This window comes from Ranitomeya imitator, chromosome 5 (genome assembly GCF_032444005.1).
Source record: "Ranitomeya imitator isolate aRanImi1 chromosome 5, aRanImi1.pri, whole genome shotgun sequence".
Classification (NCBI taxonomy): Eukaryota; Metazoa; Chordata; class Amphibia; order Anura; family Dendrobatidae; genus Ranitomeya; species Ranitomeya imitator.
The window spans coordinates 214,929,912-215,074,090 of record NC_091286.1 but is presented as its reverse complement, the minus strand read 5'-3'; the positions used below and the strand labels follow the sequence as shown (position 1 = coordinate 215,074,090).

The 144,179-nt window shown below is 43.0% G+C and overlaps 2 protein-coding genes across 3 annotated transcripts; one reads left to right on the top strand and one right to left on the bottom strand.

The window, feature by feature from the left end:
* Positions 1 to 30,423: 30,423 nt before the first annotated feature.
* On the bottom strand, positions 30,424 to 67,328 carry PPIL4 (peptidylprolyl isomerase like 4). 2 transcript variants are annotated; one of them, XM_069725887.1, is made up of 13 exons: positions 67,192 to 67,328; positions 64,238 to 64,305; positions 57,196 to 57,260; positions 53,488 to 53,605; positions 49,718 to 49,860; positions 45,416 to 45,512; positions 45,198 to 45,314; positions 40,018 to 40,142; positions 36,863 to 36,929; positions 36,669 to 36,780; positions 33,482 to 33,578; positions 32,501 to 32,639; positions 30,424 to 30,715 (listed from the first exon to the last, which is right to left on the bottom strand). In XM_069725887.1, exons 1-13 carry the CDS (start codon positions 67,259 to 67,261, stop codon positions 30,494 to 30,496), a joined length of 1,440 nt encoding a protein of 479 aa, XP_069581988.1. In that variant the 5' UTR covers positions 67,262 to 67,328; the 3' UTR covers positions 30,424 to 30,493. The 2 variants fall into 2 exon arrangements, with proteins under 2 accessions (XP_069581988.1, XP_069581990.1); XM_069725889.1 differs by having other exon boundaries at positions 32,501 to 32,636.
* A 13-nt stretch (positions 67,329 to 67,341) lies between these two features.
* GINM1 (glycosylated integral membrane protein 1) lies at positions 67,342 to 127,704 on the top strand. Its single transcript, XM_069725890.1, has 8 exons — positions 67,342 to 67,557; positions 95,663 to 95,719; positions 101,688 to 101,784; positions 107,227 to 107,372; positions 114,616 to 114,775; positions 117,880 to 118,013; positions 124,013 to 124,176; positions 126,537 to 127,704. The coding sequence occupies exons 1-8, from the start codon at positions 67,432 to 67,434 to the stop codon at positions 126,643 to 126,645; spliced, it is 993 nt and encodes a 330-aa protein (XP_069581991.1). The 5' UTR covers positions 67,342 to 67,431; the 3' UTR covers positions 126,646 to 127,704.
* The last annotated feature ends 16,475 nt before the right edge of the window (positions 127,705 to 144,179 follow it).

Here is a 144,179-nt window from a genome sequence, read left to right as displayed (position 1 = left end):
CACTGCAGTACCCCCAAGGAGTGAAATGTTAATTTGGTGTCGGGCAGCCATAGGCCTCAGGGGTCAAGATTACCAAGCTTTGGTAGAACCAGTGTACTCTGATAGTAGGCTCACTGTCCTGACAGCCAGGGGGTAGTTGATGTCCGCAAGAGGAGAGTACCGATACACATCCTGAATTGTGGGGAAAAAGAGGTCCATTTACCCCGATATGCCACCCTTGCTAAGCTGTTACTGTTCACTGTAACAATGCAATAGAGACAGCAGAACCCTTGCTTCCGTCCAACCAGGTGGAGGACAATGGCTTTGAGGGGCAGCTGGAGGATTGGTGTCAACAGCTACACATAGGCACTGACTCCACTCCTTTCCAGAAGCGTGGGGCTTACCGGGTGGCTCGAGAGTATGAGTGGGTCTTCAGCAAACATCCTCTAGACTTTGGGCAGGTAAAAGGGGTCCAACACCATATCCCTACTGGAGATCATCCACCCATTAAAGTTACCGGCCGGTACCCCAACACACTATCAACGCGCCAAGGATATGTTACAGGAGATGAAGAAGGCTGGGGTAATCAGAGATAATTGTAGCCCTGGGCAGCTCCGTTAGTTCTCGATAAAAAGAAAGATGGTACCATGAGAATGTGTACCATGAAAATGGTACTATGAGAATGTGTGTTGACTACAGGCGAATTAACAGCATTACACACAAGAACCCCTACCTGTTACCTAGAATTGAGGAATCACTAGCTGCACTGAGATCTGCTAACAATTTCTCCACCTTAGATCTCACCAGTGGGTACTGGCACGTTCCCGTGGCAGAGGCGTATAAAGAAAAGACCGCCTTCACAAAACCCATGGGCTTAAGCAAGTTCAGCTACATGCCATTCGGGCTTTGCAATGCACGGGGGACGTTCCAAAGGATGATGGAGTGTTGCCTCGGGCACAAGAACTTTGAAACCATTCTGTTGTACCTGGATGACATCATCATCTTCTCCAAAACCTATGAAGACCACTTGAAGCATCTGGCCGAGGTGTTCGAAGCCCTGTCCAACTTTGGCCTGAAAGTGAAGCCGTCCAAATGCCACCTGCTGAAGCCAAGGTGCAGTACCTAAGTCATGTGGTAAGTGCCGAAGGTGTGGCAGCAGACCCTGACAAACTCACTGTTATCAAGGATTGGTCAAAATCCAACAACATTCATGAAGTACGGCAGTTCCTCAGGTTGGTAGGCTACTACCAGAGATTCATCAGGGGCTTCACCAAGATAGCCGCACCTCTGCAAGACTTGCTAGTGGGCCAATCTAAGAAGGCTAAGAACAAGAGTCCTCCGTTCACGGTGAACAACAGGTTGGAAGAATCCTTCACCTGGATGAAGCTGACTCTCACGGGAAATGCTTCAGGCACTACCTGGCATCAGCAACGTTTAATATCTATATGGCCAATAATCCACTAACCCACCTTGAAACGGCAAAGCTGGGTGCACTGGAGCAGCAATGGATGGCCCGGCTGTCCAACTGCAAGTTTACCATCAAGTACCCTGGTCCAGATGCTCCACAAGAGACCTAGCAGTTGTGGAAGGAGAAGGGCAAGCTGTTTATCTCTGAGGGTAAGATGTCGGAGGAACATCAACTCACGCACTCATGAACTGATCTGGCAGGTGGTAATCCTGAAGAGGAATACGCTAATGGTCTTGGAGGCGTACCACAATGGAGCAGGACACTTCAGATGGAAAAAGCTGGAAGTCCTGCTTCGTGAGAGATTCTACTGGATTGACATGAGAAGAGCCATTGAAAAATGGTGCCGAGATTCTGGCCCACGCAACTTGTGCTGGAAAGACCGCAATAGCCAGCGAGCCCCATTACAGCCAATAATCACCAAACAACCTCTTGAAGCTGGCCCCAAGCTGGTCAGGCTATATTTACGCTCTCACCATAGTAGATCACTATTCATAATTCTTGGTAGTCGTGCCTGTTAAAGACCAAACAGCAAAGCGTTTCAAGAACATTTTTGCTGACCGCACGGTTACCCTGAACAAGTGCTCACCAACCAAGGCCCAGCCTTTGAGACAGAATTGTTCCATGAGCTCTGTAACCTGTATGGCTGCAAGAAAATCAGGATGACACTGTACCATCCACAGACAAATGGCATGTGCGAGAAAATGGACCAGGTCTTAATTGAGCTGTTGAAGACCTTGCCCCTGGGAGAGAGAAACTGGTGGCCAGAGAAGTTGCCGGACTTAGTAGACCTATACAACCATATCCCGGTAAATTACTCCAACTGCACTCCGGCCTACCTGATGAGAGCGAGATCTGGCAAATTACCCATCAACTTGGACATGGGAGTTCTAACGCCTGACAAGATATCACCAGATGCAGACTGGGATGCAGAGCAGCAGCAGCAATACTGAGTACAATAGTGCATGGAATGAAGTTTGTCCCAAACCAGGCAAAGGCAGGAAAAGAGCTACAATCAACAGGCTCCAGCTACTCCTTTAGTACCTGGAGAGCAGGTCCTCAAAAGGAAAAGGAGGATGCACAAACTAGATGAACAGTAGGAGGCTGAACCATACACCATCATGCCTTGAAACTTTGATAATACCAAGGTATGGCTCATCAGTAAAGTTAGAGGGGAAACTTCAGCAGCAGTGTTGAGGGATCATCTGAAGATATGCCCTGACCAATTAAGAAACAAAGAGGAAGACCAAGATGCCCCTCAACCTATAAAAGAGGAGGAAGAAAAAATCCATACCATTCTGGGAGACTTTCCCCTGTCATGGACGCAGGTAATTCAAGCCATCATAGTACCTGTCCTGACCTTTCCCCAACTAGTAGTGCTAGAAAGAGATGCGACCCAAGACCAACCTGAAGACCAGCGGGCTCAAGCAGCAGATGCCACACCAGCAGTAGAGCAAGAGAATCCACGCCCTGCCAGCGATGAATCTGTCATGCCCACAGTGAGCAGGAGTAGTTGTAGAAAATCCAGTATACCTGTGCTACGTAGAGTCACCCGTAGCGTAACCAATAGAGAGTGCACTACACCAGTGGTAGCAAGCATAGTGAATCCGGTCAGGATGCAATCAATACCTGTACTGCGTAGATCCACCCGTAGCACCAGAGGTCAGATCCCAGCCCGGTATAGGGACTAAAGTATAAAAGTATTAATAATGTAAATAAGTTAATAATATGTGTAACTGCAATCGTTAAGTGTATGAGCCAACAGAGACTCTGTATGAACTTTTAAAAGCACTCTATTATAACCTGTTGAAGGACAATTGGGCCACAGGACTATGTGTGGTCAGGGCCTTCTTTGAATATAGTTCCCCAACCTGACATAAATATAAACCGTCGGCATGGCCAAAGAGCCAAATAAAGTCAGGTCTAGAATCCCATAGCCATGCCCAGGAACAAAGCAAAGGTGGGTTGGGGCAGTTCCCACCAAAGGAAACTCAAAAGTCTGGAGGGTAACGCAAATGGACCAGTGTTGCCCTCAGGAACTTAATTGTCAATTTTGGATCGATCTTTAGGGTTTTTGTAATTTTTATATTTTTGAAATCCTGTAAACTTTTACAATTGTTCACCTGTTTATCCTGTTTATGTTTCCCCAGTCCGGGAGTATTGGATTTCACTAGAGGGGAATGTGGCACCCCAGGAGACCGGTTGCCACAGTGGCATTGCCTCACAGGAGGTGATGTCATGCCTGGAAGGAAGAAGGGATTCCCTTAGCAGGTATGCTGGTATACACCTTTCTTGACTCCAGACCAGAAGGGGGAGCTCTAAACTCAGTTTCAGGGTAGCTTCCTTATTAGTTCTGGCCTGGACACGGGGTTATGGAGTGCAGTGTGAGACAGTGAAGGGAGAGGAAGTATGTGAGGAGAGCCTGGAAGTGAAGCTGCGACTGAGCTCACACCAGGATTGAGCTCCACAGAGCGGACACCAAAGTCCATGGTTGTGTGGGAACTGCATTCCCCACAGCCAAATCTGGAGGACAGGAGATTGCAGTTCTCCTGGTCACAACTGACACCCGAAGGCACAGCCACATATCAGAGCCCGGAGTCACCACGAGGGAGTGACACCTGGAAAAGGCTCAAGCTGCCTGCCATGCGGGTAGCATTTCACTAAGTGGACAGACTGTGAGAGGGACTTGAGGAGAACTACAAGCATCAGGAACCCAAAGAGCAGCGCAGTAGGGAGGCCTCCAACCCCACCTGGATAGGGGATTTCTGAACTGCTTCCAGGCAGCTCGGATCTCATATGCCACCTGTTACCTGTGCTCCAGACTGCACCTACAATTAAAGGTAAAGAAACTACAGTCCCTATGTCCCCCAATTATTCTTGCACCCCAACGTCCACAACCCCTCATAGACTGTTCTGGTAGCCCTAGGGCCCCGCTCCACCTGTGGGGAGTCAAACCATTTCAGCTGCAACACCAATGTCCCCAGCGGTCCCTTTAAGCAGTGTCGGCCAACTCTAGCCAAACACCATAGGTGGCATCACGAATAATCTCCTACAAACATTTCCCTCATCCCTTTTATTGCGCGCCCAGGGACACGGACACTGCTGCCGTGACCACCTCTTTCAGAGCTGTCTGACCCAGTTCCGTGTACCCCACGGCCCTAGCGGGTGTTGCAATTACACACTACTGTATATGCATTAACAGAGCAGTGGAAAATTATGATGTTATCACCTGAGAATTATCATCTAGTCATATTTTATAAAAATTACTATCCATAATTAAATTCCGGAAGTGGATTATATATATATATATATATATATATATATATATATATATATGTGTGTGTGTATATATATATATACAATGCCTACAAGTAGTATTCAACCCCCTGCAGATTTAGCAGGTTTAATAAGATGCAAATAAGTTAGAGCCTTCAAACTTCAAACAAGAGCAGGATTTATTAACAGATGCATTAATCTTACAAACCAAAAAGTTTTGTTGCTCAGTTAAATTTTTATAAATTTTAAACATAAAAGTGTGGGTCAATTATTATTCAACCCCTAGGTTTAATATTTTGTGGAATAACCTTTGTTTGCAATTACAGCTAATAATCGTCTTTTATAAGACCTGATCAGGCCGGCACAGGTCTCTGGAGTTATCTTGGCCCACTCCTCCATGCAGATCTTCTCCAAGTTATCTAGGTTCTTTGGGTGTCTCATGTGGACTTTATTCTTGAGCTCCTTCCACAAGTTTTCAATTGGGTTAAGGTCAGGAGACTGACTAGGCCACTGCAACACCTTGATTTTTTGCCTCTTGAACCAGGCCTTGGTTTTCTTGGCTGTGTGCTTTGGGTCGTTGTCTTGTTGGAAGATGAAATGACGACCCATCTTAAGATCCTTGATGGAGGAGCGGAGGTTCTTGGCCAAAATCTCCAGGTAGGCCGTGCTATCCATCATCCCATGGATGCAGACCAGATGGCCAGGCCCCTTGGCTGAGAAACAGCCCCACAGCATGATGCTGCCACCACCATGCTTGACTGTAGGGATGGTATTCTTGGGGTCATATGCAGTGCCATCCAGTCTCCAAACGTCACGTGTGTGGTTGGCACCAAAAATCTTGATCTTGGTCTCATCAGACCAGAGAACCTTGAACCAGTCAGTCTCAGAGTCCTCCAAGTGATCATGAGCAAACTGTAGACGAGCCTTGACATGACGCTTTGAAAGTAAAGGTACCTTACGGGCTCTTCTGGAATGGAGACCATTGCGGTGGAGTACGTTACTTATGGTATTGACTGAAACCAATGTCCCCACTGCCATGAGATCTTCCCGGAGCTCCTTCCTTGTTGTCCTTGGGTTAGCCTTGACTCTTCGGACAAGCCTGGCCTGGGCACGGGAGGAAACTTTCAAAGGCTGTCCAGGCCGTGGAAGGCTAACAGTAGTTCCATAAGCCTTCCACTTCCGGATGATGCTCCCAACAGTGGAGACAGGTAGGCCCAACGCCTTGGAAAGGGTTTTGTACCCCTTGCCAGCCTTGTGACCCTCCACGATCTTGTCTCTGATGGCCTTGGAATGCTCTTTTGTCTTTCCCATGTTGACCATGTATGAGTGCTGTTCACAAGTTTGGGGAGGGTCTTAAATAGTCAGAAAAGGCTGGAAAAAGAGATAATTAATCCAAACATGTGAAGCTCATTGTTCTTTGTGCCTGAACTACTTCTTAATACTTTAGGGGAACCATACAGAATTCTGGTGGGTTGAGGGGTTGAATAATAAATGACCCTCTGAAAAGACTTTTCACAATTAAAAAAAAAAAAAATAAACAAAGAAATAACATTCTTTTTTGCTGCAGTGCATTTCACACTTCCAGGCTGATCTACAGTCCAAATGTCACAATGCCAAGTTAATTCCAAATGTGTAAACCTGCTAAATCTGCAGGGGGTTGAATACTTGTAGGCACTGTATATATACAGCCACGACCAATCAGCGACGGGCACAGTCCGGAAGAAAATGGCCGCTCCATACTCCCCGCAGTCAGTGGCCGGCGCCCGCTCCATACTCCCTGCTCTCCGCAGTCAGTGTCCCCGGCGCTCCGCTCCCCGCAGTCAGTGTCCCCGGCGCTCCGCTCCCCTCAGTCAGTGTCCTCGGCGTTCCGCTCCCCACAGTCAGTGTCCCCGGCGCTCCGCTCCATACTCCCCTCCGGTCACCGCTACCACAGGGTTAATGCCGGCGGTAACGGACCGCGTTATGCCGCGGGTAACGCATTCCGTTACCGCCGCTATTAACCCTGTGTGTCCCCAACCTTTTACTATTGATGCCGCCTATGCAGCATCAATAGTAAAAAAAAGTAATGTTAAAAATAGTAAAAAAAACAAAAAACCTGCTATACTCACCCTCCTTTGTCCGCTGAGGTGCTCGCGCCTGCCGCCATCTTCCTTTCCCAGTGATGCTTTGCGAAATTACCCAGAAGACCTAGCGGTCTCGCGAGACCACTAAGTCATATGGGTAATTTCGCAAAGCATCCTGGGAATGCAAGATGGCGGCAACCGCGCACCCATCTGCACAGCGCCGTTGGATCCCAGGAGGCGGAGAGACAGGACGCTGAGGAGCAGCGACCAGAATGGTGAGTATGTTGAACTACAAGGGGCCCTCGGATCGTTAGGTGAGTATGTTTATTTTTTATTTTTTTAACCTGTGACATACGTGGCTCGGTAATATACTACCTCACTGGGCAATATACTACGTGGCTCTGCTGTATACTACAAGGCTGGGCAATATACTACATCGCTGTGCAATATACTATGTGGCTCTGTGCTGTATACTACGTGGCTGGACAATATACTACCTCGCTGTGCAATATACTACGTGGCTCTGTGCTGTATACTATGTGGCTGGACAATATACTATGTGGCTCTGTGCTGTATACTACGTGGCTGGGCAATATACTACGTGGCTGGCCAATATACTACGTCGCTGTGCAATATACTACATGGCTCTGTGATGTATACTACATGGCTGGGCAATATACTACGTAACTGGGCAATATACTACGTAACTGGGCAATATACTACGTGGCTGTGCAATATACTATGTCGCTGGGTAATATACTACGTCGATGGGCAATATACTACGTGGCTGGGCAATATACTACATGGCTGGGCAATATACTACATGGACATGCATATTCTAGAATACCAGATGCGTTAGAATCGGGCCACCATCTAGTGTATATATATATATATATATATCCAAACAACAAAGAGGAATAGCAAATGCACTCACCAACTGCAGTTAAAGGTGTTTATTCAAACACAAAGCAGAGCATCTTCACGGCACGGGGGAGAGGGAAATGACCAGAGGGAGTGCGGCAAACGAGACGACGGCCGTTTCGCGCTACACAAGAGCGCTTCTACGGGTCCCGTAGTTTGGACCCGTAGAAGCGCTCTTGTGTAGCGCGAAACGGCCGTCGTCTCGTTTGCCGCACTCCCTCTGGTCATTTCCCTCTCCCCCGTGCCGTGAAGATGCTCTGCTTTGTGTTTGAATAAACACCTTTAACTGCAGTTGGTGAGTGCAGTTGCTATTCCTCTTTGTTGTTTGGATTCATATGGACTTTTCTTCATGCAAATAGCACCTCCTTCTCTCCCTCGGACTGCTATATCGGACCTAATGTGTTAATTTGGATTTTCTCTGCGTTAGTGTGGGGGGTTGTGCTGCTCCTTTCTTCTTTTGTTGTCTGATATATTTATTTATATCAGTACATAGTCTTGGGAATTTATCATAGAATTTGCAAAGACCGATTACCCTCTATCTCTGTGAGCCACCCTAACCTCCCATCTGACGGCCTTATGAATTAAAAGGGAGACCTCACTCGAGTAACTTGTGTGGAAAGAATGTAAGGACCACTGCACTTAGGGTTTATTTCATCATCTGGCTGTATCCCTAGTGAGGTGAGTTTCCACCAAAGCCAGAATGTGCAGTTGATAACCTTTGGTCTTTGAAAATACCTTAACCCTTTTCCAGGGGATTTGAGAACTCTTACATTCCATGTTATACATTTCAATTGTAATGCCATTTACCGTACCTGTAAAAAGAAAAGAGAAAGCAATGGGACATTGAACACATACAATTGAAATCCATGGTCATCAACCTTCTGGGCAAACAAACCATTTCAGCGTGATCATGGTAGCAATATTGAATGGAAAGATAATAAAGATTATTACATGTCTTGGCAACAATTAACCTATGAACAACTACAATCAACAGAACTGAAAAAAAGACAGAAAACAAGCACTTCTTGTATATCTTCATCTTGGTGTATACCATCACTAATCACAGTATAAGGTACAGTTGAGGCCAAAATTATTGGCACCCCTGCAATTCTGTCAGATAATACTCGGTTTCTTCCTGAAAATGATTGCAAGCACAAATTCTTTATTATTATCTTCATTTAATTTGTCTTAAGTGAAAAAACACAAAAAGAATTGTCCTAAAGCCAAATTGGATATAATTACACACCAAACATAGAAAAGGGGTGGACAAAAGTATTGGCATTGTTCGAAAAATCATGTCATGCTTCTCTAAATTGTGTAATTAACAGCACCTGTAACTTATCTGTGGCACCAAACAGGTGTTGGCAATAACTAAATCACACTTGCAGCCAGTTGACATTGATTAAAGTTGACTCAGCCTCTGTCCTGTGTCCTTGTGTGTACCACATTGAGCATGGAGAAAAGAAAGAAGACCAAAGAACTGTCTGAGGACTTGAGAAACCAAATTGTGAGGAAGCATGAGCAATCTCAAGGCTACAAGTCCATCTCCAAAGACCTGAATGTTCCTGTGTCTACCATGCGCAGTGTCATCAAGAAGTTTAAAGTCCATGGCACTGTGGCTAACCTCCCTAGATGTGGACGGAAAAGAAAAATTGACAAGAGATTTCAACGCAAGATTGTGCGAACCTCGACTAACATCCAAACAAGTTCAAGCTGCCCTGTAGTCCAAGGGTACAACAGTGTCAACCCGTACTATCCGTTGGCATCTGAATGAAAAGGGATTGTATGGTAGGAGACCCAGGAAGACACCACTTCTTACCCCGAGACATAAAGCCAGGTTGGAGTTTGCCAAAACTTACCTGAAAAAGCATAAAACGTTTTAGAAGAATGTTCTCTGGTCAGATGAGACAAAAGTAGAGCTTTTTGGGCAAAGGCATCAACATAGAGTTTACAGGAGAAAAAAAGAGGCATTCAAAGAAAAGAACACGGTCCCTACAGTCAAACATGGCGGAGGTTCCCTGATGTTTTGGGGTTGCTTTGCTGCCTCTGGCACTAGACTGCTTGACCGTGTGCATGGCATTATGAAGTCTTAAGACTACCAACAAATTTTGCAGCATAATGTAGGGCCCAGTGTGAGAAAGCTGGGTCTCCCTCAGAGGTCATAGGTCTTCCAGCAGGACAGTGACCCAAAACACACTTCAAAAAAGTTCTGGAAAATGGTTTGAGAGAAAGCACTGGAGACTTCTAGGGTGGCCAGCAATGAGTCCAGACCTGAATCCCATAGAACACCTGTGGAGAGATGTGAAAATGGCAGTTTGGAGAAGGCACCCTTCAAATATCAGGGACCTGGAGCAGTTTGCCAAAGAAGAATGGTCTAAAATCCCAGCAGAGCATTGTAAGAAACTCATTGATGGTTACCAGAAGTGGTTGGTCGCAGTTATTTTGGCTAAAGGCTGTGCAACCAAGTATTAGGCTGAGGGTGCCAATACTTTTGTCTGGTCCATTTTTGGAGTTTTGTGTGAAATGATCAATGTTTTGCTTTTTGCTTCATTCTCTTTTGTGTTTTTTCATTTAAGTCAAATTAAATACCAAAGAATTTGTGATTGCAATCATTTTCAGGAAGAAACTGAGTATTATCTGACAGAATTGCAGAGGTGTCAATACTTTTGGCCACATCTGTATCTGTTTCTCTAGTTATGTGAAATCAGAGTTCCCCCTTGGACAAATATACATATAGCCATTCAAAGCGCATTATTCAGCATATGAATGGTGGCACAAAGAATATTAGTCATCCCTTTCCTGGCTGCAGGTGTAGATGATGCCATTCCAGTGTTTCGTCCGGGGTGACAAGGAATATATTAAAATTATCAAAGGCAATTTGAAGTTGAACAGGGTATACCATCGAGTAAATGATGTCTCTGTCTTTGATTTTCTTCTTCACATCCATAAATTGAGCTCTCTGTTTCTGTAAATCCACTGAAAAATCTGAAAACATAGAAATCGTGAAGATGTTATACTTAATGGGACCTTATTTGCCTAGCCAATCATAAGGGCCTTGGCTAGTTGATGGGGTGTTCGTTTCCCCATCCTAGTCAGCCTTTTTTCCATTTTATCATGCCCTTGTGGGTGCGATACATTTTTTTTGCAGGAGCCGATATCAACACCAGCTCCTACAAATCACGCGCATGCGTGCAGCACATTTTGGCAGCATCACTGCGCCTTTGTAGCCGGATACACACTTCTTGACTTCAGAGGCACAGTACACATGACCGAAACTTCAGAAGACAGCTCACTTCCCAGGGGATCCGAAGAACAGCCGGAATCCAAAAGTGACACACGTATCTGTGAGCACAGCTGTTTTTACAGCCCCACTCTACCACAGCAAGATTTGCAGGAACCGATAATTACGTAGGCTCCTAATTATGTTATCACTCCCACAGTGGCATGATAACATTGATAGAGGGCTGACTAGTCTGGCGAAATAACGTCCCATCGACTACTCAAAGCCCTAAGTAACATAGGAAACCGGGACAATATAAATGCTTTTTTAAACCTAATTTTTACAAAAAAATGTTATACATGGATGGTTATGCAGGGAATTTACTTATACATAAGTGAATTCTGCTGGGTTGAAGGGCATGGGAGACCAGTCAGGTTCCCTTTAATTATGGAATAGCCTTGCAATAAGCCACCATCTATAACAGTGGGGAAATCCCTTGCTTTGGTAAATTCAATGTAAGAATGTAAAATATTAATTATTGGGTTAAATGTACACTCTAAGGCTTATAACAATGCATACCCAGTCTCCAAAGAGCAGTCATGACTCAGTTATGTGCACTGCACAGTAAGCCTATTCATTGAATACAAATCAGTGCACTGTATACTACTTTGACTACATATTTTCACCCTAGATTGCCTAAAATGCCAAAGTAAAGTTATAAGAAATATAAAGTCATTGAAACTTAAGCTCAGATAAAGAATGAGTTTCAAGCATTTTTCATAGCTTTTTTTAACAAGCATTATTAATATTGCTTTTTATTTTGTAACTGAAAAGCACCCATTCATTTTTTTCCTATTACATACCGAGATAATTTGAAAAATATGTATGCCATAATTTGTTATAGACTTTAAAAAAAATTATCATCATTTTGACCTAATAAGAAATCAGAAATCTTAATTTGCAATAAACAATTGTCATATATACCGTGGCTTGCACCATCAAATCCATTATCATCAAATGGAAAGAACATGGTACCACAACAAACCTGCTAAGAGAGGGCTGCCCACCAAAACTCTCAGCCTGGGCAAGGAGGGCATTAACCAGAAAGGCAACACAGAAATGAAAGGTAATCCTGATGGACCTGCAGAGTTCTCAAGCAGAGACTGGGTATCTGTCCATACGACCACAGTAAGCTGTACACTCCATAGATGTGGCCTTTATGTGAAACTGGACAGAAAAAAAAGGCCTTTACTTAAAAACATTGTGAGGCTTATTTTGAGTTTTCTAAAAGACATGTGGGAGACGCCCCAAATGTGTAAGGAATGTGTTGTGGTAAAATGAGACCAAAATTGAACTTTTTGGCCAAAACAGCTCATCACCCCAAGAATACTGTCCTCCTAGAGAAACATGGTGGCGGCAGCATCATGCTGTGGGGATGTTTTTGGGCAGCAGGAACAAGGAAAATAGTCTGAGGAAAAGATGGATAGTGCAAAATACAGGGATATTCTTGAACAAAACTTGTTTCAGTCTGTCAGTGATTTGAGACTGGGACAGAGGTTCACCTTCCAACAAAAGACAATGACCCAAAGCATACTGCAAAAGTAACACTCGAGTAGTTTAAGGAGAAATGTGTAAATCTTTTGGAGTGGCTTACTCAAAGCACAGACCTTATTCCAATTAAGAATCTGCGGTCAGGCTTAAAGATTGCTGTTCACCAGAGAAATCCATCTAACCTGAAGAAGCTAGAGCAGTTTTCCCTTGAGGAATGGGCAAAATTCCCAGTGACCAGATATAGAAAGCTCATAGAGACTTATCCAAAGCGCCTTGCAGCTTTGGATAAAGTACTGACTTTAGTGGGGTGAATAGTTATGTACACTGAATTTTTCAGTTATTTTGTCCTTTTTGGACAAATGGTCGCACTTGTAGGCGTTGGTCTTTACATGAACTGGTGCAAACCTTCAGCAAAAAACTGTGAAATTCCATCAAATTGCCAAGGGAGAATAAATATTTTTGCAAGAACTGTAGTTTTCACCATATTTATTATGTGCTTTAAACACATTTTTAAACATGTTCAAGAAGTAGGTTTGGTATAACAAACAATTTATACAGAAAAGTTTTGAGTCTAAATTGTAACCCTTGTGTACGAGCCAACTAATAATGAGGCATCTGAACCCAAGTGAAGAGTGATTTAGAGGGCCCTAGATAGCCAAGACTTCATCTCTCCAGGGCCCTTTTAGTTGCTTTCCACTTTGGTTCAGATTCCATATTAGTAGCTTCTGTAATCTGTATTTTCCCTTACGACAAATGGTAGGTACTTGATTTGAAAATATGTTTTTTACTGACCCCAATTTAGCTAGATAACTTGCAGCATTATCAAATGTTTGCTCAGTTGCACTTGCACTTTTATTAATTTCAACCATTGTACGCTATTCACTCTAATCATTTATTCACAGTATTACTTGCTCAATATTCTCAACGTCCTCCCTATTTGGGGGACTTTTGTACCTCCACAATAATTATACCACAAAAAGACTTGATCACCCAGTATTAGAAGAATAAGTGACCTAGACTGAGGTACTGATAAAAAAACTAACAGTTTATTGAAAATTATTAAAAACAATATATAAATACTACAAAGAAAGGTATTAGACCTAGAAGGAGGGACACAAAAAAGCCATAGGCTACATCCAAATCGTGGACTAGTTTAACACAAACATGTGATAATTACATCCATGCTACCTATACTCTATGTGCATAATGATATATGGTAAAACATCCCCTCATAGGAATGTGCCGATGTAGACTATGTCATGCGGAGGCGGGCTAAACCCATCCACTAATATGATACATGATTGTCACTAGCAAATATAGAGTTTTGTATTAGAATGGGTATATTACCTTACGGTCTGCCACGTGGATGTATGCCCCGGCGTCCCTCTGCCCCGACGCGTGTTTCGCACTGCTTCTTCGGGAGGCGCCATGGATGGATGTAATTATCACATGTTTGTGTTAAACTAGTCCATGATTTGGATGTAGCCTATGGCTTTTTTGTGTCCCTCCTTCTAGGTCTAATACCTTTCTTTGTAGTATTTATATATTGTTTTTAATAATTTTCAATAAACTGTTAGTTTTTTATCAGTACCTCAGTCTAGGTCACTTATTCTTCTAATACTGGGTGATCAAGTCTTTTTGTGGTATCACTCTAATCATTGTTTTAATGTTGAAGGCAGACACACATCCATTGATTTTAACCTATAACCTAACACGTTGTTCTAAAGGGAAGCAAAAATCCCATCAGGTAGGTTCTAATAGCTCCATATTCGGGACAAATTCTCTCCCAATTCCACATAGTTCCCTGGATCAAGGTCTCAAATTTAGTACCCATAACTTATAATATATTTTTCAAGTAAGAGATCCAGACCATCCTTGTACTTTTGTAGTAAATTAACCATTACAACATCATGTGGTAGAAATCAATAGTCTCACTGCTCCTACAGTAAAGAATCTGCATCTGTGATGATTATTAGTACACCTTATTTCCTTTAGACATGGAGGAAGCTCTCGTCAACACTGCAGACCTAGGTGTAAAAAGACTATTAGAAAAATCTCTCTTCTGTCTCCTTATATATTTGTAAATTGTAATGAGTAATAATAGGATTGCCCCATAATCATTTACCTGTATTGCTGTATTGATATTCTTTACATGATATTGTTCCTTTACACACCATTATATTTGCCTTGACCGTTGTTACCTGTGCACGCATTCTGATCTTGGTGTAGTTCAACCAGCCGTCCATTATTTTCAAGAGGGGTTGGTGGTAATACACATCTGTGTTTTTTAATTGCTTAAAGGGGTTATACTGAGGTCTTCTTAGACCCGTAAGTGCAGTAAGCGACATTAGAATAAAGGTTACATGGGGCAGAATATGCCAGGGCCACTGTGTGTGCACACAATCACCCACACATTGGCAGCATTCAGACAGTGTTTGCTCTGGGAGGGGAGCACTAACAATCAGATGCCAGGAAAGGTGGCAAATATGGAAACGAGGAGCCACACTCTTGGCCGCACCAAGGTGCACCTCCTCATTGTGTATGAACTAGAAGTTATTTTCTCAGGTACTGTACCAGTATCAGGTGCAGTGCTAGTATGGTTGGTATAGGGGCCCAGTCCCCTACAACACCGTATAGCGCATTTAAAATGCAGTGAAATAATGGTTTGCCAGGCACCACAATCACTGTAAGTATTTATCCTAAAGCTGCTAAGAAGCTCATAGGTAAGGAAGGGGGAATGGGTAGGAGCTTGACACGCTGTGAAAAACATAGGACTTATGCGTTTCTGGTGCACTACTAAGGGTATTGAAGCGTGCCAGAAATGAGTAATGTTTGCAGGGTTTTCCCTCTTGTTTTAAACATTTTTAAACTGTTCTAATAAATTTAGATTTTAATTTACATGGTGGATGTGCTGGAATCAACCTTTCATCTCTTCTGCTAAGAAGCTCAGCCAGCTGAATTTTTACGTTGTTTGAACTGACTTTAAAATTTGGTTTGTGCACAAAGAAAATGAATTGTAAAATCACACCCTTAAATATTTACAACCAATAGTAATATCATTTATTTTCAAGCTTTGGTCTAAATCTTTTTGATGAAAAAATTGTGAAAGAATCACTTCATACATTATTTATCATTTTTGTTTGTTTTAACTTTACTTATATTATTAGTATTTATTTAAATAGCACCATTGATTCCATGGTGCTGTACATCAGAAGGGGTTACATACAGGGTTATAGATATCACTTACAGTAAGCAAACTAACAATTACAGACTGATACAGAGGGGTGAGGACCCTGCCCTTGCGGGCTTACATTCTACAGGATGGTGGGGAAGGAGACAATATGTTGAGGGTTGTAGGAGCTCAGGTGTTGGTGAAGCGGTAGCTCCGGTAGTGGTGAGGAGGCAGCGGGGTCAGTGCAGGCTGTAGGCTTTCCTGAAGAGGTGGGTTTTCAGGTTCCGTCTGAAGGATCCGAATATGGTTGATAGTTGGATGTGTTGGGGCAAAGAATTCCAGAGGATGGGGGATATTCGGGTGAAGTCTTGGAGGCGGTTGGGTGAGGAGCGAATAAGTGTGGAGGAGAGAAGGAGGTCTTGGGAGGACCGGAGATCACGTGAGAGAAGATATCTGGAGATTAGTTCTGAGATATATGGAGGAGATAGGTTATGGATGGCTTTGTAGGTCAGTATTAGTAATTTGAACTGGATGCGCTGAGGGAATGGGAGCCAGTGAAGAGATTTGCAGAGGGGGAAGCAGAGGAGTAGCGAGGAGAGAGATGGATTAGTCGGGCAGCAGAGTTAAGGATGGACTGGAGAGGTGCAAGGGTGTTAGCAGGGAGGCCACAGAAAAGGAGGTTGCAGGAGTCAAGGCGGGAGGCTTATATTGCGTAAAGTGGGTATTTGTGTGTAAGGACAACATGTGGTAGTGCTATCTATTGAACATAATAAATACATTTCTATATAGTTCTCTGTGACAACATCCCATCTACTGTATATTGGGTGGCATGTGTCCCTGATGTTTTGAGCCTCGAGAAACACTCCTGATGAAAGTGCCTACTGACACAAATTTTATACACAACATTTGTGGCCTAAAGTTTTGAGACTTATATAAATTTTGGTTTTCACAAAGTCTGCTGCTTCAGGTTTTGTAGTGACAATTTGCATTAACTCTAGGCTGTTATCAAGAGTGATCAGATGAACTGCAAACATTCCTTGACATGAAATTTAACTTAAAGGGAACTTGACAGCAGTATTTATCATTATAAAGTATAGGTATGGCCATAATGGCACTGTTACACTGATTAAATTGATACCTTTGTTGAAGGACTCCGATTAGTGGATCTTTTTTAATCATGGTTTTAAGTTTTCTTCTGATAAAGTGTTCTGTGTATTGGAGCGGGCATGGGGAGGTTGGATTTTCTTCTGCCCCGGCCCCTCCGGTTGCTTCCTGTGTTTCTACAGGTCACTGAGTTGAAATTTTGTGCTGCCATCATTGGGCGGGTGGAGGGGCCACACAGTGTGAGATTTCTTGTCTGGTCTCCAGGCCCTCAATAAAATGGTGCTAAAGTCGGCGCATGCGCAGATCAAGGTCTGAGCTAAGAACCTGTCATCAGGGTTATGCACAATAAACTAATAGTATGCCCTAATGATACTGTTACACTGATTTAATACATGCATTCGGAGAAGAAATCCACAGCCTAGTTAATTTTAAATCATTATTAGAAGTTTTGCTGCGGGGATCGGCTCTGCCACAGCCCCTCTAATTGCCTCTGGTGTCTTTAGTTTCTTCCTTATTTTAATTTTGCGCCTGCGCCGTCGTACCCACAAGTGGCACTTGCACTGATTGAGCTCTACCTCAAAATGTAGATTAGGAAGAGAATAAGGACACTAGAGGCAGCGGAGGGTCTGTGTCAGAGCCAAAGGACCTTCCCACATTCCTGCCCCGATCCTCAGAGAACAAAAACATCTAATGATGAATTTAAAAAACATCCAGGCTGCGGATTTGTGCATTGAATGTATGTATTAAATCAGTATGACAGTGCCATTATGCCCATACCATGACAGGTTCTCTTTGAAGACTGGCCTGGTGTCAATAAGGGCAGCAAAGAAGCCTTTTCCTCGCCAAGTATAGGATTTGGACTGCAGGGGACTGAGCTAAAGTTATTTTGTGGATGAAGTCCAATTTCAGACTGAGACATTTGGAAGAATGATTGAAGAAAAAAGTAGTGCCTTACCAAGAGTCCTGCATCATGCCAACAGTGATGCATCCGGAGACCATTCATGTGTGGCTGCTTCTTATCCATTGTGAGAGTGGGCTCACTTACAGTTTTACCAAAGAACACTGCCATGAACAAATAACGGCATCTGAACATCATCCATTAGTAACTTCTCCTAACAATCCAGGAGAAATTTGGTGATTAACAATAGATTTTCCAGCATAATTAAGACCACGTCTCAAGGCAAAGATGACAGCTAAGTGGCTTGGTGAACAAAACATTACAATATTTGATCCATGACCAGGAAACTCTACAAATCTCAATCCTATTCAGAACCTGCGGCCAATCCTCAAAGAGTAGATGTACAAACAAAAATATAGAAATCGTGCTAAGCTCCAAGAATCACCGATTATTCAAGAATGCGCAGTCATCAGTCAGAATTTGGCCAGGAAGTTGATATGCAGCATGTCAGAGCAACTACTAGAAGTCTTGAGAAAATAAAGGTCTGCACTGTAATTTTTGAGCTTTTGATGTATTTGTCAATAAAAGTTTAAACAAAAATTTTGAAATGCCAAGAATTGTGTTTTAGTAACTATTATAGAAACATCTGATTAAATGATCTGAAAACACTGAATCGGCAAACTGAAACCCAAAATTTAAAAATCATTTGGCCATGACTAGATTTGAGAACCAGCCAATTTCACTGTCAGCCTGTATGCTAGCACCCTCTGCTGGTAGTCTATGGCATAACTACAATGCTTTCAAATGATCTTTAAAAGATTAAAGCAGATACAGCACTTTTCTTAACTATTAAATATGCAACATATCAAATTAGTTGTTTATTATTTAAAAGACCACAGTACAAGGTTTTAAGATTTCCAATATGGGAAATATTAGCTTGTGGAATACTGTATCAGTATAGGAGTCTATCCTATCATGTTCAAATTCATTATTATATGAATTTTCTAGCAGTTCTTTTGAACATAAAGGGGTTTCCTGCTTTTATATGAATAATTCCTAATGTATATGTGAGTCTTTAGTTCAACCAAGAGGAGGACACGATACCAGAGTGGGCTCTAGAAGAATTAGGGTAAGTTCACACAGGGCGTTTTATGCTGCGTTTTTTAATGTTCATTTTCAGCTGCTTTTTAAGGTACCGTTACACTAAACGACTTACCAATGATCACGACCAGCGATACGACCTGGCGGTGATCGTTGGTAAGTCGTTGTGTGATCGCTGGGGAGCTGTCACACAGACAGCTCTCTCCAGCGACCAACGATCAGGGGAAAGACTTCGGCATTGTTGAAACTGTCTTCAATGATGCCGAAGTCCCCGGGTAACCAGGGTAAACATTGGGTTACTAAGTGACGTCACCGCTGTGCTCTGCTTTACGGCCGGCGCTGAGTCAGTGCAGGTAAGCTGACGGCGGGGACGTGACAGACATCGGAATGTGAGTATGTAGTGTTTTTTTTTTTTACTTTTACAATGGTAACCAGGGTAAATATCAAGTTACTAAGCGCAGCCCTGCGCTTAGTAACCCGATATTTACCCTGGTTACAAGTGAACACATCGCTGGATCGGCGTCACACACACCGATCCAGCGATGACAGCGGGTGATCAGCGACCAAAAAAAGGTCCTGATCATTCCCCAGCGACCAACGATCTCCCAGCAGGGGCCTGATCATTGGTCGCTGTCACACATAACGAGATCGTTAACGGGATCGTTGCTACGTCACAAAAAGCGTGACGTTGCAACGATATCGTTAACGAAATCGTTATGTGTGAAGGTACCTTTACAGCACCAGCAAAGCCTATGAGATTTCAGAAATCTCATGCACACACATTGGGTTTTTGTTTGATCAGTGTTTTGTGCTTTGCTGCGTTTTTTGGACATAGAGCATGTCACTTCTTTCAGCGTTTTCCACCCATTGATTTGAACGGATGGTGTAAAAACGCTGCAAATATGCAGGTTGATTTTTCTTGCAGTATATTTGCTGCAGAAAAGTCAAGGAGAGCCGGATGTGACATCACACTCTGCTTTGCTACATCTAGATTGCAGGCTGACTGGTGCGTTCATGCAGCCCGTCATCCAGCAAAGCGGACCCGAACCTCATTCACTTGAATGGGGGGTCCGACATTACAGTGTTTGACACGCTGTCATATGCATGACAACACGGCAAACACCGCTTCTGATAGGTGGGGATATCATCCCCACCAGTCAGAGAGCCGCGCTTCCCACGCTGTCAGAAGACACCGGGAGCGCTCAGCTGTGAACGGAGGTATAAACTTCACCTCCGATCACTGGTGTCAGCTGATGGGACTACTGCTCCCATCATCTGACATCTACAGCCGCTAATTACAGTGACACCAGGAGCGGTGGATGGGAGTTTTCATCTGCCGCTCCTGCGCTATAAATAATTTTAAAAAAACAGCGTGGGTTCCCCCCTATTTTTGATAACGAGCCAGACAAAACTCACAGCTGGTGGCTGCAACCCCCATCTGTCAGTTTCATTATCAAGAATAGAGGGGTCCTCACGCTTTTTTTTAATTTAAATAAGTTTAAAGAATGGCGTGAAACTCCCCCCCCACCCTCCAATTTTTCACAACCAGCCTTGCTAAAGCTCACAGCTGGGGGCTGGTATTCTCAGGCTGGTAAGGGGCCATTGATATAGGCCCCACATCCTAAAAATAGCAGCCCGCAGCTGCCCAGAAAAGGCGCATCTATTTAGATGAGCCAATTCTGGCGCATTGCCTGACTCTTCCCACTTGCCCTGTAGTGGTGGCAAGCGGGGTAATTAAGGTTTAATGTCACCTTCCTATTGTAAGGTGGCATTAAGTCGGCTTAGTGGAGAGGCATCAAAAGGCACCTATCCATTACTAATCCTATAGTAATTAAAGGGTTAAATAAACACACACACATGCAGAAAAGTTTTTTAATGAAATAAAACACCACAGTTTTGCCATCTTTATCTCCTGAACTAAAAATAAAAATAATAAACAAACACAAATACTCCCTGTTCCGAAGAAGTCCAATATAACGAGTGTCCCACGCCGTAATCCTTAATCTGGGGGAGATAAAGTTTACAACTGGGAGCGCTGCTAATGTGGACGCTCCCGGCTGTAAACTACTGGGGAATGAGATACTGCTGACGCTTGCTTCAGTGAACGGGGTGATGTCACTGTGCCTGTGCTCCCTCATAGCCTGACCTGAGGTAACCTCTGGACAGTGGGAAAATGCCAGTGAAGAGATTACCACAGGTAATCTATCTATCCATTCTATCAATCTATCTATTCATTCTATCTATCTACAGGAAGTTTTTTTTTCTCTGTGTGCACTCAACTTTATTGGCATGCACAAAGAAAAAAAAGCATAAAAAATGCACCAAAAAACGCACCTAAACCTGCGTTTTTGGTGCAGCTTCTTTCCTGACAAGATCATCAGGTTTTGGGCAGAGAAAAAAAAGCAGCAAAAACGCCCTGTGTGAACTTACCCTTAGATAGAACAGAGCTCTGAATAAGTCCCATTGCCTATTCAATCCAAACATCTAAGATCATGATAAATTTTTAGCTTTCGTTTCTTCAGGAGACAAAATTGATAAATTTTCAATCATACTGATTGCCAAGTTAATAGATGTCAAAACAGGATAGATAGAAAAGAGGAATATTCAAGTCAAAACCCAGAATGGAGATGGGCCTAATCCAAATCACAATTTAAAGAACGTTGAAGATAAATTTGGCAGCAGCCCTATTAACGACCTGTCAAGGATGAAACTTAAGAACGGATCCACCTCTAGAGACTTATTTTTATGCAGGATCTCTTCCATAGGTTCAGTGGAAAAGTATAAATCTCTTAGGACTAAGTCTCAGTAGATCAGAAAATGATAAGTCCCTTTTTAGGTTATGTACACATATTATGTATTTGGCGTAGACATTTCTGCACCATTTCTGCATCTCTTGGTAGGAAAAACGCTGCATTAAATAGGTGCATTGTTGCCAATTTTTTTTTTTAATAACAGTAATTTTTATTCCATTTTATAAAATTTTAACAATCAATATTATCACAAAGAAAATCCATTATGAAGCATCGGTAAAAATGGCAATGAGGATGGAATACAACATAGTTTAACTGGTGAGAAACATATCCCTCAAGCAGTACCAAAACCTAATGTATAGTAAAGCAATCAACTGAGCTACCAATAACTCTTTCTAAAATACTTGCACCTGATGCTATAATAGAGTAAATCCCAACCATTGATTTATTTATTTCAGTTCTGATACCTTATATAACCATAGACAAACAAAAGACAGGACACATACAATAAAGGTTAGGGAATGAGGGTGTCATAATCCAGAAGATTTTAGTTATTTTGAGCCCAGAAATAATCCCAGAGGGCCCAGATAACATCAAATCTGCCAACCCTCGCATTCATTAAAGGTGCATATATTCCATTCTGAGAATATCCGCGATTCTGTTTAATAAATTCTGGTAAGTGGGTGGAGTGGATTATTTCCATTGGAGAGCGAACCATCACCTGGCCGCAGTTAATATATGTAATAGTAATTTAGATGCTCTCATCCCCATTAGGGGTAACATTTCGCTCATAGATTGCAGGATTCAGCCATACTTCCATTAAGAGAAACTTTTGTATTAAGACTTTCACTAAATCCCAGAATCCCACCACCCCAAGGCAGGACCAAAAAGTGTGATATTGAGAAGTAACTGCTGAACCACAGCACCAGCATGTATTTGGGAACTGGGGACTCAACTTATGAAGAAGCTCTGGGGTATGATACCAAAACATCAAAATCGTATATTGGTTCTCTTTATATAAAGTACATATAGAAGATTTGGCCACTTTGTCCCAAACACGCTGCCAACATTGGGGGATAGCTCGCTCCCAAAGGAGAGACTCCCACTTAATCATATAGGAGTGTTTTCTTGGAGGATTTACCTGAGGGGAGTTTAAAATCCCATAAATATCAACCCCTTCTACACAGCCTCTCAAACAGGGAAGGCTGGGAGACAGTCATTGAGCCAAGTGATGAAAACGCCAGATATTTAACCTGCATACATTGGAAGATTTCTTGATTAGTTATGGGGAATTTAGTTTTAATAAAATCAAATGGGAGAATTTCCAAAGTGTCCCCATCAACCAAGTCTGCATATCTGAAATCCATGGATGGAACATTGATGGTTCCAAACTATTTGGGATCAGAGGTTAATAAATAAAGGATATCATTGGGGAATTATGAGAGGCCAAGCCAAAAACGCTTTGCCCATGAAAGCCAAACATCTCTTGTGAACGACATAGGACTCAGTAGGGGGAAATGCTGTCCTAATAGACTTAGTTGTCCATAAAAGGGATTTCAGGTGAATAGTGGCCAGCCATAACTTTTCTATTTCAGTCTATTTATTATAAGCCCATAATGAATAATGAAGCCCACGAAAGGAATCCTTCTCAGGTAAGCTGCCCACTAGTATTTAATGATATAATAATAATCTTTATTTTTATATAGCGCTAACATATTCCGTAGCGCATTAGTTTGGAACACATTATCATCGCTGTCCCCGATGGGGCTCACAATCTAAATTGATATCTGGAACCGATAAGCCCCCCTGTGATCTATGAGAAGGGAGAGTCTGTTTAAAAACTGTATGTCATTTATCATTCCAGATGAATCGCATTATAGCGGCTTGTAGTGACTTAAGTTCACCTAGAGGAAACCTGACGGGGAGGGTCTCAATATAATAAATTAACTTGAGGAGGTTATTTTAACAAAGGCTATGCAGCCAATTAGTGAGAGTGGCATCTACTTATTCAGTAGCCTCTTCAATTCTCCAAAGAGAGGTGGAAAGTTGTTTGCTATATAGGTTATTATAGGATGAGAATAATATAACCCCTATTTAATGGCCTCAATTTTTCACCTAAAAGTTTATTATTAATTGCTATAAAGCATTACGAGGAATATTCATGGCTTCCGTTTTGGAAGTGTATATTTTGTACCCGGATAAGTGTCTATATTCCTTTAGAGTGTCCATAAGGTTAGGGAGTGTTGTGTGGAGCTTAGTGAGGGTCAAGAAATCATTGTCCACAAATAGAGATATCTTAAATATCTTATCTTTGGCTTCCACCTCTGAGATATACAGGTTCTGTTGTGTCATTCCTGCCAGAGGCTCAATACACATTACATATACAACCTACTGTCTCCTCCCCCACCATCCTGTAGAATGTAAGCCCGCAAGGGCAGGGTCCTCTCCCCTCTGTATCAGTCTGCCATTTTTAGTTTGTTTACTGTGATATCTGTAATTTGCATGTAACCCCTTCTCATGTACAGCACCGTGGAATCAATGGTGCTATATAAATAAACAATAAAAGAGGAGAGAGGGGACACACCTTTCTTGTGTCATTCATGATGTGTAAGGTAGGGGAGATATTGAAAGGAAGAATTATTGAGGCAGAAGGGGATCTATACAGTGCTCTTAAGGCTGTAAGGGCTTGTTTTCACTTGCGAGGAACACGTCAGTGTCTCGCATGTGGAAACGAAGCTCTGGTGCCGGCACTCCGGAGAGGAGCGTGCAGCACCATGTGTTGCTATGCGGCCACACGCTCCGCTCCGGAGTGCCGGCACCAGAGCTTTGTTTCCACATGCGAGACACGGACGTGTTCCTCGCAAGTGAAAACAAGCCCTTACAGAAGAACTTGAAATACCAAATGTCCTCATTGCTTCAAACTAAAAAGACCAGTTAAGGAGATCAAAAGCTTTTTCTGCATCCAAGTTCAAAATGAAGGTTTGTGTTTTACTTTTATTAGATGCAGCCATCAAATTTTCTACTTCTTACTTATGAGTTGAGGTAGCCAGTAGTTAAGTCTGTTAGTCAACATGCACGTAAATATTCTCAAATCTGAATTTAATAAGGTTACTGGTCGGTAGTTAGAGCAATCAGTAGAGTCCTTACCTAATTTAGGAACCAGAATCAAATGTATTTGTAATGGGTGAGCCTTCAATGAAAGAATTGAACATCCTAGTCATATAACAAATTAGATCCTTGCCAAAAGTTTTGTAATATAGATATGTAACACCCCAGGGTCCTGGTTGTTACAGTGGCATTGCTTTCCTCATGGGGAGAGTGATGTCATGCTTGGAAGGAAAGATCCCTTTAAAAGGTAATTAGCACATACAACACCATTCTGACTTCAGGCCAGAAGGGAAAGCTCTACACCCAAAATCAGGGGAGCTGATCTCTCTTTGGTCGGGAGGAGTCAGTTGCTTGACAGTTGCTAGGCAGATGGGAAGTTTGTCAGTTGGTGCCTGACAGGAGACTGGAGCAGTCTGAGGCAGAAGAACGGGTGAGGGGCCGTACAGCCTGAGGTGCTGTAGCCCCTGGATAGCGAGATACAGAAGAACAGCCTTTAGCTAACATGCAGGAGAGCGAAGCACAGGAGAGTGACAAGGGAGAATAGTTGCGACTGGGCTACCTCCCTGACAGAGCGCAGATACCAGTAACCGGAAGACCGAGGTTGTGACATACTCTAGGAGGCACAGCAGAAACTGGTAGGACAGCTAGACTACATGTAACCGGTCCGTCCCAACACCCAAGAGACACAATGACTAGTGATGAGCGAGTGTTCTCGTTGCTCGGGTTTTCCCGAGCACGCTTGGGTGATTTTCCAAGTATTTGTTAGTGTTCGGAGATTAAGTTTTCATCACCTCAGCTGAATGATTTACAGCTACTACCCAGCCTGAGTACATGTGGGGGTTGCCCGGTTGCTAGGGAATCCTCACATGTAATCAAGCTGTCTAGTAGCTGTAAATCATTCAGCTCGAAGGACAAAGTACTGCAGTGCGCAGGCGCCGGGCCTCTCTGACCTTTCTCGGCACCTGCGCACTGCAATACTTTTCTCTGCCCTCAACAGGGCAGATAAAGTATGCCAGCGCCGGAGCTGTGGCGTGAATACAAGAGAACATCATCGTAAGACGATGGGAGGCCCCGGACCGCGACACCCATCGGACCAGATGGGTGTCGCAGCATCAATAGTAAAAAGTTGGTCACACTTGTCAAACACTATGTTTGACAAGTGTGACCAACCTGTCAATCAGTTTACCAAGCGATGCTACAGAACACTTGGAAAATGCTAGGATTCTGCAAGCTAATTAGGGAGTTGCAGAATTGCCGTGGAAATTTCTGCAGCAAATCTGCAACGTGTGCACATAGCCTGACACAGAGCAGTAAAAATCAGTGTTTCTATTTTTCTTTTTTTTGCCGAAACATTAGTATTGCATGTAAATGTACCCATGTTGATAATTATTAGCTTTTCCCTTGACGATCTCATGGAGCCATCTAAACGAGTGCTTTGGTTGTGCTGTATCTTAGGCAATGTGCACATGATGCGGATTTAGTGCGGAACCGCAGATTTTTCCGCGCAGAAACGCTGCAGAGCCGCACTGTGATGTACAGTACAATGTAAATCAATGTGAAAAAAAAAAAGCTGTGCAGATAGTGCGGAAAAAACAGTGCGGAAACGCTGCGGATTTAAAAGAAGTGCATGTCACTTCTTTTGTGCGGATCTGCAGCATTTCTGCACCCTTCCATTATGGAAATCTGCAGTGGTAAAAAAAGCAGAAAATCCGCATGAATTCCGCACAAAATCTGCACCTGCGGATTCTGCCAGGAGATGCGGATTTTGTGCAGAAAATTCTGCACCCCATTCCGCAATGTGTGCACATAGCCTTAGAGATCGTTTAGTCACAATGCTTGAAGCAGGGGATATTGAGCCACACTAATACATTGAAAGTGTGTAGTTAAGATGTGACTATATGATGGGCCTCTTAAGGTACCGTCACATTAAGCGACGCTGCAGTGATCTAGACAATCCCGATCGCTGCAGCGTCGCTGTGTGGTCGCTGGAGAGCTGTCACACAGACAGCTCTCCATCGACCAACGATGCCGAAGTCCCCTGGTAACCAGGGTAAACATCGGGTTACTAAGTGCAGGGCCGCGCTTAGTAGCCCGATGTTTACCCTGGTTACCAGCGTAAACGTAAAAAAAAAAAAAACACTACATACTTACATTCCAGTGTCTGTCCTCTCCGGCGCTCTGCTTCTCTGCAATAAGCGCCGGCCGGAAAGCAGAGCACAGCGGTGACGTCACCGCTGTGCTTTCCGGCCGCTGCGCTTACACAGTGCAGAGAAGCAGAGCGCCGGAGAGGACAGACACTGGAATGTAAGTATGTACTGTTTGTTTTTTTTTACATTTACACTGGTAACCAGGGTAAACATCGGGATACTAAGCGCGGCCCTGCGCTTAGTAACCCAATGTTTACCCTGGTTACCAGTGAAGACATCGCTGAATCAGCGTCACACACGCCGATTCAGCGATGTCTGCGGGAGGTCCAGCGACGAAATAAAGTTCTGGACTTTCTGCGCCGACCAACGATGGCACAGAAGGATCCCGATCGCTGCTGTGTGTCAAACTGAACGATATCGCTATCCAGGACGCTGCAACATCACGGATCGCTAGCGATATCGTTCAGTGTGAAGGTACCTTTACCCTCTACATCAGTCATAGTATAATACAATATCTGACGAGGCACATGGGATGTGGAGAAACAGTTGTGGCAGTACATTTTTCGGAGTTCATACATAAGGAGTGTGAACGTTTTATCGAGATCTGGTCCATGGTTGTGATGCTCCCATGAGGCTCATGCCAGTGGATTTACAATGGCTTTCAAATAAGGCCACAGGCACAGGAGACTCATTTGACTTTGGTTGAGTCAGTACACAGGGAATTCATTATTTACAGGACTTTCAAGTCATCCAATAACTCCTGAAGAGGTTGCTTTTATTAACTAGGACAACTCATTTGGCAAGTTGTAATATCCACATATCCATGTCCTTTCAACAACCTTTGAGGCCAACATGTTGGCTCATCGGTTAGCACCAAGGTAAACATCTGCAAGAAGTCTGTATGTTCTCCCCATGTTTGCGGTTTCCTCCCACACTCCAAAGACATAATGATAGGAAATGTAGGTTTTCAGCTCCAATGGGGACAACAATGATTATGTTTGTAAAAGCTCTCTGGAATTAATGCCACTATATATAAATGAGTAAATATATAAAATACCCTTACTACACCTATAAATATTCAGGGCTAGTCAATTTTGGTATTCAAACACAGATATACTTTATAGGTTTTGTTTTATTCAAGATAAATGTTGCACAGGTGCCAGTTTGATCTGGTACTGCAAATTAGTTTGGAGTGAGGTTGCCAGTGTATCTTTTATGTAAATACCAATATTGCATTCAGTTGCTTTAACATGTTTGAGAGCACAAACACTTGTAAATATGTAGTACATTTTATCTTTAAGATCTGTATGGACTTTTTGGTCTTTTGAGTTTTGATAATAATGTGAACATGTGTGTTTGCGGAAAAGTTAAAGTGGGATTTTTAAACTCGGAAAGCCAAAAGTCTCATTCAGAAACAAAAGTGTTTTTCACTGATAGAACTCGTACCCATTAAAAGTCCAATGAGTTCTTCACATTTCCAAATTTTTTGAGGACTTAGGGCTATGTGCACACGTATAATGGTCCTCTGCGGATTTTTCCGCAGTGGATTTGATAAATCTGCAGGGCAAAAACGCTGCGTTTTTGTGGCAAATTTATTGCGGATTTACCACGGTTTTTCTGCGGATTTGACTGCGGTTTTACATCTACGATTTTCTATTGGAGCAGCTGTAAAACCGCTGCAGAATCCGCAGAAAGAAGTGACATGCTGCGGAAGGTAAACTGCTGCGTTTCCGCACTTTTTTTCCGCAGCATGTGCATAGCGTTTTTTGTTTCCCATAGGTTTACATTGTAATGTAAACTCATGGGAAACTGCTGCGGACATGCTGCAGATCCACAGTGTTTTCCTCATTGTGTGCACATACCCTAAGTGTCCACAAAAAAAATCTAAAAACCTGATTGGAGTAATGAATTCAAATTATCTGTTTAAAAATCATGGACATTCTACAGATGGCATTAGTTTGCAGTCCATTTGATTTGTGTACTTAACATTGCAATAAATAGTTAAAAGCTTTGCAATTTTCTTTTTAATCAAGGAAAATTCACTGATGGTAAAAACTGATACTCTGACCAAAAGCGGATTAAACTCTGATCTAAAACACTTATGAATAGCAGTCTGTTTTTACAGAAGAGAAATCACTAATGTGTCAGTGAGGCCAAAATTGTCATCTCCCTGAGAGAAAAAGGCTCAGATGAGTTAAATTCAAACAGCTTGATCCTCCTCCACTCTCTCTATATCATATGTTGAAATATTTAGGCTATATTAACCCATTATCAAATGGTTGTCAGACAGTGCTAAAATAAAAAAAAAAAGCGTCTAAAATACAGGAATTGTCCTGACATACCTTGTTATTACTGACAGTGCAGTGCGCTCTCTTGCCGGCTTGGTACTTCTCATAAGAGCTGCCAAGGGAGCGTACTGTCACTGTGCATTAGGCTACGGTCACACGACTGTAGATTCTCATGATCAGTAAACAGTGTAACGAGAACAAAAATTGAAATTACAGAGTTAAGGTTTTTTTTTTTATTTTGGTTGCAGCAACACTGCAATAAAAGGTGATCAAAACATTGCATCTACCTCAAAATGAGATCAATAAAAAAAAGGTCTGCTCAGGGTGCACAAAACGAGCCATGTCACCCAGCCTCAGATACCGAAAAATTGAAACGCTACGGTTTTGGAAAATGACAAGAAATCCCCCCCCCCCCCTAAAAAAAAGGTTTTTCATACAAATTTTGGAACTTTTTTCTTTACCATTTAAAGAAAAAATAAACTATACATGATTGGTACCCGCGCACTGGTACTGACCTGGGGAATCATCATACTGTAATAAGGTCAGTTTTACCATATAGTGAACATGCTAAATAAAAAAAATTCAAAAACGAATTGTGGAATACCACTTTTTTTTTTGCAATTTCACCACACTTGAATTTTTTCCCCGTTTTCCAGTACACCATTTTGTAAAATGAATGGCTTTCTGTACAATTCGTCCTGCAAAAAAGCAAGCCCTCATAATTGACAGAAAAATAAAAAAAAGTTATGGCTCTTGGAAGGGAAGGAAAAAACAAAAAATGGCCCGAGAGTGAAGGGCTTAGAAAGAATATTGCACAGTGACAAGCATAAGTCAGAATCGACAACTGACTAGTGATGAGCGAATATACTCGTTGCTCGGGTGGTCTCCGAGTATTTGTGACTGCTTGGAGATTTAGTTTTCCTTTTCTCAGCTGCATGATTTACAGCTGCTAGCTAGCCTGAGTACATGTGGGGGTTGCCTGGTTGGTAGGGAATCCCCACATGTAATCAAGCTGTCTAGTAGATGCAAATCTCTGAGCAGTCACAAATACTCGGAGATCACACGAGCGTTCTCGGGAAAACCTGAGCAACGAGTATATTCGCTCATCACTACAACTGACGGATACTCAGTAGAGCAGGGACTAGCCCCTGAAACGAACCTCACTGATGACACTTCTTTAAAGAGTGGCAGCAGAGGCTTCAGCAGTGAGATCTTGAATTATGTCACTAAATAAACAGAAATTTTGGGTTAAATAAACGTCAGTATAGTATAGTTAATATTGCTTAAATAAAATCCTTTTTCTTGGCATATCATGAACAATGTATGTAGTACTAATGTGGAAAACGCCAACACTGTAAAAGAGGCAGTAGTAAGAAAACATGGAAAAAAAATGAAGATTTTTATTGTTAAAAATGTATACTTTGACACAGGGAAATATCTTCCTTGCTTTTTAATCTCTTTCTCGATATTTAGATCTTTCTTTATAGTGCTTTGGACTTCTATCTCTTCTCCTCTCCCGGTCTCTTTCTCTTGCTTCTTCTCTTGACTTATCTTTGGAGCTCTGGTAGCTACTACGCTCCCGTGACAAACTGCGGCTTCTTCTGTGATCCTTCTTTTCACCTCTCCTCTTTTCTCTACAGTAGTCATCTTCGTGTCTCCTGTGATGGGCCTCCTTGTCAGAATAATCGGATTAAAGATTAGAAAACTATTCTAGGTACAAAATGCCAATACCATCCATTTATAACTAGAATTAAAGGGGTTGTACCAAGTATAGGTTATTGCTAGAATACAGGACAACCTATTGATCGCTGAGGGTCTTACCCCTGTCAATCCCAAGAACAGGGATCGGTAGAGCTCTTTCAGTGGCGGTAAAAAAAAATGTTTTACACTTGCGCAGCAAAAAAAAAAAACTTTACATATAAAATCCACATCACAATTTCACTTTTCAAAAGTGTACACAATGGCGGAGATAATAAAAAACTGTCTAATATTAAAGCTGGTTTTGTTGCAAATATCAACCAATCAACGTTCAGTTTTCACTTCTCTGGTTAAGCGAAAGCTGCACTCTGATTGGTTGTTATGTGCAGCTCAGCCAGTTTTGCTATTAGGCAGTTTTTTATTATCTCCCTCAGTTTTTTATTATCTCCCACAATGGGTCGAAAGAAGCTTAAAATGGAAGAGAAATCCCGTGCCTTGACTCTGCTCGAGAAGGGGGATTCGGTGATTGCTGTAGTTAGAGATCTGGGAGTGTCAAGAGAAGCAATTTATCAACTGAAGCAGTCAGCGGCATCATTGCCTCCTGGGATGGTACCGCAGAGGAAGTCAGGCTCTGGCGCACCTAAGAAGACTTCACCAAGGACTGATAAGCTTCTGAAGCGTGAAGTGATGTCACATCCTTCTATAACTGCCATTGAACTAAAAAACAAGTACCCTATGCTCCTCCAGAACATCGCAACTAGGACAATTCGTCACCGCCTGCAGAAGGACCTGGGTCTACCAAGTTGCCGTGCCGCAAAGAAGCCCCTGCTCACAGCAGCAATGAAGAATAAAAGGCTTGCCTTTTGTAAGAAATATCAAGATTGGACATCTGAAGAGTGGAAGAAAGTGATGTTTAGTGATGAGAGCACTTTCAGGCTGGTCAGGGGAGGCTCAAAGGTTGTGCGTCCGAGTACCGTGTCACGGTATGACCCAAAATATACAGGTGCTGACGACACTGTGGGTAAACATGGACTCCACATACTTAGCCAGCCTTGCTGAATCCATTCCTAAACGACTGCAGATGGTGATAAAATGTAAGGGTGACAGGACAAAATACTAATTGTAATAAAATATCCACAATAAATCACTTGAATCCACTTGAATATTAAGATTTTGTGGTTTCAGTGAACTTGTAAAGATTTTTTTTGCCGGCACTGTATGAAACAATTCACTCCAACATTCTGGTTCTGTCTATTATGGTTTTTATTCAATAAACAGGCAGCACCTATAAATGTGATATTTCATTACATGATAACTTTTTGTTAAAGCCTTATTTTAGCTCAAGTAAAAAGAAAATTTGTAGGAAGACAAAGAAAAAATCCTCCGTTAATTAAATCATGCTCAGAAAAATATATTTTAAACAGGAATTCAATTATTCAAAATAATTAGTTCCCTTCTAATCATGTTATACCAACATACTAATTATGAAACATTTTAGAGGGACTTTCATTTTTTATAGCGGCATTGCGTATCATTTAAACATATATTCTGTTATCAACCTCCCATCCCACCCATGAGGGATAAATGCAATCCTACATCAGCATGCGTGCCCGCCTGCTAAGCTGGTAACCCAAAATGGTTTTATTCATTTGAATGTGGCTTTGTTGTAGATTTCCACACATTGGATGAAAGAGCATTGCTGAGTGCGAAAAATCAGTGATGGTATCAATGTATAATCAGAATACATATGAATTAATACCTTTGACTTTTTCATCTTTCGGTCATCTTCATCATCATCTGAGTAGTAGCGCTTCTTATCTTTTTTGTGCTTAGAAGGATGTCGCTGATTACTGCTGGTGTCTTCTACATCGTCATCCAATACCAGCTCGTATTTGCTGCTAAGATAGTTAAGAATTGTACTGAAAAGGAAACTGTTTGCTTATTTGATCAGTTACATAACTAAGCGCTGAGCAAAACTGAGCATTTTGTTGATGGGCAGGCTTAGACCCCATTTACCCATACAAGTTTTAAGTGTGTTCATAGGGGGGAAAAAAAATGTTATTTTGTTTTTTTTTGCCATATGGTTAGTGGACTCTCTTAAATATGTCTTCCAATGATACTTTGCTATACTCTATGACTAAGGGTGACATCAATGCCAGAAAACTCAGCATGTTCGTCATTTATCATCCGCATGTGGAAATTTTAACCTTTCAGAAATAAAGTTTTACGTTTTATTTTATGGACATTTGCAATTGACTCTTAGCTGGTGGAAGAAGTCTAACTGCTATGATCCCTACAATACACAGTTCAACACACAGATGGATTACTTCTGTTAGCACACAGTCAAAAGCACACAGAAAATTATACAAAAGTACAGAAAAGTGTACATGTAAATACAGCTCTGGGGCGAAATAAAACACTTACAGAAAACAGCACAGTATTTACATGCCTCCTTTTCCTTGTGTTCTCACTATACGCCTTGCCCCTCGCCATATAGCACATACAATAGACTGTACTGGAACTCCGACTTTTCTGGTTTTAACCATGTTGAGTGGATGACGAATTCAGGAGGCAGCGCAAAGGGGGAAGGGATGTCTCATAAGTGGAGAAAATAGATTTCTCAGATCAGATAGATTACAGAGTTCCTTATATTTGCCTGCTCTATTGTTTTATGCAAAACTGGTTGAAAATATAGTTTTAAATCAAGATGGTCTGAAACATTTGAATTGTTGAAGGATACTCTTGTTTGGGTTTAGCTTGGTCTTTCAAGGCAAGCTTGGAAGATTTCCCAGCATCCTTCTCATATTCTTTGAAATCATCTTTGGTATATTTTCCACCTGAAAAATCAAATCATCTGAATTACATTCAGCTCCTTAGGGATCAGACACATGCAATTTCTGCTTGGTTAAATGGAATCTGTCAGCAGGTTTTTTGCTACCACATCTGAGAGTAGCATAATTTAGGCAAAGAAAAGCTGAATCCAACAATGTATCACTTAGATTACTGGGTGCAGCCCTTCTGACACCATCAGAGCTTTTAGATTTAGAATGAAGCAGAGCTGAGAAAGCTGCCCCCGCCCACACCAGGCTCTGTATGTACAAAGTCCATAGACAGTGAGCTGCTTATCACAGTCGGAGGGGGGTGTTGCTGGTCTAGTATAGTCCAGCAATGTTAATCTCTTAACCCCTCAATGACTGCCTATACACCTTTTAATGGCGGCAATGGGGAATCGTGGGACCCCATTTCTCTCTCCTCTGATGTGCGATCACATCAGAGGCGAGAGAAATTAAATGGGAAATTGGACTTTATTTTGCGGTTGCCGTTATAACATTAATAACGGCGATTGCAACACTGGGGTCGGTAGCTGAGACCCCAGAGAAATTCTGACGCTGGGGGCTTTACCTTTATTTCTCAGTGGCGTTAAAAAAGCGGCGCTGAGGCATAAGTACCCTTAACTGCCATCGTTAAAAGGCTTATCGGCGGTCGTTAAGGGGTTAAGTACCAAACTGGCTCTGTCACTAAGGGGTTCATGATAAATTCCTCACAGTTAGTAAACAACAGCATGCACTTTGACAGTGACTCTGAATTCTGTGTTTCAGCCTCTCTCCTGCGGTCTTCAGATTACATAGCAAAACCCTGCTGACAAATTGTCTTTAAAGGGAACCTGTCACCCCGCTTTTTCAGATTGAGATAAAAATACTGTTAAATAGGGCCTGCGCTGTGCGTTACAATAGTGTATGTAGTGTACCCCGATTCCCCACCTATGCTGCGAAATACATTACCAAAGTCGCCGTTTTCGCCTGTCAATCAGGCTGGTCAGGTCAGGTGGGCGTGGTGACATCGCTCTTTTCTTCCCCAGCTTTCCGTTGGTGGCGTAGTGGTGTGCGCATGTCCGTGCCGAATCCACTGCGCGCACGTGAAGAAACAGCGTGCGATCTGCGCTATTACCCCTGTCATCGGTGGGGGCGGCCATCTTCCTGGGGCCGCGCGTGCGCAGATGGAGTGCTCTGCTGCACGGGGCTTCAGGAAAATGGCCGCGGGATGCCGCGCGTGCGCAGATGGAGATCGCGGCGGCCATTTTCCCAAAGCCGAGTTTGCATCTCGACTTAAGGAAAATGGCCGCCGCGATCTCCATCTGCACACGCGCGGCATCCTGCGGCCATTTTCCTGAAGCCCCGTGCAGCAGAGCACTCCATCTGCGCACGCGCGGCCCCAGGAAGATGGCCGCCCCCACCGATGACAGGGGTAATAGCGCAGATCGCACGCTGTTTCTTCACGTGCGCGCAGTGGATTCGGCACGGACATGCGCACACCACTACGCCACCAACGGAAAGCTGGGGAAGAAAAGAGCGATGTCACCACGCCCACCTGACCTGACCAGCCTGATTGACAGGCGAAAACGGCGACTTTGGTAATGTATTTCGCAGCATAGGTGGGGAATCAGGGTACACTACATACACTATTGTAACGCACAGCGCAGGCCCTGTTTAACAGTATTTTTATCTCAATCTGAAAAAACGAGGTGACAGGTTCCCTTTAATATCATTAGTCAGGTTCTAAAGCCTGATAAAAGGTAAGCTATTTTACTAACTTCCCACTTGTTTTAAAACATCACACATTAGAATTGCGCTTTTCTCACAATTAACCCAAAGCATGCTAGAAAGAGACTACTTCCATTGCAGAAAAATAGCTTTTGCTCTTAGAACCCTTATGGAGCTGAGGTTACTACTCCTGAGATATGGTGTTCCCTTCCCTGTATGTAGTGCAATCCAACTCTTTTACTCTTCTCTATGGCAGTCTTCTTGTGGACCATGCACACATGGCTAAAAAAGACTAGATTTATATACAGGGAATAAGAGGCCATATATCAGGAACTAAAGACAAACTATGCTAGATTCAGAACAATTGCATTTAACTTATGTAAAATTTACATATTGACAGGTTCTCAGTAAGTAGCTAGAGCGGTGATGAGCGCCGAGATCTCATCTCCAGAGATATTTGTGGCGAGATCTCCATCTGCTCATGCGCAGCCCCCGGCAGCCATTTTCCCAGAGTCCACCGCATAGTAAACATGTAAGTGCGGGGGCTCTGGGCTTTCACAAAATGTCGGCAGAGCCCCCAAGCATCGAACACCCGCAGCGGTTTGCCGCACATCTGAACACCCCCTCATCCCAGCCTGCAGCAACACTCCTCTCTTGCATCCTCCAGCACGACCCTGGGACCCCGCTTCACCGCAGCCACCACCCCGGTAAACAATAAGACGCATGAATTATAAGAAGCACCACCATTTCATTAACAAAAAATAGTAACACCTTTCAGGGTAAAATATATTTATATTAATGAATGTGAGATATAATATTTAATAGAATAGAACCACCTGGTGTACTATAAAGAAATAGAGTACAAAAATACTCACAACGTGCACTTTTTTCCGATATGGAAAATGATTGATTAGTTTGGCACCTTGTTGGTTATATATTTTATTTGCACAATTTGCACATTTTTATATTTATATATTTTCTTCCCATAGCACATTGTTTTACTGCCTATTATATTCTAATCAGTGTTGCTATATATACTTTTGATATACCTTTTATTTTTTTATTCTATTTTTAATCTGGTTGAAATTTATTTTTGTTTGTGCGCACACTTTTTAACTTTTTTTATATTATACTATGTCATTTGTATCAATAAAGACATTTTTAATACTATTATCTCTATTGTCTGGGCACTTTTATGGTCTTTCCGTTGTGTTGGTTTCTTGCATTTTATTAACAAAAACATTTTTTTTTCTATTTTTCTCCTCAAAATTTGGGGTGCGTCTTCTAATCCACAAAATACGGTTCTTGTTTCAGCACCCATGCAATCATACACATACTCATATGGTTACAACAAAACAACATCTATTATAAATCTTAGTACAGTACCTTTTCCTTTCCATTTTACTTTAGCAACAGACTGACTGAAATCCACATGAATCCGCCTGTCATCAATAAGTACATTATCCATTTTGAAATAGGCCTTCTCACAGTCTTCTTCCTGAGAATTAATAAGATATCATTTTGTCTTTATATATCCACATTACCATTAGACTCTATAATGCACAATATAAAAATGATACCTTTTCAAACTCAATAAACGCGTAACATAGCGATTCTCCAGTCTTCCAGTCCCGTATTATTTCACAGCTAACGTAGGAAACAAAAGCCATATATCAGATAGTTTTATATCCATATTGATAATTTCTCTTTTTTTCTCCATGACAGTATTGATCAGAAGTTTAAATACACCTGTTCATGCAATGCCTTTCCTTGCTCATATTGGAATGTGCACATTGTAGATTCAGACCGAATACAACAAAACCACAAACGACCACAAACTGAAACAAGGAGTAACGAAACACGTATGAAACAAACTAGAGTTTGCGTTAAATTCCATCCCACCAAATCCCCTTTTATGCTAATGACTGCTTTACACCCCCATGGCATTCTCTAAGTAGCTTCATTAGGTAGACACCTGAAATGGCTTTCTATGTGTCTTGAAGGAGATCCAGGAGGTGATGAGCACTTGTTGGCTGCTTTGACTACTCCGCAGTCCAACTGATCCCAAGCCATTTCACTTGGATTGTAGTTGGTTGATTGTGGAGGTCATGTTATCTGACACACAATACATTCCTTACATAGCCTAGAAGTTTGTTTTGGGTCATTGTACTACTACAACACAAATGATGGTCTCGCCAAGTGCAAACCAGAAGGGATGGCATAAATGTGCATCCTGGGTAAATGTGCCTTGAATTTAGAATTAGCTACCCACAGTGTCACCAGCAAAGCACACCCACACCATCACACCTCCTTCTCCATGCTTTATGGTGGCCATTTACCTTTTCTGTGTCTCGCAAAAACATATCGGATGGTACCAAAATCTCAACATTTTAAATCATTATACCAAAGTAGAGATTTCCACTGATCTAATGTGCAGTCTTTGTGTTGCTGAGTCCAAATCTAAACAAGTCTCTTCTTCTTGCTTGCGGTTCTCAGTAGCGGCTTCTTCGACGCAATATGACCATAAACACCAGCTGATATTGAGCTCTATCTGCTATTTGATGTTTGGGGATTATTTAGGAGGGTTGTTATCTGAGGTACTTTCGATTTGTTTCTCAGGCGTGTTACTTTTACGAACTTGTCCACCGCAGCAAAGGTAATTCTTGGTCTCCCTTTCCTAGCTAGCATGGTCCTCATGAGTGCCAGTTTCATCATGGCAATTGATGGTTTTCATGACTAACAAAACCAATGCATCGCCGAAAATAGTGACAAAACAATTTTTTTTTTAAAAATTCGGATTTAAAAAAATCATTTTAAAAACACAATACAACTTTGGTATCGCTATAGTCATAAGACCTGGAAAATCATGATGACAAGTCATTCAATCAGTTAACAAAACCCTTCAAATAAGGGTATGTTTCCACATGCAGGAAACGCTGCGGGTCTGACGCTGCATAGAGCCGCAGCGTCAGACACGCAGCGTCCAGATGTTACAGCATAGTGGAGGGGATTTAATGAAATCCCGTCTCCACTATGGGTGGTAACACGCACGCGGCGGCCCTGCGACTCCGGACATGCTGCGCGTCTTTTCAGATCGCAGCATGTCCGTATATCTTGCGGCGACGCTGCGTCGCCGCAAGATATAGCACAGGGCCCTATGCGATGGGTGCGATGATGCCGGATGTGTGCTATGAACACATCCGGCATCATCGCGTCCCAGAAGGGGGCGGGGCTTACCGCAGAGCGGCAAAGCCGCTCCGACGATACCGCCGGCCATCCTGAACGTGGACACGCAGCCTAAAAGGAGGAAATTCGTCACTGCACATTTATACTGTGAAGGGGCGCCATTTCAATTGTCATTTCACTTAGCAGGAAAGTTAGAACCGTCCCTGCCAGCAATCTTTTGTGATGGCTCCACATCTCAGCATCACACTGCAGTTAGCAACAAAATGGCTCTGCACTGTGTTCCTGATCTTTAGCCTCCCCCATCCTACTGCAAACACCCGGAAGGGAAGGAGAGGAGTGACAACAGACACATGTGAGAAGATCCCACCCACATTTACCACAGTCATAACTGTGGGCTTGCATTATACTTAGGTTTTCATGACAAGCAACAGTTGTTCCACCAGTGTTTACATGTTAAGGATTTCAAAACTTTTTAAATATTTTTCATATTTTACACCATTAAAAAAAACTATATATATATATATATATATATATATATATATATATATATATATATATATATATACACACACATATACACGGTGTGTGTGTGTGTATGTATGTATATACATACATACATACACACACACACTGTACAGACCAAAAGTTTGGACACACCTCAGTTAAAGATTTTTTTTTTCTGTATTTTCATGACTATGAAAATTGTACATTCACACTGAAGGCATCAAAACTATGAATTAACACAAGTGGAATTATATACTTCACAAAAAAGTGTGAAACAACTGAAAATATGTCTTATATTCTAGGTTCTTCAAAGTAGCCACCTTTTGCTTTGATGACTGCTTTGCACACTCTTGGCATTCTCTTGATGAGCTTCAAGAGGTAGTCACCGGGAATGGTTTTCACTTCACAGGTGTGCCCTGTCAGGTTTAATAAGTGGGATTTCTTGCCTTATAAATGGGGTTGGGACCATCAGTTGTGTTGTGCAGAAGTCTGGTGGATACACATCTGATAGTCCTACTGAATAGACTGTTAGAATTTGTATTACGGCAAGAAAAAAGTAGCCAAGTAAAGAAAAAAGTTTTTTTTGCTGCACAAGTGTCAACATTTTTTCTGCAGGCACTGTACAATGAGCACATTCCATATATTTGCATCATAAGCCGCACTTGTTTCTTCTTGGTGGTCCGAACCACCAAACGTGATAAAAATCAGTAAATTGTTGTCATTTACCCTGTATTATATGTCGTATAGACATTGTGGCTGGTAATCTAGAAACCATTATACAATTATATAAGGATTTACAACTCCCTTACATACTACTATAACATTATTACAGTAATCACAATTACCAGTTTGTAAAAAAGGGAAACTAGTATATGGAAAGCAAATTCTCTTCCCTTCCTTTAAAACTATTCTAAATCACAATTATGCATTTATTTCCCTATCATAAAACCATACTTTCAATAGTAATATCAAATACCGTACATATATTTTCTTTGCACTTATGAAAGTTAACCTATTATTTTAGATGAGGTGTTTCAAAATATACCTCTTAATAGTACCAAATCTTGAAAAGATGATCTCCAAATCTTCATCAGTTGTAACAGGGTTCAATTTACATACAAACAGAACATTTTCAGGAGGCTTTATATCTGCATCTGGTATATCGCCAACCTTAAAAGAAAAAAAAAAAATGGTATTCTCTAACTAATGAAAGGTTTATAGGCCTATCTTCATAGTATAAGAGTGTAAATATCCTATCTGGCATGATCAACCTGGCTGGCTCTATAAAAAGTCACATCCAGTTGTTGGACAAGGCGGTACGGCCATCTTGACACTAGCATCATGCCTTGACTTCTAAACGACAGCCATGTGCCATCACTAAATGGAGCAGGCTCAGCAGCTAAACTTGCTCCATCTACAGCAGGTGCCAGTTGTATTACAGAGCTGGTCCCAACAGTAATGGATGCGGTCAGAGCTAGCTTAATGCCACTGACAAAGGGTATAAAAATGATTTAATATAATTTGTCAAAAATGAAGAAATTTGTTAAGAAACCTACTCTTCTTGAGCCCTTTCCCTACCATAGTCCATTCCAAGCACAAAGGGCAGAGATTTCCTGTCTGTGCTCTGACCAGTGATGTCATGAGGGGCATGACCTGCAACCCTCAGCGAGATGTGAGTGACTGGAGGTGTGCACAGGGAGGGAGAGAACGCACACATTGCAGGCTCCACACAGAATAAGTACCGTAATCTTTTCAACTTGCGGTTTTAGCTAGAAAATACGGAGCTAGGAGTTGCAGAATTCATACATTAGAATTAATTATTACATAGCTCATTGCTTCCCCACAATACAATGACCCTGTGTGTTGCTAGTGTCATCACCTGTTACATTATTGCCTGTGAGAATGCCTCAGGATAGTGACTACTAGGTGAAGGGGAAGGAATGAGAAAAATGAGAAAAAGTACAGCAATGTATCTATCTTCAGACAGCAGGATGGTGGTTTGTATTTGGAGTGGGTAGGCACGATACAGCACTGTTTCTTGAAAAAATGTAGTCTGGAGGAACAGAGGGATATTTGGTATGAAGTACAGGATGTAAAAAATAAAACCACAAGAATGACTAGAGTGGGCTTAAGGGGAGGAAAACAAAAACTAAAATAAAAATGTTAAGGGACATAGGGACTTTTTGTATGTGCACAGAAAAACCCTTTAACTATGATTGCTGTTACAGAGAGATACCTGCTCTATAACAAGCCCACTCCACACACCTGCACCCAACAGGTGCCATGGAAATCTGTTTAGACAGGTAAAAAAAATACATATTGAAATGTAATGAAAGGTTAAAAACATCACAAAAGAAAACCACATTTTTCACTGCTGTAACTCTAATGATCTACATCATAAATCTATACAACCAATATTGTAAAACTATCTAAAATATAAATTAAAACCATGCTAGAATTGCTGTTTCTGTTCATCGCCCTTCACAAAAGATGAAAGAAAATGTGATCAAAAAGTCATATTTACGGTACCAAGAAAAACTGCAGGTTGTAATGCAAAAACCAAGCCTGAAAAAACCTCTCTAAACTTTAAAAAAATAAATAAAAAAAATTAAAAAGTTATTTATATCCACTACAAACCATTTGATAGTGTTCTGGTGAAATGGAGCCATCACAGATGTGATTACCCTGTAATACTGGGACTCACCGTTCTTCTCAGTGATTTATTGCAGTGTCTGTTCTCATTTAACCCTGACTATAAACATGACAAATGCTTTAATTGTATCAAGTGTTTTATTGCTATGAAATATAGCTAAATTAAAATTCATAATATAAAATGTTATCACTATTCATCCTATATGGTGAATGCTTTAAACAAATATATTTAGAATAACCCACCAGAATTGCTATTTTTGGTTCATCCCTCCAACTCAAAAATGTAAATGAAATAAAAAGAAATCATAGTGATATGTTACAGAGATGCAGAGAATTAAGTTGACTGAAAGATGTAGTGTTCATATTTATATAAATTGTTTTGTTCAGTACACCTCTCAAAAAACATAGTAATGAGTAATAAGAAAGTTACAAGTAGAGCAAAATGGCACAGACGAAAACGACATCCTCTTGTGCTAAAAATAATTGCTTATATAGCCCCAGTGACAGAAATATGTAAACCACATGGCTGTAAGAATATGGCAACACAAAAACATTTAGCACCATATTTATTATGCATTTTACAAACTTTATGCCCCTGGTCTTTGCTGTCACTTGGCAAAAAAGTCTAACATGCTCCATATGTATGAACAGCATCAACCACTATAGTAGAGAAAGAAACCCTGACTCCAGTTCACTGTTTTATTAGTTGGAGATTATGCTTCTTTCTCCACTTATGAATTACTTCTTCCCCTCTTCCTCAAACTCACCATCCACTCTGAACAACAGCTCAAATCTGCCTTACTCAAAGCAAGACGGATGACAAACAGTGAGGTATTAGGTTACACCTCCTGTTATACTCTGTTGAGAAGGGAAGAGACGGAGCACTGAAAGTGAAATACACATGGAAGATTTGCTTGAAGCTCCAGCACAGTCCCTTAATACTGTGCTGCATTCACAGCCACACAGCTCAGTACTGTAGAACAGTATCCTCCTCTTGTGCTACACAGACAAAGAGGAGGAATCCCACTGCTTCTGTGTACTGGAGAAATCATATCCATTAGTCTCCACTCATTAATTCAGAGAGAATGGAAAATTAGGGAGAGAATATGCAGAGGAAAACTGTTGAAAACAAGTTAATAACTCATAATTGTGTGTATAATTCCTCATGTAGACAAATATGACAGCTTATATTAAAAAGTTACCTGAAATGACAGGTAAGACTGCCTAGTCTAAATCAGCTCTGTCTAAAAATTAGACAGTATTGATAAATACCTCACCTCTCCAAACAAACCTACTTCAACACCCTCATCACCTCCCTGTCCAATAACCCTAAACGTCTCTTTGGACACGTTCCAGTCCCTACTCAACCCAAGAGAGCAGGCCCCAACCACGGATCTCCGTGCTGACGATCTGGCCAATTACTTCAAAGAAAAAATTGACCACATTCGACAGGAAATCATCTCCCAATCTCTTCATACCATGCACTGTCCTCCCTCCCCCACTGCATCTAGTTCACTCTCTGACTTTGAACCAGTTACAGAAGAAGAAGTAAGAAGGCTCCTTGCATCTTCTCGCCCGACCACTTGCACCAGTGACCCCATTCCGTCACATCTCCTCCAGTCCCTTTCCTCGGCTGTCACCTCTCACCTAACAAAAATATTCAACCTTTCCCTCACTTCCGGTATTTTTCCCTCCTCATTTAAGCATGCCATCATACATCCATTACTTAAAAAAACATCCCTCGACCAAAACTGTGCCGCTAATTATAGACCTGTCTCTAATCTTCCCTTCATCTCTAAACTCCTCGAACGCCTGGTCCACTCCCGTCTTACCCGCTATCTCTCAGATAACTCTCTTCTCGACCCTCTACAATCTGGCTTCCGCTCTTTACACTCTACTGAAACTGCCCTCACTAAAGTCTCTAATGACCTACTAACAGCTAAATCTAATGGTTACTACTCCATGCTAATTCTCTTGGATCTCTCTGCAGCATTCGATACTGTGGATCAACAGCTCCTCCTCACTATGCTCCGCTCCATCGGCCTCAAGGACACCGTTCTCTCCTGGTTCTCCTCCTTTCTCTCTGACCGATCCTTCACTGTATGTTTTGCTGGTTCCTCCTCCTCTCACCTTCCCCTTACTGTTGGGGTTCCTCAAGGATCAGTCCTAGGCCCCCTCCTCTTCTCGCTGTATACTGCCCCTATTGGACAAACAATCAGTAGATTTGGTTTCCAGTACCATCTCTATGCTGACGACACCCAATTATACACTTCTTCTCCTGATATCACGCCTGCCTTATTAGAAAACACCAGTGATTGTCTTACTGCTGTCTCTAACATCATGTCCTCCCTCTATCTGAAACTAAACCTGTCAAAAACTGAACTCCTCGTGTTTTCTCCCTCTACTAACCTACCTTTGCCTGACATTGCCATCTCCGTGTGCGGTTCCACCATTACTCCAAAGCAACATGCCCGCTGCCTTGGGGTCATCCTTGATTCTGATCTTTCATTCACCCCCCACATCCGATCACTGGCTCGCTCTTCTTACCTGCATCTCAAAAACATTTCTAGAATTCGCCCTTTTCTTACTTTCGACTCTGCAAAAACTCTGACTGTTTCACTTATTCATTCTCGTCTGGACTATTGTAACTCTCTACTAATCGGCCTCCCTCTTACCAAACTTTCCCCGCTCCAATCTGTCCTGAATGCTGCTGCCAGGATCATATTCCTCACCAACCGTTACACCGATGCCTCTACCTTGTGCCAGTCATTACACTGGCTACCCATCCACTCCAGAATCCAGTACAAAACTACTACCCTCATCCACAAAGCACTCCATGGCTCAGCACCACCCTACATCTCCTCTCTGGTCTCAGTCTACCACCCTACCCGTGCCCTCCGCTCCGCTAATGACCTCAGGTTAGCATCCTCAATAATCAGAACCTCCCACTCCCGTCTCCAAGACTTTACACGTGCTGCGCCGATTCTTTGGAATGAACTACCTAGGTTAATACGATTAATCCCCAATCCCCACAGTTTTAAGCGTACCCTAAAAACTCATTTGTTCAGACTGGCCTACCGCCTCAACGCATTAACCTAACGATCCCTGTGTGGCCTATTTAAAAAAAAAAAAAAAAAAAAATCAGGTTCCTCGCATTATGTTCTCATTCACTTTTTGCAGTTAATAGCCCTCTGTGTCTGTACTGCTACATACTTAGACAGCTAACTGGTTTATGCAGCTTTACATGAACACCTGAGCCTTACACTATAGCTGGTCCGAATAACTAAAGCAATTGTTACCATCCACCTCTCGTGTCTCCCCTTTTCCTCATAGTTTGTAAGCTTGCGAGCAGGGCCCTCATTCCTCCTGGTATCTGTTTTGAACTGTATTTCTGTTATGCTGTAATGTCTATTGTCTGTACAAGTCCCCTCTATAATTTGTAAAGCGCTGCGGAATATGTTGGCGCTATATAAATAAAAATTATTATTATAAATATGCCTCAGTGTAATAATACTGACTCACAAAATAAACTGAAGGCACTGAATGGTAAATTTTCCAATTATATATTCATACCATTTCTAAAAGCACAGCTCTGGTCTTAGCTTCTTTATCAGCTAGTTGTTCTTCAATCTCCTCATTTGACTTTCCCTTACTGTCGTCAATTTCTTCATCAGCGCCTATACGTCCACTCTGGGATTATAATAAAGAGATGATTATTACAACATTATCATAAAGGAGACAAAAAAAAAAAAAAGATATAAAAGGATGAAGTTCCACACTGCAATACTCACATCTAACTGCTCTTTTGTAGGTTCTGGGGAACGATCTGGAATGGGGAGGTCTGGCGGGTCATCAAATGGGTCATCCAGAATCACAGTATGGTTTATTCTATCAATACATATCAATGCAACTGAATAGCTCCCAACATCAAAAACAAAAAGGTAAACATTGCCTAATGGGCTGAAATAATCCGCACCTTGTATAATTGTATTTGTGTATCTAATACGTGGCAGAGATCGATTTTTACCCTCTCGCAATGAAGGTTCTCCAGATATAAGAATTTTTTTATTATTCAACTAAAAAGTGTTATTTGATAAAATATAATGCTTCTCTTTAAACAAAATTTACAATCTTGATTTAAATCTTCGTACTCACCTTATTTCCTCTCCTATTGTTGGCCAAGATTCTATTGTCACTGTTGTGGTCAAGGATGGGTGAATGGGAAATATATCCTTCCCAGACAGAAAAAAAAACATTTACCAGACCTGGGCAGCAGCAAAGATCAGTAAGGTGATTATTGTTTTTATACATACATTATATTATCTTTATCCTGTACTCAACATGGCTATATCACAGTTTTGCGTTTTTTGTTTTTTTCCTGTCCTTCTTCCAAGAACCATAACTTTTTACTTTCCCATCAATATAGCTATATGATGGCTTTTTGTTGTTGCGAAAAACAGTCGTACTGTTGAATGACACCATTATTTTATCATGTGATGTATAAGAAAGCGGGAATAAATTCCAATTGCATAAACTGCAAAGAGGTGTAATTACACAATTGATTTTTTTTTTTAATTTAAAGTGTTTACTATACAATAAAAATATGATTCTCCAGGTCAGTGCAATCGCAGAGATACCAAACCATGCATAGGTTTTTTATTTTTCCAGTGGTGAAAAAAATTTGGAAACTTGTTGAAAAGCAAACATAATTCTGAAGTATAGATTTATTTATTTTTTCTCATTAAGCCGTTCATTAATTTTATATCTTGATAGATAGGACTTTTACGGATGTAGTGATTCCACATGTGTATATTTTTATTTCGCTATTTTTATTAGGAGGGGAGAGGGATGATTTTAACTTTTACTTTTTATATTATTTCTTTTTCTGCTTTCACTTTATTAGTTTCCTTAGGGGACTTTAACCATCTGATCGCTTGTACTAAATGAAGGAATACTATAGTTTTGCTGTGTATCGCACATATCACCGTCTCCTACAAACACCAGCCAGAAGGTCTATACATGGCTATTAGAGGGAAATAATGGCTGAATGTCTCAGCCATCTTATGCAGGGAAAGATGCGGACTCAGGAACTGACAGAGTTTGGGGAGCCGATACATGACATACACGACCATTCAAAAGTTTAGGGTCACTTAAAAATGTCCTTATTTTTTATAGAAAAGCACAGTTTTTTCCAATGAAGCTAACATTAAAGGATTCAGAAATACACTCTATACATTGTTAATGTGGTAAATGACTATTCTAGCTGCAAACGTCTGGTTTGTGATGCAATATCTTCATAGGTGCATAGAGGCCCATTTCCAACAACCATCACTCCAGTGTTCTTATGGTACTTTGTTTTTGCTAACTGTGTAAGAAGGCTAATGGATGGTTAGAATACCCTTGAAAACCCTTGTACAAGTATTTTAGCACAGCTGAAAACAGTTTGGCTGATTAGAGAATCTATAAACCTGACCTTCCTTTGAGCTAGTTGAGATTCTGGAGCATTACATTTGTTCCATTAAACTCTCAAAATGGCCAGAAAAAAAGAACTTTCATATGAAACTCGACAGTCTATTCATGTTCTTAGAAATGAAGGCTACTCCATGTGAGAAATTGCCAAGAAACTGAAGATTTCCTACAACGGTGTGTACTACTCCCTTCAGAGGAGAGCACAAACAGGCTCTAACCAGAGTAGAAAGAGAAGTAGGAGGCCCCGCTGCACAACTGAGCAACAAGACAAGTACTTTAGAGTCTGTAGTTTGAGAAATCAACGCCTTACAGGTCCTCACCTGGCAGCTTCATTAAATAGTACACGCAAAATGCCAGTGTCAACGTCTACAGTGAAGAGGCCACTCAGGCATGCTGGCCTTCAGGGCAGAGTGGCAAAGAAAAAGCCGAATCTGAGACTGGCTAATAAAAGGAAAAGATTAATATGGGAAAAAGAACACAGACATTGGACAGAGGAAGATTGGAAAAGTGTGACGGACAGACGAATCCAAGTTTGAGGTGTTTGGATCAGACAGAAGAACATTTGTGAGATGCAGAACTGAAAAGATGCTGGAAGAGTGTCTGATGCCATCTGTCAAGCATGGTGGAGGTAATGTGATGGTCTGGGGTTGCTTTGGTGCTGGTAAAGTGGGAGATTTGTACAAGGTAAAAGGGATTTTGAATAAGGAAGGCTATCACTCCATTTTGCAACGCCATGACATACCCTGTGGACAGCGCTTGATTGGAGCCAATTTCATCCTACATCAGGACAATAACACAAATCACACCTCCAAATTATGCAAGAACTATTTAGGGAAGAAGCAGGCAGCTGGTATTCTATCTGTAATGGAGTGGCCAGCAGAGTCAACAGATCTCAACCCCATTGAGTTGTTGTGGGAGCAGCTTGACCGTATGGTACGCAAAAAGTGCCCATCGAGCCAAACCAACTTGTGGGAGGGGCTTCTGGAAGCATGGGGTGAAATTTCTCCAGATTACCTCAGCAAATTAACTGCTAGAATGCAAAAGGTCTGCAATGCTTTAACCCCTTCATGACCTTGGGATTTTTCGTTTTTCCGTGTTCGTTTTTCACTCCCCTCCTTCCCAGAGCCATAAATTTTTTATTTTTCTGTCAATTTGGCCATGTGAGGGCTTATTTTTTGCGGGACGAGTTGTACTTTTGAACGACATCATTGGTTTTAGCATTTCGTGTACTAGAAAATGGGAAAAAAATTCCAAGTGCGGTAAAATTGCAAAAAAAGTGCAATCCCACACTTGTTTTTTGTTTGGCTTTTTTGCTAGGTTCACTAAATGCTAAAACTGACCTCCCGTTGTGATTCTCCAGGTCAGTACAAGTTCATAGACACCTAACATAACTAGGTTATTTTTTACCTAAGTGGTGAAAAAAAGTTCCAAACTTTGCTAAAAAAAAAAAAAAATTGCGCCATTTTCCGATACTCGTAGCATCTCCATTTTTCGTGATCTGGGGTCGGTTGAGGGCTTATTTTTTGCGTGCCGAGATGACGTTTTTAATGATATCATTTTGGTGCAGATACGTTCTTTTGATCGCCCATGATTGCATTTTAATGCAATGTCGCGGCGACCAAAAAAACGTAATTCTGGCGTTTCGAATTTTTTTCTCGCTACGCCGTTAAGCGAACAGGTTAATGCTTTTTTTTTTTAATTGATAGATCGGGCGATTCTGAACGCGCCGATACCAAATATGTGTAGATTTGATTTTTTTTTTTAATTGATTTATTTTGATTGGGGCGAAAGGGGGGCGATTTAAACTTTTATATTTTTTTCACTTTTTTTTTTTACTTTTGCCATGCTTCAATAGCCTCCATGGGAGGCTAGAAGCTGGCACAGCACGATCGGCTCTGCTACATAGCAGCGATCTGCTGATCGCTGCTATGTAGCAGAATTGCACGTGTGCTGTGAGCGCCGACCACAGGGTGGCGCTCACAGCGACGGGCAATCAGTAACCATAGAGGTCTCAAGGACCTCTATGGTTACCATTCACAAGCATCGCCGACCCCCGATCATGTGACGGGGGTCGGCGATGACGTCATTTCCGGCCGCCCGGCCGGATGCGGTAGTTAAATGCCGCTGTCTGCGTTTGACAGCGGCATTTAACTAGTTAATAGGCGCGGGCAGAATCGCGCCTATTGCGGACACATATCAGCTGTTCAAAACAGCTGACATGTCCCGGCTTTGATGTGGGCTCACCGCCGGAGCCCGCATCAAAGCGGGGCTTCTGACCTCGGACGTACTATCCCGTCTGACGTCAGAAAGGGGTTAATTGCTGCTAAGGGAGGATTATTTGACGAAAGCAAAGTTTGAAGGAGGAAAATTATTATTTCAAATAAAAATCTTTTTTTCGAACCTTGTCAATGTCTGGACTAGATTTTCAGTTCACTTGGCAAATCATTTGATTAGTAAAAGTATGAGTTTTCATGGAAAACAAAATTGTCTGGGTGACCCTAAACTTTTGAACGATAGTATAACTGTACATGTTATGTCGGTGAGGGACTCAAATTCAAAGTAATACAACATCTTACTTTTACATTTTATTGACTATGTGGAAAGACTGTATTTGTTCAAAATACCGGATGTCTTGAAAAGGAACGAAATCTTTATCCACAAAGGTCTCATTGATCTTCTTTAGCACATCCATTCCTTCTGTTACTTCCCCAAACACTGTATGTACCCCATCTAGATAGTCCAAATTTTCTCCTATAGTAATAAGGAACTGTAAAGAAAAACAGCGTAGCTGGTTTATTATTCGTTACAATTTTTCACACTGAAACAATCACAAAGGAACTAAGGCCATGTTCACACCATCCTTTTTTTAATGCGGAATCGCCGCGATTTTCCCGCTGCGGGTCCGCAGCTGTTTTCCATGCAGGGTACATTACAATGTACCCTATGGAAAACAGGAACTGCTGTGCCCACATTGCGGAAAATCGCGAAAAAAGCCGCGCTGAATAGCCGCGGTAAAAAAGAAGTACCATGTCACTTCTTTTTGCGGAACTGCAGCGGTTCTGCACCCATAGACCTCCATTGTGAGGTCAAACCCGCAGTAAAACCCGCAGATGAAAAAAATATCTGCGGGTTTTCTGCGGTTTGTGGTGCAGAACCGCTGCAGTGTGGCTGCCCCCCGTGCCCCAATCCCACCCCCCCATGCTCCGATGCCACCCCCCGTGCTCCGACGCCCCCCCCCGTGCCCTCATCTCCCCCCCTTATACTTACCCGGCCTCCAGGTGTCCATCCGGCCGTCTTCTCCCTGGGCGCCGCCATCTTGCAAAATGGCGGGCGCATGCGAAGTGCGCCCGCCGAATCTGCCGGCCGGCAGATTCGTTCCAAAGTGCATTTTGATCACTGAGATATAACCTATCTCAGTGATCGAAATGAAAAAAATAGTAAATGACCCCCCCCCCCCTTTGTCACCCCCATAGGTAGGGACAATAAAAAAATTAAGAATTTTTTTTTTTTTCCACTAAGGTTAGAATAGGGTTAGGGTTAGGGGTAGGGTTAGGGTATTTTCAGCCATTTTAACCCTAAAAAACTTCCTAGAAAACACACAGACTCTGCATAGAAAACTGCATCAAAAATCGCATCAAAAAACGCACCAAAAAAAGCACCAAAAAAAGGACCTGCGTTTTCTGCCAAGAGCTGCGGTTTTTAGTCCTGAAAAAAAAGGAGGGAAATCAGGAACGTGTGAACATAGCCTAAGAAGACCAACTCACTGTATCAGGGGTACGCATGTACACACAAGGGCATATTTCATAGAAAACCTTTAAATATGAAGCATGTTTAAAAATATGGAGGTACAGAGCAATAGATGTGCTTGCACAGGTGCACAACTGGGGGGCAGCAGTCACATTCAGCCCACTATGCCATTTTGTGTGCCCCCCAATGTTCGGTATACGCTAGTTTCCATGTCAGAGGGAAGAGGAGTATCACACTGCTCAGAAGGGCTGATCATAAATAAGTATAGCACTGTGTAGGTCCCCCAAATATCAAAAGACTTCTCTGACACCCATTTAGCACTCCTGAAAAGCATATTTGAGTTGGAGAGATGCCTGCCTCCTGCATGTCCATCATTAAGACTGGCGTATGCAATGATGTCTTTACTAATCAAACCCATAATCTTCATTGGAGAGAGTTCCATGTGTGCAGGGTCTCCTCAGCTTTACAGTATTAATTAGGAAAGAAGACCACCCCCATTCTCCAGAGTCCTGGAAGTGAGTCTGCATTTCCTGAACAATTGCAGTGAAATGATGAAACTCTCTGACACCTGATGGGACGCTGATTCAGGGAACTAGTCTGATTGCCGTATGTGGAGTCGGAAAGGAATTTTTCTCCCAATATGAGATAATTAACATTTGCCTCATGGGGTTTTTGACTTCCTCTGAATCAACATGTTATGTTATAGGTTGAACACAATGGACCTGTGACTTCTTTCAACTTTAAAAACAATTATTTATGGCATATACTTTTGACATGCTATTAACCTCTCAAAAAGTATAACCCTTTAAAGGGAACCTGTCACCCCCAAAATTGATGGTGAGGTAAGCTCACCGTCATCAGGGGCTTATCTACAGCATTCTGTAATGCTGTAGATAAGCCCCTGATGTATCCTGAAAGAGGAGAAAAAGAGGTTAGATTATACTCACCCAGGGGCGGTCCTGCTGCGGTCTGGTCAAATGGGTGTCTCTGGTCCGCTCCGGCGCCTCCCTTCTTCATTCCATGACGTCCTCTTCTGGTCTTCATGCTGCGGCTCCGGCGCAGGCGTACTTTGTTTGCCCTGTTGAAGGCAGAGCAAAGTACTGCAGTGCGCAGGCGTTGGGCCTCTCTGACCTTTTCGGCACCTGCGCACTGCAGTACTTTGCTCTGCCCTCAACAGGGCAAACAAAGTACGCCTGCACCGGAGCCGCAGCGTGAAGACCAGAAAAGGACGTCATGGAATGACGATGGGAGGTGCTGTTCCGGACCTGAGACACCCATCAGAGCAGGACCGCCCCTGGGTGAGTATAATCTAACCTCTTTTTCTCCTCTTTCAGGTAACAGCGGCGGCTTATCTACAGCATTACAGAATGCTGTAGATAAGCCCCTGATAACGGTGAGCTTACCTCACCATCGATTTTGGGGGTGACAGGTTCCCTTTAAAGGGAATCTGTCAGTAGGATCAACCCTCTTATGCGGTCCATATGGGTAAGCAGCTCATATGAAGCTGAATAAAATGATACCTTGATATCTGCGATCTGATGACTTATTCCTTGTATGTAAATGATCTGTTAAGATCTATGGACCAGACACAGAACTGCATAAGGCTCTACATCCAGGGTTTATTATAAATCAAAGGGGAAGTCAAGTTACGGGGAATTAGACATCAGACCGCAGATACCATGACCAAAATGCCCATATAAATTAATAGATAAGCTAGCTCTCTGCTAATGAAGTAGGTACCGAGAAGAAAATAGCATCATAATGATAATAAGAAATCTTCGGCACACTAGGAGCAGTAATGCTTCAATAAGGTAATCTTATTTCTAAAACGTAGCTGTATTCTATTATAACGTTTCGGCCGTGTAAATACATGAGCGCAGACAAAAAATTGAAATGAACAGAATAAAAGTAAATACAATCAATTAGAGATAGCAGCAAGGAGATCATTCCAGAACATTCTAATCTTGAATTGATGCCATGGATAATATATATGGTTGTATCACAAATGGGCATGAAAGGTAGATCAAAATAGATTATAATGTCAGATGCATCATATACAACGTCGTACCTAAAAAGAGAGGACATGGTTAATTTTATTTTAATTAATTGATTTATTTTTTTATTTTTCATTTTCATTTTTCTGTTCATGGTTGTCATTCCTCATATTATTATAATCTAATGAATCTACTCTCTGTTTAGGTACAACATTGCATAATAGTCTGAAACATAGTAATAGAATACCATCTGCAATAAAATGACCCTATTTTAAGAATCATTTATCAACATGCCCATATAGGAGCTTAAGATTTAGCTACTGACATATTCCCTTTAGGTTTTACTGTGGCTCTTGGAAGTCATTCAACGAGACAATGTGGCCCCTTGGCCCAGACAAGGTTTTGCAGCCCTGCTCTAAGTAAAATATTTCCTGCATTTTTTAGGCCTATTCTAAGCAGAAAGTATATGGCCCCGGAATGTGTGGGAACAAGGCTTAAGAATTCTGTTCACACCAACCTATTTTGGAGCTAAACCAGAGCAAATACCATTAAATAAAAGGGAAGAATCTGCTTTGCGTACAAGTTCTATATCTTCTCCATTACCAGTCAATTGGATATAATGGAGTTACGTTATATAGGATCTCCCTTCTAACCTGTGATCCGTGCTGATCATTGCCATTGTTCACCATCGACACAGTTCCCAGCTTCTTGTGTTTTATTCTTGGCACTTTTTCAGGTTCAAAATAACATGCTTGGTCTCCATACAACTTACTGAAATAATAGGTAAGCAGTCAGATAATAAGGAAAATAACTCCCCACACTAATGTACGACACCAAAACAATCCTACATATAAAAGCAAATACTCTTTGGGACGGATTCATTATTGTGCCTTTTTGTCTAGTATTTAAAGTTTTTCATTTACATTTAATTTAATGTATGTGAATGGTTTTTTTTGTTTTTTATATTTGCCACAGTGGACAGGGTTAGGGATTTCTAGATGCTGTCAACCGATTCATCAATTCCGACTTTTAAAATAGCTGCAACATCTTTGCGCAAATGTACTCCAATCCTTTTAATGCAAGTCTAAATTTTTTGACCATTTTATGGATATTTTTTAAATAACAGGTGAATTTTTTGCTTTAAAATAAGGTAAAAGAAAAAAAAAAATGGACCATTTTTGTTTTTGCTCAAAATTCATAAGACCCGTGGGCCACTTTGAAGTATTTGACACAAAGAACATCAATGAATGCCACAAGTAAAAAAAGGGACTTAAAAAACAAAATGCAAATGATAAGTTGTGTATGATGGGCCTAAACAGAGTAAAAAAAAAAAAAAAAGCCAGCTAGACTACAATGAAGGAAATAAGTATTTGATACCTTGCTGATTTTGTAAGTTGCCCACTGACAAATACATGAACAGTCTATAATTTTAAGGGTAAGTTAATTTTAATATTGAGAGATAGAATATCAAAAATAAAATCCAGAAAATTCCATTGTATAAATTATATAAATTTATTTGCATTTTGCAGTGAGAAATAAGTATTTGATCCCCTACCAACCTTTAACCCCTTCATGACCTTGGGATTTTTTGTTTTTCCGTGTTTGTTTTTCGCTCCCCTCCTTCCCAGAGCGATAACTTTTTTATTTTTCCGTCAATTTGGCCATGTGAGGGCTTATTTTTTGCGGGACGAGTTGTATTTTTGAACGACATCATTGGTTTTAGCATGTCGTGTACTAGAAAACGGGAAAAAAATTCCAAGTGCGGTGAAATTGCAAAAAAAAGTGCAATCACACACTTGTTTTTTGTTTGGCTTTTTTGCTAGGTTCACTAAATGCAAAAACTGACCTACCATTATGATTCTCCAGGTCATTACGAGTTCATAGACACCTAACTTGACTAGGTTATTTTTGACCTAAGTGGTGAAAAAAAATTCCAAACTTTGCTTAAAAAAAAAAAAAATTGCGCGATTTTCCGATACTCGTAGCGTCTCCATTTTTCATGATCTGGGGTCGGTTGAGGGCTTTTTTTTTTGCATGCCGAGATGACGTTATTAATGATAGCACTTTGGTGCAGATACGTTCTTTTGATCGCCCGTTATTGCATTTTAATGCAATGTCGCGGCGACCAAAAAAACATAATTCTGGCGTTTCGAATTTTTTTCTCGCTACGCCGTTTAGCGATCAGATTAATGCTTTTTTTTAATTGATAGATCGGGCGATTCTGAACGCGGTGATACCAAATATGTGTAGATTTGATTTTTTTTTTATTGATTTATTTTGATTGGGGCGAAAGGGGGGTGATTTAAACTTTTATATTTTTTTTATTTTTTTCACATCTTTTTTTTAACTTTTTTTTTTTTAACTTTTGCCATGCTTCAATAGCCTCCATGGGAGGCTAGAAGCAGGCACAGCACGATAGCCTCTGCTACATAGCAGTGATCTGCTGTTCGCTGCTATGTAGCAGAAAATCAGGTGTGCTGTGAGCGCCGACCACAGGGTGGCGCTCACAGCTATCGGCGATCAGTAACTATAGAGGTCTCAAGGACCTCTATGGTTACAATACTGAAGCATCGCCGACCTCCGATCATGTGACGGGGGTCGGCGATGCCGTCATTTCCGGCCGAATGCGGTAGTTAAATGCCGCTGTCTGCGTTTGACAGCGGCATTTAACTAGTTAATAGGTGCGGGCAGATCGCGATTCTGCCCGCGCCTATTACGGGCACATGTCAGCTGTTCAAAACAGCTGACATGTCCTGGCTTTGATGCGGGCTCACCGCCGGAGCCCGCATCAAAGAGGGGCTTCTGACCTCGGAGCCAGAACTCTTAACCCCTTTCTGACCTCGGATGGGATAGTACATCCCATCCGAGGTCAGAAAGGGGTTAAGAGTTCTGGCTCCTACAGACCAGTCAGACACTCCTAATCAACTCGTTACCTGCATTAAAGACAGCTGTCTTACATAGTCACCTTTATAAAAAAAAAAAAACTCCTGTCCACAGACTCAAGTAATCAGTCAGACTCTAACCTCCACAACATGGGCATGCACAAAGCTAGAATGGGCTACAAAACCATAAGTAAGATGCTGGATGAGAAGAAGACAACAGTGCAATAGTAAGAAAATGGAAGAAATACAAAATGCCTGTCAGTCGACATCGATCTGGGGCACCATGCAAAATCTCACCTCGTGGGGTATCCTTGATCATAAGGAAGGTGAAATATCAGCCTAGAATTACACGTGGGGAACTTGTTAATGATTTCAAGGCAGCTGGGACCACAGTCACCAAGAAAACCATTGGTAACACATTACGCCGCAAAGGTTTAAAATCCTGCAGTGCCTGCAAGGTCTCCCTGCTCAAGAAGGCACATGTGCAGGCCCGTCTGAAGTTTGCCAATGAACGCCTGGATGATTCTGTGAGTGATTGGGAGAAGGTGCTGTGGTCAGAGGAGACAAACATTGAGCTCTTTGGCATTAACTTATCGCTGTGTTTGGAGGAAGAGAAATGCTGTCTATGACCCAAAGAATACCGTCCCCACTGTCAAGCATGGAGGCGGAAACATTATGTTATGGGGTGTTTCTCTGCTAAGGGCACAGGGCTATTTCACTGCATCAATAGGAGAATGGATGGAGCCATGTACTGTAAAATCCTGAGTGACAACTTCCTTCCCTCCACCAGGACAATAAAAATGGGTCATGGCTGGGTTTTCCAGCAAGTCAATGACCGAAAACAACAAAGGAGTGGCTCAAAAAGAAGCACATTAAGGTCATGGAGTGGCCTAGCCAGTCTCCAGACCTTAATCCCATAGAAAACTTATGGAGGTAGTTGAAGCTCCAAATTGCCAAGCGACAGCCTTAAAGTCTTAATGATTTAGAGATAATCTGCAAAGAGGTGTGGACCAAAATTCCTCCTGACATGTGCGCAAACCTCATCATCAACTACAAAAAAGTCTGACTGCTGTGCTTGCCAACAAGGGTTTTGTCACCAAGTATTATTTCTTGTTAGCCAGAGGGATCAAATACTCAGTTCTCACTGCAAAAAGCAAATACATTTATATAATATATACAATGTGATTATCTGGATTTTGTTTTTGATATTCTCTCTCTCAATGTTAAAATGACCCTACCCTTAAAATTATAGACTGTTCATGTCTTTGTCAGTGGGCAAACTTACAAAATCAGCAAGGGATCAAATACTTATTTCCTTCGCTGTATATACATAGAAAGAACAATTCAAGAGGAGATATGAAATATATTCTTCTGACAAACCTTTATTTTTTAAATCTAAACGCTTATAATGTGATTCTGAATTTTAGTAGTAAAGAGCACATACAAGTTTAACATTAAAAATTAAGTACCGGTACATACCTAAAGATTGACTCGCCTCCTCTGCCTGTTCCCAGAGGGTCACCAGTTTGTATGATAAAATCTCTCTAAGGAAGAAAATACATCAGATTGAAGATCAGACAGTACTATGTCAAAGGCCCAATGACACTGGGCAATTCTATCCCATATCCAACAAACATGTTATTTGGGAAGTTCTTTTGTTCTTGCAGCTGAATATCACTGCGTTACCAGCACCCTCTCTATGACCATGCGTTAGAAATGCTCAGATAATGATAGAACTGGAAGCCTCATGCACACACTGCAGATTTGGGTCAGTATTTTGTATCAATATTTTAAAGCCAACATCAAAAGTGGATGAAAGAAAAATAGATAAAACAAATTGTTTGGTTTTATTTCCCTTCTGTGTAGGCTCTTTTCCTTGTTTTACTTATGAATAGTAATAGGAAATACTGATCAAATCTGCAATCTACGGCAGCTTCTGTTTCATAACATGGTCAACCGGTCATGTGTTTGGGAGCTACATGGTCCTAAATGTACGACTGGAATGGAAGCTGTTTTTCTGGACAAAAAAATAGAATTATTCTTACCGTTAATTCGGTTTCTAGGAACCTTCCACGACGGCATACGGAGGTTGCCTCTTTGCCCTAATGGGGAACAGGAAATGGAGAGGTTAAAAGGCCCTCCCACCTCCCTCTCACCAGTGACTTATAACTGAAAACCATAGCACCGGTTTACCTTAAATCCCAGATTTTAATCCAGGAGTATATAGGGAGGGAACTAGCGCCGTCGTGGAAGGTTCCTAGAAACCGAATTAACGGTAAGAATAATTCTATTTTCTCTAGTAACCTTCCACGACGTCATACGGAGGAATACCAACTAATATTGGCGCTAGGGAGGGACAACAGCCTGGAGAACTTTCCGGCCGAAGACTAAATCCTTGTTGGACATTACGTCTAGTCTGTAATGTCTGGTGAAAGTATGCAACGAAGACCACGTGGCTGCCCTGCAGATTTGCTCTGTTGATGCACCTGCTCTTTCTGCCCAAGAGACTGAGGTTGATCTAGTCGAATGAGCCTTGATTCCTACTGGAGGAGTTTTATCTTGAGCGAGATATGCTTCTGCTATTGCTTTCTTTATCCAGTTGGCAATAGTGCTTTTTGCTACTTTCTTTCCTTTATTTTGTCCTGATGGATGGACAAACAGATTCTGATCAATTCTGTACGAGCTGGTCTGCTCTAGGTAAAATAATACAATGCGTCTGACATCCAGAGTATGAAATTTCTCTTCTTTTGGATTTGTTGGATTCTGGCAAAAAGAAGGTAAAATGATTTCCTGAGAGCGGTGGAAATCTGATACGACCTTTGGAAGAAAAGAGGGGTCAAGGCGCAGTATTATAGAGTCATCACGGATAGACAAATATGGTTCTCTCATTGAGAGAGCCTGTAATTCTCCTACCCTCCTTGCTGAGGTAATGGCCACTAGAAAAATTGTTTTATAAATCAGATTTTTCTGCGAGCAGGAGGATAATGGTTCAAAGGGTGCACCTGTAAGTCCTTGTAATACCAGGTTCAGGTCCCATAAAGGTACTGTTATTTGTTTTTTAGGATTCATCCTAGAGGCTGATGTCATGAACCTCTTAATCCAGCGATGATTTGCCAGATCCTGGTCAAATATTGAACTGAGTGCGGAAACTTGTACTTTTAAGGTACTCGGCCTGAGGCCTATTTCTAGGTCTTTTTGTAAAAAATCTAGAATTTGCGACAGATTTGGATTAAGAGGATCTGGTACTTCGGGAAGACAAAAGGATGAAAATTTCTTCCAGATTTTATTATATATAGCAATGGTCACCGGTTTCCTTGATTTTTGAAGTGTGGAAACCACTGCTTCTGATAGTCCTTTGGCTCTCAACACCTGGGCTTCAGTAGCCATGCCGCCAGATTCCATTTGTGGACGTCTAGGAGATGTATTGGTCCTTGAGAGAGAAGATTTTCTTCCATCGGAAACTGGAATGGCCCATCCACTTGTAATTCCACAATCAGGTTGTACCAACTCCTCTTTGGTCACAAAGGAGCTACCAATATAGTTGGTGTACGTTCTTCCCGAATCTTCTGCAAGACCTTTGCCAATAACGGAATTGGTGGAAACGCATATGCCAGTCGAAAATTCCATTCCTGGGCCAATGCATCCACTCCTCTGGAGCCGTCTCTGGGGTTTAGGGAGAAGAATGCTTCGACTTTCGCATTTTGCCGAGATGCAAAAAGGTCGATTTCTGGAAGACCCCATTTGTCCACCAGCATTTCGAAACTTTGGTTGCTCAAACCCCATTCCCCAGGGTGAATGTCCTGACGGCTTAGATAATCCGCCTGAGTGTTGGATGAGCCTTTCAGGTGAACTGCTGTCAGGGATAACAGATGTCTTTCTGCCCAGGAACATATTCTGGCAGATAGTTTCTTCAGGTTGTTGTTTTTTGAACTGCCCTGATGTCTGATGTGAGCCACCGTGGTCACATTGTCTGAATATATTCGGACATGATGTCCCTTGATAAGATGACCCCACATCAGGAGGGCTTCCTCTACAGCTTTTAGCTCTCTGTAGTTGGATGATTTTCTGCTCGTCGATTGATCCCAGAGCCCTTGGAGAGGTGTGTGATTTATCATGGCCCCCCAGCCTCTTTTGCTGGCATCTGTTGTGACCGTAGTCAGAGGAATCTGAGACCAACTGACTCCTTTTTGTAAATTTTTCGGAGTCATCCACCATGCCAGAGAGGCCTTGACACAGCCCGGTGTGTATAGTCTCCTGTTCAAAGAACTGGGCTGACCATTCCAATTCTGTAGGATATGTGCCTGAAGAATCCTGGAATGGGCTTGGGCCCAGGGTACCGATTGGATGCAAGCTGTCATCGATCCTAGTAGAGACATGCCTTCTCTGATTGTAGGAGATCTGGTGTCTCTGAACATCTTGACTTTTGATAGTAGAGTTAGACGATGTTCCAAAGGGAGGAAGGACATTTGTCTTGCAGAGTCCAGAAGAACTCCCAGGAATTTTCTGCATTTGGAGGGTCGTAGGTGAGATTTCTCTACATTCGGCACCCATCCCAGAGATGTCAGAATATCGAGGGTCTTTGATACATGAGACTCCAGAGATTGTTTGGTGGGAGCCACTAATAAAAGGTCGTCTAGGTATGGCACTATACAGACGCCTTGCCTCCGGATGAAGGAGACTACTTCCCCCATTACTTTGGAAAAAACTCTTGGAGCAGAGGAGATCCCAAATGGAAGGACGTTGAACTGATAGTGTTCTATCATATGTCCCTTCTGCACTGCAAACTTGAGATATTGGCGATGCCTCTGATGAATGGGGATGTGAAAGTAAGCATCTTTCAAATCGATAGTGGCCATGTAGGAGTGCGGGCTTATCAAGGGAATCGCATTTTTCACTGATTCCATCTTGAATTTCCGGTATTTGACATGCCGGTTGAGGCTCTTCAGATTTATAATAATACGGGACTCGCCCGATGGTTTGGGAACCAGAAATAGACGAGAGTAGTGTCCCCGATCCTTCTCTGATTCCGGAACCTGTGATATCACATTTGACATCTTCAGGGTCCTGAGACCCGACTCTAGAGTGGACTGGTCTTTCATGGAGGGAAGGGAGGTGATTTTTAGACCCCGTGGGGGAGAGGAGATGAGTTCTATTAGAAGACCCTCTTCGATGACCTTGAGGACCCAGGAGCAATTGGTAATTTTTTGCCACTGGGAAATAAAATCTGAGAGTCTCCCCCCCACCGGGTCGAAGTCACCGCTTCTCTTGTTGAGACTGCTGCTGCTGTTGCTGAGGGATAAGGATGTTTCTCCCGCCTCCCTTCGGGTAACTCCATCTCCCAGACTTGCCTTTCCCTCTCTGAGAGGTTTGGCCCTGAAAGGGACGAAAAAACTTCTTTTTGGGAGTTTTTTGCTCTGGGAGGGCTTTCTTTTTATCGGTTGCCTTCTCCAAGATGTCATCCAGGGAAGGTCCGAAGACATAATTACCTTTAAATGGTATGGCGCATAATTTAGCCTTGGAGGTGATGTCACCAGACCACATTTTTAACCAAAGCGCCCTTCTAGCCGAATTGGTCTGTACTAATGACCTGGCAGCAACTCTGATGGTTTCCATAGAAGAGTCTGCTAGGAAACCCGTGGCTCTAAGGAGACTGGGTAGTGATTCCAATAATTCAGCCCTAGATGTACCTTGGGATATATGAGATTCTAGTTCACCTAACCAACGAAAAAGTGCTCTAGCCACGCAGGTTGAAGCAATGTTGGCTTTGAGGGCTACCGAGGAGGTTTCCCACGATTTTTTTAACAGACTTTCAATTTTTCTGTCCATCGGGTCTTTCAATTGAGACGAGTCTTCGAATGGAAGAGCCGTTCTTTTAGCCACTCTTGCCACCTGTGAATCAACTTTCGGAACATCCCATTTAGTCAGATCTCCTTCTAAGGGGAATCTATGCTTCATCTCAGATGGAGTACTGAGACGTTTTTCAGGAAGTTCCCACTCTTGATCGATCATATCAGATATATTTGAGTGGATCGGGAACCCCACCCGTTTACCCTTGGATATACCGCCAAACATCTGGTCCTGTATGGACTGTGGTTCTGGCTCTTCCTCCAGCCCCATAGTACTGCGTACAGCAGCTACTAAATCCTCAACCCATTCTGAAGAGAAAAGGTATTTCCGAACTTCAGAGGTTATAGGGGACGTAGGTTCCTCCCGTCTACCCGAGGATGAGGCATAGGAGAGGTCTGATTCGGATTCAGAATCCTCCTCCTGGATTTTCCTTTTTTTAGCTGGGGAGGGTGGCTGTGGGGGTGGGGGGGTAAAGGCCGCTAGGGAGGATTGCACCTCTTGTTTGACCAAGGAGCGTATTTCTTCTAATAAAGAAGGTTGCTCTGCCCTGACAATCTTGTCAGTACAGGTCTTGCAGAGTTTTTTCTCCCAAGTTGGTGGCAGCTTAACGTTACAGATGGCACACTTCTTTTTTGTAGTAGTTTTGGGGGTAGACTTTTCTCCCTGCAATGAGAGGGGAGAGGGAGTCATGCTAATAGTAATATCCCAAAAATACCATCTAAGGACCCCTTGTCCCTGCAACACTTACTGTGGCAGGGGCAGCGCTGGGCTCTGCAAGTGCAGGGCAGGTACTGCTCTCCATGATAGGATAGTCTTACCTGCGACGTCTTCTGGCAGGTTTTATGCTCTAAGGCATGTCCCAGCCCCCAGCGATTGGAATTCCTCCTCCCCTCCATGGCCCAGGGTGGAGGACGCCGTCCTGCACGAGATGCCGCCGGCGGAAGTGTCTCTAGGCGCCCAGAGAAGACCGGAAGTGACGCGCGCGCTCACTTCCGGGTTGCCAGCGGCATGTGGAGGAGAGGACACCGGAGAGCTCCAGGAGGACTCCGGATAGGAACACTAGCCTGCTTTGCCCTCACGGGGGCGCGGGAAGGCTAGGACCAGGTCCCGAGGACACCGCAGCGCGGCGCGACGGGAGCAGCATAAGCGGGAAGGGGAGGTAAGAAACGACCCCATGCTGCCCGGTTATAATTTTTAGGCAGAGCCTGCATAGCAGTAGTTACCGGCCCCACTGCATACGAAGTAAACCTCTCCTGTCCCATGGGGAACAGGAAAGACACTGGTGAGAGGGAGGTGGGAGGGCCTTTTAACCTCTCCATTTCCTGTTCCCCATTAGGGCAAAGAGGCAACCTCCGTATGCCGTCGTGGAAGGTTACTAGAGAAAATTCAGTTCCTAAGTGAAGTGAATAGGAGATAAGCTGCGGTAGACACTACACAGCTGTACTGTGATGGGTTTTGGGTTCTGAATTTTGGACCCCCATCAATCGGATACTGATTACGATCCTAAGAATAGCTCATCATAATCTAAGTAGTGGACAACCCTTTAAAAAGCACGCCTAACCTTACATAGACGAACTCCAATGATTCAGCATTTTTAGACCTTATGACACATATAATTGATCCTTATATAAAGGATCAGTCACTTGTTTGTTGTCCAGTATGTAAATAGGTGACCAGTCATCTTTTAAGAATGTTATTTTGCCTATGCTGGCTACAATCTGGTGTAGTTCAGTAGCTAAGGCTGGTTTCACACTTGCGTTTTAAAACGCAGCGTTTTAAACGCAAACGCATTTGGTGCAAAAACGCGTTTTTCCCTGCGTTTGCGTTTTTGAAACGCATGATGAGAAGTGTGTGACAGCTGACAATCATCAAAATCAACTAGAAAACCCACTATAAACATAAATACTTAGGGTTAGGGTAACCCTAGGGATCCTAACCCTAACACAAACCCTAACCCTAGGGATCCTAACCCTAGGGATCCTAACCCTAACACAAACCCTAACTCTAACCGTAACCCTAAGGGATCCTAACCCTAAGGGTTAGGATCCCTAGGGTTAGAGTTTGTGTTACAGTTTGTGTTACAGTTTGTGTTACAGTTTGTGTTTTAGGGTTAGGGCTAGGGTTTGTGTTAGGGTTAGGATCCCTAAGGTTAGGGTTAGAGTTTGTGTTACAGTTTATGTTTTAGGGTTAGGGTTGGGGGATGGCTTATAAGTGTGTATTCTTGTGTTTTTCTATAAAAACGCATGCGTTTTTAAACGCATGCAAACGCATGTGCTTAAAAACGCATGCGTTTACATAGACATCAATGGGTTTTTTTACCGCGAAAAAACGCATGCGTTTTTTTCGCGGCAAAAAAATGCCGCTAAACGCCGCTAAAATTACTACATGTTGCATTTCTGCAACAAAACGCATGCGTTGCAAAAACGCGTCAAAACGCATGCAAAAAAACGCATGCGTTTTTAATGTTAAGTATAGGGGAAAAACGCATGCTTTTTTTGCGTTCTTTACCGCAAAACGCAAAAAAAAAAAAACCGCAAATGTGAAACCACCCTACCATGGCACACGCTACTCTATAATTACATCTGGGGGGCAAGATCTGCTGTTTGTCAGTGCTACTAAATGTATCTCAGCAATTTTTCTCAATATATACGATATTAGTCATAGAAATACTGACTTGCACATTGTGGATGAGACAGTAGTTGTAGTATTTTATCTTGCAGAGCTTCAGGAAATTTAAGCAAGCTACAAAAGAAAAAGAATATACATTACAAAACAAAAAGACTTTGCAAATCCAATAAATACAGGTACATTCACATTGGGAAACTAGTATGCAGCATTTTTTTATTTATTTGAATGCATGTATAAAGTATTTTTGTAATAGAGCTTCATTAAAAATGTTGCCCGGCTTGCTTTCTACAGCCTCTATGTACTACAGTACTAGACTGCAGAATGTCACAACTCATAGCCGAGGCAGAAATATTTGTCTGTATGTGTGAGCCACAAGTGGTCAAAATGCGGGGACAGTCAAGCTGGTTGTTTTTTGTAGCTTCCATAGGAGTTATGGAGTAAACAACATAGCAGTAGCGGGGTTCTGATAACCCTTTAATAGAGGAGTGATCCAATAACTATGGTAGGGTTGGAAATGTTATCTCTTCTGTCCTGAACCATCTTCTAAGATGAATTACAATCAAAGTTCTAGTTACAGCTGTGCTGTCAGAAAAGCGCCTTGACAGTTTTCACTTGTTCTGCAGTCTGCTATGTACTGTGATACATTTAGGATGTAGAAAAGCAGCCAAAAGATTTTTGGGGAGGTCCCAAAAAGTGCATTAAATTTAAAAAAAAAAAAAGTCTCAAAGTTTATTAATCTTTTGTAAAAGTGACAGACAAGTATTGGAAAATAAATTATCAGGTTAGTGATGTTTTCCCACCACTGTTGCACCTAAACCTACAGGGACATTATTTTTTAAACTAAATGCATGTATTTTGGGGCTAAAAAATTATATTACAATTGGGTTTTATTAAAATTATTATTATTTATTTTATCATAGCTGGCTCATTGAAAGATTCTGATTTAACTCATTCTGCAGCCAGCAATAGACAGTGTACTGAGGCTATAGATGACAAGCAGTGAAAATTCTGAAAAAAACACAATTGGAAAAAATACTTTTAACTGCTTTTATGACATACGTCTTATTCCGTTTCCCTGACTTTAATAAGGCTTGTAAGTCGAGCCCGCATTTTTGCCGGCAGATGATGGTTGTGATAATCAGCAATCAACTGTCTCTAACAGCCACTAACAGCCAGGAGTGGAGCTCTGCTGTTAACTTGTCAATCTGTGACAGCGGCACTTACAGCGTGCCGGCGGTGGGGAGGGGGGGGGTGCGCCGTTTTGTGCTCCCATTACATATTTGTGGGATGCCGATGTGTTGCCATGATGGCCTGAAGTCTGCTAGCCCCTAGCTGGTGCTCTTAGGGGACTGTGCTTTTTCATATCACCCCGCTTTTCTCCCACTAAAAATGAGGAAATAAAACTAAATAAAATAAAAATAAAACACATCTCGAAAACTGCATTCGTAAAAGTCAAATCTATCAAAATATGAAATAAATACGATCGGTAAATAGCATAACGAGAAAGTGAAAAGAATCAAAAACACCGGAATTGCGTTTTTGTCCGTCAGCAAAAAAAAGATGTACCGAGAGGCAATCAAAACATTATATCTACCCCAAGTGGTAATTTTTGCATTGTTTTCAACACTTAAAACAAAAACTCTGCATGTTTGGTATGTTTGGAATTGTACAGACATGGAGAATTATACTGCCGGGTCAATTTCACCATAAAACGAACGCTGTAAATACATAACTGTGGTTTTTTTTTGCGATTTCGCCACTAGTATTTTTTTCCCATTTTACAGTACGTCACATATGACAAATGAATGGTTTCATTAAAAAGCACAACTCATTCTGCAAAAAACAAGCCTTCACATGGCTATGTGGAAGGAAAAATAATAATAAAAAAAGAGGACTAAGGCTAAGTTCACATTTGCGTTTTGTGACGCATGCGTTCATTTTTTCATTTTTGGCGCAGAAAAAACTGCATCATGCAGCGTCCTCTGCGCCCTGACAGTTGCGCCAAAGTGACGCATGCGCCACAAAAAGCAAGAGCAACGCATGTCCATGCGCCCCCATGTTAAATATAGGGGCACATGACGCATGCGTTGCCGCGGCTGCCCCCGACGCAACGCTAATGTGAACATAGCCTAACAAGGAAACAAAAATGTCCCCAGATCTGGGCAGCCTCTGGCACTTGCCGCCATATTTATCATGTCATTTATCTAATGCTAGTTTACAAGTCAATTTCTGGGTGGCATATGTACTAAAGCTGGTATGGTCTACCCAACAGGTGCAGTCAGTGGCAGTGACAGGTTAAGACAGTGGCAGTGACAGGTGCAATCAATAGCAGGTGCAGTCAGAGGCAGTGACAGGTTAAGACAGTAGCAGGTGCAGTCAGTGACAGGTGCAGACACTGGCAGTGACAGGTGCAATCAATAGCAGATGCAGTCAGAGGCAGTGAGACTCAGGTACAGTCAGTGGCAGGTGATCAGTGGCAGTAGAAATCAGTGGCAAGTGTAGTCAGTGGCCGATGCAGTCGGTGGCAGTGACAGGTGCAATCAGTAGCAGGTGCAGTCAGTGGCAGTGACAGGAGATCAGTGGCAAGTGTAGTCAGTGGCAGGTGCAGTCAGTGGCAGGTGCAGTCAGTGGCAGGTGCAGTCAGTGGCAGGTGCAGTCAGTGGCAGCTGCAGGCAGGCGCAGTCGGTGGCAGGTGCGGTCGGTGGCAGCTGCAGGCAGGCGCAGTCGGTGGCAGGTGCGGTCGGTGGCAGCTGCAGGCAGGCGCAGTCAGTGGCAGATGCAGTCGGTGGCAGGTGCCCGCTGCACGCAGGGTATGGAGAAGAGCTGGCCACCAGGGCTGTTTTCAGTTGCCTTTGTGGCCAGGCGTTTTCCAGCTGTGCTATGTCCATGACAGAGGACCAATGCAGCCTGCCTGTGTGTACAGTGCCCAGAATATTACACCGTCCACCTCAGTATGCAGAGTAATGGCGGATCATGTGCACAGCTCCCATATATATCTACCTCGCGGCCTCTCCTCTGTGTACAGGTCTATGACGATGTCCCCCAGGGTGGTCTCCAGGAGGACCGCCATGATACCAGCACTGGAGTCGCGCACAATCTACTTCACAACACTGGGAAGCTCTGCAGTGACGTCACCGACACGCGCCCGTCCCGTCTCACAAGTCGCGGTCCAATGACAGGAGGAGGGCGGGGCAATGGATTGGCATTTCCCATTCTAGGCCACGCCTCCTCAGCGCCCGTATGTTCGGGAAGATGGTGCGGTGCGGGCCGTGTGCAGGGCCCTGGTGCCTCTACCTGCCAGTGGCGACCCTTCTCCTGGCCCTGACCGGCCGCGCTCAGGAGTATGGCATCCGGACACGTGTGCAGGTACAGGGGCGGCAGGTTGTTATTGGCAATGTGCCCGCACAGTCCTGCCCAGGCTGTGCTGGGATGTAACGGACCCCTGTGACTAGTGGCGCCCCCACAGATACATTTAGGAGGGGCTTCCCGTCTATACGGTCCCATAGAACTGCCATAAGTGACACGGACATTATTATCTTCCCCCTCCTCCTCGTGATCCCGTTTGCTGCCCCCGCTTGTCATTCAGGCTCGTGTTCTATGTGTCAGCTGGTTTTTTGGGCTCCACAAAAAAAAAGGATGAAGTGTTTTCAAACCTGCCCTAGAAACCGGTCCGTGAGAAACGCCGGCCATTCTTCACACTTCTGTATACAGTACAACACGGACATGATAAACCTGTGTACGGTCCGTGTGTCGGAACATCAGTGTACGGTCCGTGTGTCGGAACATCAGTGTACGGTCCGTGTGTCGGAACATCAGTGTACGGTCCGTGTGTCCATCTTTACCATCAGTGTACGGTCCGTGTGTCCATCTTTACCATCAGTGTACGGTCCGTGTGTCCATCTTCACCATCAGTGTACGGTCCGTGTGTCCATCTTCACCATCAGTGTACGGTCCGTGTGTCCATCTTTACCATCAGTGTACGGTCCGTGTGTCCATCTTTACCATCAGTGTACAGTCCGTGTGTCCATCTTTACCATCAGTGTACGGTCCGTGTGTCCATCTTTACCATCAGTGTACGGTCCGTGTGTCCATCTTCACCATCAGTGTACGGTCCGTGTGTCCATCTTCACCATCAGTGTACGGTCCGTGTGTCCATCTTTACCATCAGTGTACGGTCCGTGTGTCCATCTTTACCATCAGTGTACAGTCCGTGTGTCCATCTTTACCATCAGTGTACGGTCCGTGTGTCCATCTTTACCATCAGTGTACGGTCCGTGTGTCCATCTTTACCATCAGTGTACGGTCCGTGTGTCCATCTTTACCATCAGTGTACGGTCCGTGTGTCCATCTTTACCATCAGTGTACGGTCCGTGTGTCCATCTTTACCATCAGTGTACGGTCCGTGTGTCCATCTTTACCATCAGTGTACGGACAGTGTGTCCATCTTTACCATCAGTGTACGGTCTGTGTGTCCATCTTCACCATCAGTGTACGGTCCGTGTGTCCATCTTTACCATCCATGTGTCATTAGTGTACGGTCCGTGTGTCTATCTTTACCATCTGTGTCATCAGTGTACGGTCCGTGTGTCCATCTTTACCATCTCTGTCATCAGTGTACGGTCCGTGTGTCCATCTTCACCATCAGTGTACGGTCTGTGTGTCCATCTTTACCATCAGTGTCATCAGTGTACGGTCCGTGTGTCCATCTTTACCATCAGTGTACGGTCTGTGTGTCCATCTTCACCATCAGTGTACGGTCCGTGTGTCCATCTTCACCATCAGTGTACGGTCCGTGTGTCCATCTTTACCATCAGTGTACGGTCCGTGTGTCCATCTTTACCATCAGTGTACGGTCCGTGTGTCCATCTTTACCATCAGTGTACGGTCCGTGTGTCCATCTTTACCATCAGTGTACGGTCCGTGTGTCCATCTTTACCATCAGTGTACGGTCCGTGTGTCCATCTTTACCATCAGTGTACGGTCCGTGTGTCCATCTTTACCATCAGTGTACGGTCCGTGTGTCCATCTTTACCATTAGTGTACGGTCCGTGTGTCCATCTTTACCATCAGTGTACGGTCCGTGTGTCCATCTTTACCATCAGTGTACGGTCCGTGTGTCCATCTTTACCATCAGTGTACGGTCCGTGTGTCCATCTTTACCATCAGTGTACGGTCCGTGTGTCCATCTTTACCATCAGTGTACGGTCCGTGTGACCATCTTTACCATCAGTGTACGGTCCGTGTGTCCATCTTTACCATCAGTGTACGGTCCGTGTGTCCATCTTTACCATCAGTGTACGGACAGTGTGTCCATCTTTACCATCAATGTACGGTCCGTGTGTCCATCTTTACCATCAGTGTACGGTCCGTGTGTCCATCTTTACCATCAGTGTACGGTCCGTGTGTCCATCTTCACCATCAGTGTACGGTCCGTGTGTCCATCTTCACCATCAGTGTACGGTCCGTGTGTCCATCTTTACCATCAGTGTACGGTCCGTGTGTCCATCTTTACCATCAGTGTACAGTCCGTGTGTCCATCTTTACCATCAGTGTACGGTCCGTGTGTCCATCTTTACCATCAGTGTACGGTCCGTGTGTCCATCTTCACCATCAGTGTACGGTCCGTGTGTCCATCTTTACCATCAGTGTACGGTCCGTGTGTCCATCTTTACCATCAGTGTACGGTCCGTGTGTCCATCTTTACCATCAGTGTACGGTCCGTGTGTCCATCTTTACCATCAGTGTACGGTCCGTGTGTCCATCTTTACCATCAGTGTACGGTCCGTGTGTCCATCTTTACCATCAGTGTACGGTCCGTGTGTCCATCTTTACCATCAGTGTACGGTCCGTGTGTCCATCTTTACCATCAGTGTACGGTCCGTGTGTCCATCTTTACCATCAGTGTACGGACAGTGTGTCCATCTTTACCATCAGTGTACGGTCTGTGTGTCCATCTTCACCATCAGTGTACGGTCCGTGTGTCCATCTTTACCATCCATGTGTCATTAGTGTACGGTCCGTGTGTCTATCTTTACCATCTGTGTCATCAGTGTACGGTCCGTGTGTCCATCTTTACCATCTCTGTCATCAGTGTACGGTCCGTGTGTCCATCTTCACCATCAGTGTACGGTCTGTGTGTCCATCTTTACCATCAGTGTCATCAGTGTACGGTCCGTGTGTCCATCTTTACCATCAGTGTACGGTCTGTGTGTCCATCTTCACCATCAGTGTACGGTCCGTGTGTCCATCTTCACCATCAGTGTACGGTCCGTGTGTCCATCTTTACCATCAGTGTACGGTCCGTGTGTCCATCTTTACCATCAGTGTACGGTCCGTGTGTCCATCTTTACCATCAGTGTACGGTCCGTGTGTCCATCTTTACCATCAGTGTACGGTCCGTGTGTCCATCTTTACCATCAGTGTACGGTCCGTGTGTCCATCTTTACCATCAGTGTACGGTCCGTGTGTCCATCTTTACCATCAGTGTACGGTCCGTGTGTCCATCTTTACCATTAGTGTACGGTCCGTGTGTCCATCTTTACCATCAGTGTACGGTCCGTGTGTCCATCTTTACCATCAGTGTACGGTCCGTGTGTCCATCTTTACCATCAGTGTACGGTCCGTGTGTCCATCTTTACCATCAGTGTACGGTCCGTGTGTCCATCTTTACCATCAGTGTACGGTCCGTGTGACCATCTTTACCATCAGTGTACGGTCCGTGTGTCCATCTTTACCATCAGTGTACGGTCCGTGTGTCCATCTTTACCATCAGTGTACGGACAGTGTGTCCATCTTTACCATCAATGTACGGTCCGTGTGTCCATCTTTACCATCAGTGTACGGTCCGTGTGTCCATCTTTACCATCAGTGTACGGTCCGTGTGTCCATCTTCACCATCAGTGTACGGTCCGTGTGTCCATCTTTACCATCAGTGTACGGTCCGTGTGTCCATCTTTACCATCAGTGTACGGTCCATGTGTCCATCTTCACCATCAGTGTACGGTCCGTGTGTCCATCTTTACCATCAGTGTACGGTCTGTGTGTCCATCTTTACCATCAGTGTCATCAGTGTACGGTCCGTGTGTCCATCTTCACCATCAGTGTACGGTCCGTGTGTCCATCTTCACCATCAGTGTACGGTCCGTGTGTCCATCTTTACCATCTCTGTCATCAGTGTACGGTCCGTGTGTCCATCTTCACCATCAGTGTACGGTCTGTGTGTCCATCTTTACCATCAGTGTCATTAGTGTACGGTCCGTGTGTCCATCTTTACCATCAGTGTACGGTCTGTGTGTCCATCTTCACCATCAGTGTACGGTCCGTGTGTCCATCTTCACCATCAGTGTACGGTCCGTGTGTCCATCTTTACCATCAGTGTACGGTCCATGTGTCCATCTTTACCATCAGTGTACGGTCCATGTGTCCATCTTTACCATCAGTGTACGGTCCATGTGTCCATCTTCACCATCAGTGTACGGTCCGTGTGTCCATCTTTACCATCAGTGTACGGTCTGTGTGTCCATCTTTACCATCAGTGTCATCAGTGTACGGTCCGTGTGTCCATCTTCACCATCAGTGTACGGTCCGTGTGTCCATCTTCACCATCAGTGTACGGTCCGTGTGTCCATCTTTACCATCAGTGTACGGTCCGTGTGTCCATCTTTACCATCTCTGTCATCAGTGTACGGTCCGTGTGTCCATCTTTACCATCTGTGTCATCAGTGTACGGTCCGTGTGTCCATCTTTACCATCTCTGTCATCAGTGTACGGTCCGTGTGTCCATCTTCACCATCAGTGTACGGTCTGTGTGTCCATCTTTACCATCAGTGTCATCAGTGTACGGTCCGTGTGTCCATCTTTACCATCAGTGTACGGTCTGTGTGTCCATCTTCACCATCAGTGTACGGTCCGTGTGTCCATCTTCACCATCAGTGTACGGTCCGTGTGTCCATCTTTACCATCAGTGTACGGTCCATGTGTCCATCTTTACCATCAGTGTACGGTCCATGTGTCCATCTTTACCATCAGTGTACGGTCCATGTGTCCATCTTCACCATCAGTGTACGGTCCGTGTGTCCATCTTTACCATCAGTGTACGGTCTGTGTGTCCATCTTTACCATCAGTGTCATCAGTGTACGGTCCGTGTGTCCATCTTCACCATCAGTGTACGGTCCGTGTGTCCATCTTCACCATCAGTGTACGGTCCGTGTGTCCATCTTTACCATCAGTGTACGGTCCGTGTGTCCATCTTTACCATCAGTGTACGGTCCGTGTGTCCATCTTTACCATCAGTGTACGGTCCGTGTGTCCATCTTTACCATCAGTGTACGGTCCATGTGTCCATCTTTACCATCAGTGTACGGACAGTGTGTCCATCTTTACCATCAATGTACGGTCCATGTGTCCATCTTTACCATCAGTGTACGGTCCATGTGTCCATCTTTACCATCAGTGTACAGTCCATGTGTCCATCTTTACCATCAGTGTACGGACAGTGTGTCCCTCTTTACCATCGATGTACGGTCTGTGTGTCCATCTTTACCATCAGTGCATCATCAGTGTACGGACAGTGTGTCCATCTTTACGTCATTTTTGTTCCGACAGTGTATCCATCTTTACCATCAGTGTGTCATCAGTGTACGGACAGTGTGTCCATCTTTACCATCAGTGTACGGACAGTGTGTCCATCTTTACCATCATTGTGTCATAAGTGTACGGTCCGTGTGTCCATCTTTACCATCAGTGTACGGTCCGTGTGTCCATCTTTACCATCAATGTACGGTCTGTGTGTCCATCTTCACCATCAGTGTACGGTCCGTGTGTCCATCTTCACCATCAGTGTACGGTCCGTGTGTCCATCTTTACCATCAGTGTACGGTCCGTGTGTCCATCTTTACCATCAGTGTACGGTCTGTGTCCATCTTTACCATCAATGTACGGTCTGCGTCCATTTTTACCATAAGTGCATCATAATTGTACTGTCTGTGTCCATCTTTACCATCAGTTTACGGACAGTTTGTCCATCTTTACGTCATCAGTGTACAGACAGTGTGTCCATCTTTACCATCAGTGTGTCGTCAGTGTATGGACAGTGTGTCCATCTTTACCATCAGTGTGTCATCAGTGTATGGACAGTGTGTCCATCTTTACCATCAGTGCATCATCAGTGTACGGACAGTGTGTCCATCTTTACGTCATTTTTGTTCCGACAGTGTATCCATCTTTACCATCAGTGTGTCATCAGTGTACGGACAGTGTGTCCATCTTTACCATCAGTGTACGGACAGTGTGTCCATCTTTACCATCATTGTGTCATAAGTGTACGGTCCGTGTGTCCATCTTTACCATCAGTGTACGGTCCGTGTGTCCATCTTTACCATCAATGTACGGTCTGTGTGTCCATCTTCACCATCAGTGTACGGTCCGTGTGTCCATCTTCACCATCAGTGTACGGTCTGTGTCCATCTTTACCATCAATGTACGGTCTGCGTCCATTTTTACCATAAGTGCATCATAATTGTACTGTCTGTGTCCATCTTTACCATCAGTTTACGGACAGTTTGTCCATCTTTACGTCATCAGTGTACAGACAGTGTGTCCATCTTTACCATCAGTGTGTCGTCAGTGTATGGACAGTGTGTCCATCTTTACCATCAGTGTGTCATCAGTGTATGGACAGTGTGTCCATCTTTACCATCAGTGTGTCATCAGTGTACGGACAGTGTGTCCATCTTTACCATCAGTGTGTCATCAGTGTACGGACAGTGTGTCCATCTTTACCATCAGTGTGTCATCAGTGTACGGACAGTGTGTCCATCTTTACCATCAGTGTGTCAACAGTGTACGGACAGTGTGTCCATCTTTACCATCAGTGTGTCATCAGTGTATGGACAGTGTGTCCATCTTTACCATCAGTGTACGGACAGTGTGTCCATCTTTACCATCAGTGTGTCAACAGTGTATGGACAGTGTGTCCATCTTTACCATCAGTGTACGGACAGTGTGTCCATCTTTACCATTAGTGTGTCATCAGTGTATGGACAGTGTGTCCATCTTTACGATAGACTTGTATTGGCTATTGCCATCCGTGCTGCTGGGAAGAGACTGACATGTCTACGTACGTTTTGCTCAGACACACGATTCGTGTAATAGCATGGCTATGTGCACAGCAGTGTAGATTATAGTGGGTAAATGTAGCCGTGAAAAAAAAATGCATACCCCACGTAGTGCAAACACAAACATGACACATGTGAAGCCTAAGTGACAGTCTGGGTGCAAACCATCGGACCACTAACAACAATCAACAGATGCGTCAATGGCCCCATAGAAAACCTGGCTTCTACATCACGTCTAGGGGATCATTCAGACATCAGTGATTTTTCATCAGTGTTTAGTGGCAAAACCAAGAGTGGGACATACAGAGGAACCCTATAATTGTAAGGGCATGTGTCCACGTCAGGATTGCATCAGGATTTGGTCAGGATTTTATGTCAGTATTTGTAAGCCAAAACCAGGAGTGGAACAATTAGCGTAAAAGTATAATAGAAACATATGCACCACTTCTGCATTTATGACCCACTCCTGGTTTTGGCTTACAAATACTGATGAAAAATCCTGATGCAATCCTGAACGTGGACACATACCCTAACGGACGTCTCTTCTTTGTTTTGGAGACACACACCAGGTTGGTGTACGTCGGTTTACCTTCTGTCAGCTGACTGCAGATTCCTGTACAGATGGTCCACGCAAAAAAATAAAAATCATTAAGATACAATTTTTTTAAATAATGCGACCCTATGGGTAACGTATGCCATTGTATGTCTACTTAGCAGCACGGGTCAAAGGGTGCCACCAACAACCAACTTGGATGTTGTATTACTGGTTGGGCGGTCTCTTTACACAGTGTGACATTGTCTAATCAGTGCTAAATGTGCAAGGTCACACCCTTTTGACCACTGGAATGGCAACGCCCACTTGTCAACTGATTTCTAAGTATTCAGAAAGAATAATAGGAGAACAGCACAGTTACAAGAGAAACTCCTTCAGAATTTACTAAACGCAGAAACCCCTAGGTGTCGGAAGAAACCCCCATCTTCAGCAATTCTTTACACATCTTTTATTTCCTGTGCTTATTACTTAAGATATAATGTGATGCTGAATCCATCAGGAATAGAACTGCTCTATAACAGAAGTATGTGCAATTACATGGCGGTGTCATAGTGTATTGCTAAACTTCTTCATATTGCCAAACACTTTGGAATTTATAGGTTTGTGTAAAGCCTTTCGTATTGGTGATTCATGGATGCTGAAATTCTGGAAGATTTCCTTACAGGGAGTCTGTCCAATTCATACTAACCACATTGCCTTGTGGCAAAACAAATCATTGTGTTAGTCTTTAAATCTGATCCTCCATTGCCCCCTCTGAAATAACTTTTATTGTAATTTGCAAATGGTAAAAGCCTCAGTGCCTCGTTCCTCCCACTAATAATAATAATAATAATAATAATACTAATTATTACTCCCTCTCCTATAGTAATTGACACAGCGCTGTCTGAAGGTAAACCACTATTATGTGAATGCTGTCCAAGTGCAGGAGACAGCCCACAAATCTGTCTACTCGCTCATGACGTTACTCCACTGAAGTGATAGCAGATGAGATGGCAATGTCAGACGCCAGGAGAGAGTGATTTGTGTGAGATCAGAGGACACTGCAATGTCGTAAGCGAGGAGAGAGTGATTGTGTTCTCTCTCGAGTACTGAAGTGATAGCAGATGAGACGGCAATGTCAGAAGCCAGGAGAGAGTGATTTGTGTGATATCAGAGGACACTGCAATGTTAGCGAGGAGAGCGTGATTGTGTTCTCTGGAGTACTGAAGTGATAGCAGATGAGACGGCAATGCCATCAGTGCAGAGCGGTTTGTGTGCTCTCTTGCAGTGACAGCGATCGCATAATAGCCAGTGCTGTCAATCAACATAGGAGTGGCAGGAATCTGGGGAAGTGGGTAGAACGGTGAAGGCATTTCACCACACCAGGCTGCACTGAGCACATTCGTCTGCATATTATATCAAAGTTGTTTTTGAGAGAAAATATTTAAAAACAAAAAGAGCAACAAAAAAGTTCTACCTCCTACAAGGCTGTGTGGTTAATTAGAAGTGTAAATTTGGGTTGCCAGGGTCCATTTATTCCTGCAAAGGATGAGAATCGTGGTTGCTTTATATGCAGAAACCGGAATATGACCAAGTCTAAATGCACACATTGCTGATTTTCCACAGCAAAATCCAAATTTTGTGTGATGAATTGGACATAGATTTCTTCCTATGTTGGAGCTTGTGTCACCCCCAAAATCGTATATGAGCTGCGGCCACTGGCATCAGGGGCTTATCTACAGCATTCTGTAATGCTGTAGATAAGCCCCCGATGTATCCTGAAAGATGAGAAATAAAGGTTATTTTCCTATCGCCACGACAGCACCCACAACGAGAGAGGGGATCCGCCCACCTTCCGGACAGGAACCTACAGGTTAAAAAGGGGCGGTCCCCCTCGCCCTCCAGTTTGGGTTCCTGTCCGGACGGCGGGAGCCTACAGGTTTTGTCTCGTCTTACCCGGGTCCGCCAAGCCTCTGTGCGGTGTCCAGGTGAGAACGGCAGAGTCGGGGGCCCGGAAGCAGCGTCGGGGGAAGTCCTGTGTCCAGCTTCCCCCCTCGTCTGGCAAGGATCGGTGGCGTTCCCAGGGGAAGGCATGCCGCCCTGGGTCGGCCGCGCGCGCGATGCAGGAGCAGGTCGGCGCTTATGACCCGGAAGTGAAGCAACAACTTCCGGAGGAGGCCGGGAGGAGGAGCGCGGGACCTTTGAAAAGAAGGCAGCGCTTGGTGAGTGGTGTGCGGCAACATGTCTTCCACAGGAGACGCCGAACACCGACAGCTAGGAGAGCAGAGGAGCAGCAGCAGATCTCATAGTGGTGATGTGGTACGCGGGCAGCAGGACCCTGGCAACCCGACGTCACGTCGCACCTCACCCCCTCAGAAACCGGTACTCTATATTTTTCAGCAGTGGTGAGTGTTATATCTGAGCCATTGGCTGATACAACTGTTTTCTATACTATGCTTTGTTGTAGGGGAAGAAGGTCTCTAAATCTAAGCATAAGCAGTGTGCTTTATGCACGGAGCCACTACCTGACACTTATTTAAATAAGTTATGTCAAACATGTATATGCCGTACGTTAGAGGAAGAGGCCCCCCTCCGTGTATCGGATTTGAGGGATGTAATTAGGGAAGAAATAAAATCGTCCCTTAAATCTAGACGGCATGAAAAGAGCAGTATGGAGATGGTATCCGATTCTAGCCCTTCGTTACAGGAGGGCGAATGCTCGGAAAGTTCTTCGCCATCCTCCTCAGATGAGGAGGGAAGGCCTTGTTTTTCCGCGGACAATATGGAGTCTTTAATTAAGGCAGTCCGTGCAACTATGGGGGTTGCGGAGAGTAAAGAACCGATAACAACCCAGGAGATCATGTTCGCAGGGCTGAGCCAGAGAAGTCGCAAAGCTTTCCCGGTGGTAGATTCCATTAAAGATCTGGTCAAACGGGAGTGGGACAAGCTGGATAAAGGGTTCTTACCTTCGGCCGCAAAAAGAAGGTACCCCTTTGAGGATGACACCTTATCCCAGTGGATGAAGATCCCAAAAGTAGATGCGGCAGTAGCCTCTACCTCGAAAACAGCCTCGCTACCATTAGAGAATGTAGGACTCCTTAAGGATCCTTCAGACAGAAAGGCTGACATGCTCCTTAAAAAGTTGTGGGAGGCATCATCTGGAGCCTTTAAAGGGACACTGTCACCTGAATTTGGAGGGAACAATCTTTAGCCATGGAGGCGGGGTTTTGGGGTTTTTGATTCACCCTTTCCTTACCCGCTGGCTGCATGCTGGCTGCAATATTGGATTGAAGTTCATTCTCTGTCCTCCATAGTACATGCCTGCACAAGGCAAGATTGCACCTTCTGCAGGCGTGTACTGCGGAGGACAGAGAATGAACTTCAATCCAATATTGCAGCCAGCATGCAGCCAGCGGGTAAGGAAAGGGTGAATCAAAAATCCCAAAACCCCGTCTCCATGGCTGAAGATTGTTCCCTCCAAATTCAGGTGACAGTGTCCCTTTAAGCCCGCAATCGCAGGCACCTGTACGGCTAGATCAATTATGGTCTGGGTAACTCAGCTGGAAGAACAGCTTAAAGCAAAAGTACCCAGGGATAAATTATTAAATTCCCTGTCTCAGGTGAGAGAAGGAGCAGCTTATCTAGCGGATGCGTCGATTGATTCCCTGAAATTGGCTGCAAGATCGGCGGGTCTTTCAAATGCGGCCCGACGGGCACTATGGCTAAAGACTTGGAAGGGGGATGCTCAGGCTAAAGCCAAATTGTGCTCCATTCCATGTAGGGGTGAGTACCTATTCGGCCCGGTGCTGGATGACATCCTTGCAAAGGCAGAAGACAGAAAGAAGGGATTTCCTAAAACGTTTAATCCCACTTTTAGGAATGCCTTCCGGAGACGCATGCCCTTCAGAAAATTCCAGTCAGACCAGCAGGGATATAATCGTGACTGGGAAACATCGGATCAAAAGAAGAAAGGTGGATACTATAAGAACCCTTCATCTTTCTCAAGACGTAGACGTAACTACAGATAGAACAGATCTACCAGTAGGGGGAAGACTAAGGTTCTTCTCAGAGGAATGGAAAAATATAACTTCTAGTGCCTGGATAATGGGGGTAGTTGAGTCTGGCTTAAAATTAGAATTTGAGAACTCCCCCAAATCATTTTGTAATAACATCGCTGGACACTCCGGCCCAACAACAGGCCTTAGAATTAGAGATTCAACAATTGCTTACAAAGCGAGTTATTGAAGAAGTTCCAAAACATCAGGAGAAAACAGGCTTTTATTCTCCGCTATTCTTAATATCTAAACCTGATGGGTCCTTTAGGACTATCATAAATTTGCGTAAATTGAATAAATATCTTCAGTACCACGCTTTTAAGATGGAAACCATTAAATCAACAACTAAGCTTTTGTTTCCTAGGTGCTACATGTCGGTCTTGGATCTAAAAGATGCGTACTACCATCTTCCAGTTTACAGAAATCACCAGCAATTCCTCAGGATGGCAGTATGGGTAAACCATCAGATTAGACATTTCCAATTTCTGGCAATGCCCTTTGGCCTGTCTATGGCACCTAGAGTTTTTACAAAGGTTGTTTCGGAAGTAATGGCCCATATCAGGGAAAGGGAAACCCTTGTAGTGCCCTATCTAGACGATTTTTTAATAGTTGGGAATTCAATTGCTCAGTGTAACGGCTAGGGTAAATGCCATAATATCATCCCTACAGGAACTCGGATGGATAATCAACTGGGAAAAGTCAAAACTGGAACCTACAAGACGTCAAATGTTCCTAGGAGTTCTTCTAGACTCAGAAGATCAGTCATCCTTCCTACCAGAAGAGAAGAAGCAGAAGATCATTCAAAGGATCACGGCCGTAAGGAAAGTTCCAAACTTAAGTTTAAGAGACGCAATGTCTCTACTGGGATCATTGACCGCGTGTGTATTGGCGGTGAGATGGGCTCAGGCTCATATTCGAATGCTTCAGTACGAAGTTCTTCAAGCAGAGAAAGATCTTCATGGTTCTCTAAGCAGAAAGTTCAGTTTATCACCCGCCACTCTAAACGATCTGAGATGGTGGCTCAATCTAGCACATTTATCAAAAGGAGTTCTCTGGACCATCACTCCGGACAATGTAGTTACAACAGATGCCAGTCCGTTCGGTTGGGGAGCCCATATGGGAGACATTCTAACCCAAGGGCGATGGTCGATTCAAGAGTCCCAGAATTCCTCAAATCTAAGAGAGGTTGCTGCGGTCAATCAAGCTCTTCTTTGCTTACTACCATCCCTGAGGAATTCGCATGTACAGATACAAACCGACAATATGACTGTGGTGGCCTACATCAATCATCAGGGGGGGGACAAGGTCACGATCCCTAATGACCACTACAGCACAAATATTGTCTCTGGCCGAGGATCACTTACAATCTCTGTCGGCAGTTCATATAAAAGGAGAACTCAATATAGAGGCGGACTATCTCAGTCGCCATTCCCTTCGTCAGGGAGAGTGGTCCCTAAACCAACAGATATTCGATCAGATAGTCAATCTGTGGGGGTTGCCGATAATAGATCTATTTGCTACGAGGAAGAACAGGAAGGTCAGGAGATTCGCATCTTTACACATAGCAGACCAACCATTCATAGTGGATTCCCTTCGTGTCCGTTGGGACTTCCAGCTGGCATATGCCTTTCCCCCAATGTGTCTGATTCCGATAGTTCTCAGAAAGATCAGGGAAGAAAGAGCCAGAGTGATCTTAATCGCCCCCTTCTGGCCCAGGAGGCCTTGGTTCTCTCTCCTCAGAACAATGTCTGTGACCGATCCCTGGGTGTTGCCAGTGGTTCCGGAACTCCTTTCTCAAGGTCCATTTCGTCATCCAAATTTGGAGACTCTTCACTTAACGGCTTGGAACTTGAGAGGGAGCTTCTGAAGGAGAGGGGGTTCTCTAATGCTTTGATAACCACCTTATTGAAAAGTAGAAAGGAGGTCACTACAAAAATCTATACAAAAATTTGGAAAAAGTTCCTTATGTTTTATCAGCAACCATTAGGAGATAAGGCTCCGATTTCAGCTATTTTAGAATTCCTTCAGAAGGGCTGGGAATTGGGTTTAGCAGTCAACACTTTAAGAGTTCATGTTTCAGCCTTGGGGGCTCTGTATAACAGTGATATAGCTGGTAATAGATGGGTTGCTAGGTTTATTAAGGCATGTCAGCGTTCTAACCCAATCCATATTGTAAGGTTACCCCCTTGGGATCTAAATTTGGTGCTTGACGCATTGACTGAACCTCCTTTCGAACCATTAGAGTCTATTTCGATAAAAAATGTAACCTTAAAAACAGCTCTACTTTTAGCGTTAACATCTGCCAGGAGGGTCAGTGATATACATGCATTGTCAGTAGATCCTCCCTATCTAATAATTCTCCAGGATAAGATTGTCTTAAAACCTGATCCTGCATACTTGCCAAAAGTAGCATCTAAATTTCATAGAAGTCAGGAGATTTATTTACCATCTTTCTATGAAGATCCAGGTTCAGAAGAGGAGAAAAAATATCATACCCTAGATGTAAAGAGGGCGATATTAGAATACTTGAATAGGACACAAAGCTGGAGACAGAGTAGGGCTCTGTTTGTTTCTTTCCAGAATCGGAAAAAGGGTTCTGGTGTCACGAATAACTCTATCGCTAGATGGATTAGAAAAGCGATATGTCTTGCTTACTCTGCCAGGGGAGTAACACCACCAGAAGGCATCAAAGCGCACTCTACTCGGGCTATGGCATCATCCTGGGCGGAGAAGGCAGATGTCCCCATTGAAATATGTAAGGCGGCAACTTGGTCATCACCTTCCACCTTTTATAAGCACTATCGTCTTGATCTGTCTGCTAATTCCAGCTTACAGTTTGGCCGTTCAGTACTTAGTGCGGTGGTCCCTCCCAGTTAAATAGTCTTTGAAAGTCTCTCGTTGTGGGTGCTGTCGTGGCGATAGGAAAACCGGTTTTTACGTACCGGTAATAGGATTTTACAGAGTCCACGACAGCACCCATACATTCCCCCCCGTATTTAGTTACTTATTCTTGCACTCTGTTGGAAGGTGTGCCTTAGAGTTCACTCTATAGAGGTGGTGGTATTTAATAGTGTTTAAGATAATATTGTCATGTACTGATTCATTGGCGGTATCCCTTGTACTCTGGAACACAAACTGGAGGGCGAGGGGGACCGCCCCTTTTAACCTGTAGGTTCCTGTCCGGAAGGTGGGCAGATCCCCTCTCTCGTTGTGGGTGCTGTCGTGGACTCTGTAAAATCCTATTACCGGTACGTAAAAACCGGTATTGTACTCACCCAGGGGCGGTCCCATCCGTTGGGTGTCACAGTCCGGTCCGGGGCCTCCCATCTTCATAGGATGACGTCTAGGGTTGAGCGACTTTTGTTTTTATAGGATCGGGTCGGGTTTCACGAAACCCGACTTTTTCAAAAGTCGGGTCGAGTGAAATCGGCCGATCCTATAGAAAAGTCGGGGTTGGCCGAAACACGAAACCCAATGCAGTGCATTGGGTTTCTAATGGTTCCCAGGGTCTGAAGGAGAGGAAACCCTGTGATCCATATTAATGTGTAAAATAAAGAATAAAAATAAAAAATATTGCTATACTCACCCTCGGACGCGCCCTGGTTGTAACCGGGAGCCTTCCTTCCTAAGAATGAGCGCCTGAAGGACCTTTCGATGACGTCGCGGCTTGTGATTGGTCGCGTGAGCGGTCACATGGGCGTCACGCGACCAATCACAAGCCGCTACGTCATCGAAAGGTCCTTCAGGCGCTCATTCTTAGGAAGGAAGGCTCCCGGTTACAACCAGGGCGCGTCCGAGGGTGAGTATAGCAATATTTTTTATTGTTATTCTTTATTTTACACTTAAATCTGAATTACGATACCGATTCCCGATATCTCAAACATATCGGGAATCGGTATCGGAATTCCTATACCAGATTCAGAAGATCGCCGAACTCATGGCCGACCCCACACAGGGGTCGGGTCGGGTTTCATGAAACCCGACTTTGCCAAAAGTCGGCGACTTCTGAATCTGGCCGACCTGTTTCGCTCAACCCTAATGACGTCCTCTTCTTGTCTTCAGGCTGCGGCTCCGGCATACTTTGTCTGCCCTGTTGAGGCCAGAGCAAAGTACTGCAGTGCGCAGGTGCTGGGCCTCTGACCTTTCCCGGCACCTACGCACTGCAGTACTTTGCTCTGCCCTCAACAGGGCAAACAAAGTACGCCTGCGCCAGAGCCGCGTCAGGAAGCAAAGAAGAGGACGTCATCGTATAAAGATGGGAGGTGCCGGACCGCCCCCCTCCCCCCCCCAGGTGAGTATAATATAACCTTTATTTCTCATCTTTCAGGATGCATTACAGAATGCTGTAGATAAGCCCCTGATGCCGGTGGCCGCAGTTCATATACGATTTTGGGGGTGACAGACTCCCTTTTAAATGTCATCTACTTAGCTGGTCCTGTATTACTCTACAGATTTTGCGCCCCAAATACGCACTGTGTGCATCTACTCTATATGTGGCCATAGACATTGAATTCATAGGTTGGTGGTTGAACAATCTTCCTGTCAAAAATCATTGTGCTGACAGAGCCAATAGACGGTTTGGTCCATATAGGGGGTTTCATTTCAGCCTGGCCATTCATGTTTAAAGTGTTCCTGTAAAAAACACAAGTTATCCCTTATCTGTAAGATGAGGGATAACTTGCTGATCGCTGGGAAGTTCCATTTTGAATGGCGTAGAGGTGTGCATGCTGAACCTCATCTCCATTCATTGTCTATAGGACTGCCAAAGAAAGCCAAACGCTGTACTTCTGGCATTCTTATTGTTACTGAATGTAGGCCAAGCATGCATACCTCCACTCCATGCAAGACAGGGCTGCAAAGTTCCGTTCTCACTTGGGGCGGGGTCTATAGCGCCAATCTATGGGACCCCAGCAATCAGAATGTTATCCCCATCCACAAATGGATTGCTGGGGGGGGTATAATACTTTTTTCTTCAGGACCCCGCTGCTCCTTTGCCTTCCAATTGCCTGGTGCTTTTGTGCTCCAGAAGAATGGCAGTTCAGACCAACAGCGCGGCTGTGCTCTCTGATGCAGCTTTGCTTCTGCAGAATCCGAGCACGGGGTCACTGAAGCTGCCTGGATGTGTATTCATGCATGTAGAGGAGCTGCGGAGACACCATCACGTGTTTCTCAACGCAGGCAGTGAATAGCCAGGCCTTTCCCCGGGAAGGAACAACCAAGGGAAGGGCAGCATCCAATAAAGGAAAACATCCAATAAAGGAAAACATCCAATAAAGGAAAACCACCTATGCCAAGCATGGTATCCATCCACAGACAGCTGTTTCGGGGTTTTTGCCCCTCATGAGTGTGGAGTAGGAAACTGGCTATCAGGAGCAGTGCCTAGTAGAAAGTCTGTAAAGGCACGGATGATTGACCTCGTGGAGACCAAAACATCCAACACCGCGGAGACACCATCATGTGGCCTGGCTATTCACTGGCTGCGTTGAGAAACACGTGATGGTGTCTCCGCAGCTCCTCTACATGCATTTGCATATTTGGGGGCAGTGTTCTGGATCACTGCGTTGAGAAACATGTGATGGTGTCTCCGCGGTGTTGGATGTTTTGGTCTCCACGAGGTCAATCATCCGTGCCTTTATGGATGTGTGTTCACACAGCTTGCTAGTTTGCGGTTCTTGCCCAGGAAAGCAACGCTCTGATAGACGGTCAAGGCGGCCATTAGCTTTATCAGCGAGCAGCAAGCTATACAGTTAAGAATCCGTGCATTCTTGAAAAGAGTTGATTTTCAAAAGCGATAAAATGCAACACTGCTTGCCTTTACAAGCAATTTGCAATTTTAAACAATAAAAACCTTGAGGTTGTTCTTCTGTGACCAAACTAATTTTGACCTTAACCCCTTCCCGACCTGTGACACAGCGTATGCGTCATGAAAGTCGGTGCCAATCCGACCTGTGACGCATATGCTGTGTCACAGAAAGATCGCGTCCCTGCAGATCGGGTGAAAGGGTTAACTCCCATTTCACCCGATCTGCAGGGACAGGGGGAGTGGTAGTTTAGCCCAGGGGGGGTGGCTTCACCCCCTCGTGGCTACGATCGCTCTGATTGGCTGTTGAAAGTGAAACTGCCAATCAGAGCGATTTGTAATATTTCACCTAAAAAAATGGTGAAATATTACAATCCAGCCATGGCCGATGCTGCAATATCATCGGCCATGGCTGGAAATACTAATGTGCCCCCACCCCACCCCACCGATCGCCCCCCCAGCCCCCCGATCTGTGGCCCGCTCCCCTCCGTCCTGTGCTCCGCTCCCCCGTCCTCCTGTCCGCTCCCCCCGTGCTCCAATCACACCCCCCCGTGCTCCAATCAAACCCCTCCGCACTCCGATCCCCCCCCCCGTGCTCCGATCCACCCCCCCTGCACACCGATCCACCCGCCCGCATACCGATCACTCTCCCCCATGCTCCGATCCCTCCCCCCCCGTGCCCTGATCTCCCCCCCCCGTGCCCTGATCTCCCCCCCCTGTGCCCTGATCTCCCCCCTTATACTTACCGATCCTGGCGGGGTCCGTCCGTCTTCTTCCCCGGGCGCCCCCATGTTCCAAAATGGCGGGCGCATGCGCAGTGCGCCCGCCGAATCTGCCGGCCGGCAGATTCGTTCCAATGTGAATTTTGATCACTGTGATATAATCTATCACAGTGGTCAAAATAAAAAAACAGTAAATGACCCCCCCCATTTGTCCCCCATAGATAGGGACAATAATAAAATAAAGAATTTTTTTTTTTTTCACTAAGGTTGGAGTTAGAACTAGGGGTAGGGGTAGGGTTAGGGGTTAGGGGTAGGGTTAGGGGTAGGGGTAGGGTTAGGGTTTCGGTATGTGCACACGTATTCTGGTCCTCTGCGGATTTTTCCGCAGCGGATTTGATAAATCCGCAGTGCTAAACCGCTGCGGATTTATGGCAGATTTACCGCGGTTTTTCTGCGCATTTCACTGCGGTTTTACAACTGCGATTTTCTATTGGAGCAGTTGTAAAACCGCTGTGGAATCCGCAGAAAGAAGTGACATGCTGCGGAATGTAAACCGCTGCGTTTCCGTGCAGTTTTTCCGCAGCATGTGTACAGCGATTTTTGTTTCCCATAGGTTTACATTGAACTGTACACTCATGGGAAACTGCTGCGGATCCGCAGCGTTTTCCGAAGCGTGTGCACATACCTTTAGAATTAGGCTATGTGCACACGGTGCGGATTTGGCTGCGGATCCGCAGCGGATTGGCCGCTGCGGATCCGCAGCAGTGTTCCATCAGGTTTACAGTACCATGTAAACCTATGGAAAACCAAATCCGCTGTGCCCATGGTGCGGAAAATACCGCACGGAAACGCTGCGTTGTATTTTCCGCAGCATGTCAATTCTTTGTGCGGATTCCGCAGCGTTTTACACCTATTCCTCAATAGGAATCCGCAGGTGAAATCCGCAGTAAATCCGCAGGTAAAACGCAGTGCCTTTTACCCGCGGATTTTTAAAAAATGGTGCGGAAAAATCTCACACAAATCCGCAACGTGGGTACATAGCCTTAGGGTTAGGGTTGGGTTGGAATTAGGGTTGTGGTTAGGGTTAGGGGTGTGTTGGGGTGTGTTGGCGTTAGAATTGAGGGGTTTCCACTGTTTAGGCACATCAGGGGGTCTCCAAACGCAACATGGCGCCACCATTGATTCCAGCCAATCTTTTATTCAAAAAGTCAAATGGTGCTCCTTCCCTTCCGAGCCCCGACGTGTGCCCAAACAGTGGTTTACCCCCACATATGGGGTATCAGTGTACTCAGGACAAACTGGGCAACAATTACTGGGGTCCAATTTCTCCTGTTACCCTTGAGAAAATAAAAAATTGCTTGCTAAAACATCATTTTTGAGGAAAGAAAAATGATTTTTTATTTTCACGGCTCTGCGTTGTAAACGTCTGTGAAGCACTTGGGGGTTCAAAGTGCTCACCACATATCTAGATAAGTTCCTTGGGGGGTCTAGTTTCCAAAATGGGGTCACTTGTGGGGGGTTTCTACTGTTTAGGCACACCAGGGGCTCTGCAAACGCAACGTGACGCCCGCAGACCATTCCATCAAAGTCTGCATTTCAAAAGTCACTACTTCCCTTCTGAGCCCCGACGTGTGCCCAAACAGTGGTTTACCCCCACATATGGGGTATCAGCGTACTCAGGAGAAACTGGACAACAACTTTTGGGGTCCAATTTCTCCTGTAACCCTTGGGAAAATAAAAAATTCTGGGCTAAAAAATTATTTTTGAGGAAAGAAAACGTATTTATTATTTTCACTGCTCTGTGTTATAAACTTCTGTGAAGCACTTGGGGGTTCAAAGTGCTCACCTCACATCTAGATAAGTTCCTTTCGGGGTCTAGTTTCTAAAATGGGGTCACTTGTGGGGGGTTTCTACTGTTTAGCCACATCAGGGGCTCTGCAAACGCAACGTAACGCCCGCAGAGCATTCCATCAAAGTCTGCATTTCAAAATGTCACTACTTGACTTCCGAGCCCCGACATGTGCCCAAACTGTGGTTTACCCCCACATATGGGGTATCCGCGTACTCAGGAGAAACTGTACAACAACTTTTGGGGTCAAATTTCTCCTGTTACCCTTGGGAAAATAATAAATTGCAGGCTAAAAAATAATTTTAGAGAAAATAAAATTTTTATTTTATTTTCATGGCTCTGCGTTATAAACTTCTGTGAAGCACTTGGAAGTTCAAAGTCCTCACCACACATCTAGATTAGTTCCTTTGGGGGTCTAGTTTCCAAAATGGGGTCATATGTGGGGGATCTCCAATGTTTAGGCACACAGGGGCTCTCCAAACGTGACATGGTGTCCGCTAATGATTGGAGCTAATTTTCCATTTAAAAAGCCAATTGGCGTGCCTTCCCTTCCGAGCCCTGCCGTGCGCCCAAACAGTGGTTTACCCCCACATATGGGGTATCAGCGTACTCAGGACAAACTGGACAACAACATTTGCGGTCCAATTTCTCCTATTACCCTTGGCAAAATAGGAAATTCCAGGCTAAAAATCATTTTTGAGGAAAGAAAAATTATTTTTTATTTTCATGGCTCTGCATTATAAACTTCTGTGAAGCACCTGGGGGTTTAAAGTGCTCAATATGCATCTAGAGAAGTTCCTTGGGGGGTCTAGTTTCCAAAATGGGGTCACTTGTGGGGGAGCTCCAATGCATAGGCACACAGGGGCTCTCTAAACGCGACATGGTGTCCGCTAACAATTGGAGCTAATTTTCCATTCAAAAAGTCAAATGGCGCGCCTTCCCTTCCGAGCCCTGCCGTGTGCCCAAACAGTGGTTTACCCCCACATATGAGGTATCGGCGTACTCGGGAGAAATTGCCCAACAAATTTTAGGATTCATTTTATCCTATTGCCCATGTGAAAATGAAAAACTGAGGCGAAAAGAATTTTTTTGTGAAAAAAAAAGTACTTTTTCATTTTTACAGATCAATTTGTGAAGCACCTGAGGGTTTAAAGTGCTCAATATGCATCTAGATAAGTTCCTTGGGGGGTCTAGTTTCCAAAATGGGGTCATTTGTGGGGGAGCTCCAATGTTTAGGCACACGGGGGCTCTCCAAACACGACATGGTGTCCGCTAACGATGGAGATAATTTTTCATTCAAAAAGTCAAATGGCGCTCCTTCCCTTCCGAACCTTACCATGTGCCCAAACAGTGGTTTACCCCCACATGTGAGGTATCGGTGTACTCATGAGAAATTGCCCAACAAATTTTAGGATCCATTTTATCCTGTTGCCCATGTGAAAATGAAAAAAATTGAGGCTAAAAGAATTTTTTTGTGAAAAAAAAGTACTTTTTCATTTTTACGGATCAATTTGTGAAGCCCCGGGGGTTCAAAGTTCTCACTATGCATCTAGATAAGTTCCTTGGGGCGTCTAGTTTCCAAAATGGGGTCACGTGTGGGGGAGCTCCAATTTTTAGGCACACGGGGGCTCTCCAAACGTGACATGGTGTCCGCTAAAGAGTGGAGCCAATTTTTCATTCAAAAAGTCAAATGGCGCTCCTTCCCTTCCAAGCCCTGCCGTGCGCTCAAACAGTGGTTTACCCCCACATATGAGGTATCGGCGTACTCAGGACAAATTGGACAACAACTTTCGTGGTTCAGTTTCTCCTTGTACCATTGGGAAAATAAAAAAAATGTTGCTAAAAGATAATTTTTGTGACTAAAAAGTTAAATGTTCATTTTTTCCTTCCATGTTGCTTCTGCTGCTGTGAAGCACCTGAAGGGTTAAAAAACTTCTTGAATGTGGTTTTGAGCACCTTGAGGGGTGCATTTTTTAGAATGGTGTCACTTTTGGGTATTTTCAGCCATATAGACCCCTCAAACTGACTTCAAATGTGAGGTGGTCCCTAAAAAAAATGGTTTTGTAAATTTCGTTGTAAAAATGAGAAATCGCTGGTCAAATTTTAACTCTTATAACTTCCTAGCAAAAAAAAATTTTGTTTCCAAAATTGTGCTGGTGTAAAGTAGACATGTGGGAAATGTTATTTATTAACTATTTTGTGTCACACAACTCTCTGGTTTAACAGAATAAAAATTCAAAATGTGAAAATTGCGAAATTTTCAAAATTTTCGCCAAATTTCCGTTTTTATCACAAATAAACACAGAATTTATTGACCTAAATTTACCACTAACATGAAGCCCAATATGTCACGAAAAAACAATCTCAGAACCGCTAGGATCCGTTGAAGCGTTCCTGAGTTATTACCTCATAAAGGGACACTGGTCAGAATTGCAAAAAACGGCCAGGTCATTAAGGTCAAAATAGGCTGGGTCATGAAGGGGTTAATGACCAGACCAAATTTCAGAAATCTGACCAGTGTCACTTTGTGGTAATATCAACCTATCCCAGTAATTCTGAGATTGTTTTTTTTTCATGACACATTGTACTTTGTTATTGGTAAATTTAGGTTGATTTTTTTTTATTTTTGTGTTTTTATTTGTGAAAATTAAAGCAAATTTGCCTGAAATTCAGTTTTCAAAATTTCAGCTTTATATCCTTCAACCAGTTAGTCATGCTGTACATTACTTTAATAATTAATTAATTAATATTTGCCATATGTCTACCTTACATTTGCATCATTTTATTTTGTTAGGGTATGAGAGAGGTTAAAATTTTAGCATCAATTTCTCATCTTTTCAATAAACTTACAAAACCTGTCTCTTCAGGGACCTATTCAGATTTAGTGGGGACTATGTGGGGCCCATATATTGGAAACTCTCCAAATGTAATACTATTTTAAATACTGCACTCCTCAAATACTTCAAAACTGCTGTCAGGAATTTTTTTAACCCTTCAGGTTCTGCACAGGAATTAATGGAAAGTCGAGTGAATAAAAAGTAAATTTAAATTTTACCTCTAAAATGTACCATTTTTTTCACTATAATTTTTATGAATCTTTTTTTGTACGTTCTGAGAAACACCTCTAATTTTTTTTTCTGTAGTTCTCAAAGTATTGTCTGGTATAAGAGGTTCGATAAGAACCATTCAGTAAAGCCCATAGTATAGCATATAACTATGGAACAGCCTCATTATTAGAGATCCTCCAATAAAGTGAGCATGCTCTTATTACCAACATAAATAATGCGTAAGTAATAGAAATGCAAATAATAGTTTTATGTAGCAAGACTTGGTCATAAAAATTGTCAAAAATGTTTGTGAGTGATCAAGTTCTGGAATTGCTTGTCAGATGACATGATTTTTCAAGAACACACGTGTGGTCCACATTCTAGAGGGGGCATGTGGACGACAATTTGTCTGAATAATAGTTTGGTATGTGATGATTGTGGCCTGGAATCAATTGTGAAATGGGGTGAAATGTGTTTTACTGATTTAAAAATATTATTTTTATTACTTGGCCAATAAAAAAAAAATCCTCTGTATTGGGGCCCACTAAACAGAAAATATAAATTTGGGAAAAAGAAGACCCTACCACACAATTTGGCATTTATGGTAAATTTACGGTAATTCATAAGTTGTGTGGTAGATATCAAAACATGGAGATACAAAGCCTCTGGTTGACATGACTAATAACCCTATCACAGTGATTAAACATCAGAAACCAAATGAATATGGATCCTAATGTTGCCGGGTGCCTGCAGGCTGTTCTTGACAGCAGCCATTTTACAACGGGAAGAGGAGGGGGCCTAGGAAATAGCGTTAGGCTACGTTCACACTAGCGTTCTGCTAGTGTGCGTCGCCTTAGCGTCGGGCGACGCAGCGGCGATGCACGCGTCATGCGCCCCTGTGTTTAACATGGGGGACGCATGCGTTTTTGTGTGTTGCGTTTTGCAACACTTGCGTCTTTTTTGCCGCTAGCGTCGGACCAAGAAAACGCAGCAAGTTGCATTTTTCTTGCATCCGATTTTCGGCAAAAAACTACGCACGCGTCGCAAAGCGCAGCGTTTTTGCGTGCGTTTTGCCGCGTTTTTGTGTGCGTCGTGCGTTGCGTCGCCGACACAGCGGCGCGCAACGCTAGTCTGAACGTAGCCTTACTGGTACCGTGGGGGACTTTCTCTCTCCTCTGACATTAGATCACATCAGAGGAGAGAGAGAAATGATTTTTAATGCAGATTTTACTTTTATTTTGTGAGGCAGTGACCGGTGTCACAGGTAGGGGTCACTATGTGTTCTCCACAGGTTGTGCACGGAGGTGTATGAAGGCCATAGGAGTGCATGGCAGTCACAGGTATAGAGGTGGCTGCAATGCAGACTAGAAATAATAAAACGTGTTAGTCTTGGATATGCTAGTGTCCAAGGCAGATCTAGGGGAAACCTGCGCTGGGATGTTGTTGTGGAACAGACTGCAGGATAGTAGTTATGCAGTCCGTTTCATTCCAGGCCCCGGTTTTCCATGTGGCTGAAGGCCACAGGTTTCTTTTTTAAAAGCCCTGTAGTAAAGGGTTTGAGTGTGTCAGATGTAATGTCAGTGTAAGTCTGGTGTTCGGCGAGAGTGCAGAGCAGAGGCCCTCCAGAGCGCGGGTTGTGAGTGTGAAGCGACACAAGCAAGCTGAGCTGAACAGCCAAGGCAGCTGAAAGGTCTGGCACCCACAACGGACACAGCTGTGCAGACGCCCTTGGCAACCAGTCAAAGGAGTACTGGCATGTGTAGTGCCTGCAAATAGTAGGATATGGTTCCCGGCTGCGATCCGGAGTGTATCATGAACTGTTATGCTGTGAGTAAGAGACATTAACACGGTGGTGTAGTTGCCCATGGTAACTGGTCAGAGGAAGACCGGTGTGTTTAGTGACTGCGAGCTAAAGGATACCGTGTAGTATGTAGTGCTGTGAAATGGACACTAATATCATATGCACTTGTGTGTGAATTGGACATTTAATGCCGTGAAGTAAGGCTGATTTCTTGTATGCGGACAGGGCTTTGTGGAGGGCTACGTAGTTTCTCTGTTAAGCCCCACAGACTGCCGCACCTCTTCCTTCAGCTTTGACTATGTTGGCATGTGTCCTGCGTACCCTATCTTTAACATTGGGTATGCAGGCCATGCGGATGCCTCTGCATGCATCGTTTTCATGCTCCATCGACCTGAGTTGAACGCAACATGTTGCATTTTGTTGCGGTTGGCACAGTGTGAAAACGACGCATGGAGGCACCTGCATGTGGAAGAATGTCTGTTCTGTTCCTGATCTAAGGATCTCTGCTTTTAGTTGAGATGAATCTGTGCTGCATTTACGTACGCTACACGTTCAAAAGTTTAGGGTCACTTAGAAATATCCTTATTTTTTAAAGAAAAGCACAGTTGGGTTTCCAATAAAGCTAACATTAAATGATTCAGAAATGCACTCTATACATTATTAATGTGGTAAATGACTATTCTAGATGCAAACGTCTGGTTTGTGATGCAATATCTTCATAGGTGTATAGAGGCCCATTTCCAACAACCATTACTCCAGTGTTCTTATGATACTTTGTGCTTGCTAACTGTGTAAGAAGGCTAATGGATGGTTAGAATACCCTTGAAAATCCTTGTGCAAGTATGTTGGCACAGCTGAAAACAGTTTGGCTGATTAGAGAATCTATAAACCTGACCTTGACCTTCCTTTGAGCTAGTTGAGAATCTGGAGCATTACATTTGTTGGTTCCATTGAACTCTCAAAATGGCCAGAAAAAAAAACTTTCATGTGAAACTCGACAGTCTATTCGTGTTCTTAGAAATGAAGGCTATTCCATGCGAGAAATTGCCAAGAAACTGAAGATTTCCTACAATGGGTGTACTGCTCCCTTCAGAGGAGAGCACAAACAGGCTCTAACCAGATTAGAAAGAGAAGTGGGAGGCCCGGCTGCACAACTGAGCAACAAGACAAGTACTTTAGAGTCTGTAGTTTGAGAAATCAACGCCTCACAGGTCCTCTACTGGCAGCTTCATTAAATAGTACATACAAAATGCCAGTGTCAACATCTACAGTGAAGTGGCGACTTTGGGATGCTGGCGTTCAGGGCAGAGTGGCAAATAAAAAGCCGAATCTGAGACTGGCTAATAAAAGGAAAAGATTAATATGGGAAAAAGAACACAGACATTTGACAGAGGAAGATTGGAAAAAAATGTGTTATGGACAGACGAATCCAAGTTTGAGGTGTTTGGATCACACAGAAGAACATTTGTGAGACGCAGAACAGCTGAAAAGATGCTGAAAGAGTGCCTGACGCCATCTGTCAAGCATGGTGAGGTAATGTGATGGTCTGGGGTTACTTTGGTGCTGGTAAAGTGGGAGAATTGTACAAGGTAAAGTGATTTTGAATAAGGAAGGCTATCACTCGATTTTGCAACGCCATGCCATACCCTGTGGACAGCGCTTGATTGGAGCCAATTTCATCCTACATTAGGACAATGACCCAAAGCACACCTCCAAATTATGCAAGAACTATTTAGGGAAGAAGTAGGCAGCTGGTATTCTATCTGTAATGGAGTGGCCAGTGCAGTCACCAGATCTCAACCTCATTGAGCTGTTGTGGGAGCAGCTTGACCATATGGAACGCAAAACCTGCCCATCAAGCCAAACCAACTTGTGGGAGGGGCTTCTGGAAGCATGGGGTGAAATTTCTCCAGATTACCTCAGGAAATTAATTGCTAGAATGTCAAAGGTCTGCAATGCTGTAATTGCTGCTAAGGGAGGATTCTTTGACGAAAGCAAAGTTTGAAGGTGAAAATTATTATTTCAAATAAAAAATTTTTTTTTTTCGAACCTTTTTCAATGTCTGAACTAGATTTTCAATTCATTTGGCAACTCATTTGATTAATAAAAGTATGAGTTTTCATGGAAAACACAAAATTGTCTGGGTGACCCTAAACTTTTGAACGACCGTGTACAAGGTCAGTAGTGAGGTAGTGCTGTGAAGATGGAAGTCGGGGAAATTGAGGAGTGCGTTGCTGGTTTGGCTTACCAACTCCACAGCCCTGTGATCAACTATGGGATACAAAATTACAACTTGTCCATCTTCTTTTCTGGTGTTGGCGGTGTCATTGGGCTGTAAAAATCATTTGTTAATAAATCTTGCTTCGATTTGAGTCATCAGATTTAATATATGGGTTCTATCATAGTTTATGGGGCTATTTTTGAAGACCAAGTGATCCTGTACCAAATCACAGAGACGTGTATGCTTTTTATCTAAATCACGGAGCAAGCAAGTCTTTGGGTCTGTGAACAAAATTGAGCAGCAGTCTGATGCCATCCATATACTTTCCATTTCATAGGAGCTTGAGAAACCTCCCATTTTTTTTCTGCATATGAGAAAAGCTCATGGTGTAAACTGACACTGAGATCCACAAAAAATCGGATCAAAAACTCTGTTAATTAGCCTGTGAAATCAGTGGAGGCAAAATTGCAATTAGGCTGGAAACTGCACATGGGGACGTACTTGGACGTTCCAACATGACAACAATCCAAAACACAAGGCCAAGTCATTTGGATGTTTTGGGTTGTCATGATTTAAAAAGAGAAAACACAGTAGTTTGACAATAAATGGCTTCACCCAACCACTAACCATTAGTGGAGGAAAAGTTTTGTTGTTACCATTCATATTCTCTGAAAAAAGGTCAAGAAAGCAAAAATTCTCCTGGGGTATGTAAACGTTTGAGCACAGCTGTACGCAAAATAGTGTCACCGTTGAATGATTCAATATTTACTCCAAAAGAATATTGTTGTATCAGAAGGGGTGAGCAAGCATGCTCTGTGAGTTGCATGTATGTATTGTACAATTCCTAGAAAATAGTTTTGCCCCTTCCCGATTGGGTGATTTTCTGTTTTTGCGGTTTCGTTTTTTTTCCTCCTCTTTTTCTAAGCCATAACTTTTTTATTTTTTCATCAACCTTATCGTGTGAGGGCTCGTTTTTGCAGGAGATGTAAATGCCGCTGTCAGATTTACAGTGGCACTTAACAGGTTAACAGCCGTGGGCAGAGCTTCGCTCCACACACATCTGTTAGAGGCAGGTGGTGGCTGAGTATCTCCGCCACCATCATCTGCCGGTAAATATAGGGGCTCAGTTACGAAGGCCGCGTCATTGTCAGTGACCTGGCATATGACAATCTGAACGTCATAAGTCAGTAAGGAGTTAACATAATACCGTATCTGTATGTAAATGCCCTCCTCTGACCAATTCCTCATCTGAGAGAAGTGTGCTCATTCTAAAATCTGTTAACATTGTGATTTTTTTTATTTTTTATTATTATTTTTTTTTTTTATAGAAGACACTAACTGTGAATGTGACAACGTTACATGGACAGAAGATGGTGACACAACAGGTAAGTCCACTTATTTGGTCATATTTGGTAAATCTGAATGTGAGATCTTACAAGTTTAGCTACACCCCCTTGAGCAAAGTAAAAAAAAAAAAAACTTTTTTTGTACCCATCTTCAGAAAACTTTTTTTTTTTCCCCTTGGCGTACCTTTTGTAAAGGCTTTTTGTTACATGAGCAGTCTTTTTTTTTTTTTTCGTAGCGCCTTTTAATTTACTGTGTAGTGCATGGTATGGGCTGCAACTAAATAGAAATTCTGCCCGTTTTTATATTTTTTCATGTTACCCTACACTCTGGCATGTAACTTCATTCTGCTGGTCAGTATGATTGTAGCCGTTTAAATGTATGTTGTTTTTGTTTTAACACTGTTAAAGGTAAAAAACAAACTTTGTTTTTCCCAAATTTTGAGAACCATGAGATTTTATTTAGAAGTCAACCAAATTGCAAAAAGGCATTGTTTGTTTTGTGGGCCAAGCTGTAATTTGGATTGGTACAATGGAGTAACATATGGCTTTCTGACATTTTTTTTAAAATTGCAATATTCACATTATAAATTGATATCGATTGGATTTGGCAATTCAAGATATACTTAATTTCTGTTTTTATTACGTTTTTTGCCTCCATACAAGTTACAGGCACTTATGCCTGACATGCGTGCCATGTGTTGCTGGGGGCTAAGTAACTTTAGATGGTCTCTTCATTTATAATGCATTTGTTTTGTTAGAATTGTATACATTTTTCTGTACTTTTAGACAATGTTGTATTTATGTTCAACCTGTAGGATGCTCTAGTAGTGTTTTTTTTTTCTCTATACTACGGACATGTTCCCATATGCAATAATGCTGCTTTTTTCCTGCTTTGTTTCATTTACAGGTATCTGCACCAACATCAGTTTGCTTTGATTTATTGGTTTTTTTGCTACCATTTTTCCATAAGTTTTCTTTTCATGTGTTTTTGGTGTAATTTTTAAACTGCGTTTTTTAATGTATGTTTTAGTGATGAACCCCTGGTATTCTTGTTTAAAGGGACACTGTCACCTGAATTTGGAGGGAACAATCTTCAGCCATGGAGGCGGGGTTTTTGGGTGTTTGATTCACCCTTTCCTTACCCGCTGGCTGCATGCTGGCTGCAATATTGGATTGAAGTTTATTCTCTGTCCTCCGTAGTACACACCTGCACAAGGCAATCTTACCTTGCGCAGGCGTGTACTACGGAGGACAGAGAATGAACTTCAATCCAATATTGCAGCCAGCATGCAGCCAGCGGATAAGGAAAGGGTGAATCAAACACCCGAAAACCCCGCCTCCATGGCTGAAGATTGTTCCCTCCAAATCCAGGTGACAGTGTCCCTTTAAGTGTTTTTATTGAACTTTTAACATTTTCAGGTATGGATAAAAGGGTAGGAAAGAAAAATAGGACAAGGAAGGGAAAGAATTTCCCAAGTGTTATGAGAAATGAAAAGGCAGGCATTAAGAAAAACAGACAAGCGTACAGTAGCATAAATATACTCAAATTATCTGTCGCTTCGTATTAGCACCAAAGAGTGAAGCATCCTTTCAATGTAATAAAACATGAAATATTAACAAGGTTAAATGTTGCTTAGGAACTAGACCTAGAGGTAGATCAATCGGTACTTTTAACAGAAATTGAAGTAGCTTAAGCGTAGAATAACACATAAGATAATTGATGCCTTCGTGTCAGTCCTGAAAGTACTGAATAGTATCGTTGGCCACTCAGTATTGTAAGCTGTTTAGTAATATTGATATGCTCGGATAAATGAACCTAAAAGTCTGTGAAGTAAAGGTAGATTAGTATGTTGTATAATATGTATTATAAGGCCTGCGAGGTCCGGGGTTGCCCTGTGGCGACCCTGTGACCTTGTGGAGGAAAGTTTGGTTCGATCCAAAAAATAAGAAAAGAAAGCTTTAAAGTGAAAGAGTTATTTCAATTACTCAAGTATCTAGTCGTAGATTACCCGCGTTGGAGATTGGTCAGTCAGGGCAAATATCCAATTTCACTGAAGAGGGTAGTCCGAAAGAGGCCCTAGAGAGTTCAATTCCAGCACGTTTGAAGAATTCAATGCCCTCGTCCAGAGAAGAAATATGGATTAATCCCGATGAATGTTTCACCTGGAGGGTTGAAGATCTAGTCCAAACATAAGGAATCCCGGCCCGCAGAAGTTCTCGAGTGATACGTGAGAAGGCTTTTCTATTTTGTAAGGTGACTTTTGACGGGTCCTTGTAAAAGACCAAGTGGCTGTATGGGGATGAAAGAAATCTCGGCTCCTTTGACGTGCCAAGAAGCGCATTCCTCACCCAATTTCGATAAAACGAAACAATAACGTCTCTTCACAGATCCCTTGGAAACGAGGGCGGTCTACGTATTCTGACGGCTCTTTCGATCAGAAGACTTTCGTTAGCATTAGGGAACAAGTGAGAGATCATTGAGGAAACATAGACTTTCAACTGGGAAGTCTGGATCGTCTCTGGTATACCTCTGATCTTTATGTTATTCTTCCATCTGAAGTCCTCAAAATTAGCTAAGTTGGTTTTGAAGAGGTCCATATTTTTTTGAATCTCATCCAATGAATTTTGAGGGCTTGGGTATGGTTTGAAAAATGCTGTGTTCGTTCTTTTTGTTTTTGCTGTCAGATATAGTTGATTCTGAAGCAAGCGGAGAGCCAACAGATGTAGTAAAAGGAATTAATTCAGAGTCGGTTGTTACTGAAGCTAGTTTATCTTTAAAAAGTCTTTTTATGAAAGCTTTGGATGCTTTTGAATTATTTATTTGTTTGGAATCAAAATTGGCTCCTTTACCGCAAAGATTCGTTGTGAGTAGAAAGGTTTTAAGCAAAGTCACCATAAAACCCTCAGTCCGGTAATCGTCAGATGCTGAGATCTCTTCCAATAGTAGAAGATTAGGGGAAGGACTTTCAGACTTACGATTTTCAACAGGTTTAAGGTTCTCACGTGGAATCTCGTTTATTGAGGAACCTTCAGAGAGGTCACTTGAATCACAATCAGAAGTGTCAGTATTCTCAAAAGGCTCCTCTGACTGTAATCCCTCCAGGCTCTCCAAGGATCCGAGGAAGCTGTCAGGTGGATCTATCAATAGGTCCCTGTCTCTATCCTCATGAGCTCCTAGTGAATCCTCAAATCTTTCAAAAGATGTGTGCAGAGCCCTATAGAGCTCTGGGTTAAACTTAGGAGTGTCCGTCCAAATCCCAGGACTCTGAGACCTCTCCTGGTAGTGTCCCTTTAAGCCTCTCACACTGTGTGCCTTTGGTGGTATGGCAGGAGGGGCTAACATCAATGAGGTTATGGCCGTCTGACTGTAAATTAGGAAAATCGTGCCTCCCATCAGCGCAGGTGTTCCCCCCCTTAAATCCCCCGATATGTGATTATATGGGGATGTTAGTATAAGTTGTGTGGGAATATGCTGCGGTCCGCTTACCAGCGCTGATGTCCATTGGCTCCCTCCTGTCACCAGTCCAGAACACTGTCTCCTGTCTGCTGTGACCATCATGGTGCTTTCCTCCTCCATGTCGAAGATCCCCCGGCGTGTCTCTGTGTTTGCCTCCTCTGCGAGCGGTAGTGTTCCCTTCTGTGTCGGCGATGCTACACTTAGAGCCCAGGATCCGGCCTCTGCACAAGTCTTCGGCACAAACTTCTGTGCCTTGTGGTTCAGGCTGCTCCTCTGGCTCCGGCTGGTCGGCTGCGTCTTGCTGGGTGCCTGCTGTGGGAGAATTGCTGAGTCATCCTCAGCCGCTGTGTACTTCCTCCTGGCGCCCGGGTCCACCGCGGCACTCTGTTTCTTCCCTCCGCTGCCGTTTGTCACTGCTGGGGTCACGGAGAGAGGGATTTTCATCCTGGACTGTGTCCCATGGGTCTGCTGCTTCTTAGAAGTCCCCGGTTTCGCCAGGGCCCGGCAGGGTGTTGGCTTCCAGGCAGATCTGGCATGTTTGCTTCCAGGCGAGGGAAAGGCTCCTCCAAGGCCCCCTTGGCTTTCTCGTCCTGGGGAGGGAATCTTCTCCACAAAAGTGGGTCCCCTCTTCTTATAACTGGTACCAGGCATACTTATAAATGCTTTGGGTCCAGAATTTCCACTTTTTGTAAGCTTTAGCAATTTGGATCAGGGAAATTGCAGGAGCTCCTATAAAATAGGTCTGCTCCGGTTCCCTTGCAAACCACGCCCCCGAAACCCCTGGTATTCTACACAAAATGCAACTGTGATTTTTCAGACTACCCATAGAAATCTAAAAGAAGAAAAACGCACCAGAAACTCGCTCCCTTTTTCTTCTCACCAGTCAATCAATGTTTTTACACATCCATGAATTCTGACATGTCGCTTGCCAATTTCCTCTACTAAGCTACAGTCACTCCCTGTTTGGAGTGCTGGCAGTTTTCAGAGGAGATAGAAAGATAACACCGTACAATGGAAAGTTTTATCATCTTTTATTCTACAAAATAATGATGAGGAAAAACTGGGAAGGGATAAAGCGCAATAGGGTCTTATCTGATGACAACGGGGTGTCAAAAATGAGGATGCACACACCTTGTAAGGTTGCTAAAGGCAACACATAACGGACATGTAACAGCTGCTGCACAGATACCGGTCAGGAGGTGGACCAAAGGTACAGAAAGGAGCCTGGAGGTATCACTCATGCACTACTGGTAGTGGATAATAAAATAATATTTAAGCAGGTTTAAAAGTCTTCAGGATGTGGAAATGTGTTGACTTTTAAACCTCCGTAATGTCATAAGTATAAGCATTATTTTACTGGGGGCATACATAGACTAAGAAGGGGTTCTTAGTGTAGTGGACAACACCTTTTTAAAAGGGGCCAGTGCTGAAGTAATTGTCTTTTTCTGTTAACCATGGTTACCTCTAAGGAAACGTGCAGTCCTCATTGCTTTCCATCAAATGGGCTTTACAGGCAGGGGCATTGCTGCTTATAAGATTGAAGTTATTTTTCTGATAAATGGTTGATTTAGGGGCTTTAGGATACCCTAAAAAGTACAGCAAGTGACAAGACTGTCTCCTAAAGAAGATTCAACTATGGGATTGGTTCAACACCAGTGCAGAGCTTGCTCAGGAATGGCAGCAGACAGGTGTTGGTGTGCACACACACAGTCAGGCAAAAGGCTTAAGGTACCTTCACACTGAACAAGTTTCCAACGAGAACGACAGCGATCCGTGACGTTGCAGCGTCCTGGATAGCGATCTCGTTGTGTTTGACACGCAGCAGCGATTAGGATCCTGCTGTGACGTCGCTGGTCGGAGCTAGAAGTCCGGAACTCTATTTGGTCGTCAGGTCGGCGTGATTCGTCATGTGTGACAGCAAAAGCAACGACGCCAGCAATGGTTTTTCATGGAGCGAACAACCAGCGAGAACGATAAGTACGTCACTGGATCGCTCCTGCATCGCTCAGCTGTTGCCAGTGTTTGACGTCTCCTAGCGACCTAAACAGCGATGCTGCAGCGATCGTCTCGTTGTCTATATCGCTGCAGCGTCGCTTAATGTGACGGTACCTTTAGACTGGTCTGGTGTCAAGCAAGGCAGCAAAGATGCCACTTATTGCCTGGAAACACTTCAAGGGCAGACTGACATTCTGCAGGTGTTGGGCTACAGAGGACTGGCGTAAAGTTATTTTCTTCAATGATGCTACCTTTTAAACTGTTTAGGACATCTGGAAATATGGTTGTCTGGAGAACAAAGGGTGAGCGTGGCCATTAGCCCTTTGTCATGCCAATAGTAAAGCATTCTGTGACCATTCATGTTTGTGGTTGCTTTTCATTTATAGAGTGGACTCGCACACAATTTTGCCTAAGAACACTGTGATGAATAAAAAATGTTATCTAAATAAATTGGCTCTCATGGGATCGCTTCGCTTTCACTGTCTGTTCATTGTAGCTGGCATCTTCCTTTATATATAATGTTTTGGGCTGTAATAATTTCTCTGTCCCATTTAGGTCAGCTCCAATATTGACTGTAGAAGCGGAAAAATAAATCTAAATGGTTTTCCTGTAAACAGAGGAGTTTCTCGAATAACCTGCACTATGGACATCAGTAAGTTGTCTGTCGTCAGTATGAGTTTTGTAAACTGGAAAGATCACAGAACAAAATGTATTTCATTCTTGGAACTCGCTAATCTATGGTATAATGGTTCAATGGGTCTTTGCAACCAGGCAGTGATCGCATGTAAATATTTTCGGTCCTAGCACTGTCGATGGTGAAAACAGACAGCACACGGACCAGTGTTAGTGAATTGGTGCATTCACATGAAAGATTTTCTAAACTGATCAATTGTCTGCAGAAAAAAAAATTGCATTATGTGCTAGTCCGATTTTGTATTTCAGATTATACCTGCCTATATAATTCAATAGGTACACAAAAAAAATGCCATACAGAGGCAGTTAACGGCCCTATTGCCATTGTTTATATAGTAAACTATATTTGTCCATGCTTTTTTTTTTTTTTGTATTATTGATGTATTAATAACTGATGTAACTTCTACGCCAGTTAATGGAGAGTTGGGTCTTTGGAAGGACAATTTTTCAATTAATGCCCTAACCAGCTCTTATAGTAAGTGGGGGATTTATCAAAGATATCTGATGGAAAAAGATTTGAAAAGTTGATTTTCTTTTTTTTTTGCGCAAACGCAATGTGTTCATGTCATTCTGTCCCCAGTTCTGGCCACTTTGTTGGAGTTGGGGAGGAACAGACTGCCTCAACTCCTCAAAATGAAAGTCCCATGGGAAAAACTAAGTTGGGAAAAAGTAAAAAAACTAATCACAAAATAAAGAGCGAACAATAAATTGCAAAAAAAAAATGTACGCCCATAAATACATTTTTATGTAAAAAAAAAAAGTAAAAAGTACACATTTGGTATCCCCACGTTGAGAACGACCTGATTCATAAAATTGTCACACTATTTAACACCTAAAGTGAACACTGGAAAAGAAATATAAAGGAAAAAATTATATTTTTTTCATCGTACAACCAAACAAAAATGTAATAAAACGCGATCAAAAAGTAGTATGTAAATAGAAATTATATCTCTGGAAATGTTGCGAAAAACAAACCCCCACTCAGCTCCATTAGTGGAAAAATAAAAAGCTATAGCTCTTGGAATATAGCAAGGCAAAAACATTTTTTTCTAAGTAATTATCTGTGTAAAAGCAGCAAAGTGTAAAAAAAAAAAAATTATGAACGTGGTATCTTTATCTTTATCACTTTTACCACACTGAGAATGGCATTGGAGAAAAAACTCCAAAAAACTATTTCTGAATTGTTTTTTGTTCATGTGCCTTCCCCCAAAAAACAAGTCCTCGCATGACTCTATTAACAGATTCCTGAACTGCTGATGATTTGTTTATTAGCCTCCCAAAGACCAGTATAAGGCCACATTCACGCGTTGCTTTTTATTCTGCGGGTTCTCCCGCAGCGGATTTGATAAATCTGCAGGGCAAACCCGCTGCGGTTATCCCTGCAGATTTATCGCGGTTTGTCCTGCGGGTTCCGCTGCGGGATTTACCCCTACTATTGATGCTGCATATGCAGCAATATGCAGCATCAATAGTAATGTTAAAAATAATAAAATCATGGTATAACCACCCCCTGACGTCCCGATCTCCTGGGCGCTGCAGGCGGCGGTCCGGTTCCAAAGATGCTGTGCGACCAGGACCTTCGGTGACGTCACGGTCATGTGACCGCGATGTCACCGAAGGTCCTGGTCACATAGCAAACCTGAGACCGGACGGCCGCGTGCAGCGCTGAGACTTCCGAGGGTGAGTATAACATTATTTTTTATTTTTATTCTTTTTTTTTAATACAAATATGGTTCCCGGGGCCTGGAGGACAGTCTCCTCTCCTCCACCCCGGGTATAACCCGCACATTATCCACTTACTTCCCGCATGGTGGGCACAGCCCCATGCGGGAAGTAAGTGGATCAATGCACTTCTATGGGTGCAGAATCGCTGCGATTCTGCACAAAGAAGTGACATGGTCCTTCTTTTTTTCCGCAGCAATTCTGCGCGTTTTTTTTCGGGTTTTTCCAGATCATGTGCACTGCGGTTTCTGTTTTCCATAGGGTAACATTGTACTGTACCCTGCATGGAAAACAGCTGCGGACCCGCAGCGGCAAAATCGCCGCGGTTCCGCAGTAAAAACCGCATAGTGTGAACATGGCCTAAGGCTTGGTTCATATTGATCCTGTGCTCTACAAGAACACTTAATCTGGGATCCCATCAGAATCTCTGAAATATGTGATTCAGACAAATTCCCTGAAGGAAGATTTTCAATCTGGTTTAAAGGCATAAAAATTAAAACTTTGAAAATTGCAAATTTTTAAGAAAATGTCATTTTACTTTTTTTTTGTATCTGAATCGGTGTTATCCGTTGAAGCATTAGAGTTCTCATAAAGTGACACTGCTCAAAACTAAAAAAAATTTGGCCTGGTCAGGAAGGTGAAAATAGGCTTTTGGGGGAAGGGGTTAAACTTTTTGAAGTTTGTGTTTTCATATCTTTTTTTTGTGATCTAATTTTTTCACACTATAAATTGCAATACTTTAGCCCATGGATGACCTTCATTGGAGTACAAAGATGGATCAGCATCGATGGCCCGTGATTATGGGGCGTAATTTGGTGTCCAAACTGACAGCACTATCTAAGGGGTTAAACAGCAGCCATCAGACCTAGCTTTCATTGCTGTTAAGTATGTGCACACGGTCAGTAAACGCTGCAGGTTTGACACTGCGTCCATCCGCAGCGTCCATCCTGCAGTGTCCAGCTGTTAGAGCATAGTGGGTGGGATTTCAAGAAATACTATGCTCACTATGCGTGCACAGACGCCTCCAGCTGCCATGCGGAGATGGACATGCGACGCGTCTTTCCAGACCGCTGCATATCTATTTATCTTGTGGAGATGCTTAGTCTCGACAAGATAAATGTCACCCGGGCCGTGCAATGTATTAGACATGGTGAATCTGCAAGGTTCAATGAACACATGCGGAATCACCTGTGTTCAAAAGACGGCAGCGCATTGGACAGAGCGGACATGTGCTGCGTCCAATTACTGACTTTGTGCACATACTCTTAAAGTCAGGTTCTGACTATATGTAGCGGGCTCGGTATCTGAGCCTGCTCCATGTAGCAGCACCTGATGTGTGAAATACATGTACTTCAAGTGTTAAGAAAGGATTAAAGGCAAAATGCGGAAGTCGTAGGCAGTGACGGTAAACTGTATTTTATACAATCTCTCTTACAACTCTAAATTTTTCTTAAAGGGAGTCTTGTCAGCACAGAATGATTGTCGCAGCACAGTACAGGTGCCCGGTCCTTCCCGGCAGGGCCAATATATATATCCCGCCGCCAGGCCATGACCAATCGGCGACGGGCACAGTGCGGCCGCGAATTCGCCCCTTCTTACTCTGTCAGTGCCCCCTCCAGTCAGCGCTCACACAGGGTTAATGGCTGCATTACACCACGTTATGCCTTGGTGTGACGCTGTCCGTTAACGCTGCTATTAACCCTGTGTGAGCAACTTTTTACTATTGACATAGGCAGCATCAATAGTAAAAAAAATCTAATATTCTCACCTTCCGTCACCTTTCCCGCTGCTCCTCGCGACGCTCCGGTCCATGCATTGCGGTCTCGCGAGAAGATGACGTAGCGGTCTTGCGAGACCGCTACGTCATCCTCTCGCGAGACCGCAATAATGCATTCTTGGGACCGGAGCTTTGCGAGGAGCATCGGTAAACGCCTGGGCTGGATCCGGGGGCAGACGGAGGGTGAATATATAACTATATTTTTTATTTTAATTCTTTTTTCTAACAGGGATATGGTGCCCACATTGCTATATACTACGTGGGCTGTGTTAGATACTGCATGGGCTGTGTTATGTACTATGTCTCTGTGCTATATACTACGTGGCTGTGGTATATATTACGTGGCTGGGCAATATTCTACATCACTGTGCTCTATACTAAGTGGCCTGTGTTATATACTGCATGGGCTGTGCAATATATTACGTGGCTGTGCAATATATTACGTGGCTGTGCAATATATTACGTGGCTGTGCAATATATTACGTGGCTGTGCAATATATTACGTGGCTGTGCAATATATTACGTGGCTGTGCAATATATTACGTGGCTGTGCAATATATTACGTGGCTGTGCAATATATTACGTGGCTGTGCAATATATTGCGTGGGCTGTGTTATATACTGCGTGGGCTGTGTTATATACTGCGTGGGCTGTATGCTACTTGGCTGTGCTATATTTCTCTGCTGTATCTGTGCATCATGAATCGTGGCATGTGTTAAAGAGGGGGGCCCACTGAGACTCTTTTTGCCCGGGGCCCTCAAAAACCTGGAGCAGGCCCTGGCTTCACTGATTGTTCGCGGCCGGGCGTGATCAATCAGCGACAGGTGCAGTCCGGAGCAGTGACTGGACCGAACGCAGCTGGGGGAAATAGTTAATTTTCTCCCCACGGTGCTTGGCTTATTGTGGGCACTGGGCAGGTTAGTAACTCTATTTACCAGCAGACTAACCACATATTTGCAGGTTAATAGCTTTTTTGTTGGTGGCATGTTCCTTTTAAGTTGTAATTACTATGGTTGAGCCAATAGCTTCGGATAAGTCCTTGTCTGAATAGCTATAGTGCTGACCAAATAGCTGCATCGGGAGCCCGGATACCTGGAGCGCTCCCGATAATCAGCTGTTGGCGCCGCCGCGGCATGTGTCGTGGCTCCGTGACAGTCACAACACACAGGCTCTCCATGTATGTTACTGTCACACAGGTGGGACACATGCAGCTGCGGGGCCAAGCAGCTGATTATCGGGGGCGCTCCAGGTATCCGATGCAGCTATTCTGTAAGCGCTGTAGCTGTTCAGATAAGCACTTATCCGAAGCTATTCGATCAACCCTTGTAATTACCATATTTTTCTGTTTTATGGGATGCACTAAATTTACTTTAAGAAACACCTAAGATTTACATAGCAAAAAATAGGAAAAATAGATTTCCTACTGATTAAAACTTGCCTGGTGTAAATAAGCAGAGGGGCAATATCAATAAACGAAAGAGTCAATATTCCCATGAGTAAATAATGTGCAATAAGGAGGTAAGAGCTTCACAAGTTACAGGATCCAGCAAGGAAGGTGAGGAGGTGGCACTTGCCTTGGTATGATACTTGGATCCATTACACAGGCGCAAAACAGCCATCGTTTACTGCATGACCGGCTCCCCTGTATCCATGGTTTAACCTCTCACAATTAAGGACTTTTTTTTACCAGTTCAGAGAGGAAGTTTGCTCTGGACAATACTATTCCCACATTTTTGGCAAGATTTTATTTTTCTTGCCAAATAATGATTTTTATAGTAAGAAAAATACAGTAAACCTTGTTGTGCCTCCATAACGTTATGAGTTACCTGTCAGTTTGTCTTTAAGTCACTAGCACTTGCTGTCCTTAGTATTTAATCAGAATGCATCTTTTTCTTGTTGCAGAGGATTACGAGCCCTCTGGTGAGCCACAGAAAATCACACATAATGGGTTGGTCAGCGTGCGTCTGCTTGTCCTCCACACCCCTATGAACTACAGTAGAACACAAATAATTGTTCAGCAGGAGGTAGTCGCTATTGGTGGTAATAAGGTAAGCACATCCTAAAGCCAAATATGTTCACAGAACGTTTATCATGAGAAGTGGTGAAACGGCATCCTTGGGATTGAGTGTTTCTCAAAATTATTATTAATAACAATAATAATAATAATATTATAGCGCTATTTATTTCATGGCGCTTTACATGTGAGGTGGGGTATACATAATAAAAAAACAAGTATAATAATCTTAGTCTATACAAGTCACGACTGGTACATGAGGAGAGAAGACCCTGCCCGCGAGGGCTCACAATCTACAAGGGATGGGTTAAGATACAGTAGGTGAGGGTAGAGCTGGTTGTGCAGTGGTTTGATGCATCAGTGGTTACTGCAGGTTGTAGGCTTGTTGGAAGAGGTAGGTCTTCAGGTTCTTTTTGAAGGTTTCCACGGTAGGCGAGAGTCTGATGTGTATGGGGTGATGCGCAAGAGAAATCTTGCATGCGATTGTGGGAAGAGGAGAGTATACAAGGAGATCTTGTGAGGATCGGAGGTTGCATGCAGATAAGTACCAGTGGACAAGGTCACAGATGTATCGAGGACACAGATTGCAGATGGCTTTTGTATGTCATGGTTAGGGTTTTGAACTGGAGTTGTTGGGTAATGGGAAGCCAGTGCAGGGATTGACAGAGGGGAGAGGCTGGGAATAGCGAGGAGACAGGTGGATTAGTCGGGCAGCAGAGTTTAGTATAGATTGTAGGGGTGGGAAAGTGTTAGTGGGGAGGCCAGAGAGCAGGAAGTTGCAGTAGTCAAGGCGGGAGATGATGAGGGCATGGACTAGGGTTTTTGCAGATTCTTGGTTTAGGAATGTACGGATCCGGGAAATATTTTTGAGTTGATGTCGTCAGGAAGTGGAAAGGCTTGGATGTGTGGTTTTAAGGAGAGATTAGTGTCAAGGATTACCCTGAGGCAGCGAGCTTGTGGGAGTGGGGAGAGTAAGCAGCCATTTACTTTAATGGATCAGTCTGTTGGGGGAGTCGAGTGAGATGGGGGGAAACATGAGAAGAAGGATGATATAGCAGAGAGACATTGTGGGATTCTGGTTTAGTAAGGAGGTTATATCTGGGCCAGAGATGTAGATCTGTGTGTTGTCGGCATAGAGATGATACTGAAAGCCATGGGACTCTGAGCTGTCCGAGTCCAAAGGTATAGATGGAGAAGAGCAGAGGCCATAGGACTGAACCTTGCGGGACTACAACAGATAGGGAGTGAGGTGAGGAGGTGGTGTGTGAGTGGGAGACGCTGAATGTCCGGTCTGTTAGGTACGACGAAATCCAAGATAGGGCCAAGTCAGTGATGCCAAGAGATGAGAGGGTCTGTAATAGTAGGGAATGGTCCACTGTGTCAAAGGCAGAGGACAGGTCTAGTAGGAGGAGGACAGAGTAGTGTTGCTTGGCTTTGGCAGTTAATAGGTCATGGGTGACTTTAGTTAGGGCAGTTTAAGTGGAGTGATGCGATCGGAAACCAGACTGAAAGCGGTCGAATAGGGAGCAGGAAGAGAGGTGGGATGACAGTTCAAGATGGACGTGTTGTTCCAGTAGTTTTAAGGCATAGTGGAGAAGTGATATGGGGCGATAGCTAGATGCAGAGGATGAGTCAAGAGAGGGCTTTTTGAGGATAGGTATGATTGAGGCATGTTTAAAGCTTGAGAGGAAAGCACCAGTTGTTAGTGATAGGTTGAAGAGATGGGTTAGGGTTGGGATGAACACTGTGGTGAGGTTTGGGATGAAGTGGGATGGGATGTAGTACAAGTCATTAAGGAGGACTGTGGCCTTAAATGAGGACCATGCTACATCCTCTCAATTTGTATTTTATAGACCTCCCCAGCTTCTGATTGATCACATTCATTTGCTCAGAGTGAGTGCTGTCTGAACGCAGACATATGAGCTGAGTTCAGGCAGAGCTCTCTCTGACCAAGTGAACACTATCACAGGGCAGCCATCAAATGTGTGTTGGAAGAAAATTTGTGGAGATCCTCCGCCCTGCTGAGCTGTTGAAGACGTCAATGCAAGTGTATATTTAATAAATATATTTGCGTGTTTCAAGGTTACAAGCACTTCTTCAGGAAACAGCCACCTGTGTTTGTAACTTCGAAATGCATAGAACAAAAACCGTAAATATATTAATTAAACATACTTTAATTGAACTCTTCAATAACTCAGCAGCGCGGAGGATCTCCACAAAATGCCTTCAGACACTGATGGGTTAATTGTCACAGAATTGGGGTGTGAACACCTTCATTTGTAAGGGAGACAGAGGATTCTGGTTCTCATGTTTGGTTGTTCCCATCAGTAGTGGCCCTCACCACCCAGCAGTCAGACTCTTAACACCTATGCTAGGAATAGGTGAAAATGCTAAAGGGGTTGTCCTTTTTTGTAAAATGCCAATACGCAAGTCCAGAGTATTATGAAAAAACGCAGCGCTTTACTCCCCCTAATTGGGGCGACTGCTGAGTCTCCAGCACTGCTGCCAATATCTGGTGTTCGCTACAGCATGACAGCCAATCGGTGAGCTCAGTGCCTCTGCCAATGTAGGCGGAAAATCCCACTCAAAGCCATGAAGCTCACAATGGCTGTCGACATATCCGATGCCGGGAGCAGCATCGCAAACTCAATCCTGGGCCAAACAAACTGCTCCTCAGGACTGGAATTACGTAAAAGGGGACAACCCCTTTAATTCTCTTTTAATCTTCATTAGGGTATAGTAATTAAAAGGAAACATTTCAGACTTGCTGGATCTTTTTCAAACCTGTATGCGTGTTCATGGCCCTGCAATGCTGTATAGTATGGGCAGACACAGGCGGTATTGCAATAAAAAGACTGTAGGTTAGTCATTTTTGGGTCTTTGGAGTGGTTTTCACACTAGTTTTTCTTATATTCCATTGAGAAAAAGTGGAAGTCTTCATAGAAAAAAAGAGGGTCTAGGTACTGTGTATCAGAAAGGTCTGTGTTCAGATTTTATAAATGAGTTTATGGGGCAAGATTCACAGTGAAAAGATAAAATTCCGTCTGCCTTTTATCTTGTATTCCGATCTACACCAATCCCATTCAATACTAACTAGTATGTAATTAGGGTAAATTAATATAAAATGATCATTCCAGAGTCTATACCTTTTTATACTATCCTGCAAGGTGAATTCTTAACCCCTTCAAGACAGAACCCTTTTTTGTTTTTGCGTATGTTTTTCGCTCCCCTCCTTCCCAGAGCCATAACATTATTTTTCCGTCAATATGGCCATTTTTTTTTACAATGCTCACCAAAGGCTAAAACTGACCTGCCATTATGATTCTCCAGGTCCTTACGAGTTCAGACACACATGTATAGTTTTTTTTGTTTTTTTTTTCAATTTAAGTGGTGGAAAAAAAAATCCAAAGTTTGTTTAAAAAGAAATTGGGTCCTTTTCCGAGACCCATAGCGTATCCGTTTTTCATGATCTCGGGTTGGGTGAAGGCTTATTTTTTGTGCACCGATATGGCTTTTTCATTCATAACTTTTTGGTGCAGATACGTTCTTTTGATCGCATATTATTGCATTTTAATGCATTGTTGCGGCGACCAGAAAAACGTAATTCTGACGATATTTTTTTTTCCCACTACGCCGTTTAGCAAGTTAATCCTTTTTTTTTTTTTTTTGATCGGGCGATTCTGATTGCGGCGATACCAAATATGTGTATCTGTAAAGTTTTATTTTTTATTTTATTTTGAATGGGGCGAAGGGGAATGATTTGTACGTTTTACATATATATACACACATATATATATATATATATATATATATATATATATATATATATATATATATATATATTTAATTTTTATTTTTTTTTAAACACTTTTTTAACTTTTTTCATTCTTCAATAGTCTCCATGGGAGACGTAAAGCTGTCATAAGCCGATCAGCTCCCCTGCATGTAGCAGAATTGCTGACTTGCTATTAGCGTCGACCATCGGGTGGCGCTCATAGCATGCTGGCAGTGACAGCCATAGAGGGCCGTAGGAGGCCTCTGGTTTTCATGCCAACCCATCGGTGACCTGTGATCACATGACTGGGGTTACCGATGGGCATATTTAAGCCGCGATTCCACCCACAGCTGTTCAAAACAGCTGACGTGTGGGGAAAGATGTGGGTTCAGCGCTGTAGCCTACATCGAAGGGGGAGACACTAACAAACTTAATTGTACAGTTGATTTTAATCAATAGATATTGGAATAATAATAATTTCCACAATTGGATGTGTTTAAAAAATAAAATGTTCCTGTGCTGAGATCTTAGTCTACGTTCACATTAGCGTTACGCTAATGTGCGTCGCTGTTGCGTCGGCGACGCAGCGGCGACGTGCCCCTATGTTTAACATAGGGGACGCATGCGTCTTTTTGCACGCGTTTTCCGACACGTGCGTCGTTTTAGACGCTAGCGTCGGACGCAAGAAAACGCTACAAGTTGCATTTTTCTTGCGTCCGATTTCGGCAAAAAACGACGCACGCGTCGCAAAACGCGCGCGTTTTTGCACGCGTTTTTCCGTGCGTCGCCGCTGCGTCGCCGCTGCAACGGCGACGCGACGCTAATGTGAACGTAGACTTATAAATGTGCCCCTGCTGTGTACTGTGTAATGGCCGTGTCTGACTGTACAGGAACATGGAATAAAACACAAAAATTGAGCTTGGATTAAGTTGGAATACATGCAGCACATAAACGCATGTTCACACTGGCCATAAAGCATACAGAACCTACAAGAAACAAAATGAGCAAAAACCCTTCTGTAACTACCGTAAAAAAAGCAAAAGTGCATTTAAATAACACAGGGTTCTTAGTAATAGCATTTTTGATCAAAAATAGCATATAAGCCATCCCACGCGACAAAGTGCCCCTTATCGGGACGGTCCTACGCTGTCTGATATTAAAGACCTTACCACGTGTCAGAGTTGACCTGAGTGTATGAATAAGGGCAGACAAGGGCATATTTATAAGATTATCTCAGCAGAGGAATTGCGGAACATGTTTTTATTCCAAAATCTATTGATTAAAATGAACTTTGTTGATTGGAAAACCAGATTATGTAACGTATATACTTTATGTATAGTAGTCTAGTGAGCTCTATTATACAGACACGTTGCAAGCTATATATTAGCGATGTAACAGACTGTGTATTGCACATTTTAATGACTGTTTCAGTGTGCGAGTTTAGAGCTCCTTTTAATATAATGACAAATGTTATGTCTTATTTGGGTGCAGGGACTATAGGTACAGCTCTAGCTGCACTATGGCAAATTGTTCATTATGCATTATTTTGCCTGACCCTTGACTGGGGTCTTCCTTAGGTTAAGAAGCACTCCTCCTCCCATCACAGTTTTTATCCTCTTAATTTATTTCAATCATCATATTATATAGCACGGTGTACTCATTGCTCATTTTGCCATTCTACCCTGTGCATTTTTTTCTCCTCTATGTAGAACAGGAATTCTCTTTTCCCTGTAAAAATCATTCCCCTCTTCAACTCCTGACCTAGCTGCTCCTCTCTTACCCGCCTGCCTAAGACTTTTGCAGTTTAGAGCTTAGATGGATTCAGCTAGTCTGTTTTTAATCATGAGATGCCATAGATTTAATGGAAAAGAGAACAATAAACTGGATAGAGGGGCAAAATTGTAAGTATACAGTACTATATAATATGGTGATTGCAATATGTCAAGGATAACATTTTTGATGTGCTTCTTTAAAGGGCTGTGGAGTCTGTAAGCCAAAACTCCAACTTCCAACTACTCAATTTCCCTGACTTCCGACTCAGACTCCAACTCTGTCTCCACAACTCTGACTCCACAGCACGGCCTCGTTACTGAGCATATACATAAAGTGCTGCCGAGATTCATAGAACAGACATTTATAAGACATTTTATAACTTTCCCAAATTATTATGAAAACATTTCGAGCATTGAACTACTGTGCCCAATTTATTATAAATTTTAGGAGTCGGATTCAATCTATTTTTTACTTGCTCCGACACCTCCAAAATGGACGCAGACTCCACAGCCCTGCTTTAAAGTAGCTGTCCACTACTTGGACAACTTTTTGTCATACCATTTGCTTGACCCCAATAAAATAATAAACTTATACTTTCCTCTCATGCTGGTGCCGTTCCCGCTGTGTCGGCACTCCGTCTCCCGGGGCTCACGTTCACGGTTGTTGTGACACGTGACACCGGCGTTGCTGGCCGCGCCTTCAGTCAAATAGAACATAAGAGGAAGTCCAGGTTGTGGCTGATCTGGGACTTCCTCTTCCTGCTCAGTTCGACAGGAGATGAGGACAGTGATGTCAGCGCTGATTGTTGTGAGACTTGACAACAGCGCCCAATCTCACATGAACCTCAGGAGACCGCGTGCCAACACCGCAGGAACGGCGCCGACACGGAAGGGGAGTATAGGTTTTATCTGGGCCGATCATTTTGACCAAGAAAGGGTTGTCCTAGTACTGGACAAACCCTTTAAGTCTTAACCGGAAGAAAAAATGGACAGCAGATGGAAAAATCTGGCTGTGTTCACACCTTGGTTTTAAGTTTTGTTTTTGGAATGGAGAAAAGGTTCCTTTGCAAAGCGGATTCTAACTGAAGGCGCAAGGCCCCATTTACTATATTTGGGGCTATTTAATTTTTTGTGTATGAATGAATACGTCCAACAGGCAGCACGTCTTGTTCCGATTAAAGAAGCGAAAGCCTGAAGGATCTATTAAAGTCAATGAGCCCTTCTCCTTCAGTTTGTGTTCCTTTTTATAAGCGATCACTTTTCCATGTGCATTTCATTTCTGTGTTCCAAAACAAAACCTTGAGTTTTTTCCTTTTGGCTTATGAGGCATGTGGATGGATTGTAACTCTATAGCTGGGGTTAAAAAAAAAAAAAAAAGCGCACACTTTGGTCTGTGTTTCTTCAGTAAAGGCTGGTTTTAAATGTCCGATATTCACTATGATCTGCAGCCAGTCTGCACATCTCCGTACCTACTTTGGCTGTGAATGTCAGATGTAAGAAACCAGCTTAAGCAGTTTAATATTACATATTTAATTAAGTTTAATATATATGAAGTATCTTAACTTCACCATATACTGAAATGTATCCTGGTAATAACATGCACTTGAGAGCGCTGCAATTTCTATGCTAGAATCTTCTATAAATAAGGTTCTTTTTAATAAGTGGTCAATATCCATTGAATAGAAATGATTTTTCTCTACATAATTATCATTGTCCACTATTGTTAATAGGTTAATGAAAGTCAAGTAGCGGAAATGGAATTGATAGTTAATAGACGTATGGAAATTTTTTGGTATTCAACTTCAACATTGAAACTTGAGGATTCGCACCTCTTCTCCATTCCTTGGGACAATGATGTCTTATTTACCTTTCCAAACATCCCGGAATCGGGTAAGATTTCTTAGATTCTCGCTTTATTTGTATATCTAAACAGGTTTTTAGGTCATGCATGGCTTAGTAAAAGAAGTTTACGAGGAAGGAGAAATGCTGTTCAGCCTCAAGGACATATGTGAAAACAGTCTCAAAATCTGCACATGATGCCACGTTCTAAAGAGCTTCAAATACCTGAAATCTACTACTCTAAAAAGGGGTTAGAAAGCCATTACTATGGCTCTGGGACTCCAGCAAACTACAGTGAAACTTGTTAACCAAAAAGAGAGAAAACTTGGAACATTGGAGAGCCTTCTCAGGGGTATCTGGCTTACCAGAATTCCACTAAGAGAAAACTGTTGACTCATTAGGTTAAATATAAAGCAAAAACACGGGAACTTCCGAGAAACTGCAGGCCTTAATACAGTGGCATGTAATTTGTGCTCACCCCTGGTCAAAATTACTATTGCTGTGATCCGTTAAGAGGTAGAAGATGAAATGATGTCTAAAAGACCTTACGTTAAAGGTGACGCATACAAATGCTTCTCACTAAATTAGAATATCATTAAAAAGTTAATTTATTTCAGTTCTTCAATACAAAAAGTGAAACTCGTATATTATATAGAGTAATTACAAACAGTGATCTATTTAAGTGTTTATTTCTGTTAATGTTGATGATTATGGCTCTTCACCAATAAAAACCCAAAAGTCATTATCTCAGTAAAGTAGAATACTTTATAAGACCAGCTTGAAAAATGATTTTAAAATCCGAAATGTTGGCCTACTGAAATGTATGTTCATTAAATGCACTCAATACTTGGTCGGGCTCCTTTTGCATCAATAACTGCATCAGTGCGGCGTGGCGTGGATGCGGTCAGCCTATGGCACTGCTGAGGTGTTATGGAATCCCTGGTTGCTTTTGATAGCAGCCTTCAGCTCATCTGCATAGTTGGGTCTGGTGTCAAGAGGAAGATGAGACTATACCGCATAGATTCTCTATGGGGTTGAGGTCAGGCGAGTTTGCTGGTCAGTCAAGCACAGTGATACTGTTGTTTTTAAACCAGTACGGTACCTTTGGCAGTATGGACAGGAGCAAAGTCTTGCTGTAGAATGAAATTTCCATCTCCAAAATGCATGAAGTGCTTTAAAGTTTCCTGGTAGACGGCTTTTTATTTATCTCATTTATATAGCGCCATTAATTCCACAGTGCTATACAGACATTATCATCGCTGTCCCTGATGGGGCTCACTATCTAAATTCCCTATCAGTATAGGGAATATTGGTGGAAACCGAAGTACCCGCAGTCTTTTGCAGTCAAGCGAGGGGTTTGATTGCCTCTAGCAATCCAATGAGCAGTTCTCACTGAAATTTTGCTTGGTCTTCCAGATTTTATCTTGACTTCTACTATTTCTGTTAACTGCCATTTCTTAATTACATTTTGAACTGAGGAAAGGACAACTTGAAACCTCTTTGCTATCTTCTTATAGCCTTCTCTTGCTTTGTGGGCCTGCACCGTTTTCATTTTCAGAGTGCTAGGCAGATGATTAGAAGAACTCATGGCTACTCTTTTTGGGAAATATACACCACCTGGCCTTTCCTAACAATGATGGTGAGCAAGCCATAACCCTAACAGACTAATTAAGAGCCTAAACCTTTGTCAAAGTTATTTGAGCAGATAAATCTCCAAGGGTGCCCAAACATTTGCATATTTCTTGTGCCTATACAAATGAAATATATCCTCTTTAACTATAGCCTTTTTAGAGATCATTTCATCTTGAACTTGTGTAACTCTTCACAATAGCAGTAATTTTGGCCAAGGATGCCCATACTTTTACATGCCACTGTTTGCATGGTTAAGTGTAAGAATATAGCATTCACAGGTTGGTTATAAGCCGTTACTGACTGGAAAAAACAGAGGCTTGTCTCATACTTGCCAAAAAACATTTAGATAAACTTCTCCCACGGATTTTAGGATAATATTCTATAGACTATTTAGTCAAAAGTGGAAGGCATGAGTCCCATTACATGTGGTGTACACTTAACCCCTTTACCCCAAGGGTGGTTTGCATGTTATGGACCGGGCCAATTTTTACAATTCTGACCACTGTCCCTTTATGAGGTTATAACTCTGGAACGCTTCAACGGATCCCGGTGATTCTGACATTGTTTTCTCGTGACATATTGTACTTCATGATAGTGGTAAAATTTATTTGATATTGCCTGCGTTTATTTGTGAAAAAAATGGAAATATGGCGAAAATAAGCCACCTCCCTCCCTGCAGGACCCGGATCCGCGGCCATCTTGGATCCGGGACTTTCTGCAGGGAGGGAGGTAGGAGACCCCCGGTGCAACGCGATCACATCGCGTTGCTGCGGGGGTCTCAGGGAAGCCCGCAGGGAGCCCCCTCCCTGCGCGATGCTTCCCTGCACCGCCGGCACATCGCGATCATGTTTGATCGCGGTGTGCCGGGGGTTAATATGCCGGGGGCGGTCTGTGACCGCTCCTGGCACATAGTGCCGGATGTCAGCTGCGATAAGCAGCTGACACCCGGCCGCGATCGGCCGCGCTCCCCCCGTGAGCGCGGCCGATCGCCTATGACGTACTATTCCGTCCGTGGGAAGTAAAGCCCACCCCACATGGACGGAATAGTACGTCTAATGGCAGAAAGGGGTTAATACTGCATAACACCATAAAAACATCATAGCAACATATTGATAGTTTGGTGTGCTGCTGCTTTGCTTCTGGAGGACCTGAACAAATCATCATGATTGATGGAACGAGCGCTTTATCAGAAAACCCTGTTAGTCAGTATGTGACCTTGTGTTCTCATTGCATTGGAAGCGGCCAAACAAAGTTCCTTCACATGTTATCGACAATATTTTATTGCTGTTGATACTGCCAAGGGTGACTACACCAGTTACTAGGTTTTGGGGGGCGATTTACATATGTTAGATGTAGCCTTTGAATAAGCCCTTATCTTCATTAAAATTGATTGAATGATCTGAAATATGTAAATGTGAGCGTTTAGCAAAAATGGAAAAATCTGTGCATGGTATCTGATTAGCAGGTGAAATATTTTAGTTTCAAAGGTGAAAACTACAATTGGCTTTTGCTTTCTGATACAGCAGGGGATAGTGTTCCACAACAGACGACCAGAGAATACAGCGTGGGACAGAACACTACATTTGATGAGGAGCCATTTCCTGGCAAACTCCCAGAAACTCCAATCAGAGCCGTTATTCCAGCCTCTTCTTATAAGGTGACATGATGTATGCGATGTCTTGCTCTTGCTCTGTGTACTGACTTTGCAGTGTCTGATTGGCTATATACTAGTAAACTTTAGCACTATATATAAATAAACCTGTCATTCATCCAGTAGAGCATAAGTGTGTTTTTTGGCCTACGTTGGACTCTGTTATACTACTCAACATTGAAGTTACAACTAAAAGAAGGCAAAGTTGTGTAATTATGAAAATCACAGGTTGGATAGACGTGTTAATGCAAATTATGAAAAAATAAAATTAAATGTTCAATTTAATGTTCAGTGTGCAGTATGAGCATCACACACAGAAATCCCCACACTTACACACATTTATTGCTATCATTGGGGTTATTAATGGTTGTCTGAGGACTGTTCGGCCACACTAAATGCACTTTTGGCGCACAAATCATCAAAATCTGCTGCTGGCTGCTACCTTTGCAGTTGCCAACAAGTGATTGCCCAGATGTGATCAATGGGAGACAAGTCCATAAATTATTTATTTATATAGCACCATTGATTCCATGGTGCTGTACACAAGAAGGGGTTACATACAAATTAAAGATATCACTCACGGTAAGCAAACTAACAATTACAGGCTGATACGGAGGGGCGAGTACCCTGCCCTTGCTGGCTTACTTTCTACAGGATGGTGGGGAAGAAGACAATAGGTTGAGGGTTGCAGGAGCTCCAGTGTTGGTGAGGCAGTAGCTTCGGTAGTGGTGAGGAGGCAGTGGGGTCAGTGCAGGCTGTAGGCTTTCCTGAAAAGGTGGGTTTTCAGGTTCCGTCTGAAGGATCCAAATGTTGTTGATACTTGGACATGTTGGGGCAAAGCATTCCAGAGGATAGGGGATATTCGGAAGAAGTCTTGGAGGCGGTTGGGAGAGGAGCGATTAAGGGTGGAGGAGAGAAAGAGGTCTTGGGAGGACCGGAGATTACATGAGGGAAGATATCGGGAGATTAGTTTAGAGTTATATGGGGGGAGACAGGTTATGGATGGCTTTGTAGGTCAGTATTAGTAATTTGAACTGGATACGCTGAGGGAATGGGAGCCAGAGATTTGCAGAGGGGGGAAGCGGAGGAGTAGCGAGGAGAGAGATTAGTCCTGCAGCAGAGTTAAGGATGGACTGGAGAGGTGCAAGGGTGTTAGCAGGGAGGCCACAGAAAAGGATGTTGCAGTAGTCGAGACAAATATGATGAGGGCATGCACAAGCATTTTAGTAGATTGACGGTTGAGGAAAGGACAGATTCTGGAGATATTTTTGAGCTGGAGGCGACAGGAGGTGGAAAGAGCTTGGATGTGCGGTTTGAAGGACAGGGCAGAGTCAAGGGTTACTCCGAGGCAGCGGACTTCCGGTACGGGGGAAAGCGTGATATTAATTGCGATAGATAGGCCTGGTAAGGAAGATCTATGAGATGGAGGAAAGATGATGAGTTCAGATTTGTCCACATTGAGATTGAGGAAGCGAGAGGAGAAGAATGAGGATATGGCTGATAGACACTTCGGGATTCTGGACAGCAGAGAGGTGACGTCTGGGCCAGAAAGGTAGATCTGAGTGTCATCAGCATAAATGTGTTACTGGAATCCATCGGACTTTGAGTTGTACCAGGCCAAGTGTATAGATTGAGAAGAGTAGGGGTTCTAGAACAGAGCCTTTGGGGAATCCAACAGAGAGAGGGTGGGATGAGGAGGTAGTGTGGGAGACACTGAATGTGCGGTTGGAAAGGTATGAGGAGATCCAGGATAGGGCGAGGTCTTTGATGCCAAAGGAGGAGAGGATCTGTAGTAGGAGCCAGTGGTCAACTGTGTCGAAAGCCGAGGACAGGTCTAGAAGGAGGAGTACAGAGTATTGTCTGTTATCTTTGGCTGTAAGTAGATGCTGCCAGCCATGCTCGCAATAGCATGCGGCCTGTTTGAAGGCTTGTTTTTGCATAATGAGGTGAAGCTTTCGTTAATACCATTTTGGCGTACATACGATTTTTTGTTGGCTTTTTATTGTAATTGTACTCCCTGTGTAATTGGTGTATAGATTCCTTGTGAAAGAGTCAGCACCTCAGAGGCGTGCTTGCCTAATGAAATCCATTATAAACCATAGATAGTTCGATAGATGGATAGATACTAGATGGTGGCCCGATTCTAAAGCATCGGGTATTCTAGAATATGTTTCGTAGTGTATAGCACAGCCCACGCAGTACATTGCGCAGCCCACGCAGTACACTGCGCAGCCCACGCAGTGCATTGCGCAGCCCACGCAGTGCATTGCGCAGCCCACGCAGTGCATTGCGCAGCCCAAGTAGTGCATTGCGCAGCCCACGCAGTGCACATAGTATATTGCCCAGCCCACGCAGTACACGTAGTATATTGCCCAGCCCACGCAGTACACGTAGTATATTGCCCAGCTCACGCAGTACACGTAGTATATTGCCCAGCCCACACAGTACATTGCGCAGCCCACGCAGTACACGTAGTATACTGCCCAGCCCACGTTGTATATTGCGCAGCCCACGTTGTATATTGCACAGCCCCCGCAGTCTATAGCAATGTGGGCACCATATCCCTGTTAAAAAAAAAAGAATTAAAATAAAAAATAGTTATATACTCACCCTCCGTTGGCCCCCCAGATCGAAGCGGTTACCGACGCTCCTCGTGCGCTCCGGTCTGAAGAGTGCATTGCGGTCTCGCGAGACTGCACGTCATCATCTCGAGAGACCGCAATGCATGGAGCGGTCACCGAGGAGCGTCGGTAACCGCTTCGATCCGGGGGGCCACCGGAGGGTGAGTAACTTTTTTTTTATTTTTTTTTAAATTATTTTTAACATTAGATCTTTTAACTATTCATGCTGCATAGGCAGCATGAATAGTAAAAAGTTGGTCACACAGGGTTAATTGCAGCGTTAACCGAGTGCGTTACACCGCGGTCAACGCTGCCATTAAACCTGTGTGAGCGCTGACCGGAGGGGAGTATGCGGCGCCGGGCACTGACTGCGGGGAGGAAGGAGCGGCCATTTTCTTCTGGACTGTGGCCTTCGCTGATTGGTCGCAGCAGCCATGACAGGCAGCTGGCGCGACCAATCAGCGACTTGGATTCCATGACAGACAGAGGCCTCGACCAATGAATATCCGTGACAGAAAGGAGGACAGACAGAAGGGCAGACAGACGGAAGTGACCCCTAGACAATTATATAGTAGATCTATCTATATATATCTACTATATAATTGTCTAAGGGTCACTTCCGTCTGTCACGGATATTTATTGGTCGCGGCCTCTGTCTGTCATGGAAATCCAAGTCACTGATTGGTCATGGCAAAACGCCCACGACCATTGCCACGACCAATCGGCAACAGGCACAGTCCGGCGGCAAAATGGCTGCTCCTTCCTTCCCGCAGTCAGTGCCCGCTCCATACTCCCCTCCAGTCAGCCCTCACACAGGGTTATTGGCAGCGTTAACGGACCGCGGTGTAACGCACTCCATTAACGCAGCTATTAACCCTGTGTGACCAACTTTTTTTTTGCGTATGCAGCATCAATAGTAAAAAGATCTAATGTTACAAATAATAATAATTTAAAAAAAGTTATTCTCACCCTCCGAGGTCGCGCGCTGTCCTCGGCAGTGCAAGCGGCAGGTTCCGGTGCCAAGGATACTATGCGAGAAGGACCTGCGACGTCATCACAGGTCCTGAGCTCATACCAACCCTGGGACCGGAAGCTGCTGCGTGCACCGCACACAGGCGCCAGGACTTCATGGGGCCTTCGGAAGGTGAGTATATGTTTATTTTTTATTTTAAGTCTTTTTTAACCACGCATATAGTGCCCACATTGCTATATATTACGTGGGCTCTGTTATATATTACATCTCTGTGCTATACACTATGTAGCTGGGCAATATACAACGTGACTGTCCAATATACTACGTGGCTCTACAATATACTACGTGGCTCTGCTATATACTACGTGGCTGACCAATATACTACGCACCTGTGCAATACACTACGTAGCTGTGCAATACACTATGTGGCTATGTTATATACTACGTGGATGTGTTATATACTACGTAACTCTGTTATATACTACGTCGGTTGTGTTATATACTACGTCACTGTGTAATATAGTACGTAGCCTGTGCTATTCTATATACTACCTACGTATTCTAGAATACCCGATACGTTAGAATCGGAGATATATATATGTGTATATATATATATAAATTTTTTTTTTTTTTTTTTTATTATTATTGTTATTATTTTATATACAGGTCCTTCTCAAAAAATTAGCATATAGTGTTAAATTTCATTATTTACCATAATGTAATGATTACAATTAAACTTTCATATATTATAGATTCATTGTCCACCAACTGAAATTTGTCAGGTCTTTTATTGTTTTAATACTGATGATTTTGGCATACAACTCCTGATAACCCAAAAAACCTGTCTCAATAAATTAGCATATCAAGAAAAGGTTCTCTAAACGACCTATTACCCTGATCTTCTGAATCAACTAATTAACTCTAAACACATGCAAAAGATACCTGAGGCTTTTATAAACTCCCTGCCTGGTTCATTACTCAAAACCCCCATCATGGGTAAGACTAGCGACCTGACAGATGTCAAGAAGGCCATCATTGACACCCTCAAGCAAGAGGGTAAGACCCAGAATGAAATTTCTCAACAAATAGGCTGTTCCCAGAGTGCTGTATCAAGGCACCTCAATGGTAAGTCTGTTGGAAGGAAACAATGTGGCAGAAAACGCTGTACAACGAGGAGACCGGTCCCTGAGGAAGATTGTGGAGAAGGACCGATTCCAGACCTTGGGGAACCTGAGGAAGCAGTGGACTGAGTCTGGTGTGGAAACATCCAGAGCCACCGTGCACAGGCGTGTGCAGGAAATGGGCTACAGGTGCCGCATTCCCCAGGTAAAGCCACTTTTGAGCTACAGAGAAGCAGCACTGGACTGTTGCTAAGTGGTCCCAAGTACTTTTTTCTGATGAAAGCAAATTTTGCATGTCATTCGGAAATCAAGGTGCCAGAGTCTGGAGGAAGACTGGGGAGAAGGAAATGCCAAAATGCCTGAAGTCCAGTGTCAAGTACCCACAGTCAGTGATGGTGTGGGGTGCCATGTCAGCTGCTGGTGTTGGTCCACTGTGTTTCATCAAGGGCAGGGTCAATGCAGCTAGCTATCAGGAGATTTTGGAGCACTTCATGCTTCCATCGGCTGAAATGCTTTATGGAGATGAAGATTTCATTTTTCAGCACGACCTGGCACCTGCTCACAGTGCCAAAACCACTGGTAAATGGTTTACTGACCATGGTATTACTGTGCTCAATTGGCCTGCCAACTCTCCTGACCTGAACCCCATAGAGAATCTGTGAGATATTGTGAAAAGAAAGTTGAGAGACGCAAGACCCAACACTCTGGATGAGCTTAAGGCCGCTATTGAAGCATCCTGGGCCTCCATAACATCTCAGCAGTGTCACAGGCTGATTGCCTCCATGCCACGCCGCATTGAAGCAGTCATTTCTGCCAAAGGATTCCCGACCAAGTATTGAGTGCATAACTGAACATTATTATTTGTTGGTTTTTTTGTTTGTTATTAAAAAACACTTTTATTTGATTGGATGGGTGAAATATGCTAATTTATTGAGACAGGTTTTTTGGGTTATCAGGAGTTGTATGCCAAAATCATCAGTATTAAAACAATAAAAGACCTGACAAATTTCAGTTGGTGGATAATGAATCTATAATATATGAAAGTTTAATTGTAATCATTACATTATGGTAAATAATGAAATTTAACACTATATGCTAATTTTTTGAGAAGGACCTGTATATATTTATTTTTTTTTTGGCAGTAAAATGTAAAAAAGATATACATTTAGTTTTTCCATAATGATACCGACATGAAGAATCAAGTTACCAGGGGAATTATAACACAGGTTCAGTCAAAGATTGAAACCCAAATTGTTTGGGAATCTTACTTTACTTTTTTTTCCATTCTAGGTAATGTGCGAATTTGCAGATGAACTTAGAGACAAATTGTGCCTTATCTGGTCGCGGCTGTATCCTATCCTGGTGAATATTACACAGGTCCTTATTGCTGGGGTGATAGGAGCTGCAGTTGTGCTTGAACTTCTCAAGATATTCTACCCATTGAAAGAACCAAAGTAAGCAAATGATTTTTGAGTACTTATCACAAAAAAATTACCCCACTCATTTTTTATTTTAATATGTTATTGGCAAAACATAAGCCATATTATAAATATAAGTAATTTACAAATCACTGAAAAGGCTGTTAATACCACGAGAAAAGAAATGTATATTATTTGCTACTCCGACTATCGGTGAAAAGTAGCGGCCATTTCCTGACACATCTAGTGGCATTGCGTCACTCCACAGCACCCTTCTGGTCTCTCTGCTCGCGCTTTAGAAGCATGCGTGGGGCAAACGGATCATTGATGAGCCATGCTGTCCAAAAGATGGCAGCACACTTCTATTGAAAAATGAGTACATAAACCAAAGGTTTTTAGATACCGACTGCTTTCAAAGTCCATATCTGTATAATAAGTAAACACCTATACATCATTACATTTTTTTAATAAAACTAGATATTTGGCTATGTATCTTTAAGTTCACATTCTTCAGTTTGACCATTGGGTACTGGTTCAGATGCCTTTGGACATTATTTGTACTACTACTAGTTCACTGATTTGTGTTACTATATGGCACAATTTTATCATATTCAGTAGGCTTTATTGCATATTTTCTGTGTACTATATATTGAAGACCTTGTAGCAGCCAGTCTTATCTTTCTAAGGCAGAAATAACTGAGAACCAGGGAGAGTCTGTAGAGGGGAAAATGTAGGGTACAAGTTATCCAGTGGCCAGAAATAATGTTCTTGGCCACGTGAACCTACACATATCAACCTATTCTGAAGATCTCTAAAACACTTTAATATATGCTACCTACCTGTCATAAAACAAATTGTCATGGTGTTTGCCAATACCATATAAACCACTCAAATCATATATAGTATTTGGAGTAATGAATTATTCAAGTGTTCCCTTAAAAAATTTTTAAGTATCTTTACTGATGTAAATTGTGTAATTTGTTGAACATAAAATTCATTGCCCCACCTAAAGATCCTACTAATTATGATACATTTCATGTGGGTATTTAGATAGATAAACATTCTGCAATAGAGACAAGAATAGAGGTAGACCCTATAGACAAATGACAGGACTCCAGAGGTCGGAGAAAGTTATTCAAATATAATAACAGGGAGCTATATCATAAATTAGGCTTCAGAGATGATAATTTGGAGGGTTTGTTGGGATTACTTGGGGAGAAAGAGGATTAGGTACATTTACAAATCTCAAAAACAAAAGTAGAAAAATGCCCTCTCAAAGTGATATGATGAGTGTAGATATATTTGACACAATCCTAAAACCTTCCAACAAAGGTGGTAACCTTGTACTTATGGACCATCCGAAGTACCTGACAATGTCTGATTTCAAAGAGATACACTTATGAAATACTATTGTTGGATCCCATAGTCCATTACATTGAGTGTCTCCGTGATATTATGATAGGGGCACGGGATGAATATCTCATCTTCACGAAAGAATACAATTTTCTCTCATCCACTTTTCACACAATACCTACATTTTATGCCATCCCTAAAATTTACAGGAGCCTAGAACCACTAAAGGGATGGTGAGTATAGCAGGACTTCGGAAGGTGAGTATATGGTTTTTTTTTTCTTTTTTCTCTATACTACGTGGCTCTGTGCTGGGCAATATACTACGTGGCTGGACAATATACTCCGTGACTGGGCAATATACTACGTGGCTGGGCAATATACTACGTGGCTCTGCTATATACTATGTGGCTGGGCAATATACCACGTGACTGGGCAATATACCGTACTACGCGGCTCTGCTATATACTACGTGACTGGGCAATATACTACGTGACTGGGCGATATACTACGTGGCTGGGCAATATACTACGTGGCTGGGCAATATACTACGTGGCTGGGCAGTATACTACGTGACTGGGCAATATACTACGTGGCTGGGCAATATACTACGTGGCTGGGCAATATACTACGTGACTGGGCAATATACTACGTGGCTGGCCAATATACTACGTGGACATGCATATTCTAGAATACCCGATGCGTTAGAATCGGGCCACCATCTAGTTTTATATAATTGGCATAGCTACAGTTATGATGACCATAGAATAAAATGTTTTTTTGTACTGCACAGTGAATGCCATAAAAAGTTTATTTTTATAAAGTTAATGGATAAATTATATATATGAATTTGAACATTGTGCTACTAACATATACAATGCATTCTTTCTATAAAAATAAGCTGTCATACTGCTATGTGAATTTTTAAAAAAAGTGTTATGACTCTCAAATTGCAACAATGCAAAGAAGAGGGGAGAAAACTGCATTCTAATGAAATAAACGTGCTCATAACATGTTCTGATTATTATTGATATTTTATTTTTCAGGTGGATTCTGCAAGCCAGTGATTTCAAGGACTCCCATCTGTTTGTTCCTTTAATACTTGACAGCACCGATACAAAGGAGCCACCCCAAGAAACAGGAAATATCTCATGAATGTGAATTCTCCAGTTTTTGTCGGGATTCAATTTTTCCGATTGGATTTCCTGCGTCTGACTGATTTCTAAGCTGCCAGCTTTAAATCCTCTTAAGTGATTGTAGGAGCACCTCAAGAGAGACTGATATGCTGTACCCCTAGAAGAATACACGGGGAAACAGACTCTTCTAATGGCCATGGTTGACAGAGGCCTCTAAACACTACAACCAAGCCATCATTTATACTGCATTTTGTTCTCTGCAGTCTACTCACTTGTATGAAAGTTTTAAAACGAAAAACACAAAAAACTTTCATTTTAAGGACATTTTTTCAAGAACTGTTGATGGTTTCTCAACACATTTGTGTCAATTGAGCCTGTTACAGTCTTGCCTAACCATAAATATAATTCTTTAAAATATATATTTTAAGAAATGTTTGATTTATATTCATTATAAAGCATCTGATTTATGAAAAGGTTCTATTTATAAGTTTTAATCAAAATAATATCAGATTTCGTTATTTGAGTACAGATTGTTGAGGAATGTTAGGGTATTTAAAATAGATTAAAGTTCAAGTGCTTTTTATGCCATGGATTTTTAAAACTGGAAAATAGTATCGGTATGATTTCTAAAACAATACTGTAGCTTTAACTTAATTTGCAGTTATTTGGAATCCAGATTTTTTTTCACACGTGCATATTTTTTTGTTTCATATTTTATTAATAGTTTGGTCAAATATGAATTGATTTGATGATCGATTTTCAGAAAACAATTTGGTCATGTTGCATTGTTGAGGGTATTGACATTCTTCAATGTGAGGAAAATGCCATATCGCCAACCCTGTAATATAAATGGGTGACCCTATTCCTCAGGAACATGCAATGACAGGCCATATTCCAGTGTAAGTTTTTCACCGTTAGTTAGATATAGCAAACCATGAAACGGTTTATCTAAAATCTTAAAAGCTAAATAACCAAACTGATTTATTTTTGCTTTTACAATGCACTTAGTAATTTTATGGTGTCAAGCAAAATCATACAGTGAATATCCTTAATAAAGACATTTGTATATTCAAGGAAATCTGTTTCCTGCTATTTTTTTGTCAGTATGTACAATACACTATGGAAGACTACATAGGATTGATGTGTAAAGCAGAGACCACCTTGTGGAAGAAAGATTTGGTCAGAACTTACAACAGACTTCTCCTTGTGGAGCAATAGGTAGCATAATTTGCAGGAATGGGTAAGAAATCTCCATGACTGAAAGGAAGTCACATTGGAATTGTAAATGACTTGCACTGAGTCTACTGTATATTATGTTGGATTTCATGAGGTGTAGTGCAGCAGTGTCCTCGCTATGCAGTTTTAAGGCAGTGACCCAATAAAGGCAAAGTAAAATGTAGTTGTAATGTCCAAACTTAAAAACGAAACACAACGGTATGCTCCGGATTGCAGCCGGGAAACAATAGTGTCTGTAAATGCGTCCGGTTGCCGAGGATGACTGCATCAGCAGATTATGCTGCTGGGTGCCAGGAGTTCGCTCTGCTGAGCTCTGTGTTCCCTCACACAGACTGAACTTTTGCAGAGCAACTGCTCTGCTTGCTGCAAGCTCCACACTGACACACCCAAACCCTTCTTGCAGGGTATTTCTCTAAACTGGAATCTGTAGCCATGGGACACTTGCAAGATCCGAGTTAGAGGAAATGGACCGGCTCCACTACCTTACTTCAGTTCGTTTGCAAAAAAAATCCCATGCCGGATTTTCCTGAACAACTTCTTGGACAAATAATTTAACCAGGTTCATGCTTACTTTTATTCTGCCTTGTGACTACAGGCGTCCTGCTGTGACCACAAGGCACTCCAGCGGATCTAATACGCTTCTGAGCGCATCCTGGGGGACACATAGCGACCCTCGCAAATGCCACCAGTCGCTGCCTCACAGAGTTCACTTTGATCTAGTAGTAGGACCACTAACCGATGAGATTCCATCAAGAACCTGTTACTGCTCACTTAAAGGGACTCTGTCACCTGAATTTGGAGGGAACAAATTTGGAAAGGGTGAATCAAACACCCGAAAACCCCGCCTCCATGGCTGAAAATTGTTCCCTCCAAATTCAGGTGACCGAGTCCCTTTAACGTGTCAGTCTTATAGAGGTCTAACTGAACCATGTGTCTTAGAAACTGAACAGATTCAAACAAAACCATTAAAAACAATAAGCAGAGTTAGCCAGACTCTGGGGATAGAGAGCACAAATACCTTACAAAAAAACAAACACTGGGACCAAGCATATGTTAAATGAAATCACATAGGGGAAGAGAAGAGAACCTGCCAATATCACCTCTCGAACCAAATAATCATCTACATGAGCCATCCATATACCCCCTTACCCATCATTAAATAAGAGGACTTGAGTGTGGAAAGTGGGTGTGTACAGAAGAGGACTTGTAAGTAGAGATGAGCGAAAATTTCAATGTTCGGTTCGGATTACGATAGCCGAATTTGCAATATTCGCCAAACATAACCGAATTCCATTCTGGTTAATGGGAGGCAAAAATAAACGCATGCACAACACCTTATAATGGCCCCAAATGCTGCCAAAACACATCAAAAGAGGGACCAAAACCAAGAAAGTGGCCTCAATTCACCCACAGTACAAATTTTAGCATGGCACTGCAGCAATCAGCCAGGCATGAGGTATCGGGGTCTGGGACAGCATTTACAGCTTTCAATTGAACATCACAGTAAGACGAGGTGGATGAGGGATCGGTGTAGGTCCCCTTTGCTGGGAGCCCTGATACCACATACAACACCTCTACCTGTTTTCATGCCGAGCCACACTCAGGTGGCACAAATATTAGTTTTGTAGACTACCATTGTCAGAAAATTTAAGGATAGTAACATGGGTAGTTGAGCCCAAGGAAGTGGAGGCCTGACTGTGTCGGAGGCCTATGGCTACAGGCAACACGCATGAAGGAGACCCAACGAGGAATGTTTACATTTACAAAAATTATTGGCAGACACCACAAAAGTGGCATCAATTTCACCACAGTAAAAATAGTATAATAAGGACCGATAGGTCTCCCATTAAACCCAATCCAGCAGATGGACACCCAACCAGGAGTATTCACATTTAAACAAATGAGGGCCTTACACTACAGTAGTGGCATCAATTTCACAAGAGTAGAAATAGTATAAAAGGGACCGACAGGTTTTCCACTACACCCAATCCAACAGATGGACACCGAACCAGGAGTGTTCACATTTTAAAAAATGAGTGCCTGACACCAGCAAAGTGGAAGAACTTTCACGAGCATAGAAATGGTATAATTAAGACCGAGACGTCTTCCATTACAGCTAACCCAGCAGATGTAGACCGTCCATGACTGTTTACATTTCCACAAATTTGTGTTAGCAGCCACAGCAGGCACGGAAGCCACACTAAAGGTATTTCCGAGTGCAGTTACGTGACATAAATGCATCACACTAAAAAATGCAATATCACCTAGTTTGTTCAGTCTGCGGTTGGGGTGCAAAAGTCCTTGAAGAACCATGACTTGTTCATCTTAATGAAAGTTCCACTTTCAGGGGACAGCCGGCTGTGCTTATCTGTCAGGACACCACCAGCAGCGCTCAAGACACGTTTTGAAAGAATGCTGGCTGCCGGGGACGATAAAACCAAGGCATGCAAGGCGGGCTTAGGCCACTCATCCACTTTGGAAAACCAAAATATGAAAAGGTCCAAACCCTCCCTGATAGCATTGATATTCAGTTCTAGATACTCCTGCACCATCCTCTCCATTCGTTCACCACGTGTAAGACTTGGACTCTGTGGTGCTGGTGCATGAGTTGGTCTAAAAAAAAAAGTGTCAAAGGACTCGCAGAAATTGCTTTTCCAACTTCCACCGCTGCTGCTAATGTTTTGTTATTGACGAATTGATGTGCCGGAGGTTGGAAGTCTAGAGCTGCGATGTGAACTGTGTGCTTCACTGCTGTATTGGGGAAAAGCTCTCTTAAGGTGTAAAAGCGAGTTTCGATACTCCAGCATTTGCAGGTCATCTAGCAAAATTTGGTTTTATAACGTGGATTAACCAAGTGGCAACCCAGTAGTCAGCATTTTTTCTAATCAGAACTACAACCCCTGGCAAAAATTATGTAATTACCGGCCTTGGAGGATGTTCATTCAGTTGTTTAATTTTGTAGAAAAAAAGCAGATTATAGACATGGCACAAAACTACAGTCATTTCAAATGGCAGCTTTCTGGCTTTAAGAAACACTAAAAGAAATCAAGAACAAAAAATGTGGTAGTCAGTAATGGTTACTTTTTTAACCAAGCATAGGGTAAAAATTATGGAGTCACTCATGTGAGGGAAAAAAAATATGAAATCACCCTGTAAATTTTCATTCCCAAAACGAACACCTGCATCAAATTAGATCTGCTCATTAGTCTGCATCTAAAAAGGAGTGATCACACCTTGGAGAGCTGTTGCACCAAGTGGACTGACATGAATCATGGCTCCAACACGAGAGATGTCAATTGAAAAAAAGGAGAGGATTATCAAACTCTTAAAAGAGGGTAAATCATCATGCAATGTTGCAAAAGATGTTGGTTGTTCAGTCAGCTGTGTCTAAAATCTGGACCAAATACAAACAACATGGGAAGGTTGTTAAAGGCAAACTTACTTGTAGACCAAGGAAGACATCAAAGCATCAAGACCGGAAACTTAAAGCAATATGTCTCCAAAACAGGAAATGCACAACAAAACAAATGAGGAACGAATGGGTGGAAACTGGAGTCAACGTCTGTGACCGAACTGTAGGAAACTGCCTAAAGGAAATGGGATTTACATACATAAAAGCTAAACGAAGGCCATCATTAACACCTAAAAAGAAAAAACAAGGTTACAATGGGCTAAGGAAAAGCAATTGTGGACTGTGGATGACTTAATGAAAGTCATATTCAGTGATGAATTACAAATCTGCATTGGGCAAGGTGATGATGCTGGAACTTTTGATTGGTGCCGTTCCAATGAGATTTATAAAGATGACTGCCTGAAGAGAACATGCAAATTTCCACATTCCTTGATGATATGGGGCTGCATGTCGGGTAAAGGCACTGGGGAGATGGCTGTCATAACATCTTCAATAAATGCACAAGTTTATGTTGATATTTTGGACACTTTTCTTATCCCATCAATTGAAATTTATTCCTTGAATAAAGACACAAAAGGTCAATGTCATAGCCTGCAAATTGTCCGGATCTCAATCCAATTGAAAATCTTTGGTGTAAGTTGAAGAAAATGGTCCATGACAAGGCTCCAACCTGCAAAGCTGATCTGGCAACAGCAATCAGAGAAGGTTGGAGCCAAATTGATGAAGAGTACTGTTTGACACTCATTAACCCCTTTCTGCCATTGGACGTACTATTCCGTCCATGTGGGGTGGGCCTTAATTCCCACGGACGGAATAGTATGTCCAGCGCGATCGGCCGCGCTCACGGGGGGAGCGCGGCCGATCGCGGCTGGGTGTCAGCTGCCTATCGCAGCTGACATCCGGCACTATGTGCCAGGAGCGGTCACAGACCGCCCCCGGCACATTAACCCCTGGCACACCGCGATCAAACATGATCGCGGTGTGCCGGAAGTACAGGGAAGCATCGCGCAGGGAGGAGGCTCCCTGCATGCTTCCCTGAGACCCCCGCAGCAACGCGATGTGATCGCGTTGCTGCGAGGGTCTCTTACCTCCCATCCCTGCAGCAGGCCGGATCCAAAATGGCCACGGCATCCGGGTCCTGCAGGGAGGGAGGTGGCTTACCAAGTGCCTGCTCAGAGCAGGCGCTTGGTAACCCTGCACTGCTCTAAGTCAGATCGCTGATCTGACAGTGCTGTGCAAACTGTCAGATCAGCGATCTGTGATGTCCCCCCGGGACGAAGTAAAAAAGTTTAAAAAAAAAAAATAAATCCACATGTGTAAAAAAAAAAAAAAAATCCTAAATAATGGAAAAAAATATATATATATTTTCATAAAGAAATGTATTTATCTAAATAAAAAAACAAACAATAAAAGTACACATATTTAGTATCGCGGCGTCCGTAACGACCCAACCTATAAAACTGTCCCACTAGTTAACCCCTTCAGTAAACACCGTAAGAAAAAAAAAAGAGGCAAAAAACAACGCTTTATTATCATACCGCCAAACAAAAAGTGGAATAACACGCGATCAAAAAGACAGATATGAATTACCATGGTACCGCTGAAAACGTCATCTTGTCCCGCAAAAAACGAGCCACCATACAGCATCATCAGCAAAAAAAATAAAAGTTATAGTCCTCAGAATAAAGCGATGCAAAAATAATTCTTTTTTCTATAAAGTAGTTTTCATCATATAAAAGCGCCAAAACATAAAAAGTGATATAAATGAGGTATCGCTGTAAATGTACTGACCCGAAGAATAAAACTGCTTTATCAATTTTACCAAACGCAGAACGGTATAAACGCCTCCCCCAAAAGAAATTCATGAATAGCTGGTTTTTGGTCATTCTGCCTCACAAAAATCGGAATAAAAAGCGATCAAAAAATGTCACGTGCCCGGAAATGTTACCAATAAAAATGTCAACTCGTCCCGCAAAAAACAAGACCACACATGACTCTGTGGACTCAAATATGGAAAAATTATAGCTCTCAAAATGTGGTAACGCAAAAAATATTTTTTGCAATAAAAAGCGTCTTTCAGTGTGTGATGGCTGGCAATCATAAAAATCCGCTAAATGACCCGCTATAAAAGTAAATCAAACCCCCCTTCATCACCCCCTTAGTTAGGGAAAAATTAAAAAATTTAAAAAATGTATTTATTTCCATTTTCCCATTACGGTTAGGGTTAGGGTTGGGGCTATGGTTAAGGCTACAGTTAGGGTTGGGGCTAAAGTTAGGGTTAGAGTTTGGATTACATTTACGGTTGGGAATAGGGTTGGGATTAGGGTTAGGGGTGTGTCTGGGTTAGAGGTGTGGTTAGGGTTACCGTTGGGATTAGGGTTAGGGGTGTGTTTGGATTAGGGTTTCAGCTACAATTGGGGGGTTTCCACTGTTTAGGCACATCAGGGGCTCTCCAAACGCAACATGGCATCTGATCTCAATGCCAGACAATTCTGCGTTGAAAAAGTAAAACAGTGCTCCTTCCCTTCCGAGTTCTCCCGTGTGCCCAAACAGGGGTTTACCCCAATATATGGGGTATCAGCGTACTCAGGACAAATTGGACAACAACTTTTGGGGTCCAATTTCTCCTGTTACCCTTGGGAAAATACAAAACTGGGGGCTAAAAAATAATTTTTGTGGGAAAAAAATGATTTTTTATTTTCACGGCTCTGCGTTATAAACTGTACTGAAACACTTGGGGGCTCAAAGTTCTCACAACACATCTAGATAAGTTCCTTGGGGGGGTCTAGTTTCCAATATGGGGTCACTTGTGGGGGTTTCTACTGTTTAGGTACATTAGGGACTCTGCAAACGCAATGTGACACCTGCAGACCATTCCATCTAAGTCTGCATTCCAAATAGCGCTCCTTCCCTTCCGAGCCCTCCCATGCGCCCAAATGGTGGTTTCCCCCCATATATGGGGTATCAGCGTACTCAGGACAAATTGTACAACAACTTTTGGGGTCCAATTTCTCCTGTTACCCTCGGGAAAATACAAAACTGGGGTCTAAAATATTTTTGTGGGAAAAAATTTTTGTTTTATTTTTACGGCTCTGCATTATAAACTTCTGTGAAGCCCTTGGTGGGTCAAAGTGCTCACCATACATCTAGATGAGTTCCTTAGGGGGTCTACTTTCCAAAATGGTGTCACTTGTGGGGGGTTTCAATGTTTAGGCACATCAGTGGCTCTCCAAACGCAATATGGCGTCCCATCTCAATTCTTGTCAATTTTGCCTTAAAAAGTCAAATGGTGCTCCTTCCCTTCCGAGCTCTGCCATGCGCCCAAACAGTTGTATATCCCCACATATGGGGTATCAGCATACTCAGGACAAATTCTACAACAACTTTTGGGGTCCAATTTCTTCTCTTACTCTTGGAAAAATAAAAAATTGGGGGCGAAAAGATAATTTTTGTGAAAAAATTATTTTTTATTTTTACAGTTATGCATTATAAACTTCTGTGAAGCACTTGGTGCGTCAAAGTGCTCACCACACCTCTAGATAAGTTCCTTAGGGGGTCTACTTTCCAAAATGGTGTCACTTGTGGGGGGATTTCAATGTTTAGGCACATCAGTGGCTCTCCAAACGTAACATGGCGTCCCATCTCAATTCCAGTCAATTTTGCATTGAAAAGTCAAATGGCGCTCCTTCGCTTCCGAGCTCTGTCATGCGCCCAAACAGTGGTTTACCCCCACATATGGGGTATTGGTGTACTCAGGACAAATTGTTCAACAACTTTTGGGGTCCATTTTCTCCTGTTACCCTTGGTAAAATAAAACAAATTGGAGCTGAAGTAAATTTTTTGTGAAAAAAAGTTAAATGTTCATTTTTATTTGAACATTCCAAAAATTCCTGTGAAACACCTGAAGGGTTAATAAACTTCTTGAATGTGGTTTTGAGCACCTTGAGGGGTGCGGTTTTTAGAATGGTGTCACACTTGGGTATTTTCTATCATATAGACCCTTCAAAATGACTTCAAATGAGATGTGGTCCCTAAAAAAAAATGGTGTTGTAAAAATGGGAAATTGCTGGTCAACTTTTAACCCTTATAACTCCCTAATAAAAAAATGTTGGTTCCAAAATTGTGCTGATGTAAAGTAGATATGTGGGAAATGTTACTTATTAAGTATTTTGTGTGACATATCTCTGTGATTTAATTGCATAAAAATTCAAAGTTGGAAAATTGCAAAATTTTCCAAATTTTCGCCAAATTTCCATTTTTTTCACAAATAAGCGCAGGTAATATCAAAGAAATTTTACCACTATCATGAAGTACAATATGTCTCGAGAAAACAATGTCAGAATTACTGGGATCCGTTGAAGCGTTCCAGAGTTATAACCTCATAAAGGGACAGTGGTCAGAATTGTAAAAATTGGCCTGGTCATTAACGTGCAAACCACCCTTGGGGGTAAAGGGGTTAAGTCCATGCCTCAGAGACTGCAAGCTGTTATAAAAGCCAGAGGTGATGCAACAAAATACTAGTGATGTATTGGAGTGTTTTTTAGTTTGTTTTTCATGATTCCATAATTTTTTCCCTCATAATTGATTGATTCCATAATTTTTACCCTATGCTTGGTTAAAAAAAGAAACCATTACTGACTACCACATTTTTTGTTCTTGATTTCTATTAGTGTTTCTTAAAGCCAGAACGTTGCCATGTGAAATGACTTTAGTTTTGTGCCATGTCTGTGATCTGCTTTTTTTTCTACAAAATTAAACAACTGAATGAACATCCTCCAAGGTCGGTGAGTACATAAAATTTGCCATGGGTTGTATATGGGGATCATGTTTCAGATAGTGCAGCAAGAAGCTACTCATATGTCGAGCTTTACCATGAGGTCCAAGCCCATGCTGTTGGTGGCTGGGTAACAATGAGGCTAAGTGCACACGCTGCAGAATTGCCGCAGAAATTTCCGCAGCAAATCCGCATCTCCTGCCGCTGGTATATCGCATGCCGAATTAGCATGCGTATTCCCGCTAACACTAGCGTTTTGCAAACGTAATTAACTTGCAGAATGCTAGCGTTTTCCAAGCTATCTGTAGCATCTGATTGACAGGTTGGTCACACTTGCCAAACATAGTGTTTGACACAATAGTAAAAAGATCTAATGTTAAAAATATATATATTTTTTTTTAAATGGTTATTCTCACCTTCTGACGGCCCCCGATCTCCTCAGCGGTGCACGTGGCGGCTTCCGTTCCCCTGGATGCAGTGTGCGAAGGACCTGGGATGACGTCACGGTCACGTGACCGCGACGTCATCGCAGGTCCTTCACACAGGTTCTCGGGCAACGGAAGGCGCCGCGTTTACCGCTGAGAGGCGGGAGGACTCCGGGGGCCATCAGAAGGTGAGAATATCACTTTTTTATTTTATTCTTTTTTTTTTTTTTTACAATTATATGGTGCCCAATCCGTGGAGGACAGTCTCCTCTCCTCCACCCTGGGTACCATCCGCACATGATCCGCTTACTTCCCGCATGGTTGGCATAGCCCCATGCGGGAAGTAAGCTGATCAATGCATTCCTATGTGTGCGGAATCCCCACGATTCCACAAATTAATGAACATGCTGCTTTTTTTTCCGAAATGCGTTTCCGCTCAGGAAAAAAACGCAGCATGTGCACACAAAATTTGGATTGCATTCTTTTAATAGGATGCTTAATGTGAGCGTTTTTTTCGCGGTTTTATCACGTTTTTATAGCGAAAAATCCAGAACGTGTGCACACAGCCTGAGGCTTGTTTCCTTAATCCCCGCCAGCCAACCACGAACAACAGAGAGGGGAGGATTATCCTGTTCATCTGCCAGTTGCCTGCCCATCACCTCTTCCTCCTCCATATGTTCCTCCGATCTTGCACCTTCAATAACAGTTTGTCTGTTATCACCAGCCTCGATCGCAGTAATCCACCTTCCCTTGGCACGACAGTCTGGGACTTAGAGACAATGTTATCCCTTCCGCAAACTCCTCTGCTGCTTCCTCCTCTTCTTCCGGGACCACCATCTCCTCCCGCAGGTTATTTAAAGTCTGCTCCAGCATGTAGATGACCGGATTAAAATGCTGATAAAGGCGCCGTCAGCGCTAACCATCTTAGCCATTTCGAAAAAATGCAGAGATCCTTAATCTGTGCTCGTGCTGTAAACGCGATATGCGCCATGTCCGTACTGCATTGGCCCTGGCTATACGACATGACATACTGCGTCAGGGCTCGTTGCTGCTGCCTCAGTCACTGCAACATGTGCGGAGTGGAATTCCACCTGGACAAAAAGGTCAATGTTGTAACATGAAGAAAGGGGAGGGAACCTACTGGAGCGCGGATGGATAGAGGGAGGTATCTTACCTCCATTGTTCGTACTATGTTCGATGGCCAAATCTTCCATTGTTCTCAGTGCAAATTGTTCCTCTTCTGTGGGAAACAATATGTATAAATAATCATTAAAAAAATTACTCCTGAACAGCAATGACCTCGCAAATATGTGCAGATCCTTCACAGCCGTGAAGGTATCAAACCCTGACATAATGAATCCATTATATGGTCGTATTATTACAGGTAGGAGGAGAACCAGGAGAGGGCTGTGTCCTTGAGGCCTATGGAGCGGAGCATAGTGAGAAGGAGCTCGTGATCCACAGTATCAAATGCGGCAGATTCAGGAGAATCAGCAGAGAGCAATGACCTTTGGATATAGCTGTTATTAGATCATTAGAGACTTTAGTGAGGGCAGTTTCAGTGGAGTGTAAAGAGTGGAAACCAGATTGTAAGGGGTCAAGAAGAGCGTTATCCGAGAGATAGCGGATTAGAAGGGAGTGGACCAAGCGTTCCAGTAGTTTAGAGATGAAGGAAAGGTTAGAGACAGGTCTGTAGTTAGCCATGCAGTTCTGTCCAGGGATGGCTTTTTAAGTAAAGGGGTTATAATGGCATGTTTAAATGAGGAGGGAAAGATACCTGAAGAAAGAGAGAGGTTAAATATTTTAGTCAGGTGAGTGGTGACCACTGGTAAAAGAGACTGCAGGAGAGGTGAAGGAATGGGGTCACTATTGCAGGTTGTAGGCCGAGCATAAGTGAGGAGCTTGGAAACTTCTTCTTCTGAAACAGGTTCAAAGATGTCTAATGAGTTTGAGGTGCGGCAGGGAAGGGGATCCAGGCACTGAGGAGATTGGGCACACCTTGAGCAACGCTGAAGAAAGCGTGTTTGCATAGTGTGCCAGGGCTGCCATTGTCTGTGTCGGGTCTTTCTGCGTGTAGAAGGTGCTGCTTCATCCAGGGCATTCTTCAGTGTAATATTGAAGTGTGACAATGCTAAGTCTGGACAGGAGAGGGAGGAGATGGGGGCTAAAGATGTGTGGAGGTTGTTCATAAGCTGCTGGGTATTAATGGTATGTGTATTCTGATAAGTGTGGTAAGTGGGGGTGTCCTGGGTGAGGAGACAATTCTTGACAGAGAAGGAAAGAAGGTTGTGGTCCGAGAGCCGAAGAGTGGAGTTAGTAAAGTCGTGCAGCAATCCGGGATGGGAGAAAACCAGATCCAGAGTATTCCCATCCTCATGCGTAGGAGAATTAGTAAACTGTGAGAGGTTGAATGAAGAAGTTAGAGAGAGAAGATGAGAGGCAGATTGGGAGAGGGGATCATTGATGGGGATGTTAAAGTCTCCTATGATCAGGGTGGGGATGTCACAGGATAGAAAGTGAGTAAGCCAGGTGGCAAAGTGGTCTAGAAACAGGTGGGAGGAGCCTAGAGGGCGATAAACAACCGCAACCCGCAAGGAGAAGGGCCCTTCTCCTTTCGCCCTTTCACCCCATTCAAAATAAATCAATTAAAAAAAATCAAACCTATACATATTTGGTATCGCCACGTTCAGAATCCCCCGATCTATCAATAAAAAAAAAGATTAACCTGATCGCTAAACAGCGTAGTGAGAAAAAAATTAGAAACTCCAGAATTACGTTTTTTTGGTCGCCGCAACATTGCAATAAAATGCAATAACCGGCGATCAAAAAAATGTATCTGCACCAAAATGGTATAATTAAAAATGCCAGATTGGCACGCAAAAAATAAGCCCTCAACTGACCCCAGATCATGAAATGGAGACGCTACGGGTATCGGAAAATGGCGCAATTTTTTTTTTTTTTTAGCAAAGTTTGGAATTTTTTGTCACCACTTAGATAAAATAGAACCTAGACATATTTGGTGTCTATGAACTCGTAATGACCTGGAGAATCTTAATGGCAGGTCAGTTTTAGCATTTAGTGAACCTAGTAAAAAAGCCAAACATAAAACAAGTGAAGGATTGCACTTTTTTTTGCAATTTCACCGCACTTGGAATTTTTTTCCCGTTTTCAAGTACATGACATGCTAAAACCAATGATGTCTTTCAAAAGTACAACTTATTTAGCAAAAAATAAGCCCTCACATGGCCAAATTGACAGAAAAATAAAAAAGTTATGGCCCTGGGAAGGAGGGGAGCGAAAAATGAACCCGGAAAAACGGAAAATCCCAAGGTCATGAAGGGGTTAATGATTGCATGGGCCAGTTAAATGGTGAATGTTTGCGGAGGATGGCTATATGGGAACTCAGTATGGTTAGATTTGGTAGGATTGATTTTAAAATTGGATGTATGGCCAAATTGATTTAATATGCTAAGTATTGTTGGTAAGGCTAAGAGCGGATTGGTTGTGAGAAATAATAAATCGTCTGCAAAAGCTAACGTTTTCATCTCTGTGGTCCCAATCCTTATACCTTTAATGGATTCCTCTTGTCTGACCTTTAGAATGAGTGTTTCTATGGTCAGGGTGAATAAAGAGGGAGACAATGGACATCTAGTACCATTGTTAATACTAAAGCTCTGAGACAGAGTGCCATTAACTCTCACCTTGGCCGTGGGTTGTGAGTACAAGGAGAATATTGCAGAAATAAATTGCGGCGTAAAACCTAATTTCTCTAGAACCCTCTCCATATATCTCCAGATGACCCTGTCAAACACCTTTTCGGCATCAGTGAACAACTGACCTCGGGTTGAGGCAAAATCTATAGATTGAATGATCTTCGCTGAATTGTCCCTGCCCTCCCTGCCCCTCACAAACCCTGCCTGGTCTGTATGGATTAACTTTGGGAGGACATCACCAAGTCTCCTAGCCAGAATTTTGGCCTACAGCTTAGTATCAGCATTAGGCAAACAAATTGGTCTGTAAATGGCACAGAGATTAGGATCTTTCCCGTCTTTCGGGAGGACAGAGATGAAGGCTTCTAACAGGATTGTTTAGGCAAAGGATGTCCAGTTAAATAATAATTAAACAACGTCATCAAATGTGGAAGGGATTTTATAAATTTTTTGTAGTATGAGATAGGAAATCCGTCGGTGCCAGGGGCTTTTCCATTGGGGATAGTCGATAAAGTTTCTAGTATCTCCGGAGCAGTAACAGGAGCTGTTAGCAGGGAGTGATCTTCTGGGGGGAGCATAGGTAATTGTAAAGGGTCAAGGAATGAGGAAATATTTTCTGAAGCCGCAGTTGGATCTAAAGTATCCTTTGATATGCCAAGATTATATAGCCCTTCATAGTAATTTTTAAACTCTTTGGCAATATTGTCAGTCTCAATGGCTGTTGAGCCATCAGTGGAGTTAATTTGATTTATGAAGGTTTTATCATTGCATTTCTTTAGTAGTGAGGTCATAAGTTTGCTGCCTTTGTTGCCATGAACGTAAAACTTCTGGTGGCTTTTCATATAAATCTTGGGTGAGTGGATATTTAATAAATCTCTAAGGGCTTGTCGTAGCTTAATTAGTTCCTCTTGAACCTCGGTTGCTATTGATCGTTTATGCAGGGTTTCAAGTGAGTTAATTTGATGAAGGATAGAAATAATTTATCTCAATCATTTCTTCTTGGCCAATGCCACAAATTCTCTCATAATGTCCTTATGAGCCTCCCATACCATAGGCTGTGATGGGCCCTAATGAGAGTTTTCTTGGAAAAAAAGGTTGAGAGAATTGGAAAGCTTAGTAATGTTCGGCTGTAGAATCTAAGAGCATTTCGTTTAAGGTCGAAGAGTGGAGAGGCTGAGGCAGGGATGTGTTAATAATAATTTCTAAAAATATTGGGGCATAGTCTGAAATTGAGATGACATCGATATTTGCTGATTTAACAAGTTGAAGGTTTGGGGATTGCGTCAGGAGATAGTCAAGTCTGTGATAGCTATCGTGTGGGGGAGACAAAAAGGTGAAATCCTTGGTCGAAAGGTGCAGAGTTCTCCATGGGTCTATTAAATTAAGGGATTGCAAATTAAGGCTAGGTTCACATTGCGTTAGTGCAATCCGTTTAGCGCATACGCTAATGGAATGCGCTAACGCAATGTACAAAAAGGGATTGCGTTTAGCGATCCCGCTAGCGCAGATGCCCAATCTGCACTAGCGAGAACGGACCCAAAAACGCTGCAAGCAGCGTTCGAGGTCCGTCAGAAAATAATGGGACATCGCTAACACATGCCAAAAATGGCATACGTTAGCGATGCGTTAGATACATTGCGATCAATGGATGCACTAACGGATCCGTTACATTGCGTTAGTGGCGCTATGTAACGGATTCCGTTTACGGACTGCCACTAACGCAATGTGAACCCAGCTTAAGGTATAGTTTTTTTAACTGGCGACCACTCTTCAGGGCAACAAGGAAGGCACCTCAACGGGGGAAATGTTGAAGGTCTCCCACACCTTTGAAAGATCCTCTGGAATACGAACGGTGAATTGTTTTCCCCCGCCATGTATCGTCAATCCGAAGGGAAATAACCACTTATATAAGATCTTGTTGGAGCGGAGTACTTCCAGAAGAGGTCTTATTTTTCGAAGTTTTGTGAATGTCGATGGTGCAAGATCCCGGTAAAGCTGAATAGACGTCTCTTCATAGGTGATGGTTTTGCAATCACGAGAGCCAGTCAAAATAGCCGAGTTATCTAAATAATTCAAAAGGCCACAGATGACATCCATCGGAGGGTCCGAGGTCTATGGCTTGAGGGATCTATGTACCCTTTCTATAATGATTTGTTCACATCTCTCCTGTGGTAGTACCAGTGTGAATATTTCTTTGGACACTTTTTCAAGTATATCAGATGACACGCTTTTAGGGATACCTTTTATTCTGATATTTTTCCTACGGCTCCTGTTTTCTTGGTCCTCTATAGCAAGGAGGGCATTGCTCAGCTGGGCACGGTGGAAAGAAAGCTGTTCTTTCATATTATTAGAGTGATCCACAAATGTGGCCTGGGTTGACTAAAGGGATTCTACTCTGTTGCTGTTGTGTTGCAAATCATCTCGCATGCCAATGATTTCAGTGAATAGTTTCATTGCTTGTGCCAATGAATTTCTGAGGAAGGATCTTGAGATCTGACCAGATTCCATCTGTGTGTGATCACTGCCTGAGTCGTCATCACTTGAATCCGAGTCATCTATCTGTTCACCCATGACAGGATTCAGTTGTGGCATTTTAGATGGAGTACGGGTTGTTGGCGGTTTCCGTTTTAGGAATTTTTCCATTTCAGTTTGTCTTGGTGGAGGGTTGAAGCTACTTTTTTTGTGCTCTTTATAAGATTTCACCATTATAGCATTAGAAAGCACCTTTTATGAAGATGACCACTTGTGCATAAATGCAATTTTTAGGTATGCATAATCAGATCTCATGCCTGCGACAAGTACCGTAGTTTTCCGCTTTATAAGACGCTCTGGATTATAAGACGCACCCCAAATTTTGAGGAGAAAAATAGGAAAAGCTTTTTTTAATAAAATGGTGGTGCTTCTTATAATCCATGCGTCTTATTGCTTACCGGGGGTGGTAGCCAGGGCCGGCGTCAGCACCCGGCGTACTGGGGCAAATGCCGGGGCCCTGAATAAATGGGGGGGCCCACTCGTGGCCGGGATACCAGGGAGCTCGAGCTGCTCCCCCAACAGCTTCGCCACTACTTGAGCTCAGCCGTCACTTAAATAAGCATGGCCGCGCACAGTGCACTCTGCAGCGATGTCTCTGCTTCTGCTAGTAATGACGCGGCCGGGCGGACACACAAGCAAAGTTAAAGGCACAGTGTCTGCCTGACCGCATCATTAGTAACAGACACAGCTGCAGCGTGCACTGTGGGTTGCTATGTCTGTTTAAGTTATGGCCATCGATCAAGCAGCACTCCCTCCATATCCACATGCCAGAGGAGCCTGATGGGTGACAAGCCTGGGGGAGGTGAGTGAGGCTTGTGTGTTGTGTCTGTCTGTATGTCTGTGTATGCCTGTATGATGTGCATCTCTGTGTATATCAGTGTGTTTGACTGTACATATTTATGTATTTTTGTGAATTTGTCTTCAAATATATGTATGTAAATATCTGCGTATTGAGTGTGTATATCTGTGTATTGTATTTGTGTGCATGTCTGCGTATTGTATTTGTTTGCATGTCTGCGTATTGCATGTGTATGTCTGCGTATTGTGTGTGTGCGCATGTCTGAGTGCTGCGTGTGTGTGTGCGCATGTCTGAGTACTGTATGTGTGTGCCTCCTGTACCAGTTATGACTTGTATTGTTTAAGATTATTGTACTTGTTTTCATTATGTATACACCTCCTCACATGTAAAGCGCCATGGAACAAATGGCGCTTTAACAATAAATAATAATAATAATAATAATAATAATGTCTGCGTATTGTGTGTGTGTGCATGTCTGCGTATTGTGTGTGTGTGTGCGCATGAGTGCCGTGTGTGTGTGTGCATGTCTGAGTACTGTATGTGTGTGCAGCATGTCTGTGTACTGTATGTGTATGTCTGCGTATTGTGTGCGTATTGTGTGTGTGTGTGCGCGCATGTCTGCGTATTGTGTGTGTGCATGTCTGAGTGCTGCGTGTGTGTGTGCG

What these genes read in the sequence shown, in the direction of transcription:
- PPIL4 (XM_069725887.1), bottom strand. Translation starts at nt 67,261, where the DNA reads ATGGCGGTCCTCCTGGAGACCACCCTGGGGGACATCGTCATAGACCTG. An exon ending in CACAGAGGAGAGGCCGCGAG is followed by an intron (nt 64,306 to 67,191) that starts GTAGATATATAT and finishes TTTCTTTTGTAG; the next exon opens with CTTGCTTAAATTTCCTGAAG. An exon ending in GTTCCTTTTCAAGACATCCG is followed by an intron (nt 45,513 to 49,717) that starts GTATTTTGAACA and finishes ATGTATTGATAG; the next exon opens with AATAAACCATACTGTGATTC.
- GINM1 (XM_069725890.1), top strand. Translation starts at nt 67,432, where the DNA reads ATGTTCGGGAAGATGGTGCGGTGCGGGCCGTGTGCAGGGCCCTGGTGC. An exon ending in TCGCTATTGGTGGTAATAAG is followed by an intron (nt 107,373 to 114,615) that starts GTAAGCACATCC and finishes TATTGTTAATAG; the next exon opens with GTTAATGAAAGTCAAGTAGC. An exon ending in TTCCAGCCTCTTCTTATAAG is followed by an intron (nt 118,014 to 124,012) that starts GTGACATGATGT and finishes TTTCCATTCTAG; the next exon opens with GTAATGTGCGAATTTGCAGA.